The sequence below is a fragment of the Bufo gargarizans genome, chromosome 2 (assembly GCF_014858855.1).
Source record: "Bufo gargarizans isolate SCDJY-AF-19 chromosome 2, ASM1485885v1, whole genome shotgun sequence".
NCBI classification, from domain to species: Eukaryota; Metazoa; Chordata; class Amphibia; order Anura; family Bufonidae; genus Bufo; species Bufo gargarizans.
The window spans coordinates 102686639-102799650 of record NC_058081.1 but is presented as its reverse complement, the minus strand read 5'-3'; the positions used below and the strand labels follow the sequence as shown (position 1 = coordinate 102799650).

General features: G+C 43.4%; 1 protein-coding gene across 1 annotated transcript; it reads right to left on the bottom strand.

The window, feature by feature from the left end:
* Positions 1–18497: 18497 nt before the first annotated feature.
* RASGRF1 (Ras protein specific guanine nucleotide releasing factor 1) lies at positions 18498–107106 on the bottom strand. The gene is made up of 27 exons (XM_044283133.1): positions 106858–107106; positions 78874–78980; positions 74116–74263; positions 69241–69330; positions 68903–69156; positions 68089–68168; positions 67798–67991; positions 65839–65948; positions 65617–65735; positions 57846–58006; positions 53015–53072; positions 52687–52823; positions 51461–51543; positions 50729–50977; positions 44248–44624; positions 43206–43328; positions 41753–41923; positions 40304–40410; positions 39235–39347; positions 37685–37745; positions 32359–32462; positions 31364–31448; positions 30045–30242; positions 28908–28987; positions 23433–23550; positions 23068–23136; positions 18498–19437 (listed from the first exon to the last, which is right to left on the bottom strand). Exons 1-27 carry the CDS (start codon positions 107104–107106, stop codon positions 19345–19347), a joined length of 3738 nt encoding a protein of 1245 aa, XP_044139068.1. The 3' UTR covers positions 18498–19344.
* Positions 107107–113012: the final 5906 nt, after the last annotated feature.

Sequence of the window (113012 nt, the reverse complement as noted above, 5' to 3'; positions counted from 1 at the left end):
GCCCCGTATACGGAATGCAAAAAACTGTTTGTGTGAACGAGCCCTAATCCTGATGGTTAGCTGGTCCACAATTCATGTATATAATAGTGTCAATCAAAGTTCCTGATTAGGGTACATAATCTGTTATCGATTAAAGTTCATTAATTAAGTACATAATCAAAAAACGTAATAAAAAACTTTCATAAGAGACTTTTAGACGAAGTTTGCCCGATCCACAGACTTTTCTATGAGGGTTAGGCCTCTTTAACACAACCGTTTTTTTTTTTTTCATTTACGGGCCGTTTTTTGCGTTCCATATAATGTCCGTATACAGAACCATTCATTTCAATGGTTTCGCCCCAAAAAAATGGAATGTACTCCGTATGCATTCCGTTTCCGTTTTTTCCGTTCCGTTTTTAGATAGAACATGTCCTATTATTGCCCGCAAATCACGTTCCATGGCTCCATTCAAGTCAATGGGTCAGCAAAAAAAAAAACGTAACACATACGAAAATGCATCCGTATGTCTTCCGTATCCATTCTGTTTTTGCGGAACCATCTATTGAAAATGTTATACCCAGCCTAATTTTTCTATGTAATTACTGTATATGCCATACGGAAAAACGGAACGGAAAAAACAGAACAGAAGCGGAAACAAAAAACGGAACAACAGATCCCTGAAAATCAGACCGCAAAACACTGAAAAAGCCATATGGTTATGTGAAAGAGGCCTTTACTGCCCCAAAAAACGTTGTTGAGTCTTTTACAAGTGGCACTTGTGCGGGTGAATGTTTGCCAGTAGCAGTTTTACTGATACATTTTCGCGAGTGGCGCTTGTAACAATGAGTAACCAGTAGCATTTATACTGATAAATCTTCACACGTTGCGCTTGTAGCAATAACTGTTAAACATGTGGCACTGGTACTGGTGAGTAGTTACTTTATAGCCCTTGTCTGTGTGGCAAAGCGCTTACCTTTCTATTAGGCTGGGTTCAGACCCGAGCGTTTTACAGCGCGTTCCTACGCGCTGTAAAACGCTCAACAGGCAAGAACCAATGATTCCCTATGGGAATGGTTCTCACCTGAGCGTTTTACAGCGCGTACGATCGCGCTGTAAAACGCCCGACGCCCCAAGAAGTACATGAGCTTCTTTGGGCATCTTGTCGCGCGTTCCCGTACATAGACTTCAGTGGGAATGCGCGACAATGGGCGTTCGCTTGTCTCTGTATGCGCAATTGCAAACACCCGTACAATCGCGCATATAGAGCGCTCCATCGCGAACGCTCAGGTCTGAACCCAGCGTTAGTTGATATCCAGAGTGCTGGTGGTTATGTGGCTTGGAGGTGGAGCGCTTACCTTTGGGTAAGGTTGGAGCAGGAATAGGCTGTGGGGCTGTGCTCTCATCCCCGCCTTGTCAGCGCGTCGTGACCGCTCTTGCAACTCCTCGCTACCGCTGATAGTGATATTGAAACTTCCAGCATACCACCCTGCACACACGTGCCCGTTGATTCCACTGCTCACCACACGAATACTCTGTTAACTCATATGCATGTGCTTGCCTAGACGTTGTTAAGGATTTCACCAACTGTTACCTTGGTGTGGATGTCGACTTCAACCATATTGTGACATATGGGCCGCTAGACGCGTTTCGGAGTCTCTGCTCCTTCCTTAGTAGTTACGTTTTTTGGGGCAGTAACCCTCATAGAAAAGTCTGTGGATCGGACAAATTTTCAAAAATCTCTTATGAAAGTTTTTTATTAAGTTTTTTGATTACGTACTTAATTCATGAACTTTAAATCGATAACAAATTATGTACCCTAATCAGGAACTTTGATTGACACCATTATATGCATGAATTGTGGACCAGCTAACCATCAGGATTAGTGACAATGACAAGGTTTTATATTTATGTGTGAAGCTCTTTAGGAATGGTTTGCATTAGGCCTATTGCACACGACCGTATGGCTTTTTCAGTGTTTTGCGGTCCGTTTTTCATGGATCCGTTGTTCCGTTTTTTGTTTCCGTTGTGTTTCCGTTTCTGTTCCGTTTTTCCGTTCCGTTTTTCCGTATGGCATATACAGTATACAGTAATTACATAGATAAAATTGGGCTGGCCATAACATTTTCAATAGATGGTTCAGGAAAAAACGGAACGGAAACGGAAGACATACGGATGCATTTCCGTATGTGTTCCGTCTTTTTTGCAGATCCATTGACTTGAATGGAGCCACGGACCGTGAATTGCGGGCAATAATAGGACATGTTCTATGTTAAAACGGAACAGAAAAACGGAAATACGGAAACGGAATGCATACGGAGTACATTCCGTTTTTTTTGGGCGGAACCATTGAAATGAATGGTTCCGTATACGGACCGTATACGGAAGGCAAAAAACGGCCAGTAAACGGGAAAAAAAAACGGCCGTGTGCAATAGGCCTTAGGATGAATTTTCAATGTGTTATGTAAATCAATCATTGCTTATCTATTTAGCTACAGTGTATTTTATTTCTATTTTTATTTATACATATACAGTCAGGTCCATTAATATTGGGACATCGACACAATTCTGACATTTTTGGCTCTATACATCACCACAATGGATTTGAAATGAAACGAACAAGATGTGCTTTAAAGGGAAGCTGTCACCTGCTTTTACCATTTTAAGCTGGCACCACCACGCTGGAGGGGTTAAAAAAAATAAAAAATAATATAACTCACCTTAATCCACTTGATAGTGCAGACGGCATCTCCTTCTGTCTTTATCTTAGCTGTGTGGAGGTTCACTAAAGTACCTTATTTCCAGCAGTCTTCTTTTTACTTTATTTCGTTTTGTCCTTTTGATATAAAAGTGCTTTTTATGATATGCTAATGAGGCTCCAAGGTGCCCAGAGGGGTGTTTTTTTCCTTCTCCGGTGCCCAGTGACGCCCCCCTGCAGTGCCCAAGAACGCCTCCTGATCCTCAAATAACCTCCCACAGCCCGGCAAACGGTTCCGCCCCTCCCCACGTCATAGTACTGCCTGCGCGATCATCAACCTCCTCAGGGCAACAGCGCTCAGGTTACATCACTGGGCTCAGCGCATGCCCAGTGAGACTTTTGAGGCTGTTGCCCTCAGGACGTTGATGATCGCGCAGGTGGTACTGCACCTGCGTGAGTTTTCTGGCCGCCGACAGGAAAAAGGACGGGGCATTTCTAGAAGGTAGACTATGACTTGGGGAGGGGGCGGAACAGTTTGCCGGGCTGTGGGAGGTTATTTGAGGATCAGGAGGCGTTCTTGGGCACTGCAGGGGGGCGTCACTGGGCACCGGAGAAGGAAAAAAACACCCCTCTGGGCACCTTGGAGCCTCATTAGCATATCATAAAAAGCACTTTTATATCAAAAGGACAAAACGAAATAAAGTAAAAAGAAGACTGCTGGAAATAAGGTACTTTAGTCAACATAGCGATGGTGCCAGCTTAAAATGGTAAAAGCAGGTGACAGATTCCCTTTAAGGTGAACGGTGTAGGAATTACAACAGTTTGCATATGTGCCTCCCACTTGTTAAGGGACCGTTTCCGTATTTCCGTTCCGTTCAAAGATAGAACATGTCCTATTATTGCCCGCAAATCACGTTCTGTGGCTCCATTCAAGTCAATAGGTCCGCAAAAAAAAATGGAACACATACGGAAATGTATCCATATGTCTTCCGTATCCGTTCTGTTTTTGTGGAACCATCTATTGAAAATGTTATGCTCAGCCCAATTTGTTTCTATGTAATTACTGTATATGCCATACGGAAAAACGGAATGGAGAATCGGAAACACAACTAAAACAAAAAACGGAACCGTGAAAAATGGACCGCAAAACACTGAAAAAGCCATATGGTCGTGTGAAAGAGGCCTTATACCTGATCTCTGAGTAGGCTTCACTGCTGGTTTTCACTAACAATAACTGATGGAAATAACTGACCAAAAGAACTCAGCCTAAGGCCTCCTGCACACAACCGTTTTTTTCCCCCGTTTAAAGGCTGTTTTTTGCGTTCCGTATACGGAACCATTCATTTCAATGGTTCCGCAAAAAAAATGGGATGTACTCCATATGCATTCCGTTTCCGTATTTCTGTTCCGTTTAAAGATAGAACATGTCCTATTATTGCCCGCAAATCACGTTCCGTGGCTCCATTCAAGTCAATGGGTCCGCAAAAAAACAGAACACATACGGAATTGCATCCGTATGTCTTCCGTTTCCGTTCTGTTTTTTGCGGAACCATCTATTGAAAATGTTATGCCCAGCCCAATTTTATCTATGTAATTACTGTATACTGTATATGCCATACGAAAAAACGGAACAGAAACGGAAACACAACGGAAACAAAAAACGGAACAACGGATCAGTGAAAAACGGACCGCAAAACACTGAGGCCCCTTTCACACGGGCGAGTATTCCGCGCAGATGCGATGCGTGAGTTGAACGCATTGCACCCGCACTGAATCCTGACCCATTCATTTCTATGGGGCTGTTCACATGAGCGGTGATTTTCACGCATCACTTATGCGTTGCGTGAAAATTGCAGCATGCTCTATTTTGTGCATTTTTCATGTAACGCAGGCCCCATAGAAATGAATGGGGTTGCGTGAAAATCGCAAGCAAGTGCGGATGCGGTGCGATTTTTACGCACGGTTGCTAGGAGACGATCGGGATGGAGACCCGATATTATTATTTTCCCTTATAACATGGTTATAAGAGAAAATAATAGCATTCTGAATACAGAATGCATAGTAAAATAGCGCTGGAGGGGTTAAAAAAAATAAAAAATAATATAACTCACCTTAATCCACTTGATAGTGCAGACGGCATCTCCTTCTGTCTTTATCTTAGCTGTGTGGAGGAACAGGACCTGTGGTGACGTCACTCTGGTATCACATGATCTTTTACCATGGTGATAGATCATGTGATGACCGGAGTGACGTCACCACAGGTCCTGTTCCTCCACACAGCTAAGATAAAGACAGAAGGAGATGCCGGCTGCGCGATCAAGTGGATTAAGGGGAGTTAAATTTTTTATTTAATTTTTTTAACCCCTCCAGCGCTATTTTACTATGCATTCTGTATTCAGAATGCTATTATTTTCCCTTATAACCATGTTATAAGGGAAAATAATACAATCTACAGAACACCGGTCCCAAGCCCGAAATTCTGTGAAGAAGTTCGGGTTTGGGTACCAAACATGCGTGATTTTTCTCACACGAGTGCAAAACGCATTACAATATTTTGCACTCGCGCGGAAAAATTGCGCGTGTTCCCGCAACGCACCGCACATTTTCCAGCAACGCCCGTGTGAAAGAGGCCTGAAAAAGCCATACGGTCGTGTGCAGGAGGCCTAAGGCCTCTTTCACACGACTATTCCCCCCCCCCCCCCCCCCGTTTACCTTCCGTTTTTTACCATTAATTTTAATGGGTCCCGAGTCTGAGACAAAAGTCACAATTTACCAGAGGAAATGTTGCAAATATACTTAAAAAGTCGCCAAAGCTGTCTGGACAGGGTTGGCTGAAATGGCACATTTTGGTTTAAAAAAAGTAGTATTTTAGTGCTATTGGCGGTAAGATGTTGCAAATCAAGAGAAATAGGCGAATAATTAAGTTTATACTTAAAAAAGTCACATTTCAAAAGTGGCATGCGCCTTGTGATATGAGGTGAAACAAATCACCACTTTTGATTTGTAATGTTAGTATTTGTTTTGGCACAAATTACGTCATTATTGATAAATTTCCCCCAATGTTTTTTTATTTATTTCAATTGCAACTATCACACAAGAAAAAGTCGGTGTAGAGCTCCAAGGGTCACTGGGTGGAATCCAGACATTCCCATTGTAATTCAGTTGCCCTTTACATAGGACAGCAAACGTGTTACTTAGGCCTCGTTCACATTTCCGTGTCCATTTGACATCCGTGAAGAATCCATCCGTGTGTTATCTGTGAAGAATCCATGTTTGGTCCGTGTGTCTGTTTTTTCCCGCTGCTCAACTGAAGATGAATTTCCAGAGCATAACCTACCATGAAATAGTCTGTGAAATACTGACAGAACACGGATGTGTTATGTCAGTGCTTTTTTATGGTTCCATAGACAATGGGTTTGTTTGGACCGCATCCCGGACTAAAGTAGTGCATGTCTACGAGATTTTTCCATGTTTGAACAGACACATTAAAATCAATGGCTATGTGTGCTGGCTGTGGAGAATGTGGATAGCACACGTTTGTCAAAAACAGAAATCTTGAACGAGGCCTGTGCTGCAGGCCGCAATGCACGCATACCGAGCGTGGGCCAGCTGCAGCGGATCTGCCCGTTCTGCAAAAAGATAGGACTTGTTCTATCTTTTTGCGGAATGGAAGTACGGGACAAAACTTCATTCCTTGCTTCCGTTCTGCACAATTCCGCATCTCCGGACCCATTGAAGTGAATTGGTCTGCATCCGTGACGCGGAATGCCCACGGAACGGTGCCTGTGTATTGCGAATCCGCATATGCGGTCCGCAGCACAGGCACGGGACACCTACGGTTGTGTGCAATAGGCCTTAGGCTGGAGCTACCTGATAGCTGTGGCCATGACACACATCACAAGGTAAAAGACCGCGGCATCACAATGCTGCACTACTGTACGCTGGAACATAAGAAAAGTGATTTGTCACATTGCGAATCTCAAGAAATCAGACAGGTTTAGGCCTCTTTCACATGGGCGTCATGTTTTTTGCCCTGATAAGATGCGGGTGCGTCACAGGAAAATGCACGATTTCTCAGCACGAGTGCAAAACATTGTAATGCGTTTTACACGCTCGTGAGAAAAATCGGCATATTTGGTACCCAAACCGAAACTTCTTCACAGAAGTTCGGGTTTGGGTTAGGTGTTCTGTAGATTGTATTATTTTCCTTTATAACATGGGTAAAGGACCTGTGGTGACGTCACTGCGCTCATCAGATGGTCCTTCACATGATCTTTTTACCATGGTGATTGATCATGTGACGGGCCATGTGATGAGCGCAGTGACGTCATCACAGGTCCTTTACCCAGGTCCTGAAGAAAGAAGAGATGCCGGCTGCGCGAACAAGTGGATTAAGGTGAGTTACATTTTTTTAATTTTTTTTTAACCCCTCCAGCCCTATTGTACTATGCATTCAGGATGCTGTTATTTTCCCTTATAACCATGTGATAAGGGAAAATAATAAAGATCGGGTCCCCATCCCGATCGTCTCCTAGCCACCATGCGTGAAAATCGCACCGCATCTGCACTTGCTTGCGGATGCTTGCGATTTTCACGCAGTCCTATTCACTTCTATAGGGCCTGCGTTGCAGTGAAAAATGCACAAAATAGAGCATGCTGCGATTTTTACACAACGCACAATTGATGCGTGAAAATCACCGCTCATGTGCACAGCCCTATAGAAATGAATGGGTCCAGATTCAGTGCGGGTGCAATGCATTCTTTGCGGTGATTTTCACGCACGGTTGCTAGGAGACGATCGGGATGGGGACCCAATCTTTATTATTTTCCCTTATAACATGGTTATAAGGGAAAATAATAGCATTCTGAATACAGAATGCATAGTACAATAGCGCTGGAGGGGTTAAAAATAATAATTTAACTCACCTTAATCCACTTGCTCGCGCAGCCCGGCTTCTCTTCTGTCTTGTTCTGTGAGGAATAGGACCTTTGATGATGGCACTACGTTCATCACATGGTCCGTCACATGATCCATCACTATTGTGTCGGCTGCGCGAGCAAGTGGATTAAGGCGAGTTAAATAATTTTTTTTTTTTTTTTTTTTTTTAACCCCTCCAGCCCTATTGTACTATGCATTCTGTATTCAGAATGCTATTATTTTCCCTTATAACCATGTTATAAGGGAAAATAATACAATCTACACAACCTTGAACCCAAACCTGAACTTCTGTGAAGATCGGGTCTGGGTACCACAGTCAGTTTGTTATCACGGGCGTGCAAAACGCATTGCACCCGCGCAATAAAAAATGAACGGAACGCAATCGCAGTCAAAACTGACTGCAATTGGGTACCTACTCGCGTGGGTTTGCCGCAATGCATCCGGACCTTATCCGGACACGCTCGTGTGAAAGAGGCCTTAGAGTTCTTGCAACTGCTTGGTCGCAAAACAATCTGTCACTTTAATTTCAATGCTTCCACGATACACCGTGATCTTTGGTTGTGTAACGTACATTTGTGCAAAGTCGTCGTGTAAGCCCAGTCTTTAAGGCAGGGGTAGGGAACCTCTGGCCTGCGGGATCATTTAATTTCCCATGTAAAGGGACCTTTAAATAGTTGAAAAAAAAAAAAATATCCCAATCTCACCCCTGTACCGGGCTGGCATAGGAAAACTGGAGAAACACCTCTATAGAAAAGAAACCACAGATCTGCAAAACATGGATACTGGATGTGTGCACACCGCATCACGGTGCAGACCCTTTGACTTCAGTGGGTCCATGGTGTGCATGTTGCAAAACTGACTTCAAAGATTACCCTCATGATAAATTCACTCCATTGTAACATAGTTTGCAAGGCTTAAAAAAACATCTGTCCATCCAGCTCAGCCTGTTATCCTGCAAGGTAATCCAGAAAAAATGCGTGAGGTAGAAGCCAATTGTCCTCACTTTAGGGGAAAAAAATCCTTCCCGACTATAATCAGGCAATCCGAATAAGTCCTCTTTCACACTACCGTATGGCTATTTCAGTGTTTTGCGGTCTGTTTTTCACAAATCCGTTGTTCCGTTTCTTTGTTTCCGTTGTGTTTCAGTTTTTTCCGTATGGCATATACAGTATACAGTAATTACATAGAACAAATTGGGCTGGGCATAACATTTTCAATAGATGGTTCCGCAAAAAACGGAACAGATACGGAAGACATACGGATGCATTTCCGTATGCATTCCGTTTATTTTTGCGGACCCATTGACTTTAATTGAGCCACAGAACGTGATTTGCGGCCAAATATAGGGCATGTTCTATCTTTGCACGAAACGGAGATACGGAAACACAGAAACGGAATGCATACGGAGTACATTCCGTTCATTTTTTTTGCAGACCCATTGAAATGAATGGTTTCGTATACGGAACGCAAAAAACGGCCTGCAAAATGGAAAAAAAAAATTGGTAGTGTGAAAGAGGCCTAAGTCCCTGCATCAACGACCCCTCTCTAGTAGCTATAGCCTGTAATATTATTACACTCCAGAAATACATCATTTTATGACAGGTCCGGCAAAAAAAAACCTCTGCACCCATTGTATGGGCTCTTTTGGCATACATTCTTTCTAGGGATGAGCGAATCGACTTCGGATGAAACATCCTAAGTCGATTCGCGTAAAACTTTGTTTCAATACTGTACGGAGCGAGCGGTCCGTACAGTACTAGAATGTATTAGGTCCGATGAGCCGAAGTTATTACTTAGCGAAGTCTCGCGAGATATCGCATAATAACTTCATAAAATGATTTATACTGTAAAAAAACATTTCCCGAACTCGGGTTCGGTTCCAAGGTACCACTTTGAACCGAACTAGAGTTCGGGAAATGTTTTTTTACAGTAGAAATCAATTTATGAAGTTATTATGCGAGACTTCGCAAAGTAATAACTTTGGCTCATCGGAGCCAATACATTCTAGTACTGTACGGACCGCTCGCTCCGTACAGTATTGAAACAAAGTTTTATGCAAATTGACTTTGGATGTTTCATCCGAATTCGATTCGGTCATCCCTATTTCTTTCTACAGTAGCATGTGTCTCCACTAAAGGTATTTTTCTAAGGATTCTGCGTAAAAAGGATACATTTAAAGGGCATCTGTCAGCAGATCTGTCCCTATGACACTGGCTGACCTGTTACATGTGCACTTGGCAGCTGAAGGCATCTGTGTTGGTCCCATGTTGGTCTGCAACTGATGCAGCTTCTGCACTTTGACAGGGCCAGGCCTGATCACTTTTAGGGCTCAGATGGCCGTATGCTTTCCGCAAAAATGCGGATCCATTTTTTTGCAGATTAGATGCTGACCCATTCACTTCTATGGGGCCCTTTTCTATTCCAGGGTTCCGTAAAACAAATGAAACATGTCCTATACTTGTCCGTGAAAATCAGGACATGGCCCCATTGAAGTCTATGGGTCCGCAAAAATACTGAATGCTATCCGTTTTTTTGCGGAGCCGATAGCATAGCATTCAGTATTTTTGCGGACAGCATACGACTGTCTAAATGAGCCCTAATACTGCCTGGCCCTGTCAATCAAAGAGGATGCAGCAGCTGCGGAGCCTCTAGGTGTAATGGTAACGCCCCCGTTGCTCCTAGATAATTTGCATATATTAAAACAATTTTTCTCAGCAATGCGGACACATATGTACATGGGACCAACACAGATGTCTTCAGCTGCCAAGTGCACATGTAACAGGTCAGCTGGTGTCATAGGGACAGATCTGCTGACAGACATTAGTAACCGCTGGCCATAGATTCTAAGCCAATGCAATGATGTACCCTGCGGAATTACTAGGATTTCTGTATTGATAACTAAATGAAATGCAGTCTGATTGGAACATTTTCAGCTCTAATATATGCAATATGTTTGAAGAATAAAGAATACTGCACACCAACACTGAAGTCTCATTCCAACTGTGAAACATCACAGAGAGCATCGTGGTTTGGGACTGTGTCATGGCCTGGACGGCAACACATTCCAATACGTATCAAAGCCTTCTACAGGAGAATGTAAGGACAGCAGTGCCCGTACTGTGGACAGCAAATTGCGGGCACTGGCAACTTTGCCTGTCATCTGCAGATGCGTACCCATTCACTTGAATGGGGTCCGCACCTCAAAAAAGTAGTACATACACTACTTCATGGCGGTGCGAAGGCACGGACAGAAAACCCACTGAAGCACTCTGTATTGCTTTCGTGGGCTTCCCATCCGTGCCTCCGTTCCGCACCACAAGGTATCTTCTGTATTGCGGACCCATTCAAGTAAATGGGCCCCCCATATGTGATACGGCACACACACGGCCGATACCCGTATATTCCAGACACGCTGTTTGAAGGTCGCAATACAGGCTAAGGTCGTGTGCAAGAGGCCTAGCACACTCAAGTAAAGAATGGAAGAAAAAGAATTTCGGTTTTGGAATGGCCAAGCCAGAGTCCTGGCTGTAGAGATGCTGTGCACAGAGGCATTTCCAGAAATATTTATGAGCTGCAACACATTTCCTCAGCCTTGGGCTACATGCACACGACCTTATGTGTTTTGCGGTCCGCAAATTGCGGACCCGCAAAAAAAAAGTATGCCATCCATTTTATTTTTTTGCGGATCCATTGTAACAATGTAAAATGGACAAGAATAGGACATGTTCTTTTTTTTTTTGCAGGGCTACGGAACGGACATACGGATGCAGAGAGCACACGGTGTGCTGTCTGCATTTTTTGCAGACCCATTGAAAAGAATGGGTCCGTATCCTATCCGCAAAAAAAACAAAAACGGGACAGACACGGAAACAAACAACGTTCGTGTGCATGTAGCCTTGTACAAACGTTTGGTGGGGGTGAATGCGGCTGATAATTACTCAATCTTCTCCATAAAAGACTGACCAGTACAGCTGCTTGTGTCTTATTAGTTCAGTTACATTGTGTTTGTCTATAACTGTGAGTTAGATCTATTCTTTCTCTTGCTTATATAGACATATTCCACAGCGCTTTACAGACATCATCATCACACTGTCCCCAATGGGGCTCACAGTCTAGATTCCCTATCAGTAGGTCTTTGGAGTGTGGGAGGATACCGCGGTATGTAAAAATGGGGAGAACATACAAACTCCATCCCTGGCCTTAGTGGTCAGCCTGTTTTGGGCCTTACTGGCCAAGTCATTTTTTTTTTTCTTTTCATTTTTTTCAACGTTGCCTTACAAGAGCTATAACTTTTTTTATTTTTCCATAGCCGTATGGGGGCTTGTTTTTTTGCAGGACAATTTGAAGACTTTAATGGTGCCATTTTGGGGTGCACATCAGTTACTGATTAACTTTTATTAACTTTCTGGGAGGGGGATAGGAAAAAACAACAATACTGCCACTGAGTTTTTATGTTATAAAGTTTGCGGCGTTAATTTTTCTGCATAAATAACACAACATTATTCTCTGGGTCAGTACGATTACAGTGATACCAAATATAGTTATTTTTTACGTTTTACTACCTTTGCGCAATAAAAACCCTTTTTTAAAAAAAAAAGAAAATATTTTTGCATCACCGCATCCCAAAACCCATAGCTTTTAATTTTTCTGTCTACTGAGCTGTAAAAGGGCTTGCTTTTTGCAGTATCATTTTGGGGTACATAATGCTTTTTGATCGCTATTTATTCTGTTATTTTGGTGGTGATTAACCCATAGGATAGATCTTGAAACTGGGACAGAAATCCCAGCGCCGTACAGCTACGGCGCTCTGATCGGGTGGGCACAGATAGCTGGACCCCTGCTGTATGCGCCAGCATCAGTGAAAACACAGATGCTGGTGCATTAACCCTTGCACTGCCGTGGTCAGCTCTGAGCGCAGCACGTGCGGTATCCTGCTGGGTGCGGGATGTACTTCCTTAGCCATCGTGGCTGCCTTCCGTGTGACTGCGGATCCGCCAAAAAACGAAAGCATTCCGTGTGCCTTCCGCAATTTGCAGAACGGAAGTCCCATTGTAGAAATGCCTATTCTTGTCCGCAAAACGGACAAGAATAGGACATGCTATATTTTTTTTGCGGGGCCACGGAATGGAGCAAAGGATGCGGACAGCACACGGAGTGCTGTCCGCATCTTTTGCGGCCCTATTGAAGTGAATGGGTCGGCACCCGAGCTGCAAAAACTGTGGCCAGGATGCGGTCCCGAATACGGTCGTGTGCATGAGGCCTTAACAAAATTTGTAACATCAGTTTTGAATAATTTGAGGGGTGTAGTTTCTAAAATGGGGTCATTAATGGGTGGTTTCCATTACGTAAGCACCTCAAGATCACTTTATAACTGAATTGGTGGTTAACAAAATGGTTTTGGAAAGCTTGTTGAAAATTTGAAAAATAGCTTCTAAAGTCCTAAAAAAATAATGTAATTTACAAAGTTATGCCAACATAAAGCAGACATATGGGGAATGTTGATTGATAACCATTTTATGAGGTATTACTATCTGTCTTAAAAGTAAAGAAATTCAAATTTAGCAAATTTAGAATTTTTAAACATTTTGGGTAAATTTTTTATTATTTCATAAATAAAGGTAAAATATATTGACTCAAATTTAACACTGTCATGAAGTACAATGTGTCAAGAGAAAACAATCTCAGAATGGCTTGGATAAGTAAAAGCATTCCAAAGATTTTACAACATAAAGTGACACGTCAGATTTGCAAGAATCGGCCTGGGACATACCCTTATTTTCACCCAGGCAGCCCCCCTTAGGCTAGCATCAGAGCATCTCATGCTCCGATGCGCTCCCTTGCCCTGCGCTAAACCACGCAGGGCAAGGTCTCTTTTGTTTTCAATAACACACTGCCGGACGGAAACTTCCGCCCGGCAGTGTGTTCAGTGACGTCACCGACTCTGATGGGCGGGCTAAATCTGGCAGCCCCATGGAGAGCCCCGGTACCTCACCGGATTTCCAAAAAATGCCTTTGCCCTGGCAAAGGAGAGCCTCGGAACATGAACTGCTCCGATGCTCAAGTCAGGGGGGCTGCCGGGGTGAAAATGGAGGTATGTCCGGGTTCAGCTCTAAACCCGGACAACCCCTTTAAGGTGAAAGGGTACTGAGTACACACACATCGGCACCCGCAAATCAGACAGAAGGAGTAACCACCTACATGCTTCATGTGGCATTGCCCGTGACATGTAAGGGGTTAAACGGCCGTTAGAGCAAGAGTGTGGCTCTTTTGTGAGAGCCGAGACCCGTGCAGCATTTATGCTACTTTCACACTAGCGTTAATAATTTCCGGTATTGAGATCCGTCATAGGGTCTCAATACTGGAAAATTCATTGTTAATGGGGACAAAAAGGAACTGAACAGAACTGAATGCTCCAAAATACATGCTGCAGTTTGCTTTCTGTCCTGGGATGCGGAGCAAGAGCCACAATGCAAGTCAATGGGGACGGATCCATTTTCTCTGACACAATAGAAAACAGATCCGTCCTTCATTGACTTTGAATGGAGTTCATGATGGATCCGTCTTGGGTATGTTAAAGATAATACAACCGGATCCATTCATAACAGATACAGATGGATGTAATATCAGTAACGGAAGCATTTTTGCTGAACCCTGCTGGATCCATCACAAAACCGCAAAAAGGCGGCCCAGCCTAAGGCCCCTTAGTGACCGCTGTAAAGAGGCGTATTGGTGGTCACTAGGGTGATTAAACCCAAGATCACTGCATTGGAGCACACACACAGTGGACCACATTTTATTAGCAATGCAGAAATCCAAGTAATTCCAAAGGGTTCACTTACTTTTTCTTGGCACTGTAGTCATAGCTTACTGAAATGCCTAAAAGATGGATCTGATATAGTAGGATTAATTTAACATAATACCTAGGTTGCAATATTTGGTATAAAAGCTAGATGGCTACAGAGAGGATGTCATGTATCTAGTCAAAAATTCCTTTGCTTTGGTTTTCCCACACTAGAGTATCCTGTGTCCAGATGCATACTATGGGGATATATACACTCACCTAAAGAATTATTAGGAACACCATACTAATACGGTGTTGGACCCCCTTTTGCCTTCAGAACTGCCTTAATTCAACGTGGCATTGATTCAACAAGGTGCTGATAGCATTCTTTAGAAATGTTGGCCCATATTGATAGGATAGCATTTTGCAGTTGATGAAGATTTGAGGGCTGCACATCCAGGGCACGAAGCTCCTGTTCCACCACATCCCAAAGATGCTCTATTGGGTTGAGATCTCATTGTCATGTTCAAGAAACCAATTTGAAATGATTCGAGCTTTGTGACATGGTGCATTATCCTGCTGGAAGTAGCCATCAGAGGATGGGTACATGGTTGTCATGAAGGGATGGACATGGTCAGAAACAATGCTCAGGTAGCCAGTGGCATTTAAACGATGGCCAATCTGCACTAAGGGGCCTAATGTGTGCCCAGAAAACATCCCCCACACCATTACACCACCACCATCCTGCACAGTGGTAACAAGGCATGATGGATACATGTTCTCATTCTGTTTACGCCGAATTCGGACTCTACCATTTGAATGTCTCAACAGAAATTGAGACTCATCAGACCAGGCAACATTTTTCCAGTCTTCAACAGTCCAATTTTGGTGAGCTCGTGCAAATTGTAGCCTCTTTTTCCCATTTGTAGTGGAGATGAGTGGTACCCGGTGGGGTCTTCTGCTGTTGTAGCCCACCTTTCTTTCCCATTCTGACATTCAGTTTGGAGTTCAGGAGATTGTCTTGACCAGGACCACAACCCTACATGCATTGAAGCAACTGCCATGTGATTGGTTGACTAGATAATCGCATTAATGAGAAATAGAACAGGTGTTCCTAATAATTCTTTAGGTGAGTGTATATAATCGTTACTTTAGAAGACTTAAAGGTAGGCAGACAATGTCATAGAGCAGCAGCAAATGCTAGCAGAATGCTTGGGTGTATAGGGAGAGGCATTACCGGTAGAAAGAGGGAGGAGCTCATGCCGCTCTACAGAGCACTAGTGAGACCTCATTTGGAGTATTGTGCTCAGTACTGGAGACCATATCTCCAGAAGGATATTGATACTTTAGAGAGAGTTCAGAGAAGAGCTACTAAACTAGTACATTGATTGCAGGACAAACCTTACCAGGAAAGATTAAAGGACCTTAACATGTATAGCTTGGAAGAAAGACGAGACAAAGGAGATATGATAGAAACATTTAAATACATAAAGGGAATCAACAAGGTAAAAGAGGAGAGAATATTTAAAAGAAGAAAAACTGCTACAAGAGGACATAGATTTAAATTAGAGGGGCAAAGGTTTAAAAGTAATATCAGGAAGTATTACTTTACTGAGAGAGTAGTGGGTGCATGGAATAGCCTTCCTGCAGAAGTGGTAGCTGCAAATACAGTGAAGGAGTTTAAGCATGCATGGGATAGGCATAAGGCCATCCTTCATATAAAGACAGGGCCAGGGGCTATCCATAGTATTCAGTATATTGGGCAGACTAGATGGGCCAAATGGTTCTTATCTGCCGACACATTCTATGTTTCTACAACACGGCACAGTCCTATTGGCTCATTTGTATTTTTAGGTTGTGAGGGGAAGACTCGGGTCTTTGCTCAATAAAAGAAGTCTTCAGCTGTTTGAAGAGGAAGACTCAAATACCGCCATGAGTCGTGTCTTCTCATTCTTTTACCCCCTACTCTAAAATGTAAGATTTGGAGCATTGCAAACAATATGTTTAGATCCCTTGTTTAGGAATTATACAAAAATCCTACCATGACAGATCCAATTGCTTCACATTCTGCTGAGGTAGTTGGTAATTAATAGCATCACCGGCTCATTGGGAGGCAAGATTAGTTATTAGAAACCTGGTTGTTAGGCACATCAGTAGCATGCTCTCTCCTAAGGTGGTTTTTAATTAGTGCAGTATATAGCTGGATCCTACTCTCCTTGAAGTCATGTGAGGCCTAATGACACAAGGAGAGGAGTCATTATAGAGTAGGTTCCCATCTGAAAAGAGATCACCTGGCCATGGCACAGAGGATGTTGATCAAAACATATTTGCCAAGTACCTCTCTTCATTTATATAGTGAATATTGCATTAGTAGAATGTATAATCCATATGATCAGTGTTTGCAGAGTGCTGTTGCATTGTGTTTTTGCTTCTGTATATTCTTTCTATAACCACAGCAGACTCTTCACAAAGTAGTACTTCACCCTTCTACTGGTGTATTTCAAAAACAGACACAATGAATGAAAGCTGAATGGTATTTTTTAACAAGTTGACAGAAGAGACGGTGCTCTTTAACCAGCTTTATCTCAACATACTGTACATAATGGAGAAGCCTGGGGCAATACTGCATAGTCTTTACAGCATATACATTAATGGAGAAGCCTGGGGCAATACTGCATAGCGTTTACACCATATTATTATTTATACATCTTAAAGGGCATCGGTCAGCAGACATGTTACATGTGCACTTGGCAGCTGAAGGCCTCTGTGTTGGTCGCATGTTCATATGTGCCCCCATCGGTGAGAAAAATGATGTTTTGCTATATGCAAATGAGCCTCTAGGAGCAACGGGGGCGTTGCCATTACACCTAAAGACTCAGGTCTCTCTGCAATTGCTGCCCCCTCTCCACTTTGATTGACAGGACCTAGCAGGCATGATCACTTTTAGACTTCCTGCCCCTGTCAAAGTGCAGAAGGCGCAGCAGTTGCAGAGAGAGCAGAGCCCCTACGTGTAATGGTAACTCCCCCATTGCTCATAGAGGCTCATTTGCATATATTAAAACTTCATTTTTCTCAGGAAAGCAGGCACATATGAACATGGGACCAACACAGATGCCTTTAGCTGCCAAGCAGGTCAGCCAGTTTCATAGGTACAAGTCTGATGACAGATGCTCTTTAAAGTAACACAATGTCAGTTTTGGTGCATATAATATTTTCCTTACTCTTTCCTTACATGGCAAGGATATCCCTACATTGATACATTCTATTTAATTATTTAAAGGGGGTGTCCCATCAACAGAACTTAAAAGGAATGTCACCCTCCCTGGCTGCTTTGATTGACAGCACCAGGCGGTGGCAAAGCAACAAGGGAGGGGCTGGCCACAGAAAGTAGTGGAGCTTGGGTGAAACAAGAGAAATGGTGATGCCCTTGATGCACCAAATGCCTAATTTGTATATTTAGAAGTATCCTAACTTGGGAATGGAGCCACGGATCAACTAAAGAAAAACAGTGTTTTAATCAGGTGAACTCTAACTATTTGTCTTTACAAAAAGATGGATCGGGAGGTCATTGGTGACAGATCCCCTTTAAGTACAGCACATCTATAAAGTTGAATGAAGCGGCAGTGCACATGAATGACTGCTGCCCCAATCACTCCACCACCTTATTCTTTTCATCGATGGGGGTCCCGGTAGTCATACCCCCTCCCATATCCTGTAGAGGGGGGGAACAGTTCTTGTGTTGGGACAGCCCCTTTAAGCCTTGCATTTGCTCTGCCGCGGCCAGAGTATGTTTGAGCCGCTGCATAGCAGGACAGACCGTCCCGTAGGTCATGTGCAGGTTTTAGGTCATATTTTCTGACTATAGACTTGTAGTCTCAAATCTCAATAAACAAGCTTAATTGGTGGTAACCCTGAGATAAAAGATTTATTAGCGAGAGGTAATCAGGAAACACTTTATAGTACAAAAAATAAAGAAAACAAAATGTAGCTGCAATTATATTTTCTCAACGCTCATTGCTGGACCTCCCCGGCAGACTCATTCTGTTGAGGTTCTTCCTTCAGACCTTCTACACTGCTGAGCTAATGCCATAAGCCTTCTGCTGTAGCTCCCTACCTTCCTATGACGCTCTGATAGTAAAGCACTGGAATACTCAGCATTATAGCAGCCATAGGACCAGCCCACCACAGCAGCTATTAAGCTGCAGGCCGGGATACTTCTTATCTAGATAATTTGTGCAATTTTTGCTCTCTGTTGCAGCCATGGACACATACTACTGCTCAAAGTCAACAAGACAAAGCTGGAGTAGAGCCCAGAATTTGCAAAACCGTAGCAAACTGCTGGACGGGTGCCGTGCCATTCTGAGGCATAAGAGACTGGTCATTTCATTGAGCTGGTTCTGTACTGTAGAGCTGAGCTCACATTGCTATTATGAATGTGCCCTCTTCTCCTGCTGAAGGATAGTATCGCTTTTCCTTTCTTCGTGATGGAGTATTATACATGAACCTCTATAGTTCACTATTGTAAACTCCCTCTGAAAGACACACATAGCCATGAACCCCTTCATTCAAGCACGGTGGTGGAGGTGGTGACCGCTGGTTTGGTGGTGAGATGCTGCACATTGACGTGTTGCTTAATTTCTAAATTTACAGTCAACAGGAGGCAGCAGCAACTCTTCAGTCATTGCCAGCACAACACATGGGACACTGGGCCAGTGCTCCTAGTGAGAGGTATCTCAGACTCCACCCTGGTCACGCTTTCTACGGGTGTCTTTGGGGAACACTGGGAGTGAGGGCATTGTGGGGCCTCCATTAGGAGCAGCTGGGTGTTTGGGATGGATGGAGACACAGACATCTCTGCCCCTGCATGGTGACCCCTGCATAAAAGGATCTGGCGAGAGGCGTGGGGGGTCTGTACAATATGATACAGGCAGATAAAAAGCAGCAATATTTTCAAGTGGGGAGCTTGGGCTCCAGGCGGAGAGAAGCTTCATAAAGACCCTCTTCATCCAGCACTCCTGTGGTGTCCAAGAGGTACTGTGTGACCTGCAAAATACCATCACATCATTGAACAACACTTTATATCAACTGAATCCTATAAAATATTTATAAGGTTTAGAGACATACGGTATATGTTACAGCCATGAAACCTGCACTACGGGATTCACTATATTCTTTTCTTCTTGTCAGATATCTTTCTACTCTTTAGCACACGGCATTTAATCATTTCCTACTCTAAAACTCATTTTATCCATCATAACCTTTACTTCCATACCAATTCCAGGAATGTGGTCAAAGATCCTGGGTCACACAACCCCACCACCTATTTCTAACCCCACAATCCCTTTATATGAATTGTATGGTCAGGAGTTATTCCTACTAAACCTTGTTATTATGGCCACAGACATGAGATGTTTATCAGCAGGATGCATCGGTGTACTGCAGCATCCCAGGAATCTGTCACCACCGTACACCCTTTTTTACTGTTAGCATGGGCCTAAAGTTCTGCTACAAATATACCTTTATGTCAGATCCATGATCTCTAACCCCCAAAAATCATGTTTTAATCGATATGCTAATTAAGTTGAAAAGAGCACAAGGGGCTGTACTTATCCGTTATGGAGCCTAGCCTCGTCCATCACCAGTGAACCCGGCTTTTCCCCACTCTTCTTCTTTACTCCTCCTAGCTGCGGCAACAGGGGTGTAGCTATAGGGGGTGCAGAGGTAGCAGTTGCTACCGGGCCCAGGGGCCTGAGGGGGCCAAGAGACCATTGTGCTGCATAGGACGACACCGGTATTATAGAAAGGGCATATTGGGAGGGCTCTGTCATAGATTTTGCACTGGGGCCCAGAATCTTCAAGTTTCACCTCTGTGCGGCAAAGTCATCATGCTGCCAGATAAAATCTTGCGCAGGCTGCTGGTGCATGCGCAGTTCAGTTAATAAAGATGCTGCACGAGATTTTAGCTGGCAGCATGGTGACATCATCATTGCTGAGAGGAGGAAAGAAGAAGAGTGGGGAGAAGCCTGGCTCACTGGTGATGGACAAGGCTGGGCTCCATAATGGATAAGTACTGCCCCTTGGGCTCTTTTCAACTTAATTAGCATATTGATTATAACATGACATTTGGGGGGTAGAGAACATGGATTTTGACATAAAGGTATATTTACACATGGCTATAGCAGAGCTACAGGGCCATGCACACATAAAAAAAGGGTGTACAGCAGTGACAGATTCCCTTTTAGTGAATAATCCTAGTCAGTACAGTAATATCACAGCAGATATCAGTTGCTCAGCTAGCTTAAATGGGCGTTCAGCTTTTGACAATCCCTTTTTCTGTTATAGCAATTAATGAATGATAAGCAGATCACAAGCGTCCTGTAGCCGGGACCTCCAGTAATCTGTGGTAAGCATTAGGCTGGGTTCACATTGGTGTTACAAACTCTGGCACTCTGATGTGTGTAGTTTTACAGTGAATGGGGATCCGGCGGTGCACGGTGGTATCCCACTATGCTGAATACTGTGAACTTCGGCAGTCTGGTCCTCTGTCGGAATAGACCACTGGAGTTCACAGCGCAGATAAGAACGAGGCCTTACACAGTTTTCACTGGCTGTCCCTAATCCATGAATGTGCCAGGTCATCTAATGTGGTGTGCATTTGTATTCAGACCCCCTGAGTCAATACTTTGTAGGACCACCTTTTGCTGCAAATACAGCTGCAAGTCTTTTGGGGCATGCCTCAACCAGCTTTGCACATCTAAAGGCTTACATTATTGCCTATTTTTGCCGAATAGCTCAAGCTCAGTCATTTTGGATGGAGAGTTTCTGTGAACAGGAATTTTCAAGTCTTGCCACAGATTCTCAATGGGATTTAGGTCTGGACTTTGACTGGGCAATTCTAACACATGAATATGCTTTGATCTAAACTATTCCATTGTAGCTCTGGCTGTACGTTTAGGGTCGTTGTCCTGCTGGAAGGTGAACCTCCTCCCCAGTCTCAAGTCTTTTGCAGCCTCTACCAGATTTTCCTTCAAGATTGCCCTGTATTTAGCTCCATCCATCTTCCCATCAACACTGACCAGCTTCACTGTCCCTGCTGAAGAAAAGCATCCCCACAGCATGCTGCTGCCACCACCATGTTTCACGGTGGGGATGGTGTGTTCAGGTTCATGTGAAGTGTTAGTTTTCCAGCACACATAGCATTTTGCATTTAGGCCAAAAGGTTTAACTTTGGTCTCATCTGATTGAGCACCTTCTTCCACATTTGCTGTGTCAAACTGCAAACTGAACTTATTGCTTGTTTTCTTCTTGCCACTCTTCCATAAAGGCCAGATTAGTTGTCCTGTGGACAGATTCCCCCACCTGAGCTGTGGATCTCTGCAGCTTCTCCAGAGTGACCATGGGCCTCTTGGCTGCTTCTCCAACTAGTGCTCTCCTTGTCTAGGCTGTCAATTTAGGTGGATGGCTATGTCTTGGTAGAATTGAAGTTGTGCCATACCCCCTTCCATTTTCAGATAATGGATTGAACAGTGCTCCATTAGATGTTCAGAGCTTGGGATTTTTTTTTTGTAAGCCAGCTTTACTATTCTACACAACTTTATCCCTGACCTGTCTGGTGTGTTCCTTGGCTTTCATGATGTTGTTTGATCACTAATGTTCATTAACAAACCTCTGAGGCCTTCACAGAACAGCTGTCGTTAGGGCTCATTCAGACGGCCGTATGCTGTCCGCAAAAATGCAGATCATTTTTTTTGAAGATTAGATGCTGTCCCAATAATTTCTATGGGGCCCTTTTCTTCCATTGCACAGCTCAGCAAAAAAAGTCCTATACTTGTCAGTGAAAATCAGGACATGGCACTATTGAAGTCTATGGATCAGCAAAAAAACGGAATGCAATCAGTTTTTTTTGCGGCCATGCTGAACTGCCCCCTCTCCACCTTGATTGACAGGGCCTAGCAGGCATGATCACTTTTAGACTTCCTGCCCCTGTCAAAGTGCAGAAGGCGCAGCAGTTGCAGAGAGAGCAGAGCCCCTACATGTAATGGTATGGATCAGCAAAAAAAAAAAACGCATTTTTGCGGACAGCATAGGGCCATCTAAATGAGCCCTTATACTGAGAATAAATTACACACAGGTGGACTCTATTTACTAATTAGGTGACGTCTGAAGGCAATTGGTCACACTGGATTTTATTCATGGGTATAAGAGTACAGGGGGCTGAATACAAATGCACACCACGCTTTTCAGGTTTTCATTTATGAAAAAAAATTCAAACCATGTATCATTTTCTTTTCATTTCACACATACTTGCCACTTTGTGTTGGTCTATCACATCAAATCCAAATAATATAAATTTAAGTTTGTGGCTGTAACATGAAAAAAATATGGAAAAGTTCCAGGAGTATTAATACTTTTTTAAAGGCACTCTAAATCAATTATATCAAAGTGCTTCCAAGGCTATGAGTACACATTAAAAGCACAGCTTGAGGATAGTGGTTTTACCCCACAGAACAGGGAGTACATATAAAGAGGGTTGAGGCCCTGGAGTGAACTACTACTACTACCTACTATTGCTCTCTATTCATCACAGTCCAATAATGGGTCTAGGATACTGATATACAGAAGTGGATGGGATGAGTAAAGTGCACCTAAAATTGCTGTGGCGGGCTTACTTACCTTAGGCTGATGTTCTATCTTGTAGGACGTCTGCTGAAACTGCCTTATCTCCCGAATTATATGTGAAATCTAGAGTCAAATGAAAAAAAAATAAATAAATCAGATACGCAATAATAAAGCAAACTAATGAAAGGCCAACATGCCTATCAGTAGCCATATATATGAGTACCATGCACAATAGTAGAAATGCAGACAGAAAAAAAAATTCTGTGCATGTACTGTATAACCTCTTCTGGAATAAAATATTTTGTAGTGTTTCAAATAAGAACTTCCTGATTTAGTGAAATAAAGTGAAGAAACATTCCTCTTTCACGTATTGATTCATTCATAAAGCATTATATGTCCTGTCTCTGTATATTACTCACCATCCTCATCTTTGAGAAATTGACCAGGCCGTCCTCTGTGTAATTGGGTGTTCCTTCCTCTATAAACGCCAAATCAGTCAGGTACATCCCCAGGTATGGCACACATGGAGGGTCACAGCTGGTGACGGAAGAGAAAACCGGTGAAATGGTGACAAGACAGCAGGGTGGTGAATTAACAATTCTAGAAAGCTTAGGTAAAAGCTGGTACAGATGCTAATCTCCATTGGCAATTGGCTGCTCTTGCAGTTAGATATTCTGGAAGCAAGCAGGTAGCAGAGGTCTTGCCATGTGTAAACATCAGGATCTTGCCAAGTGGGATAAACAATAACAATTCCTGGGAGAGACACCTGTTAACACCTGAAAGGGAACCTGTCACCTCCAAAAAACATCCCAAGCTGTCAGCAGTACCTGAGAGTAGAGAGCAGCGTGTTTCCGACGATCGTTTTCTTCCTGAAGGCCGATGAAGCAAAAGCTCAGAAAATGTTGTTTTATCCCCTGCCGGCGTGCTTCTCTAGTCATGCTTGAAGTCAAGGGGGTAGCGGTCTCCTTGCTTCAAGTTACGGTAACCGCGCCCCCTTCCCTGCCCCTTCGCTGTGACTGACAGCACTTATGCACGAGAGTTCGGCTGCCTAATAGCCGGCTGTCAGTCACAGCCGCTGCCCCCTTGACTTCAAGCATGACTAGAAAATCATGTGGGCAGGGGATAAAAAAACGTTTTCTGAGCTTTTGCTTCATCGACCTTCAGGAAGAAAACTATCATTGGAAACACACTGTTGGCTACTCTCGGGTACTTCTGGTGGCTTGGGATGGTTTTTGGAGGTGACAGGTTCCCTTTAAGGGCCATTTTTCACCTTAAGGAACAGGCCGTTTTTTGGATACTTGACATGTGTCACTTTATGTGGTAATAACTTCAGAATGCTGTTACTTATCCAAACCATTCTGAGACTGTTTTCTCGCAACACATTGTAGTTCATGATAGTGAAACATTTTTGTCAATATAATTCACCTTTATTTATAAAAAAATCCCAAATTTACAGAAAATTTGGAAAAATTAGCAATTTTCTAAATTTTTATTTATCTGCTTTTAAGGCAGATAGTGATACATCATAAGAGTTATTGCTTTACATTTCCCATATGTCCACTTTCATGTTCGCATCATTTTGTAAATGTAATTTTATTTTTTAGGATTTTACAAGGCTTAGAATTTTTGAAAATTTCCTAAACCCACTTTTTTAAGGACCACTTCAATTCTAAAGTCACTTTGTGGGGCGTACATAGTGGAAACCACCCCCATAAATGACCCCATTGTAGAAACTACACCCCTCAAGTTATTCAAAACTGATTTTACTAACTTTGATAACCCTTTAGGTGTTCCACAAGAATTAGAGGAAAAAAAAGAGATTACATTTTAAAATTTCACTTTTTTGGCAGATTTTCCATTTCAATTCATTTTTTCCTGTAAGACATCAAGGGCTAACAGCCAAATAAAACTCAATATTTTTTACCCTGATTCTGCAGTTTACAGAAACACCCCACATGTGGTGGTAAACTGCTGTACGGGTACACGGCAGGGCGCAGAAGGAAAGGAGCGCCATATGGAATTTGGAGGGCAGATTTCACTGGGATAACTTTAAAGGGAGTATGTCACCACAGTATGCCATTATACACTGCTTACATGGTACTGTAGCATAATGATACCTGTCTCCTTTTGTTTTGATGTTCACCAAAGGAAAAAACGCAGTTTTATTCATATGTAAATGAGGGCCGCAAGTGCCCTAGGGGCGGCGTTCGGGCTCTAAGTACCCAGGCCGCTGATCCTTCTTTTCACATAACCCCTCCCCAGCCTGTTGTCTGAGAGTGATAGCTTTTTTTATTTTTGTCTGTCTTAGGTAGGGTTAAATTTTTTGCGAGATGAGGTGACTGTTTGATTGGTACTATTTTGGGGGGCATACGCCTTTTTGATTGCTTGCGGTTGCAATTTTTGTGATGTAGGGTGACAAAAATAGCAATTTTTTTTACACCGTTTTTTTTTTTTTTACGTGTTCATCTGAGGGGTTAGGTCATGTGATATTTTTATATACAGACGTGGCGATACCTAATATGTATATTATTTTTATGTATTTCACTTTAGTGTCTCCATGTTCTGAGAGCTATAGTTTTCTTATTTTTTTTTTTTTTGGGGGGGGGAAATGTCTTAGGTAGGGGCTCATTTTTTGCGGGATGAGGTGATGGTTTTATTCATACCATTTCTGGGACATACACCTTTTTGATCGCTTGGTGTTGCACTTTTTGTGATGTAAGGTGACAAAAATGGCTTTTTTTACACCGTTTTTAAAATTATTTTTTATGGTGTTTATCGAATCATGTGATATATTTATAGAGCCGGTTATTACAGACGAGGCGATACCAATTTTTAGTTATTTTTTCGTTTTTTTTAATAAAAAAATAAGGGGAAAGGGCTTTTTTTTTTTTTACTTTAGTAACTTTATTAATTTTATTAAAACCACATTTTTTTTAAACTTTTTTTTCTTTACTTTATTTCTGATGTTCACTTTTGTGGGTCTGATCCCCTCTGCAATGCATTACAAGACATCTGTATTGTAACGCATTGCCTGTTCGTGTATTACACTGAGTCATACACTAACAGGTTGCTTAGGAGACCCAGCCTGTGGCTGGATCTCCTCGTCACCCGTATAAGGCAGGTCCCGATGCCGTGCAAGGCATTGGGCAGACTCTGCACGGCATTGGGCTGCCTTCTGACACATCGAGTCCCCACCACAGCAGCGCGGGGACTCGATGCGCTCCCTCACCCGACACAAACCCCTTCTATGTCGCGGTCAGCGCGGACCGCGGCATAGAAGGGGTTAATCTGCCAGCATCGGCTTTTATAGCGATGCCGGCGGATACAGCAGGGGCTCGGCTACCAGGGACTGCTAGGCCACTGCAGTGATCGCGCGTGCTCCGGTTCCCGCCGGATCACCATGAAGTACTATTACGTCAAATTGCGGGAACGCAGTGGCTTCCATGACGTAATAGTACGTCATGTGTCTAAAAGGGGTTAAGGGGTTTAAAGGGATGTTCCAGTTTCAGCAAATAAATGTTGTTCTTTATGTAATGAAAAGTTTCTCATGGGTTTCAACACCTCTGCTTGCTGACATTCACTAGGAACCTTCTTTGTTTATGTCTGGAGGAAAAAAATTGGGGAAATTAATCATGAGGGTAATATTTGAAGTCAGTTTTCCTTGAGTCCACCTTGGCCTACTTAGCACTAAACTTATCAAACGGCAAATGCTGCCTAATTTGAAGAATCTTTAACCCTAACCCTAAGTTCACACTTGAGCGTTTTACAGCGCGTTCCTACGCGCTGTAAAACGCGCAACACATGAAAACCAATGCTTCCCTATGGGGCTGGTTCACATTTTCGCGTTTTACAGCGCGTTTGAACGCGCTGTAAAACGCCCGACGCTCAAACAAGTACAGGAGCTTTTTTTGGCACGTTTGGGCCATAGACTCTTTGGACAACACTGCTGTCAATCACCCAAACGCGCGTCAAACGCGCGTTCACTATTACAAAAAACACGCATAAAAACGCGCGACAAAAACGCGCATAGAAACGCGCGTTTGAGAAACGCTTACCCTAAGTTCACACCTGAGCGTTTTACAGCGCGTTCAAACGCGCTGTAAAACGCTCAACACGTGAAAACCAATGCTTCCCTATGGCCCTGGTTCACACTTGAGCGTTTTACAGCGCGTTTGAACGCGCTGTAAAACGCCCGACGCATAAACAAGTTCTTAAACTTTTTTTGGGGCGTTTGTCGCGCGTTTTGGCCATAGACTCATTGGACAACACTGCAGTCAATCACACAAACGCGCGTTTGACGCGCGTTTACTATTGCAAAAAACGCGCATAAAAACGCGCGACAAATACGCGCGTAAAACGCGCATCTCAGAAACGCTCAGGTGTGAACCCAGGGTTAGGTGTGAAACCAGGGTAACACTGGGTTCACACCTGAGCGTTCTGAAAGGAGCGCTCTGTATGCGCGATTGTACGGGCGTTTACAATCGCGCATACAGAGACAAGCGAACGCCCATTGTCGTGCGTTCCCGAAAGTCTATGTACGGGAACGCGCGACAAAACGCCCCAAAGAATCTCAAGAACTTTTTTGAGCGTAGGGCGTTTTTCAGCGCGTTCAAACGCGCTGTAAAACGCTCAAGTGTGAACCAGGGCCATAGGGAAGCATTGGTTTTCATGTGTTGAGCGTTTTACAGCGCGTTTGAACGCGCTGTAAAAACGCTCACACTGGGTTCACACCTGAGCGTTTTACAGCGCGTTCAAACGCGCTGTAAAACGCTCAACACATGAAAACCAATGCTTCCCTATGGCCCTGGTTCACACTTGAGCATTTTACAGCGCGTTTGAACACGCTGAAAAACGCCCTACACTCAAAAAAAGTTCTTGAGCTTCTTTGGGGCGTTTTGTCGCGCGTTACCGTACATAGACTTTCGGGAACGCGCGACAATGGGCGTTCGATTGTCTCTGTATGCGCGATTGTAAACGCCGGTACAATCCCGCATACAGAGCGCTCCTTTCAGAACGACTTGTTTTGTGACACTTTTAAAAAGTTCCAGTGATAAATCTGGACTGAAACCAATTAACATAGCTAACCACAACCACTTTCCTGTCTACTTTTTAAAACTGCAGTGAGTGGTGTAAAAAAAAAAAAAAAAAAAAAGTCAACATTTTTTATTTATCCCCCCCCCAATGCCCTATTGTGCAACTTTTTGAAGACTGCATTCTGGAGTGTAGTGCATAATAAATTCATGTGAGGAGCCTAGAGGTAGGTGAAGGAGTGAGTACAGTTACTCTACAGCTTGTCTTGTAAAAAATAAAGGTTTCTATTGAATGCCAGCAAGCAGGGATCTTAGAAACTGTGAGGAATTGACACCAAAATTATATTGGAAAATTGTATCACTAATCATTATACAAATAATAGTTGCTGAAACAATAATAACCCTTTAAATAGGAAATACTAGCTTTAAGCTGCATAATAAAAGTTACTCCATGAAGGGTCTCTTCTATTGCACATGTGCTCTATTTAGAAGCTATTACAAAAAATCTTGCTGTTTTTAACCCAGTTACCTTTCAGGTGAGCATCCAACTACCTAAGGCCGCATGCACACAACCGTAGTTTCATTCCGAATTTTTGCTGATCCATTCACTTCAATGGGGCCGCAAAAGATGCAGACAGTACACCGTGTGCCATCTGCATCCATATGTCCGTTCCGTGGCACCCGCAAAAAAATAGAACATGTCCTATTCTTGTCCATTTTGTGGACAAGAATAGGCAGTTTTACCAGGGTGCAGGACATACCGATCAGGAAAATGCACATGGCTGGTATCTGTGTTTTGCGGACTGCAAAAACAGCTATGGCCGTGTGCATGAGCCCTAAAAGAAAGAGAAAAAAAAATCTTACTTCTTCAAGGCCTCTCTCAGATTCTTAAATCGCCCTTCTGAAGAAACCAACTTCTGAAGCCGGTCAATTAAGGTCTTTGTCTATCAATAATAAATACTAAAGGTTAGAATAGATATAATTAGATTATTCATGATAAAATCGGCACAAATGCATCTTACAAGGTAAATATGTTACAGTACAATTTGCATATCTAATCTGGCATTGTGAAAAATAGCTTGCATGCTGATTGCCTGATGATAACGCCTTGGCTATAGGGAGGTTGGTAGGTCATCAGTGAGCAAAGCCAAGTGGAGCTCAAACTAGTTAGGCCTGTATTACACCAACAGATTATCTGACTACTATCTGTCCAATCAGACCAATAGTTGGTGTGCATAACAAAAGATCTGTGTGTGTAATTGGCCATCTGACCAATGATTGGTTAGAAAATCTGTCAGATAATCTGCTGGTGTAACACAGGCCTTAGGTTCTCTTTTTTTAAACCAGGTAATTCAGTCTACCACTATATCCCTGTAACTATAAATTTTGGTAAAAGTGGCTTAATGGCACACCCGCTGGCATCCACCAGCCCCCAGCTATGATTCTGTCCCTAGCGTGTCACCATGAGGTACTGTGCAGTGAAATTTAAAGGGGTTGTCTGGGAATTTGGTCTAATTAGGGCATGATGTTAAACTGTGGAGGGAAGCTCTTTTACATAGGACACCCTCCCTCGCTCGCTCCCCAGTATCGCCGTCTCCGCTGCTTCTTTTCCTGCTCTGCTGCACTGACTATATGCAACTGAACAGGGAAAGAAGCGGACCACAACTGGCCGGGAATCCGGGTGGAAAGGCCTGCAGCAGTGACAGCGGCATCGGGTGAACGAGGGTGAGTCCTATGAAAAAGAGCTTCCCTCCACAGGTTAGCCCCATGCCCTAATTAGACCAAATGCCCATAGAGAACCCATTTAAGCAGCTAGGAGTACTGGATCTGAAGAGAACAATGTGAAGACAAAGCAGAGAGGAGCTGGGGAGTAATTTTTGTATTTCAATACCCTGTCCATGCTGCATTGTCTTCCACTGAGGCTCAATGCTAAACATTTTTAAAATTCTGACACCTTGGTGGACCCAGTTTTGCCAGATGATAAGAATTTCACTGTATTACCTGTTTAGACACTTTGATCCAGGTCCTCTTGAGCCGGAATATAGCACTGCGATTCAGTGATGATGTAATCTCCAGAACAGCATTGTAATTGTGCAGACACCGACAAATATCAGCCACTGCCACCCACTTCTCAATGGTACATCCTCGCACGGCTGGCTCTTCACTCCGAAGGATCTCCGTGGCAATCAGATTACTCATCTAACACATCCCATAAACATGGTTACTGTAGTTTTAAGATCTGGTGTTTCTGATGCTTGATGTTATTAGGCACTTAATTACAGTTACGGTAATACTAATACAATTGAATAATATAGTAATCATTAAATTCTACAAGGCTAAGGGAATGTGTCATCTGAAAATGACCTATTGCTTAAATCACATTTTTATATTAATTTTTATATTTATTTTTGGTCTATATTTAAAAAAAATGTATACACCGTATTTTTCACTATATAAGATGCACCTGATGATAGGACACACCTAGGTTTTAGAGCAGTAAAAAAATATGAAAAATATCTTTCATCAGACCCCCAAACTAGACCCTCAATCTTCAACAGACTTCAAAACAGACCCTCATATCAGACTTCGGATCAGACCCCCACATCAATCCTCAGATCAGACCCCCACATCAAACCTCAGATCAGACCCCCACATCAAACCTCAGATCAGACCCCCACATCAAACCTCAGATCAGACCCCCACATCAAACCTCAGATCAGACCCCCACATCAAACCTCAGATCAGACCCCCACATCAAACCTCAGATCAGACCCCCACATCAAACCTCAGATCAGACCCCCACATCAAACCTCAGATCAGACTTCCACATCAAACCTCAGATCAGACTTCCACATCAAACCTCAGATCGGACCCCCACATCAAACCTCAGATCAGACTTCCACATCAAACCTCAGATCAGACTTCCACATCAAACCTCAGATCGGACCCCCACATCAAACCTCAGAGAGGAGAATGTGTCTTATAAAGTGAAAATACCATAATCCTGTAATTTTCCGATCGATGGGGGATTTCCCTATGGGGAAAAGCTTTTGCACAACAAAAAATTGCAATACAGGATTTTTCCACAACTTACCATAGAGCTCTAACCCTTATGACACTATTGGCAGTTGATAAGAGATCATAGAAGGTTACATTACTTGTTATATACTATATACTGACATTATAACAGATCCCCCAATTATCAGTACTGGGCAGACACTATAACTGGTATTTATCCATCTGACATCTATGGTATAAAACAGATGGGCAGCAATTCACCATTAAATCCACAGACACATTGTAGCTCACCACTGACTTACATGGTTGAAGTGTTTGCTTGTGCCCATGATATAGGGCGTCCTCTCATTCTTGTCGGCTTTCATCCAGCCCTGGCCAAAAAACTCTCTGTAGGAAACACAACAGCAACATGATTAAAGGGGTTCCCCGGGATTTTTATGTTGATAGCCTATATTTTATGTCACTGAGAGTTACATTACTTTATATATTAATATAATGTATATTGTTTTAGGACTTTCTATATAGAGATTTATATATCATAAGAATCAATAATTCATCCCCACATCATCTTTTATCCAGAATTACCGTACATGTTCCCATTGGTGCATACTAACACGCCATTTATTAGCACCTTCAATTAATCTATTTATATACCCATATATATTTATTAGGAATGATCATTACCAGCATTTGTGTATTTTAGCCAACATTAAGATAATTTTTTTGCCTTGCGCCTCCTTCCTTTAATTTTAGTACATCTTTGGTTACAGCGGTCCGTTCCCCGGCATATCGAGGAGGGTTCACTGCTCGCTATACCTCTATTCTTATTTTCCCTACTTGCCCCTATAATTCCGCATGGCGGGTTATCTGCCTATTGCTAAAACAGTCCCCTATCACAGCCAATCCCACTCCATACTTTCCAGATGACTTATTTGAAACACAAGAATACCCTGCCTGTTTATAATTATATAATTTATAATACTGTTTATTATTACTTAGTATCTTTGTTGCCATCCACTGCTACTAAGTTAAAACATTTATCACATGCACAATTAAAACCTCGGCACGTGAGGCATCTTCGTTGACCAGGCAATGTCCGCTCACAGGCCTTACATTCACAGTAAGGAATATTATCAAAGATTACATGGAAATTTTATAATACAGAAAAGCACCTGCCTCTCCACAGTAAGATACACAAATACAGGTTGATTGCTGCCATTACAATGACTGATGGTGGCTAGAGTATATGGAGTAAGCTATACTATGTAATGGTATTTTAGAAGTTGGGCTGACTTACTCATATGGAATCTTCTTGAAGATCAGATGATCTAGTAACGTTAGTTGTTCTGCAGTCTCCAGAGCAGAGAGGGACTCGAATGGCTCCACAGGAGTGCTCAACACCTACAAAGTATAAGCACCTAGAGACATCAACAGAACTTCATATCTGTAATCAATCTCATTAGAAGTTGTTTTCAATACACCGAGATTTACACAAGGATTACGCCATAACATATAGGCTCTTGTAGACTTATCCACTGGCTGACAAGTTTCAAAGTCACAATCAACAATAAACTATCAATCGTCTTCATAATACTGAAAATCTGTTTTGAGAGTATGAGGACCTGTGAACCTACTAGTTGTAGTCCTAAAGGAGTTTTCTGGGATTACTATGATTTTATAAGCTTACCTCATGTACATCTTCGGCTACGCTTCCGTTGCTGATAATACAAACATCTGCATCCGTTATGAACTGATCCGGTTGTATTATCTTTAACATTGCCAAGACGGATCCGTCATTAACTCCATTGAAGTCAATGGGGAACGGATCTGTTTTCTATTGTGTCGTGTCAGAGAAAACTGATCCGTCCCCATTGACTTGCATTGGGGGTCATCACGGATCCGTCTTGCTCCGCATACCAGGACGGAAAGCAAACTACAACATGTTGCGGTTTGCTCTCCGGTATGGGAATGCAACTAAACGGAACAGAATGCATTTTGGAGCAATGCATCATTGACAATGATGGATCTCAATACCGGAAAACTAAAATGCTAGTATGAAAGTAGCCTTCCAATGTTTGTTTTTTGTTTTTTTGGACTCTTGTTTCTTTCCATCCTGTGTGTAGCACTTCCTGTTGCTGTATCCAACCAAACCCATGATGCACTTGTCCTTTCTCTGCCACCCAGCTACAGAACCGCCCCTAACACCCAGCTAGTTAATAGCTCCTCCCACCAGCTAGTTACATAGCCCCTCCCCTATCACTGCACCTGTTGCTGCTTTGACACACCAATAGACATAATATCACAGGAAATAAAAAAAAGAGCTGCATGGACAAGGACCGATCCCTGCTGCTGTAGGCCGCTGCCCCGCTTCTCTGGCTGAGGCGGGTCACTGCTGCAGACTCGAGCAATCACTGGCTGAGGCGGGTCACTGCTGCAGACTCGAGCAATCACTGGCTGAGGCGGGTCACTGCTGCAGACTCGGGCAATCACTGGCTGAGGCGGGTCACTGCTGCAGACTCGGGCAATCACTGGCTGTGGCGGATCACTGCTGCAGACTCGAGCAATCACTGGCTGAGGCGGGTCACTGCTGCAGACTCGAGCAATCACTGGCTGAGGCGGGTCACTGCTGCAGACTCGGGGAATCACTGGCTGAGGCGGATCACTGCTGCAGACTCGAGCAATCAATGGCTGAGGCGGGTCACTGCTGCAGACTCGGGCAATCCCCGGCTGAGGCGGGTCACTGCTGCAGACTCGGGGAATCACTGGCTGAGGCGGATCACTGCTGCAGACTCGAGCAATCAATGGCTGAGGCGGGTCACTGCTGCAGACTCGGGCAATCACTGGCTGAGGCGGATCACTGCTGCAGACTCGAGCAATCAATGGCTGAGGGGGGTCACTGCTGCAGACTCGGGCAATCACTGGCTGAGGCGGGTCACTGCTGCAGACTCGGGCAATCACTAGCTGAGGCGGGTCACTGCTGCAGACTCGGGCAATCACTGGGTGAGGCGGATCACTGCTGCAGACTCGGGCAATCACTGGCTGAGGCGGGTCACTGCTGCAGACTCGGGCAATCACTAGCTGAGGCGGGTCACTGCTGCAGACTCGGGCAATCACTGGGTGAGGCGGGTCACTGCTGCAGACTCGGGCAATCACTGGGTGAGGCGGATCACTGCTGCAGACTCGAGCAATCAATGGCTGAGGCGGGTCACTGCTGCAGACTCGGGCAATCACTGGCTGAGGGGGGTCACTGCTGCAGACTCGGGCAATCACTGGCTGAGGGGGGGTCACTGCTGCAGACTCGGGCAATCACTGGCTGAGGCAGATCACTGCTGCAGACTCGAGCAATCACCGGCTGAGGAGGGTCACTGATGAAGACTCAGGCAATCACTTGCAGAGGTGGGTCACTGCTGCAGACTCAGGCAATCACTTGCAGAGGTGGGCCACTGCCAAGGAACAGGGAGTGGAGAGAAGGGAGGACCACAGCAGTGGCCTAGCAGTAGCGTGGGATTGGTAAGGTAAGTACTGGTTGTTAGCTATTAACCCCATTTTTAAATTGAAATTATGCTCTTCGAATACCCCTATAAGCTTAATTTCTTTAGCTTTATGTTTTATTCTTCTCTCTTTCTCCTACTCCATCATCGGGCTGTTCTCGGAACTGCCTGCTCCCGGTGATCGCATGTGTTTCAGAGCGTCTCCCGGGGCAGGCACAGGTACGGACTTACCTCTGCATCGCCGGACTTGGGAGTGAAGATGGCAGATCGCATGTGTTCGTCGGCGAACACTGCGAACTGGCCATCACTGGTTAAGGCCTCTGTCACACGACTGTATGGATTTTTCAGTGTTTTGCAGTCAGTTTTAAACGAATCCGTTGTTTCAGTTTTTTATTTCTGTTGTGTTTACGTTTCCCCGTTCCGTTTTTGCGTATGGCATATAAAATATACAGTAATTACATAGAAAAAATTGGGCTGGGCATAACATTTTCAATAGATGGTTCCGCAAAAACTGAATGGATACAGAAGACTTACGGATGCATTTCAGTATGTGTTCCATTTTTTTTGTGGACCCATTGACTTGAATGGAGCCACAGAACGTGATCTGCGGGCAATAATAGGACATGTTCTATCTTTCAATGGAACGGATATCCGGAAACAAAATACATATGGAGTACATTCCGTTTTTTTTGTGGAACCATTGAAATGAACGGTTCATATACGGAACCATATATGGAATGCAAAAAACGGCCCGTAAACGAAAAAAAAAATATATAAACGCTTGTGTGAAAGAGGCCTAAAAAGGTTGTTGAGGGTTAGAACTCTTGTCCATGGGTTATGTCTGGTATTGCAGCTTGGCCTCACTGGAGTTAGTGGGGCAGACGTGCAATACTGCACACAACCTCCGGACAGGGGTGGTTCTGCTTTTCTAATCCTGGACAACCCCTTTATAAGACCTAACTAAAATAAAGCAGAAAAAAATCAAGTGTTATATGTGGGTGACTGCTGGGTGGGGCTGAAGAAGACCCAGTGGTCATGGTCCACATTAGTACTAATGACAAAGTCAGTAGGAAGATCCTTAAAAATGATTTTAGAGAACTAGGGGAGAGGCTCAAGTCCAAGACCTCCAAGGTAGTGTTTTCAGAAATACTACCAGTGCCACAGGCATCACTAGAAAGACTGCGGGAGTTTAGGGGGTTAAATAACTGAATTAGAAACTGCAGGAAGGAAGGGTTTGGGTTCATAGAGAACTGGGCCGACGTCTCAGCTACAGGCTCTACACAGTATGGACAGGCGGCACCTTAATGGGGAGGGTGCTGCTCTGCTGGGGGAAGGAATGATTAGGTGGAGGAGCTTTTAAACTAGGATCTGTGAGGAGGGAGGTTAATAATACAAAAATGGGGGTAGATAGAGCAGAGAGTTGGATACAGGAGTGGGCTGAGGACAGTACTTAACTCAGAGGCATCCCCAGGATCATGGACAGAGAAGTAATGACCTGTATGTTTGTGAATGATTATAAGAGCCTCCCTAGCTGGCCTGCTATTGGCTGCTCTGCCCCGTCCCCAGATATTTTCATCCGCCCAACAGGGAGATGCAGCGCGGCCGTGCAGGTATCCGGAGCGATGCGGGTGCCAGGGAGCAGGTAAGTATAATTCAGAATTTGGGGGGGTAATTTTAGATATTGGATAACCCCTTTAATACAAGTATAAAATAATATGCTATGGCAAATTCTCATCATATATTCCATTTTGAAGGCAGAAATGATAGAGCATGGCATCTGTAAGGCTTTGCAAGTAACACCAGACACACACGAGTCAACTTGCAGCGTGTCTGTGCGAGGTCCGGTTCTGAACGCCACTCCTCTGACAGGATCATCAGCATTAGGCCTCATGCACACGACTGTTTTTTTTTTGCGGTCCGCAAAACGGATTTCCGTTGTTCCGTGATCTATGACCGTTTTTTCTTCCGTGGGTCTTCCTTGATTTTTGGAGGATCCACGGACATGAAAAGTAAAAAAAAAAACTAAGTCAAGTTTGCATTGAAAATGATAGGAAAAACGGACACGGATCACGGACACGGATCACGGACGCGGATGACTATCTTGTGTGCATCCGTGATTTTTCACGGACCCGTTGACTTGAATGGGTCCGTGAACCGTTGTCAGTGAAAAAAATAGGACAGGTCATATTTTTTTCACGGACTGGAAAAACGGATCACGGACACGGAAGCCAAACGGTGCATTTTCCGATTTTTCCACGGACCCATTGAAAGTCAATGGGTCCACAAAAAAAAACTGAAAACGGAACAACGGCCGCGGATGCACACAACGGTCGTGTGCATGAGACCTCATACTGATTTATAATGCTGTGTGACCCTTAGGCCCCTTGCAGATGAGCTTGAGCGGAATAGGTCCGGATGCGTTGCGGATGCGTACAGTGAAAAATGCGTGATTTCGCAAGCAAGTTCATTCAGTTTTGTCTGCAATCGTGTTCAATTGTTCAGTTTTTATCGTGCGGGTGCAATGCGATTTAATGCGTTTTACACATGCGAGATAAAAAACGTATAAGTGTTTACAATCAAAACATCTCTTAGCAGCCATCAGTGAAAAACGTATTGCATTTGCTTGTGGATGCGATTTTCACACAGCCCCATTTGCTTCTATGGGGCCAGTGTTGCGTGAAAATCGCAGGATATAGAAGACGCTGCGATTTTCACGCAAACGCACAAGTGATGCGTGAAAACCAACGCTCATGTACACAAACCCATTAAAATGAATAGGTCCGGATTCCGTGCGGGCGCAATGCGTTCGCATCACACATTGTACCCGAGCAGAATACTCGCTCGTGTGAAAGGGGCCTTCGAGTCCTGAAATCTAGTGCAATAGATTCCAGGACTCTTGGGGTCACACAGTACTGTAAATCAGTATAATGCAGTGTGATCCTGTCAGAACAGGACCTCACGCTGACACACGCAGCAAGTTCCTCGCATTTATCTCGTCTATGTCTGGTCTTATTGTTCGAGAAGCAGATCTGGCATCACTGTTAAAGAGCAGTTATTAAAGGAAGCAATGATGTTAAACTAGACACTATTCTCATCACCATACACAGATATACCGGGATTCGTAGCACTTACCATGTGTTCAATCTCTTCCAGTGTGACCTGACTATCTCCAGGATCCTCCTGTGTTAATGTGCTGACAACAGGACATATTGTTAGTACAGATATTCATATGTGTGAGTGATCAGTATACAGGTAAATGCTGCACTCTAGGATGGTTAGGCTCATTGAAAGGTAATTATTGGGTAAATACCTGTTACAAGAAACAATCACAATATAGTTCAGGTATTCCTAATGAGAATGACAATTTTACTTACATGCACTGGACTGGAGAACGTACAAAGATGTAGGATAGTTACTGAAATATCACATTTTTAGTGAGGCATACAGTCCTATCACCACTCTATACACAGTACATAGGACCCCTACTGCACCGCTGTATGCTTTTCATAGATTGTAAGCTCTTGTGAGCAGGGCTCTCATTCCCTATTGTTTGAATCGTTGATTAGTTTGTTGCTCTGTGATGTTTGATTTTGTCTCTACATGTAGCCTCTGATTGTAATGTGCTGAGGAATATGTTGGCACTATATAAAGATTATTATTCCAATTTCATTGGTGACATATAGAGTTTCCCCCCCTTACAAATCCAATAGAAAAAGAATTGCATCAGTATTAAGGAGTTGTGCAGTCTCCATGGACTAAAAAAATAGATACTGTAACTGTCATTAAAAATATTTAAGATGACTATACACATTAGACAGTGGCATAACTAGAAATAATTGGGCTCCACAGAAATTTTTTAATTGGCCCCCACCCCCCAAACAACTTCTTCGCAGCCCTCTCCTCCCGTGCCCCCTCCACTCCTGTGGCTAATTAAAATTGCTCTCTCAGACCAGGACCAGGCCCAATACTGTTGAGGGGGCCCTGATAATAAAGTATATTATTAGTCCTCCTTCAGGGTGGGCCCCCTCTGAGTTCGGGCGCCAAAGCAGCCGCTTCCCCGATAGCTGTGGCCCTGACATAAGAGAAAAAGGATGGGGCCTCCCAAAAAGAGATGTCTGGCAGCAACTTATGCCACGTCCCATTTTTTGCTGCAGAATACGAGCACTTCTGCAGCTTGACTGTGGTTGTCACAACCCACCAAATAAACCTATACGGGAATTAACTCTCTATATGCAAATACGGTTACTTCTAATACAGGTCTCCTGATGCGTCAGGATAGCTTTTCCCCAAGAAGGAAGGATGTCAGAAAGCTGCAAGTATGGCCTCCAACATCTCCTGAATAGGCAGTAATTGGGAGAGAAGTTTAATACTAGACACAGCCTTTGGACAAGAGTGCTGCTGTTTCCAGCAGAAATAAGCCATATTTTGTATCTCATTCAAGGAATATTTCCTATCTTGGATATTGGTGCATATCGCTAGGATTTGCCCCTAGTGTCTTATAAATGCAGTTCCCACCTCTGGGACCCACACCTATACTTAGAACGGAGCCTGCAAAGTGCCAGGGGGCACACCGCGTGTGCGGCCGCCCTGCATTCCAAGCATAAAGTTATCTGTGTGTGATACAAATATGAAAACTGTATATAAAGGATTTTGCGTGTGCATGATCCTGTGCAATGACTCACCGAATAATATTGGCCGCAGCCTTCCTCTCCTGAGCAAGCAGCTCTGGGTTATGGATCACCTCCTCCAGGAAGCTAATGACTTTGCTCTTTAGTTGCAGGTTTGTCTCAAAATCCTATCAAAGACAGAAATAACCCATCAAACATCCATTGTTTTCCATAGATACTAATACTATTGAACTTCTATGCAATATCTCAGTATATGAACTCAGTCATAATGTTACACAAATTTCCGAATTTGGTGCACAGACCTGTAAAATTTGGTGTATTGTAAATCTTGCCCCCAGACTTGTGCTAAAATTCTGTCTGTGCACAGAAAATTTGTCCAAGCTTCAGCATTTGGGCACTTTTATTCTGGCAGTACAGTATTTGGGGTCATTGAAGAGTACTCTTGGTACAGTAAAGTGGGCACATGGGCCAGCAGCAGGCACCCTACTGGTGATAGCAACAGATGGCAATGGAGGCATCTAGATAGGTGGTTTCTTTGCTATAGAGAGTGGTGATAGACTGCAGAAGCAAAGTCAGAGAGGTGTAACTTGAGTCTTCTGGTGGTCCCTAATGCAAAATGTGTAAAATGCATCATGTAACGTGTTATTTATTAATACTGGTACCTTCTTATATGACAGAGGGGGGCTGCACAGCCCTGGCCAAAGATGTCTGTACAGTAAACTCTGCAGTCTTCAGGAGAAATTATGATTGTGGTCTGGACCAAATGGAGATGAAAAGGAAAGTGAACAATTGAAATCAGTGATATCACTTGCGAGTGGGGGCAGCCCCACTGTCAGGCCATACCCTTAGACACCTTTTTCACATCCAACAAGGTGATGTGACTTGCAGAAAGAGCGTGTTGCTTCGTAAGTAAGGGGTAACGCTTAACATGCCTCACTGTGTCTTAAAATTGAACCAGAATTTTGTTGCAAAATTCTAGTGCAAAATCAGCCTACTAATAGGTGGCAAATGTGATGCATCTAGAGACTACCTAGTCTTAGACAGTAACAGTTAATATGCCCATTAGCTAGAGACTAATTGCTGCCAAGAAAAGGTGTGCAAAACAGAGGATCTTGGCATGTACCTGGGCATGTTTGGAAACCCAGTGTCTCAAGACATTGAGTACCCGGTTTGTTGCTGCCCTTCTGATTACAAATTCTTTGTCTCCGTTCCTCTGATCTGAAGGAAATCCTGCAACACACAACATACATATAAATGAATATAGGCTTTCTTGACATTTATTGTACTGTAATAGCAACTAAAATGTACCACAGTCATAAGGCACTATAGATCCCCAGGTAGGATGCCAGGAACGTGCACTGCGCAGAACCAGAGCTTGGGTGGCATAAACTAAGAGTGGCATCCAGTTGAAAAAGACATTTGGAAGGGGCAAAAGCTTGTCACTTGCCCTCAGCCAAACACTATTGCTCAGAACCCCTGTTGTTTTTTTTAAATCAGATCATTTTTATTGTTAATAATAAATCAGATCAACAATAATAAATCACAAGCGGTACAAGTAATACAGATATTATCATCAAAAGAGTACCACATATATATATATATATATTCGCAATTCCATTGCAAGGATCGTAAACCATTAAAAATGCTTTACATAATAATTCCACTACCCCGCCAACCCCAACCATAAGTATTACCTACCCTACCCCCCTTCGCCCCAGTAATTATCTAGTAAGAACTCATAACACCTTTGAATGGCTGAGAGCAGATGACGGACAGGACTTTCATCTTGTTTAGGTGTCAGGAACCGTTTTCAGCCCCCTAACTCTTGTTCTAGTAGCGGTTATGCACATTTTTATCTAAGGGTGCATTCACATGACGCTTACAAACGGCTGTGTGATGCTCATTTTTTAATGGCCATTTTCAGAACCATTCCAGTCTATGGGGCTAGCCACATGGCTCTATGGCCAGTGAATAGAGCCCCATCAAAAAATAGTACATGTCGGATTTTGCTTTATTTTGATTGCCAGATGGACTCCACTAAAATCAATGTGCCCATTTTTAATGGCCATTTAGATAGGAGTCGCTTTACTCTGGAGGCATCAGGAACTGACGCTCTCAGCGTTGTGATGTCATATGATCATGCTGGGATTGTGAGGGGCATTGTATATAGTGGGCACGATGGGTAGACATTAATATATTCTGAAGGCACTGCAGGGGTTGGGGTTTAGTGTTTAATGGTCGTTAATAAAAATGAAAGCAAAATGGCTGTAAAAAACACATGCAAGACAGCTGTTAAAAGTGGACAGACAGACAAGATGGATGCACACACGGATGCAAAATGGCCATAAAAAGCTGACAGTGTATCTTTTTAATGGATATTTTTTTCACTGTTGTGTGAATGTATCCTTAGATGGGCATGCATGATACATTGACTTACCTGCAGAGGTACGTCCTAGCATCCTAGTTTGTATTCTGCATGAATCCATCACTACTGATCACTACTGGCACTAGTCAAACTTTTATTCACCCCTCACTGCATCCACTCTGTTCAGCAAAATAACTCTGTACCTACCCGCTGTGGCTAAAGACATACGTCTGTATGTTTCCTTGGTTGGAGTACCCTCATTAGCCCCAGCCGTTGCTATGGCAAAAGCAGAGGCTGCTGATAGATTGCTGCGATTGCTGTCATGTTCTCGGCAAGAAGTCATCACCATGCCATTATTATATGAGAAGAGTGTAAAGTCTGTACAGGAAAGATGGCACAGTAGGTGTAAATGATGGCATCACGTCATGAAGATCCAAAATGACCATCTGCAAAATGCTACATAATGATGACGAGAACCAGGACTCGGCACAGTTGCGCACAGTAGGCAATGTACATAATGGCACCCCTGTCATACACTCATTGATAAAAAATAATGCACCCACATTTTGCCCAGTTTACAGACTTTGAGATAGGGCACATCGCTGGACTGAAGGAGGTTGCCCTCTGGACAAATTGCTCATCATCTAGGTCTATATGACCCAGCTGTCAGGAGGTGTTGGGAGCAGTGGTTACACAAGGGCATACATACACAGTAAACAGACCCTAGACAGCACATTTTTATTGTCCACCATCCAGACACAGGTGGCACCTTCATTACACACCCCTGTATCTGCCCAGACCATTTCCAGGCACTTAGTAGAAGGAAACTTGGTGTCAGGGCGCCTGTTACATGTCCTGTCATTGACACCCAGCCACAGTAGCCTTCATTTGCAATGGTTTTGTGAATGAAAAACCTGGACTGCTACGGACTGGAGCCATATCATCTTTAGTGACTAATACAAGCGACTGTTGGGTTACGGTATGGAGGCCTCATGGTTGATTCCATCAACTCCTTCTTGGTGCGTTATTGTTTTTTGTCAATGAGTGTATATACGGTGCTTGCACACAGGAAAGTAGAGAAGATTTCCAGTGTCCATAAAATAAAAAATTCCAGTCTTTATTTAACATCCATAAAATCATTAAACTTGATACAACAGGTGCCGCACTGCTAACACATTTTGGACCTACAATGGTCCTTACTGTACACAGCAAACAATGCAGATTTTACATGGAGGCATAGCTTGTCCTGGATCTTTACAAAAGTAAACTACTACATTGGATGGGTAAGCTGACTCTAAATTGACACTGCTTGATTGCCAACATCTGCAGTTGGGGGATCCCCAGGAGGCCTTCATACACATTATAAGGTACATGTGTGTATTCTAGTGATGGAAATAACACAGTGTGAGCATTTCTCCCCGGGTCTCCAGGCTTATTACTGACATTTCCTAATATAATAGTCATAGTGGCCCCAAACAAGAACTTCACTCTAAATCTGGACATGACAAAACCACCGAGGTATCTGCCAGTGTGAAAACCTGGAAATTCTGGTGCTTGGCCATCCATTGGGTTTTGAGTACTAAATCAATTATTAGGCAATGAAAGTTTATACATAAACTATGAGATTAATGACAGAAATATTGCAATCAGATTTATTCACCTGCAGAGTTCCGGCCACGTTGAGAAATTGGTGTGGTTGGTGAGCGGGTTGGAGACGTGTCAGTCTCTGCCTCATCACTCTGTGTCTGTTCAGTGTCTGATTCAGCTCGACAAGCCTCAGAGTCTGAATGAGAAGGTAACATAAATAATAATTTAATCTTACAGATAAAAGTCAATATTAAAAGGTTAAACATACATTGAAAACACATAAAAGATTAAGGTGCAAACAGTTAATAGGACAAGTGGCACGAAAAATATTGTATTGTTTTTCTAATAACCTTTTACATGGTGCACGTCAGTGCTTATGAGTGTGGTGTACCAACCAGACATCAGACATCAATGAAAAAACAGCACAAAAAAATTGGGCACCAGCAGAAAATGTGTAGGGTGCTTTATCTGTTTGTCTCTTGGAATTTATCCAACCCTGACTCCTCACAGTTACTGTACCAGCAGATATTGTGTAGATGTATAACTAGATGACAAAAGTTTGGCTACCTGCAGTCACCACTAGAGGAAGTTTAGCAGCCAACTGTATACATTTATGTATTAAACTCTGTAAAACAAAAAATGCTGTAAATTCCACATCTCCGTCTAGTGGTGGTTGAACGAAGCCAAAATATTAGTTAGAAGGAACCTGTCATCAAATATAAAGTCTCTAAACCACTGTCTTGGTCTTATATAGGAAGGTTAGCGCTTTCTAAAAAGGAGACTCTGAAATGATCCCTCAAGCATAACGGGAAAGATAAAGTTAGAAAGTAGAGAATGCTGCCTGTGAACAGTCGTGGGGGTGGATCTCCTCTGGAATCATGCAGTCCTGGCATTACAAGCAAGCTTCAGCGGCACGTGGCACATGTGTCAGATACCACTGGAGCTGGCTTGTAATGCCAGGACTGACTCTAAACAGCATTGGGACTGCTCCCATGACATCACAGCTCTTACCAAGCTTTAAGCTTTGGCATTTTTATCTAGAAAACCCTCCAATGTGTGGTTATTTATTTTTAGCAGAACAGATTTTCTTCCAAATATGCAATAAATTCAACAACCTTTATTTTGGCGTGGTGCAACTGGCTCTTCATCCCTCTCTGCGGGTGGCTCTTCTCCTTCTCCCACCTTGCTTGGGAAACTTCCAGATACATAGAGTTTGTTGATGTCCAGGCTCGTCTTGCTGTATGGAGGAGGAGCAGGACAGGCACTTGAATATCCATTGGAAGAGCAGCTCAAGGCGGCCAGGTCCAATGCTTTTCCACCAGTAATTATAGGAATATTAAGCGACAATTTGCGTCTACGACTTGGGGATGATGACTTGGTGATGGAGAGGGGTGGTGGGGATGAGAACTTGCGAGTAGCTCTAGGAGATTTTGGAGGCTCACCATACAGAAGTTTATTATTCTGATTACTTGCAAACAGTAGCTCTAACGATCTAAAAATGTGAAAATGCAAACAGAAGATGAAGAAATAAATAGTGATGGCCTAAACCCAATGGAACGTGCAAAAAAAGGAAGCAAATTTACAATGGTATATCTAGAAATAAAAAGAATATGGTTAAGTCAGATATTGATAAAAACAGTTAAAGGGGTTAGCCCAGGATTAATGTAAAAAATGAAAATTAGACATCATATAGAGCATGGCAATCTCTTTCTAACAAAGCCAGAACCAGCCCTGTACCTCACATGGGGCCAGAGATCTCCCAATTCATTGCTCTACTAGATTTATATCAAGCTGACAGCTCAGGGGGAGTGTCTTTTCTGCTGCAGCTAAGGGGGAGTGTCCGTGCTCTCCCTATCACAGCTCAGGGGGCGTGTCCATGCTCTTCCTATCACAGCTCAGGAGGCAGTTGAAGGATGAAGCTGAGCATGTGCGGCCATCTCAGTTAGCAGGTCAAAGAAATAGGAAAAACTAACAGCAAGTGGCGCTATACAGATACATTTTATTGAATAACTCAGTGGCTATGCTACATTTTTTATTACATGCAATTACAAAAGTATTCAGATCCAGGTACTGATTTGAAAAACTGTAGAATATTTTTCGGGGGACAACCCCTTTAAAAGGGTTTTTCAGGATTAAAAAAACATAGCTGCTTTCTTCCAAAAACAGCAGCACAACTGTCTTGTTATATGTGGTATTGGAGGTCCGTCACATTCACTTCACTGCAGCTGAACTGCTATACCAGACACAAACCAGGGACAAGTGTGCCAAGGTTATTTTTCAGGAAGACAGGAGTAATGCTTTTTCTAATCATGGACAACCCTTTTAACTCCCTTACAGTCTATTTTTGGTCTTTAGAACAAAGCAAATTTTTTTTTTTCATTTTTCCAGCGTCACATTCTACTGTATAATGTTTTTATTTTTCCATCGACGTGGCCAAAGTAGTTTTAGGTCCCTTTTACACGAGCGTTGCGTGAAAATCGCAGCATGTTATATATTCTGCGATTTTTACGCAATTCTGGCCCCATAGAAGTGAATGGAGCTGTGTGAAAATCGCATTGCATCCGCAAGGAAGTGCGGATGCGATGCGTTTTTCACGCATGGTTGCTAAGAGATGTTGTTTGTATACATTCAGTTTTTATCACGCATGTGCAAAACGCATTAAATCGAATAGCACCCGTGCGATAAAAACTGGACTACTGAATGCGATCGCAGGCAAAACGGAGTGACTTTGCCTGCGAACTCGTTCAGTTATCACTGAACGCATCCAGACCTAATCTGGACACGCTCGTATGCAAGGGGCCTTAGGAGTACTTGGGGGAACATTTATTAAGACCAACATTATAGGTGCAGGTCTTAATAAACCCTATACCTGGAGGTGGATCCTCCAGAGTTATGAAAAGGTGTCGGCCTCTACATAACTTTGGTGGATCCTCCACCAGTTCTAAATGTAAGACAGCTTCCTTGCTGTCTTACATTTAGATCATTTTCTACTCCTAAAACAGGCGTAGAAAATGGTAAATGATACGGGCCTGCCGGCTCGTCCCCTTCTCCGCCATTCCCTCATCTTTAGACCCAGCGTGAGCGGGAAGAAGTCGCAGATTGCGGTATAACTAACCATTGCCCCGCACTCTGTGCCTAAAATACACCTAATTTAGGAGTATTTCAGATTGATAAATGCCCCCCTTGGTTTTTGCGGGATGAGTTGCATTTTTCAATTAAACCATTTTGGGGTCCATACTGCATAAGGCCTCTTGCACACGGTCCGCAAAAAACGGATCCGCAAAAAATACGGCTGACGTCCGTGTGCATTCCGTATTTTGCGGAACGGAACAGCTGGCCCCTATTAGAACAGTCCTATCCTTGTCCATTATGCGGATAATAATAGGACATGTTCTATATTTTAGCGGAACGGATATACGGAAACGGAATGCACTCGGAGTACCTTAGTTTTTTTTGCGGAACCATTGAAATGAATGGTTCCGCATATGGACCGCTAATGGAAACCGCAAAAATGGAATAGAAACGGAAATAAAATATGTTCGTGTTCAAGAGGCCTAACTTATTGATTTACTTTTATTAACTCTGGGGAGGGAATGGAAAAAACAGCAAATGTGTCATTGTTTTTGGCATTATAAATTTTGGGGTAAATAACGTTAGCTTTAGAGTGCATTCACACAACCGTATTTTTGGGGTTCAAATACGTTCCGCAATTTAGCGGAATTGGTGAGGACCCATTCATTTCAACGGGGCTGCAAAAGAGGTGGACAGCACACTGTGTGCTGCCAGCATCCGTAGTTCTGATCCGTGGCCCCGCAAAATAGATAAACCATGTCCTATTCTTGTCCACAATCGCAGACGAAAATTGGGATTTCTGTCATAGGGCGGCTACATTCACACAGCCGGTATCTGTGTTTTCTGAAAAACATATACGGTCGTGTGAATGTAGCCTTATTCTGTGGGTCAATACATAAATTATATCTATTTTTTATGTTTTACTGCCGCACAATAAATAAATGAAGAAATAAAAATATTTTTCTTTTGTGTTGCCATAGTCCGAGAGCCATAGGTTATTTTTTCCAGGACAAGCTGTAATTTTTATTGGTACCATGTTGGGGTACATAATTTTTTTGAGCACGTTTTAATTTTACTTTAGCAGAATGAAAAAAAAATATATGAAATTTTGAAATTATTTCTTTTCCCCAGGGATTACCACGTGGTATAATTGACTTTATTCTGCTGGTATATACGATTACAATGATATCAAATTAGAAATTTATTTTACGTTTTGTTACCTTTGCACAAAAAATAAATTACTTAAAAATGACTTAATTTATTGTGTCACCTTATTCTAAAAGCCACAGTTTTTTAACCAATGGAGCTGTGTGTTTTTTATAGACAGCTTTCTGTATATCGTTTTATCTAGGGAGCACTGAATGGCCTACAAAGAAACCTCCCCTATGTTGTGGCGCTCTGCACAAGAAAGAGCAACCGCCAAGACCTACATAAATGTCCCCTATCCTAGCCAACCAAGCACCCAGCTCTGTACTGATGAGGAGCTAGAACCCCAAAAACTGTATGCAGATGGGTTTAGTTTCCCTTTTGGAGAAGGTTCTTGGTTTACTCAATATTCTTAGCCACACTGCAAGGCCTGTTAAAGGTTTGGAAATGGACTATAACTACCTCCAGTAGGTGGCAATACAGAGGCAGCTTTCTTTTTCTAATCTGACAACAAATTTTGTAAGTGCTGAACACCGAACAACCACTAGTTCAAACAATTGGGCACATGGCATAGCGACCATTATAGAGAACTAGAAGAACTCTCTTTATCTATCCAAATATTTCATGCAAGTATATGCAGAAAGTTGAGTAGAGAAGGGTCAGTGGCTGCACCAAACTGGTGCTCTACCCGGTGACTCACCCTAGTGTCGCAAGAGAAGATAGGTTATAGTGGATATTGGATCTGGGAGGCACTCAAAATATCTAGGATTTTATAGTAACCCCAATGTGAGTGATGCTGTAAGTAATTTATTATATTAACAATCCAGACTACTTTGTGAGAAAAGGATAATAAAAATTAGAAGAAAATTTTATGATTGATTATCGAAGATAGATAAAAAAAAATTAAGAAAATCAGGAAAAATAGAAAAATTAGAAAAATAAGAAAAAATTAAAACCGTTCATATAAAATTTATATGTATAAAAAAAAATTAATACATATAAAGAAAATTAAAAAATATATAATGTAAACTTATTCACAGTGAAACCCATAAATGTCCAGTAGGGGCAGTTACATCAAAGTTCTAAATAGTCCAAGTTCATACACCCCATTTCATGAATGGGTACCCCAGTGATGAGCAATCACAGCATCGCAAGAACCTGTATATGTCAGAGAGCTTCCCTTAAAGGGAACCTGTCACCCAAAAATCGCCTATTAAGCTGTTTACAGTACCTTATAGTGCTGTATAGTCGTTTCCTGATGCACTTTTTGTTAGTTTTGCAGCATGTATGCTCAGTCAGAAATCGATGTTATATTCAGCTGCTGCCCCGTGCTTCAAGTCAGGCTTGAAGTCACGGGGGCAGCGGCCTCGGCGTCTTACATGGCCCTCTCCCCGCCCCCTGCCTCTGTGACTGACAGCCGAAATCCGATTCCGGGACCGCGCTCAACGGCCGCATGCGCAGTAAAGGGCGGCAGGAGCGCGGTCCCGGCTGCCGCGCGTACTACGCGACGTCTTACTTTCGCCGCACTGCGCATGCGCCCGACATCCTGTATCAAACGCGCCCGCGCCCGGCATCTGCTTTGACGATCTTCCTTTTCATTTATCAGTGACAGTATGCGCCTCCATATAAACGAGAGAGAACGTCACAGTGCCTCTGATGTGTTCCGGTAAGTTATAGTGATGTTTATTACTCAGAAGAGCCTGCAGTATAATAATATTTAGAACTGCAGCGCTATTCTGTGTGCGGTACACGCGATTAAGGGTGTCTGCTATGTTAGCGATGACCCGCTCTAGAGATAATACGCTTGTTAGGTTGATTGGAGCATAGATAATTGTGAATAATAATGTTTTGGTTACATTACCAGTCCAGATGTTCGCAGCAAGAGATAGTGAACTGGTAATGTATAAGTGTATAACGTGATGGAAAAATTAATCCAGCCAGCAAAGGAGGCAATATGGATAATAATAATACATTAGTAAGTGGCTTGTATTAACTTCCTCTACATACGGCTACATTCACACGACCGTATGTGCTTTGCAGTCCGCAAATTGCGGACCCGCAAAACACGGATACCAGCCCGTGTGCGTTCGGCTATTTTAGGACCGCACATGGCTGTCACTCTCATAGAAAATGCCTATCCTTGTCCGCAATTGTGGACAAGAACAGGACATGCTCTATATTTTTCTGCGGGGCCACGGAACAACGGATGCGGACAACACACTGTGTGTTGTCTGCATCTTTTGAGGCCCCATTGAAATGAATGGGTCCGCACTCGTTCCGCAAAATTGCGAAACGGATGCAGACTCATTCATGCTGTCGGGTGAATGAGCCCTAATAAATGTTATTTGCTGAAGTGAGACAATCCCTTTAATATTAAAGGGGAATTCCACCTGAAATAAGACCCTTTTTTAAAGGAAGAAAAATCTTATTAAAGAAAAGTATTACTGTATTTTGGTGTCTGAAAAGTGAAGTTATGGAAACATGCAGTTATGGGATTTGGTAATGGATAAAAGAGTGAAAAGATTAAATGTAATGTACAACGTTGATCCAGTTGAAGTACAAACTCAGGAAGAATTATTTAAAGCATCATTAACCTTTCAACAAAATCTGCATTAATCAATGCAGTGTGTGTACATGAGCAATAACACTATTTCTGGCCACTATATGATTTGTATTTGCCATTTTAGCATTTTTCCGCTGTGCGTGGTGAATATCTAGTTTGCAGTTCTCACAGAGATGGTGGATGGCAGTTGGCTACTATCCACTACACAATGAAAGTAGAGGAGAATCTGCTTCTTAATATTCTATTACTCAGAAGCAGCCCCAAGCTCATGGAGGACATTAGAGAGGTACTGGCCTGTATAGTTGTGAATGTAGCACTTGTGATGAGAAATAAACCTCCTATGTAGTGGTGCAGTGTCTCTCCTTGAGTCCTGTCTCACTCATGCTGCTGCTCACAGCCTTCCTCCCCTTTCCATAAACTTGCATTGACATGTGTAATTATACTTCAGCAGAGCTAGTGCTCTCTCCAGACAGGTTCAAAGCATATTACAAACAAAAAAGCAATTAACAAGGGGAAGGGGCAGATGATAACATGAAAACTAGACACTTCTCTCTGATAAGATATATTACAAAGTTTACAGTGGTCGCTTGCACTATTTACTATTACTACGTATGGAAGCATTACTATTTATGATATGTAAAGAGATAATTATAGGTGGAATTCTTTAATAAAGGATTCCTTCTTCTCACCTCACGTCTACGCACACAGATATACAGAAACATAAGACACAATAGCTATAAATCATTTCCTGAGTGTCAGTGGACACTTTCTTTGAATATGTTGCATAGGTTTTGGTCTTAGTTTCAGGTACCCACCTGGCAGGAATGGCGCTGACCGGTTTCCTGTAGATAGCTATAAGCTTGTCCAGAACAATATCTGCAGTAGTGAAGACCCGGTAAGAGTGCAGGAAAGTGTTGAGGAAATCAATGCTTAAGAAGCGCAGGTCCGTGAGACGCTCCAGTAAGCGCTCAACACTGGCATAGCGTATCTGAAGAACCTTGCATGAGTTCATTGTTTTACTGAATCGAATGTCGATGTCATCACAGTACAGGCTGCTGTCTGACCTATGGGAACACATTTCCAGAAAGGTTCACTGTAAACTTATTGAAAACATGAAAAAAAAAAAAAGTCCTATGTCTCTGTGATAAAATATCCTAATCAATTGTACTTCTACCCTCTAGAGAAGTGACAACCCATTTCCATCTTCTCTATCTGGTCTTATGATTGTAATAGGACAGGAGTCTCATGCTCAGGATTTCAGTATAGAATAAGAGCAAAGAACCACTGCAAAGAGAGGCTCCCACTCTGGAGGACTCAGCCTAACCATGTATTACAAAGTCATCCATTTATTTTAATGGAATCTATGTAATACTACATTTCACCAGCAGTGGGAGCTGCAGAGGAATTGTGTGGCTGCTTGCCTCTTCCCCCAGCGATATCAGCTTCAGCACTCAGACCCACTGCAACCCCTTTAATACACCGCCATTTCTTTAACATAGGAGTAACAAATGATTAAAGGATTATAGCCTCCTTCTTTTTCCACTTACTTGATCATCTGGGGAACAGTGACCTTGGAATTCTCCTCAAAGGCATTCATCATCAGTCCATTACAGCGAATGTTATCCACACACTAAAGAGCAGACTCATGGTCAGCTTTAGGTAGAGAGTGACTGATACAGATGGAACAACATGGAAGGGAATAATGGAGAACAAAGAATGAGAGACTGGTGTAGTCACAAAGACAAATGCAGAAAACCCAAACCAGACGGTCGCTAACTGGTTTACAACGGTATGGCATATTTTATATCTGTACTACTAAACCTTCTGTTGTTTTGTCGCTTAGAAAACCCATTTTCAAGCACACTACTACCATAGTTGCCAACAGCACCAGGATAGGTGTGGACCGTCCACAAAAGGGGTAGGGTTTGTGCCTAGGTGGGCGGTGGTAGGAGTTTTGCAAACATTTTGGGAAGGGCATGGGGCGGAGCTCGGTGGTCCCATTGCCCTGTCAGCAACTATTTATGAGGGATGAGAATTGATAGGCGTATTGTCGGTTGAGGACCCTTCTTTATAAGCTACAAAAATAGTCTGTCCCTTTGAAGGACCCAACACATGTGCATTTGACAGACACCCCATTGGATTTCAATAAAAACTGTGTTGTAGTGTATATTAGATAGATGCATCTAGAAAGCACAGGAAACACTCAGCAAAATACCTGCTGAGTATATGGTTTAAAATCATGGAATATATAAGACTAATGCTGCATTTTCTTGGCCCAACGTAGCAAATAATTGTTGGAAAGGAAGCGTTCCTTCCCGACAATCATCTACTCGTCAGTACATGCAGCAATCTCCTCCACAGTATGGGAAGGAGCGATCGCTAATGCCATTGCTCGTTCCCCATACAGAATGATTGTTTGCTGGCAGCAGAGGCTGCTTAGACGGCAGGATCTGCTGGTGGTAAATGATCATTTTGGTGTAAAGGGCACATATGACTGGGAAGCTGTATGTGTATCATGTAATGTACAAAACTACAGATAAAAGATAAAATAAAGGAGCTACCAGAGGAGAATACCTCGTACTGAGCCATTCAGAGACTGCTTGGAAGGTGAAGAAACATGAACACAGAACCAGGGGTCACAAGACTGGATAAAATGATCAGTAGTAATGGGAAGAATATAAATATGGTAGTGGTGATGATACCATGAAGATGTTAAAGACATCATGTCAGTTATGGTGGCAAGGAGATGACACAGTGATGACACAGTGGTGACCTGGCTGATGTCACTGGTCCATGCTGCTTTCTCCTGCCTGGAAGATGCCAGCAGAATGACAACAAATGGTGCAGAATCTTTGGGTTCCACTGAGATCTTAAAGTCCAAGTGATCCCCATCTTGTGTGGGAGGTCTGTCTGCAACAGGAGACAGTGGACAACATGGTAAGTATGCATGGAGCCTTCATGCAATGCCATAGAGCACAGTAAAAAGATGATATAAAGGACGCCATCTTTTTGGTTTAATGCTAAATAAACTGGGTGTCATGGGGGTGAATCAGCAAATAAAATAAAAAATGTTATTTTGTGTTTGCATTTGATGTACTAACTGTCATCATCATCTTGATCTTCTAGTAATGTGCAATCCATCAATGAGATCACCCCGTTCTGCAAGAAAAGCAGAGAGGGACAGTTATCAGACACAGTTCTGGGATTAGGAAAGGTTCAGCAGATATGTTCAGTACTCGACAACCAGACATAACAGAGATATACTGTACTAGAGCTCCAGCACACCTCCTGGGAACCACGGACATTGTGCCACACAGTTTGGCCAGTTGGCTAGACGCTGAAATAACAACGTTAAATCTTTTAATCAATGTAAAACTATAGTAGTGATAGAATCTGTGAAGTGATTAAAGTGTGACTGTATATACTAGAGATGTGTCCCAGCACTGTCACTCCAGTGACATGTTTAACCCCTTCAGGACCCTGCCATTTTTCACCTGACGCTGGGTTCAGACCTGAGCGTTCGGAAACGAGCGCTCTGTATGCGCGATTGTACGGGCGTTTACAATCGCGCATACAGAGATTGCCGTTCACACATTGTCGCGCGTTCCCGAATTTCTATGTGCGGGAACGTGCGACAAACGCCCAAAAAAAAAGCTCAAGCACTTGTTTGAGTGTCGGGCGTTTTACAGCGCGATCGTACGAGCTGTAAAACGCCCAGGTGAGAACCATTCCCATAGGGAATCATTGGTTCTTGCCTGTTGTGCGTTTTACAGCGCGTAGGAACGCGCTGTAAAACGCTCAGGTGTGAACCCAGCCTTAAGGACCCGGCCATTTTTTGCAAATCTGACATGTGTCACTTTATGTGGTGATAATTTTAAAACGCTTTTACTTATCCAAGCCATTCTGAGATTGTTTTCTCGTCACATATTGTACTTCCTGACAGTGGTAAATTTGAGTCAAAATATTTTATTTTTATTTATATAACAAAAAACCAAATTTACCAAAAATGTGAAAAAATTAGCAATTTTCAAAGTTTCAATTTCTCTGCTTTTAAAACAGATAGTGATAACTCCTAAAATAATTATTACTTTACATTTCCCATAGGTCTACTTCATGTTTGGATCATTTTGTAAATTACATTTTCTTTTTTTTGGGACATTAGAAGGCTTAGAAGTTTAGTAGCAAATCTTGAAATTTTTCAGAAAATTTCCAAAACCCACTTTTTAAGGACCAGTTCAGGTCTGAAGTTACTTTGTGAAGCTTAGGCTACTTTCACACTAGTGTTTGGTGCGGATCCGTCATGGATCTGCACAGACGAATCCGTTCAAATAACACAACAGTCTGTATCCATTCAGAACGGATCAGTTTGTATTATCTTTAACATAGCCTAGACGGATCCGTCTTCAACACCATTGAAAGTCAATGGAGGACGGATCCATTTCAATTGTGCCAGATTGTGTCATAGAAAACGGATCAGAACGTGTCAGAATGGATCCGTTTGGCTCAGTTTCATCAGATGGATACCAAAATGCTGCAAGCAGCGTTTTGGTGTCCGCCTCCAAAGCGGAATGGAGACGGAACGGAGGCAAACTGATGCATTCTGAGCGGATCCTTTTCCATTCAGAATGCATTAGGGCAAAACTGATCCGTTTTGGACCGCTTGTAAGAGCCCTGAACGGGTCTCACAAACGGAAAGCCAAAACGACAGTGTGAAAGTAGCCTTACATATAATAGAAACCACCCATAAATGGCCCCATTTTAGAAACTACACCCCTCAAGGTATTCAAAACTGATTTTACAAACTTTATTAACCCTCTAGGTGTTCCACAAGAATTAAAGCAAAATGTAAATTAAATTTCAGAATTTCACTTTTTTGGCAGATTTTCCATTTGAATACATTTTTTCCAGTAACAAAGCAAGGGTAACAGCCAAACAAAACTCAATATTTATTGCCCTGATTCTGTAGTTTACAGAAACACCCCATTTGTTATTTTATAACGCTGTACGGGCACACGGCAGGGCGCAGAAGGAAAGGAACGCCATATGGTTTTTGGAAAGCAGATTTCACTAGGATAATTTTAAGCTACCATGTCACATTTGAAGACCCCCTGATGCACCTCTAGAGTAGAAACTCCAAAAAAAGACCCCATTTTGGAAACTACGGGATAAGGTGGCAGTTTTGTTAGTACTATTTTAGTGTACATATGATTTTTGGGTGCTCTATATTACACTTTTTCTGAGGCAAGGTAACAAAATATAGCTGCTTTTGTTATTACATTGTTAATCTGACAGGTTAGATCATGTGGTATTTTTATAGAGCAGGTTGTTACGGATGCCACAATACCAAATATGGCAACTTTTTTTATGTTTTACAGAATGAAGCATTTTTGAAAAAAAATATTTTTAGTATCTCTATTGTCTGAAAGCCATAGTTTTTTATTAATTTTTTGGCCGACTGTCTTATGTAGGGGTTAATTTTTTTGATTGGTACTATTTTAGGGTGCATATGACTTTTTGATCGCTTGCTATTACACTTTTTGTCATGTAAGGTGATAAAAAAATTGCTTTTTTTACCCACTTTTTTAATTTTATTTTTTAAGGTGTTCAACTGAGGGGTTAGGTCATGTGATATTTTCATACAGCAGGTTCTTATGGACGCGGCGATACCTAATATGTATACTTTTTATTTATTTAAGTTTTACACAATAACAGCATTTTTTAAACAAATAAATCATGTTATAGTGTCTCCATAGTCTGAGAGACATAGTTTTTTTTATTTTTTTGGGCAATTGTCTTATGTAGGGGCTCATTTTTTGCAGGATGAGGTGACAGTTAGATTGGTACTATTTTGGGGGGCATACGCTTTTTTGATCTCTTGGTGTTGCACTTTTAGTGATATAAGGTGACCAAAAATGTTGTTTTAGCAGAGTTTTTATTTTATTTTTTTGAAGGTGTTCACCTTAGGGGTTAGGTCATGTGATATTTTTATAGAGCCGGTCGATACGGAGGTGTTGATATCTAATATGTCTACTTTTCTTTTTTTCCCTATTTTTTTATAAAAAAATTTACTTTATGTTAGGAAAAGGTTGCTTTTTTATTTATTTTTACTTGAAACTTATTTTTTTTGATCAAACTATTTTTTTAACTTATTTTTTCACTTTCTTTTTTGTCCCACTCTGGGACTTAAACTTTTGGGGGTCTGCTCTCCTTTACAATGCAATACAATACTTCTGTATTGTGATGTATTGGCTGTAAGTGTATTACACACTGTAATACACCTACAGCTTCCTGCCTGTGAGATCCAGGGGGCTGGATCTTACATGCTGTCACGGAAGGCAGCCACGATGCCTAATGAAGGCATTGGGCTGCCTTCCCTGCTATCGGGTCCCCGTCACAGCAGCGCAGGGACCCGATGGCCACCCCGCACCCGGCAGGATCCCACACGTGCCGCGGTCATCGCTGACCGCGGCACTGCGAGGGTTAATCTGCCGTCATCTGTTTTTCACCGATGCCGGCGCATACAGCAGGGGTCCGGCTATCAGCGACTGCCAGAACCCGAACATGTACGGCGCTGGTCGTTTAGTCATGTCCAACAGCGCCGTACAACAGCGCTGGTTCTTAAGAGGTTAATATCTACACTGCTTCATGCAGCCAGAATATGTCCATCATCACCTCTGCTACTTCTGCTTGAACATATTAAATGCACTCTGTTCATGATTGTATGGGCACAACACAATATGAAGCATAGTGACCTGAGAGGCTGTCATCTATAAGAACAGTGTGGGTCATTTTTAGTTTATTTCAAAGACACCAGGACACCAAACAATCACTGGAGCACCATGCAATCAATGAGACACCCAGCAATCAGTGAGACACCATGCAATCAATGAGACACACAGCAATCAGTGAGACACCATGCAATCAATGAGACACACAGCAATCAGTGAGACACCATCCAATCAATGAGACACCCAGCAATCAGTGAGACACCATGCAATCAATGAGACACCCAGCAATCAAAGAGACACCATGCAATCAATGAGACATAATTTAGACACCATGCAATCAATGAGACACACAGCAATCACTGGGGCACCGAGCAATCAGTGAGACACCAAGCAGTCAATGAGACACCATGCAATCAATGGGACACCAAGCAGTCAATGAGACACAAAGCAGTCAATGAGACACAAAGCAGTCAATGAGACACCCAGCAATCACTGGGGCACCAAGCAATCAGTGAGACACCAAGCAGTCAAAGAGACACCCAGCAATCACTGGGGCACTGAGCAATCAGTGAGACACCAAGCAGTCAATGAGACACCATGCAATCAATGAGACACCAAGCAGTCAATGAGACACCATGCAATCAATGAGACACCAAGCAGTCAATGAGACACCAAGCAGTCAATGAGACACAAAGCAGTCAATGAGACAGCAAGCAATCAGTGAGACACAAAGCAGTCAATGAGACACCAAGCAGTCAATGAGACACCATGCAATCAATGAGACACCAAGCAGTCAATGAGACACCAAGCAGTCAATGAGACACCAAGCAATCAGTGGACACAAAGCAAATACTGGGACAATAAGAAATCACTGGTAAAATAAAGCATAGTTCCATCATCAAATACCAGTTTACATCCAAATAAAACCTGATTTATAACTTAGTAACACTGTCATTTGTTTATGCTACTTTATATACTTAACTTGCACCAATCTAAAGTTACACCGTGTCATATAACTATATTCAGATTACTAATGGCTGCTTTTGAAAAAAAAAAAAAGATTATTTCACAAAACCAGCAAAAGGTCACTAGAAGTGGTTAGCTTAAAAACAGGGCAGAATTGTGAATGCAGCTCTGGGAAGACTGTTGTCTCCATCATCAGAATAGCAGATCATTATAGGAATAGTTATGTTGTTGTGCTCACCTTTGTGAGGTGCAGCTTCCCTCCAGAGCTCCGTGTACAGATTAGAAGATGTTTGGAGAATAAGAAACACTGACGCTCTCCTTCCTTCTTCAGAGACAGGGACCCAAGCCGCCCACGTGTCATCCTACTTTTCTCTGACATCGGCACTTGAATCAGGCAACCTACAATTTTAAGAGGACCGATCATTTCCCAGTTCACAGCGTCACTTTATCACAATCTTTACTTGAAAAAATAATTATTTTATTTTATGCACAAAATGTATGAAATACAATATGCTTTAATTATAACTGGAAGGCAACTGACCAGAAATATATTTTTTTATGATTTGTTGTGCTTAGACCAGTGGTGTCCCACGGAAGTCCTCTTTGCATCTCTAGCTGCCCTGCACTATTCTGCCCATCTGTTTTAGAGAAGACATATTAAGTGCAACCAGCAGGTGGCACCATCAAACAAGGAAGCTGCTTCCTGGTATGCGGCGGCACCATTTCTAAAGGTATGGGGATGTGTCGTTTTTGAGGGGCATGGTGGCTGCACCATCATATACTGAGCTGCATACAAGCTTGACAAAGGGTATAACTTGTATTGTTCGAAAAGCACTTGCTTTTGTCCAATGTGAAAATCTGAATGTGGCGGTTCTTCAATAAAGTCAACTTTTAATTGCATCCTGAAATATGAGTGCTGTCCCCTTATTGTGAGAATTGCGACGATACTGATGCAGCTGCAGAACGGATAAATTCGGGATGTGGGCCAACCAAGAGGATAAGACAGTGTCGTCGCACTGGTGTATAAGCGAGTGAGAGACAGATAGGAAGCAGAATATGTGGTCCCTATGTGTATGCTAAGGGTAATGGAGATGAAACATGTTAATAAGAAAAGCTAAACACATGTCATATAATGGTCATATATAGTGCTATATCTCACGTATACATGTACGGCAGCTTATTCTGAAAATGTATCTGAAAGTTTAGGTATGCTTTATATCAATGGACACCCAATGAATCTATGGACTCTATCTGAACCTAAGGCTTGCTCTGGCTGGCCCTCAGCAATATCAGGTTTGCTCCAAGGGTCTACAAAATAAGGATCCATTCACACGTCCGCATAATGGGTCCGCATCCGTTCCACAATTTTGCGCAATGGGTGCGGACCCATTCATTGCAATGGGGCCACAAAAGATACGGACAGCACACCGTGTGCTGTCCGCATCCACACTTCCATTCCGTGGCCCCGCAAAAAAAATAAAGCATCTCCTATTCTTGTCCACAGCCACAGACAATAGGCATTTCTACTACATAGTGACGGCCATGTGCGGTCCGCAAAATACAAAACGCACATGGCCGGTGTCCGTGTTTTGCGGATCCGTAATTTGCAGACCGCAAAACAGTTGCGGACGTGTGAATGGACCCTAAGACTGGAGTTGTTTAAAGGTTTTTTTTATCATCTCAGACAATGGGGGCATATTGCTAAGATATGCAACCATTGTCTGATAGCGGTGGGACCCGCACCTATTTCTTAAACAGAGCCTCGAAAGGCACAGAAGGCGCATGCTCAGCCGCCCTCCATCCATTTCTATGGGGCCACCAATAATAGTCATGCGCTGGCTCGGCTATTTCCATCGGCCCCATAGAAATGAATGGGAGTGGTGGACGCGCAAGTGCAGTGCGCCCTCTGTGGCTTTCAAGGCTCCGTTTAAGAGATAGGTGTGGGTCCAAGAGGTGGGACCAGCACCTATAAGACAATGGGGGCATATCCTAGCAATATGCCCACATTGTCTGAGATGATACAATCCCTTTAAACTAGACAATGCCTTAAAAAACTTACAGTGTACCTAACTTTTTGAACAAGTTTATTAAAAACCATTCCAAAATGGCATACAATTAATTTTTGTAATACGCTTTATTTTTTTCCTGCTTTACTTACAATAGCACTTTGGAATTTTTACACTTGAACACTAGGTGTTCGGATTCCATTGTGGGGGTCACAAAAAGCGCTGTACAGACCGAAGCACACATCTCAGGGGCTCCTGTACCGATGTACTAAGCAGAGCTTTTAGAGGAGAGAGCGGGCATAGGCAGGAGATCTGCATAGCACAGTGCTGCTCCTGCCTGTGTCCACTATGCCGAAGCCATTGGATGTGCTATGCCAGGCTTTATCGGAGCGGAACAGGCACAGGAGCAGCAATGTGTGTTTGTCACGAGGGTGTCACGACCTATCGCTGACCCTGTTGTGCTTGGGGTCAGAAGGTCGCAGTGGGTGGCTACTCGCTCAGTTTCTCAAGAGACCGCTCCATGACCTAGTGGTGGGAATGGATTCCTGCAAAGGTTTGCAATCTTTTTTGTCCCAATTAGGAATCTGTAGCTTTTCCTTTCAGCTGTTCTCTGTCAGCCACTCCCAGCTACTATATACACTGAACAAAAATATAAACGCAACACTTTCGGTTTTGCTCCCATTTTGCATGAGCTGAACTAAAAGATCTGAAACATTTTCTACATACACAAAAGACTTATTACTCTCAAATATTGTTCACAAATCTGTGTTAGTGAGCACTTCTCCTTTGCCGAGATAATCCATCCCACCTCACAGGTGTGGCATATCAAGGTGCTGATTAGACAGCATGAATATTGCACAGGTGTGCCTTAGACTGCCCACAATAAAAGGCCACTCTGAAATGTGCACAGTTTTACCTTACTGGGGGGGGGGGGGGTCAGAAAACCAGTCAATATCTGGTGTGGCCACCATTTGCCTCACGCAGTGCAACACATCTCCGTCGCATAGCGTTGATCAGGTTGTTGATTGTGGCCTGTGGAATGTTGGTCTGTTCCTCTTCAATAGCTGTGCGAAGTTGCAGAATATTGGCAGGAACTGGAATGCGCTGTCGTATATGCCGATCCAAAGCATCCCAAACATGCTCAATGGGTGACATGTCCGGCGAGTATGCTGGCCATGCAAGAACTGGGATGTTTTCAGCTTCCAGGAATGGTGTACAGATCCTTGCAATATGGGGCCGTGCATTATCATGCTGCAACATGAGGTGATGGTCGTGGATGAATGGCACAACAATGGGCCTCAGGATCTCGTCACGGTATCTCTGTGCATTCAAAATGCCATCAGTAAAATGCACCCGTGTTCGTTGTCCATAACATACGTCTGCCCATACCATAACCCCACTGCCACCATGGGCCACTCGATCCACAACGTTGACGTCAGCAAACCGCTCACCCACACGACACCACACACGCTGTCGCTGTCTGTCATCTGCCTTGAACAGTTAAAACTGGGACTCATCCGTGAATAGAACGCCTCTCCAACGTGCCAGTCGCCATCGAATGTGAGCATTTGCCCACTCAAGTCGGTTATGACGACGAACTGCAGTAAGGTCCAGACCCCGATGAGGATGACGAGTATGCAGATGAGCTTCCCTGAGACGGTTTCTGCACAGTTTGTGCAGAAATTCTTTGGTTATACAAACCGACTGTTGCTGCAGCTGTCCGGGTGGCTCGTCTCAGACGATCATGGAGGTGAACATGCTGGATGTGGAGGTCCTGGGCTGGTGTGGTCTGCGGTTGTGAGGCCGGTTGGATGTACTGCCAAATTCTCTGAAACGCCTTTGGAGACGGCTTATGGTAGAGAAATAAACATTCATTGCACGGGCAACAGCTCTGGTAGACATTCCTGCAGTCAGCATGCCAATTGTGCGCTCCCTCAAATGTTGCGACATCTGTGGCATTGTGCTGTGTGATCAAACTGCACATTTCAGAGTGGCTTTTTATTGTGGGAAGTCTAAGACACACTTGTGCAATATTTATGCTGTTTTGCCTATTTACTTCCCTTGTTGCCAAATATAGACCTTCTTTCCAGATCTTCTATTCTGCCCTCTGGTGGAGTTGGAGTTGCTGTGGAGTTGTTGGAACTGGTGCTGTAGGATCTCTGGTTCTCTCCTGTTTGTTGTCTCCCTTCTGGGATTGTTTGTGGTGTTTGTCCCTTTCCTGTTGTTACCCTAGGTGTCAGTGGTGAGAACTAGTGCTCCCTAGGGTTGGGCGATATCAAAAATATTCAGATGATAACGATATTAAGAAATTTATTGCGATAACTATATATATCGCAATAAATACCCATTTAAAAGAAAAAAAAACACAAGGAGACATTATACTGTATGGGGGCCACAAGGAGACGTTATACTGTATGGGGTGTGACACAGTGAGGGGTTGTGTCTGGCAAGGCAGGTATTTTCCTCCCAGCATGTGCGGCTGGGCTGGTTTCCAGACAGGTGAGGTCAAATACCGGACCGGAGATTAAGTGCCGGTGCGGGTTTTGGTAGCACCTTGGTGTCCGTAAATAGGTCTCTGGAGGCAGAACTGCCAGCAAGGTGACTTGTGTTATATGAACTTTCCATTGTGTGTGAATTAACACCAAGACTGCAAAGTTACGTGCTGTTTTGTGCAATTGCTGTTATACTGTATGGGGGCCACAAGGAGACGTTATACTGTATGGGGCAGCCACAAGGAGACGTTATACTGTATGGGGGCCACAAGGAGACGTTATACTGTATGGGGGCCACAAGGAGACGTTATACTGTATAGGGCAGCCTCAAGGAGAAGTTATACTGTATGGGGGCAGCCACAAGGAGACGTTACATTGTATGGGGCAGCCACAACAAGACATTATACTGTATGGGGCAGCCACAAGGAGACGTTATACTGTATGGGGCAGCCACAGGGAGATGTTATACTGTATGGGGGCCAGCCACAAGGAGACGTTATACTGTATGGGGCAGCCACAAGGAGACGTTATACTGTATGGGGGCCAGCCACAAGGAGATGTTATACTGTATGGGGGCCAGCCACAAGGAGATGTTATACTGTATGGGGGCAGCCACAAGGTGAGGTTATACTGTGTGGGGGCCAGCCACAAGGAGATGTTATACTGTATGGGGGCAGCCATAAGGAGACGTTATACTGTATGGGGGCCAGCCACAAGGAGACGTTATACTGTATGGGGGCCAGCCACAAGGAGATGTTATACTGTATGGGGGCCAGCCACAAGGAGATGTTATACTGTATGGGGGGCCACAAAGTGACATTATAATGTATGGGGGCAGCGACAAGGTAACGTTATACTGTGTGGGGCAGCCACAAGGAGACGTTACACTGTATGGGGCAGCCACAACAATACATTATACTATAAGGGGCAGCCACAAGGGACATTATACTGTATGGGGGCAGCCATAAGGAGACGTTATACTGTATGGGGGCCAGCCACAAGGAGACGTTATACTGTATGGGGCAGCCACAAGGAGACGTTATACTGTATGGGGGCCAGCCACAAGGAGATGTTATACTGTATGGGGGCCAGCCACAAGGTGAGGTTATACTGTATGGGGGCAGCCACAAGGTGAGGTTATACTGTGTGGGGGCCAGCCACAAGGAGATGTTATACTGTATGGGGGCAGCCATAAGGAGACGTTATACTGTATGGGGGCCAGCCACAAGGAGACGTTATACTGTATGGGGCAGCCGCAAGGAGACGTTATACTGTATGGGGGCCAGCCACAAGGAGATGTTATACTGTATGGGGGCAGCCACAAGGTGAGGTTATACTGTATGGGGGCCAGCCACAAGGAGATGTTATACTGTATGGGGGCCAGCCACAAGGAGATGTTATACTGTATGGGGGCAGGCACAAGGAGATGTTATACTGTATGGGGGCCAGCCACAAGGAGATGTTATACTGTATGGGGGCCAGCCACAAGGAGATGTTATACTGTATGGGGGCCAGCCACAAGGAGATGTTATACTGTATGGGGGCCAGCCACAAGGAGATGTTATACTGTATGGGGGCCAGCCACAAGGAGATGTTATACTGTATGGGGGCCAGCCACAAGGAGATGTTATACTGTATGGGGGCCAGCCACAAGGAGATGTTATACTGTATGGGGGCCAGCCACAAGGAGATGTTATACTGTATGGGGGCTGCCACAAGGAGATGTTATACTGTATGGGGGCCAGCCACAAGGAGATGTTATACTGTATGGGGGCTGCCACAAGGAGATGTTATACTGTATGGGGGCCAGCCACAAGGAGATGTTATACTGTATGGGGGCTGCCACAAGGAGATGTTATACTGTATGGGGGCAGCCACAAGGTGACGTTATACTGTGTGGGGCGGCCACAAGGAGACATTATACTGTATGAACAAGTTTTGACCCCCCTTCCTTCCTCAGTATAATAATGTCATGTTGCTCATGTATGGAGGACTCATTATTCCCTAATGCCCGCTATTATAGATCAGTGTGCAGATTGCAGCTTGCAGGCAGGAAGGAAGGACCAGGCCACAGGGCCGCAGGAAACAGACATAACACCTTTATGTATTACACCCAGGCAGGTTCTGCCCTATGTTTAAGGTCTCGTCTCTCTCACTCCTCGCAGGCGAAACCCTGTGTGAGGGAGTTGGAGAGACTTTTCCCGCCTGGCTTTTGTGCTCGCCTCTGCTGTTATCCAATTCCGACGTTAACTGGCAGAGACATGAATATGGGAGCTAGGAGGAGCCGGGGGGGCCCCTGTGGGCAGTAATGTGGTCGTGAGTACTGTTATGCAGGATGCAGGGGCGGGCGGACACAGGTTTAGAAGCTGTCAGCGCACATGTGACTGCTTCTATGACGTCACAAAGTACAGCGGTTATTAGGAAACAGAGATATCGCCATATCACTGTTTCTTAATACTGCGGTATATCGCTGACACCAGTTTACCGCTCAACCCAAGTGCTCCCACCACCCTACTAGCTACCTAGGGCTTATTTCATGGTAAGCCAGGGACGAGGCACGTGATCGGCGTACGGGTTAGCAGCCCGTCTAGGGACGTCAGGGCAGCCAGGTGCCTATTTTGTACGTAAAAAGGGAAAAAAATAAGTAAAGTATATTGCAAAAAATAATTCTATGCCACTTAGAATAGTTTTTCATAAACGTGCTCAAAAGGTCAGGTACACTTAAATTAATATTTTGAATGTACCTGCAGCTCATAGCAGTTTTAAAGGGGTTGTCCGCCTTTTATTAAGTGATGGCGGGTCAGGATAAACCATCACTATCTGATGGGTAGACAACCCCTTCAAAGACTCCACAGTAATAACACAAGACCTCTATTTTGTTCAGCAGTACACAATACATCTATATTGAAGTTACCGCAGGGGATTTTATTTTTTTCTGGATTTAGCTTAATCCAACTTTGAGAAAATATTTTCTCACGTGGATGCATATTAGTGAAAGTTATTCATCCTTGACATAGTAATAAAACAAAACCCCAATATTCAGCATAGCAGTGACCCAAGGTTCATGGTCAGTTACTCAGAACCCCACAGGTGAATATAGAAAACATAACTTTTGATGGACAAAAAAGTTAAAACCAAGGGGTTATTTACTACGCTGAAATACAGCTAAATTAGGTGCTATCTGTGACTTCTCCCCGCTCACGCCAGGTTTAAAACTGTGGTCGTGGCGTGGGCGGGGAAGGCGTAGAAAAAGGTCTAAATATCTTACATTTAGAACTGGCACTGGATGAGCCGAAGTTAAGGAGAGGCCTGTCGGCGTATGCCAGTCTTAATAAATGTCCCCCATGTGTCTATTTCATGTTTTCAACTTTTTTGTCCACTAAAAGTTATGTTTTAGGTATATTGACATGAGGAGTTATTGCTATCGAGCCTCTTGGTGAACGTTCCACTGATTGCAATGTGAGGCAGGTGATACTTTTCCTTAGGTGATTCAGTAACCCACATATCGTACCTTGACGTACAAATGTCTGACTGGTATCCAGCAATATTTCACAGCCCTCAACAATCATCCTCTCAATGGCCAAATTCTTCCGGATATTTTCTGTTTCACTGACTTCGTCATGCATTATCCTGGGGGAAGAGAAGCATGCATATCTGTACTGTGCAGTTTATTTTACTCATCTACTTTATAATCTGATCTCCATCACACTATAGAATAAAGTGGCGCCCACACCTTGACAGCTCTTCCAGTTTGGATTTGGCGTACTCCAGACTGTTGCGCTCTACGTGCTCATGTGGTGTATGGGCCAGTAATTCATGTAATGTGAGGATGTAACGTGGGATCTGCAGTAAAGAAAATAAGCAGCCAATTAATATATTTTTTATATTATGTACTTATTCTTTGTTTTCTCAGATAAAAGGGGAACTCTAATGAAAAACAAAATTAGCCACTGAGTCTGATTGTTCAAGCAATCAGCAAAATATACTTGGTCTTATGCTCAGTGATGTTGGTGACACATTCATGTCCGTTTTTTTTAATATATCGATATGATAAAGATATACTGTTATTCCCTAATGTTTAAAAGGAATATAAGTAGGCAAAGGGACAGTATTACTTATCTAATCATGTAGAAAGCCAGAGGAAACAGCACTTTGAACACCTTTAGATGTAATTTTGTCATTTGGCCACTAGATGTCAGTTGTGCAACAGCCATCTATCATCTCTCAATTTACAACTAATAAATCATATACAAGCGGCATGAAGAAACATAAGCAGCAAATAAAATAGCTGCTATCAGAACATTAATCTTGGGGTCCCAAATTTGAAGGGCATCTGTCATCAGATTTGTACCTATTACACCGTCTGACCTGTTACATGTGCACCTGGCAGCTGAAGGCATCTGTGTTGGTCCCGTGTTCGTACGTGCCAGCATTGCTGAGAAAAATTATGTTTAATATATACAAATGAGTCTCTAGGAGCAATGGGGGCGTTGCTGTTACACCTAGAGGCACTTTGATTGACAAGACCAGGTGTGATGACGTTTTCATTGCCTGGCCCAGATAAAGCGCAGAGGGAGCAGCAGTTCCAGAGACAGCAGAGCCTCTAGGTGTAACGGCTACGCCCCTGTTGCTCCAAGAGGCTCATTTGCATATATCAGCGATGCCGTCACATATGAACATGGGACCAACACAGATGTCCTTCAGCTGCCAAGTGCACATGTAACAGGTCAGCCAGTGTCATAGGTACAAATCTGCTGAAATTAGTTAAATTCTGTCATCTGTAAAATCACTGTAAAGCTACTGCATAATATCAAGGTAGGAGACTAAGCTAATCGTGTGCAACATTGTAGTTCCCTTTCAAGCTAAAATACACAAAATTATCTTTTATAACTGTAATGTAAATGTTCACTATGGGGGGAGATTTATTAAAACTGGTATAAAGGAAAACTGGCTTAGTTGCCTCAGATTCCATCTTTTATTTTCCAAGGGTGCTCTGAAAAATGAAAGGTGGAATCTGATTGGTTGCTATGGCCAACTAAGCCTTTTTCCTTTATACCAGTTTTGATAAAGCTACCGCTTTGTGTGTCAGACAATGTAATGTTATTTGTGGTCAACATGCATCAGACTGCTACACAATCACATAACCTGACTGCTGCCCTCTGAATACAAACGGGGTCATTTATCACACTGGTGTAAAGTAGAACTGGCTGAGTTGCCCATAGCAACCAATCAGATTTCACCTTTCATTTTCCAAAGGAGCTGTCAAAAACGAAAGGTGGAATCTGATTGGTTGCTATGGACGACTAAGTCAGTTCTACTTTACACCAGTTTGATAAATGACCCCAAAAGTGCTTTGAAACAGTCTTCCACACGCCTCCATATTTAGTGGACTGTACCAGCATGTCACCAAGGCAGATCATCGCTCGTTGGAATGAGCCCCAAGATTCATTTTGTCACCCTCTGGCAATCAGTGACATTCAGACCAGACCTGGAGCAAAGTGACTGTGGAGTAGGTTTTAGTAGGAGCTTGTAGGAGACCAACGTACAGCTGCCTGTATGGATGGGTTGCTGTGCCCGTGTAAATGATGAAGGGCACCGAGCGTCTAGGCATCTTTGTTGCCAGGAAACCTGTTTAACATACCTAAATGAAAAGAAAATTGGATAGCAGTTCTTTTTTTTTACTGATAGAGACCTGAAACATTGGGTAGGTGAGAAAGGTTTCCAGAGTCCGCTCCTCACAGTCTGGCTTGGCCTCATATTGTTTCAGTAGTTTGTCAAAGTCTCGGTTCTGCTTGCAGTGAGCCAGGATCTGCAGACTGTACTGATGGTTCCGCACAAATTCTTGGTAAATGTTTAGCATTGGCAAAAGAATGTCAAAGAGATCCGCTGAAGAAAGAGACAAACAGAAGATGAGGAAAAACAGAAATTAATAAGACTGAATATTCACCGGATGATGGTACCAGAACCCAAAACCAAATCTCACCCAACACCAGTGTGGGCCAGCTGGAGATTCTTGCCTTCAGACCCTGATAAAAGATCTGGTGCAAAAACATGATGGTTTCACTGCAAAAGTAAAAAGAAAGAACTATCATTAGGGCATGTTCACATGTCAGATTCTGTGCCAAAATCTACAGGAAAACCGCATCTGTCTCCCTTTGTTCAAATGACCATGGAACTTTTCCATGTGGATCTCGAAACCCTGTTGAAGGGACTGTCTTATCTGAGACACTGGTGGCATAACGCTAGGATTTACCACCGTTGTCTGATAGGTGTGGGTCCCACCTGTGGTGCCTGCACCTATCTACAGAGCGGACCACCGAAAGTGAAGGAGAGCTCACTGCGCTTGCCCAGCGTGCTCACCATTCATTTCTATAAAAAAGAACTGAGTGAGCTGAGCCAGCACCCAGCTATTTTTGGCAGTCCCATAGAAATGAATGAAGGACTACCATACACGCGCAACTGCTCTTCGCTCACTTCGGTGGCCCCGTTCTGGAGAGAGTTATGGGTCCCAGAGGTGGGACCTGCACCTATCTGACATTGGTGGCATATCCTAGCGATATGCCACCAGTGTCCCATATGAGACAACTCCTTCTTTAAGAATGGGGCTACTACTCCACAGCTGAAATCCTAGAATTAGCTTCACATTTTTGCTGTGGAGAATACACGTCGGATTTTTCGGACGTGTGAACATACCCTTAATATAAAAGGCAGAAGTTACACGTTACAGATAAAACCAGTGCAAACATATCATGGTACAGGATACAATGCTGTACAGACTAGCAACAAGAGATGTCTACCTGTTGAGAAAAATGCTGCTGACATCATCATGGGTGATTGGAGGCTTCTTTGAACTGGCCGCCATCCGTAGAGGACGCAGGAAGTTGTTGACCAGGATATGCAGTTGCTGCACATACTCGGCCTCTGCCTCCAGCATGCTGAACACCACCTGGTTTCTCTTGCGCATGCTGTCTGCATGCGGAGATCTAGAGTAATCCTGGATAATGCTCTTCCACTTCCGCCGACACAGCCATCCGCGTAAGAAGCTCTGCACCTGCAGACCGCATATAATCAACAGTATAAAGTGCTCCACTACTGGAACAGTCCACGATCTGTACGGGAACGTGGCATTGTTTACCTTCTTTATTTTCTTGATATCAGTGTCCTCAGTTGATGCAGAGCTTGGGGTGGACTGAATCCGCTCATTGTCCTTCAGTAATGAAGCAATCTAGAAGAAATATTTGGATAGGAATACATAGTAAAAACCCTCAAATATTCCACAAAGAACTGTTACCGATCAACTGATAAGGGTACTTTCACACTTGTGTTGTTTGATTCCGGCAGGCAATTCTGTTGCCTGAACTGCCTGCCTGATCAGGCAAACTGTATGCAAACGCATGTCATTTTTTCTGACTGATCGGACTTTTTTTAGACTGATCAGGATCCTGATCAGTCAGAAAAATGCCTGATCGGTCAGAAAAATGCATTGCAATACCGGATCAGTTTTTCCGGTGTCATAAGGCAAAATGGACCCGGTATTTATTTTTTTCACATTTTTAAAGGTCTGCGCATGCGCAGACCGGAATACCGGATCCATCAATGCAGCAACTTGAATGCCGGATGCGGCACTAATACATTCCTATGGAAAAAAAATGGCATTCAGGCAAGTCTTCAGTTTTTTGGTCCGGAAATAAAAACCGCAGCATGCTGCGGTATTATCTCCGTCCTGAAAAGTCAAAAAGACTGAACTGAAGACATCCTGAGCGGATTTCTCTCCATTCAGAATGCATTAGGATAAAACTGGTCAGTTCTTCTCCGGTATAGAGCCCCTAGGACGGAACTCTATGCCGGAAAAGAAAAACGCTAGTGTGAAAGTACCCTAATTCATTATGGTCTTTCCACTAGTTACAAAGGTTAACAGGGTAACAAAATTACAAATATAATTTAAAGAGGACATGTCACCTCTCCTGACGGGTCTATTTTGTTAAATACTTGCATTTCCTATGAAATAATACTTTTAATACACAGTTTTTTTGGATGCTGCATTGCACAATTTCTCTGTTATTCCTCCTAGAAATACAATACTAAACTAAACCTCTTGTGAAAAGGGCATGTCCCTACCCAGTCTGACACACCTATAGCGGTGATGGGTCTTATTCTTTACAACAATGGTGATAAAAACAGTTTTTTAACTGGTAAATAATGTATTTGCATGAATTTCATTTTTTTTTTTAATAGACACAGCAGCATACACTAATCATTGGATTGAAGAAAATCACCCCCTGCATTAAAATTGGTCTTCATGCAAACTACAGTATCCGTTTGGCAGTCCGCAAATCGCGGATCCTCAAAATACGGTTGCGGTCCATGTGCCATCTGCAATTTTTTGCGGACCCATCGGCTTCAATGGCTCTGTGGTCTGCATTTTGCATAAATATCTTATTGCTTAACAGACATATGGATGCAGAAAGTACACAGATCATCCGTGTGCTTTCCGCATAAAGATAGAACACGTCTAATACTTGGCCGCAAACTGTGGCCCACAGACCCACTGGTGTCAATGGGTCCGGAGAAAAATGCAGACGCAACACGGACAGTATGCATCATGTGCATGAGGCCTTAGGAAGCTGAGATAGGTGGAGTTCCTGGAGTGCCCTCTCTGTAGAGCTGCTTTATGTGTCAGTGTTTATATGGAGAGGATATTCTGGTTATTGACTACTTTCATTTAATATAGAAGTGCTGGAGAGTTAGGATATAGTCCCATGTGACAGATTTCTTACAGAAATTTCCGAGACTGAAAATCTGTCCCACTCATCAGAATGGCTCTGTTTAGGTAGCAAGCACATGGTTTTCTGCAAGCCCCATTCACATGAATGGAACAGTTTTTGGATCTGATCCTAATTTTAGCGTACTGCTCGAGTCTCCAAGAGGTTAATCATCAGCAATTGGTTATGAAAGGCAAAAAAATTAACATTCATAAATAATTATCTTTTCGGCTTTTAATATCGAATAATTCTCATTAACACATCAAAGTGTCAGCAGCTGTGTCACAGGCATCACATCCCAATGACACCATGTCCTCCTCCTATTTATCTCCACACAAAAGGGAGCACTACATGAAAAGTGCGCCGCGCTCAACGCATTAACACTACACACAATAGAGTCTACGCTGCACATGGATCGTGCACGCAGCTACTGGCAAGCTGCATATGTCTGGGGTCTGTAAGGGTAGGATGCACGCACCCTTACCCTTGATGTCAGTACAGTTTGCAAACTGATTGTTATTAGCCATGCGTTTTTTTAGGGTAAGCCTACATTTACATGACAGTGATAAACTGCCGTTACATCGCAATTTTCTGAATCATGACAGTCTACGGTTCAATTCACACTGCGGTCCTTTTTAATGGCTCGTGAATATAGGCAAGAGCTTGGCTACCTCCCACAGAAATGAATGGAGCGGCTCCTCGCATCCCCGACCCGCCGCTCCATTCTTATGATCCATAGGGGTCCTACCGCTGGGACCCCTACCGATCTCATAGTTTACTCCTATCCTGTGGAAAGATAACTTCACATAGCTGGAATACCCCTTTACTATATAAAGATGGCACTGGGTTGGGGTTTTTAAAAAAGACAATGCAATTCACGGCTGTTAAAAACAGATGCAAAACGGATTAAGCCCGGAGGTTTGTCTGTTCACATGAGGGTTTGTTTTTTGCGGGACAAGTTGTACTTTTCAATGTCACCATTTAATATTGCATATCATGTAATGGGAAGCGGAAAAAAAAATCCAAATAGGGTGAAATTGCAAAAAAATAAAATAAAAGCTATTCCACCACAGTTGTGCAGATTTTTTTTATTTGCAACGTTTGATGTGCGATAAAATTGACCGGTTACTTTTATTCTACAGGTCAGTACGAATTCGGTGATACCTTATATGTATAGTTTTTCTTGCATTTTGATCGTTATAAAAAAAAAAAATGGGAACAAATCTGTTTTATTTTTTTTGTCGCCATAACTTTTTTGTAACTAGGTTTACAGAGCTGTATCGGGACTAATTTTTTGAGGGTCGATCTGAACTTTTCATTGATACCATTCTAGGGTGTGTATCCATTTTTGATCACTTTTTATTTAATTTTTTGTAGAAAATGAAGCGACCAAAAACGACAAATCAGCCATTTGGACGCTTTTTTTTTTCCCGTTTTGCTGTTTGCCGTATGGGGAATATAATTTTTATACTATGGGCATTTTTGCACATTGCGACGCTCATGATATGTATTTTTTTTACTTCTTTTATTTTTATTTTGGGGAAAGGGGGGTGATTTGAATTTTTTTATTTATTTTTATTTTTTATTTTTTTACACTTTTTTTATAGTTCCCATAGGGAACTATAACAATCAATCATCTGATTGTTATTATCATTGATTCCAATGCACTTGCATTGGAATCTATGATGATTTTACAACTTTCCTATGGAGCCCTATTACAGGCAAGGGCTCCATAGAAAATACTATACAGCAGCCTCCTGTCATTCATAAAGACAGAGGCTGCTGCATACACGCTCCAGCTTCTCCGATCGCCACACGGGGGAGCCGGAGCATAACCGAAAGTGCACACTTTTTGGTTTCAGCGCGCTCAGATGCAGTGGTCAGGATTGACCACGGCATCTGAGGGGTTAAATGTCTGTGATTGGCATTACTGCCGGTTGCAGACATTAGCCGCGGGTGTCTGCTAGGAGAAGCAGGCGCCATCTACACCCGCCCAGCGCCGTACATGCGTGAAAGGGTTAAAAACGGTCAGGATTTGGCAGCTAACTGTTACTGTGATTGTCTTGTGAGGGGTAGTTAGTTGTGGGCTTGCACTTGATTAAGGCCTCTTGCACACGACCATATGGCTTTTTCAGTATTTTGCGGTCCGCAAAAAACGGATCCACAAAAAATACGGATGACGTCCGTGTGCATTCAGTTTTTTGTGGAACCGAACAGCTGGCCCCTGATAGAACAGCACTATCCTTATCTGTTATGCGGACAATAATAGGACATGTTTTATCTTTGAACGGAACACGGAAAGCATACGGAGTACATTTCGTTTTTTTGCGGACCCATTGAAATGAATGGTTCCGTATATGGAACGCAAAAAATGGAAAGTAAACGGAAAAGAAAAACGTTTGTGTGCAAGAGGCCTAATACTTATGGGTCAATTATGATTGTCGTGTCAATACTATATCCTAATATGTCTGAACTGTTTTAGACACTGTAAACATGATGTGCATTTTGTTTGTTTTTGGATAAAACTCAACATCAAGATATCTGATTAAAAACGGCCGGGATATGGATGCACACAAGGATGCAAAATGGTCACCCCAAAAAGTTTTAGCTTTTTTTTTTTTACCCATGTCATGTGAATGAGCCCTTATAATATATACATACTTGCTTGCACCCTTTTACTCCTGTGCTTGCCCTTCAAAAATCAACGGCAGAATATATTCTGTTTTACAGCTATAACATGTGGACACCAGTCAGCAGCAAAAAGAATATCAGATTCTCAAGGTTGTCCTGTAAATCTTTCAGGCACTATGGGCAGTTTATGGTCCAGTTTCCACTTTGAGACGTATAAGGGCCTATGCATGTAGCCATAATATGAATTTTTGTTGCACGGATCCGCAATGCACCACCCAGAGACTGCTGCCAACCCATGCTCTACGTCCAATGTTATAATGAGGCTTGCAAATTCATGTGGAAAATCCTTGCATGGTCCAAAGCATGCTATACTAGAGTGCCAGGGGCTGGAATAAGCTCTCTTGGTGTCCAAGAATGGGGTCTAACAGGGTGCCCCCTACCACCCTCTGTCACTAAAGAATACCTGTTGGATGGACAATCACTCACATTCTGGTAGAACCCCTCTAAATACTAATCAATCTCGATTACCACTAGAAGAGGGAAGACAAAATAATTAAGTACTGGAACTTCTTTGTGGGAATTGCAAGAAGGAAAGCGGTGTAGAAGAACATCCCCACCTCGGATTTGAGGCGTTCGACCTCCACCTCTCCGTCTTCTATCTGTTGTCTCAATTGTTTCGCAACCTTCTTCTCAGTTTCCACAATCTGCAGTAAATGTAAGTACTTCTGCATCAAAGCTTCATGCTCAGTCACCAGAGTCTTGTAGCTGAAGGAGGTTCAGATAAGATAGACACAGTCAATGGATGAAATAATACTACAGCCCATATTTCAAATAAGGTGGTAACAAAGAACAGATGCAATCCATAGAGGGGGCACTGCTCGGAGCAGACTGGCACAATATACAGTATGATTGCCCTTTACATACGTCCATGTTTAAAATGCAAGTGCATAAATGGTGATTTCCTACTATTAATATTTCTGAATATTTTACAAGCGAGTGCAGTGAAGCCAAGGATTGGAATTCACCTTCCTTTCCACTACCCAATCACTTCAAAACCCATAAAATCAATTACTGACAACCCGTCACCACTTATTAGTATGCCTAAATTGTGATCCAATTTCAGTTTTCCTAGGGAATGAATCTCGCTTTTAACCTGCAGGAATGCAACATCATAAATAATAGCCTTGTGTGGGCAATGCTACCTGGGAAAGTAATGGCAATACGGGTGCAATTGCAAATTGATCTTTATGCTTGAGGCACCTGAAAACTCAAGCCAAATCAAATTACAATGGTACTATACATGAGCGATGTGGAGACAATTACGTATCACACTGAATACATATATCTCATTACTTTAAAATGGTTCTCCAGAACTTAAATGTCCTATATTTAGGGTATGGCCACACGGTCCGGTTTCTTGATGCAGTTTTCAAAGCCAAAACCAGGGGTAAATAAAATAAAATAAAAATAGGGTATCTGTCCTTTATATTTTCTCTCCTTCTGTGATCCACACCTGATTGTGGCTTCGAAAACTGCATGCAGAAACCTGACCGTGTGACCGTACCCTTAGTACCCATAAGTAGGACTGAGCTACAGTAGCAAACACAGTCACATCCAAAGGTATGGTGCTGCACTTGTGTAAGGCGCTATCCACATGGTGTCTGCAATGTTAGTGCTAGGAAAACTTCTGGTGCATGCCTTAAACAAACCCGTAGACTTCCCTAAGCACACAAGCTGTTCTACCAAAGAAAGGTAGAAGTTGTGTAGATTGGCCTCTCAAAAATCTCGCTTCTGCCAATGTCACGTCCTTTAACAGGTTTCCAGGCCGGGCTATAGACCTCTGCTGTGGATGGGGGCAGAACTATGTCTCTTCCTGGCGCATATGAGATGGATTCAGAAGTTTTTGAATGCAGGGAGAGGAATTGTTCTGGCCCTGTCCACAGCAGAAGTGCCGTCCAACCTTCCCGTATTTCAGCGGTTGTCATTGTGCCCGCTGAGCTCCGCAGGAGAGAGCATAAGCCAGAATATGATGTGCTTCATTCATCCAGGGAAGGGTGCTAGGTTACTATACATACTTGCTTGCACCCTTTTACTCCTGCGCTTGCCCTTTTTTATTTTATTAAAACTAAAATGGCTGCACTATTATAAGGGGGGCACTAAGTGAGAAAAACTATTGTAAGGGGGCATTATAGGGTCAGCACCATTGTAAGGGGGGCACTAAGGGGGCTGCAGTATTGTAAGGGGGGAACTAAGTGAGCAACACTATTGTACAGCAGACACTAAAGGGGCAGTCCATACTGTAGCTCAGGCGAAAACCTGGTAAGGGCCTGATGTCAGCAGAAGGAGTGTTTTCAGATGAGGAGCGTTGCATCCCCGAGAGGATATTCCACAAAACTTCAGAACGGGAAGTATATTACAAACATTCTTCTCCAGGGCTGTTTTGTGCAATTAAGGTGGGTTTGTGGGACTTGCTGAGTCCCAGAAAACCCCTTTAACTCATACATGCATCACAATATATCTGTATGTTGTTGGCGCGCAGTGAATGTATGGCGCGGGTTTGGGTGTGTAAAACAGCTGGCACCCCACCACAATGACAGATCAGAGATGACTCGGATCCTGGCCACTAAACCCCTTAGATTCCACGGTCAATAGTATTTGCAGCATTTGAGGGGTTGCTATGGTAGCCTGGGATCTTAAGGCTTCCAAGCCTGCTATAGCAGATGGCCTGTTAAGCTCTGTCTGCAGCAGGTCTTAATAGGATGACTTTCAAGATCCCATAGACTGCAATAGTATATATTGTGCAGTGAATGGGGTAAAAAAAATAAAAAGGAGGCTGATGTATCGTGTTTTGGTCACCTCATTACCTCCAAAATAAATAAGTAGTGATTAAAAAAAATAAAGTTGTGTGTACCCCAAAATGGTACTAATACAAACTGCTGGAAAAAAACAAACCCAAAAATTAAAATAGGTTGTGTTCTGAGAGGTTTATATATAAAACAGTGTTGTATGAAATCATTGGCAGTTATGTGGTCAACCCAAGAATATTTTATGAAATTTTTTTACACAATGGCTCAGAAGCTTAAGGCCGAGGTCACACATGGCGGAAAATCCAGCATAAAAATCTGCTGCGGTTTTTGCTGCGTTTCTACAGCAAAAAAAAACAAACAATAAAACCACATGTATTACATGTGGTTTTTGCTGTTGAAAAGCCAGCACATTTTACCCTCTCCACTGAGAAGGGCGAAATCCGCAAGGAAAATCTGTTGTATAAAACTGACATGCTGTTGATTTAAAATCCGCAGTATCACAGCTTTTCTGAGATCAGTTGAAAAAAATGGATGTGTAGATAGTCCCATTGACTTATATGGGTCAGTGTGCTCTTATGTTCGTTATTAAAGGGCTTCTGTCACCCCACTAAACTTTTTTTTTTGTTGTGTACTTATAATCCCTATACTGCGATTTATCCATACATAATGTGATTAATCATTTTGGTTCAGTAGATTTTGCTAAAAACTTACTTTTATAATATGTAAATTACCTGTCTACCAGCAAGTAGGGCGGCTACTTGCTGGTAGCAGCCGCATCCTCCTATCATGATGACGCCCCCTCCGCATGTTGATTGACAGGGCCAGCGAACGCGCTCGTTCTCTGCTGGCCCTGTTTGCATTCAAAATCTCGCGCCTGCGCCATACCTGGCTTCAATCGGCGCAGGCGCACTGAGAGGCGGACGCTCGCTCGGCCGCTCCATCCTCAATGCGCCTGCGCCGATGACGTCACATCTACACCCGGCGCAGGCGCATTGAGGATCGAGCGTCCGCGTCTCAGTGCGCCTGTGCCGCTGGAAGACAGGTACGGCGCAGGCGCGAGATTATGTATGGATAAATCGCAGTATAGGGATAATAAGTCCACACAAAAAAAAAAACTGTTTAGTGGGGTGACAGAAGCCCTTTAAAGCTGATAGCACACCAAAGTAACATATGGTTTGTGCATGACCACATAACAGTATTTTAGCAGTGGCATCGTTATACCACATTGTAGTGAATGGCGTTTTAGGACTTCAGTAAGAAAAAACTGTGGCAGTTGCAAAAACCGCAATCAATTCCTCGAAAATTAAAAGGGATGTCTAAGAATAACAAAAGTTGGAGCACAGACAGGTCATGGTATAAAATGACAAAATAAGTGTTAGGTACCCAGTGAAGTGCCCGCCGTTCCAGCGCTGCAGTTTCTGTCCACCCCGCCAGTTTTTTGTTTTTACTTCTTGTCATCTTGATTTCAATGCTGCAGTTTTGCAAACAAAGACCGATGGGGAGGACAGAGACAGCAGACCTGGCATGAGGAAGGGCATTCAACGGGTAAAATGGGTATGTATATACTGCATGTCTGCATATTTAGAGTACCAAGCTCCAAGATTTTTACGCATTTCATTCCCTTTTTTTGGGGTGAGGCCATGTTGTAGATAGGGCCTTAAATCCCATGTAAACTCTGCAGATGTTAAAGGGGTTATCCGACCCCTGAAATGCCCCTCCATATGCCCCGGACCCTCACACTGGGTATACTTACCTTATTGGGGGCATTTCAGGGGTTGGATAACACCTTTAAATGTGAATCTGTGGCAGTGTGGATTTGAACTGAAATTCTGCAACAAACCTGACATGAGTTCACATGGCCTTAGGCAATCCCGGGCAGGATAGGGGTAGGAACTGGCGGGGCATGTGTCCTCTCTGGTGGATACTGGGCGGTGCACCCATAAGCCACTGTGCCTTGTCAGGCGTATGTTAAAGGCTAGGGCTGAAAATGGACAGTTTTCCCATATAGACGCCTAGCTATGGTTCTGTATCCCCTTTTTAATCACTGTCTGAATGCGTTTGTCATGGTCTAAATGCATAGCTTAATGTATAATATGAATAGGTAGGGTATTTTTTACTTTTAACTGTGGAGTCATTGTTTTTTTAATTTAATATTATTATTATACTTTAATTAATATGCAGCACTCTATCATTACTCGCTGCCCCCAATGGGGCTCACAATCTAAGGTGTGGGAGGAAACCCACGCAAACATGGAGAGAACATGGAAACTTCATGCAAATGGTGACTTTGGTCGGATTCGAACCTAGGACCCCAGCGCTGCAAGGCACCAGTGCTAACCATACTGTCCATGTGTATGACAAAAGATCACAAAGGCCCGACATCCTAAATCAAGGAGATGCTACCCATGTACGAGACTGCTATGGTAACGCCATGTACTGTACCAAAGCACTTGCAATGGAGGCTTGCCAGTCGTCTATGCACTTACAATCTGGCAGTACAGGCCTGTACGCAGCGTGTACGCAGCGCATGTAGTACTGTGGTATGAGTAGTCTTGCTGGGCACTTTACCTTGCTCGAGTGATAGCACTGACCCATTCTTCACAGTCATTGGAATCCTCCGTGCGCAGCTCCAAGGGCTTCTGATTCTCGTGATTAAAGTTGATGATGAAACAATACTGTCAAAAAAGACACAGTCAGCAAAATACTCAAAGTACGCTGGAAACATCCAGAGGCCATGCACAGGGAATACCTATGTAATAGAGACGGATACAAAACAAACACATCGAATAATACTATACGATTAGGAGTGTAATAGGAAACAGCATCAACAGCAACTCCCTAATACAGTACAACTTAAGGCCTCTTTCACACGACCGTTTTTTTTTTCCGTTTTGCGGGCCGTTTTTTGCGGTCCGTATACGGTCCGTATACGGAACCATTCATTTCAATGGTTCCGCAAAAAAAACTGAATGTACTCCGTGTGCATTCCGTTTCCGTATTTCCGTTTTTCCGTTCCGTTTAAAGATAGAACATGTCCTATATTTGGCCGCAAATCACGTTCCGTGGCTCCATTAAAGTCTATGGGTCCGCAAAAAAACGGAATGCATACGGAAATGCATCCGTATGTCTTCCGTATCCGTTCCGTTTTTTGCGGAACCATCTATTGAAAATGTTATGCCCAGCCCAATTTTTAATATGAAATTACTGTATACTGTATTTGCCATACGGAAAAACGGAACGGAACGGAAACGGAACCACAACGGAAGCAAAAAACGGAACAACGGATCCGTGAAAAACGGACCGCAAAACACTGAAATGGACATACTGTCGTGTGAAAGAGGCCTAAGTCCTTAACTCTATGGCCCCGTTCACACGGGCGAGAATTCCGTGCAGGTGCAATGCATTAGGTGAACGCATTGCACCTGTACTGAATCCGATCCCATTCACTCCAATGGGGCTGTGCACATGAGCATTGATTTTCACACATCACTTGTGCGTTGCGTGAAAATCGCAGCATGCTCTATATTGTGCATTTTTCACGCAATGCAGGCCCCATAGAAGTGAATGGAGCTGCGTGAAAATCGCAAGCAAGTGCGGATGTGGTGTGATTTTCACGCATGGTTGCTAGGAGACGATCGGGATGGTTATAAGGGAAAATAATAGCATTCTTAATACAGAATGCTAAGTAAATTAGGGATGGAGGGGTTAAAATGTTTTAATTAAATTAAACTCACCTCATCCACTTGTTTGCGCAGCTCGGCTCGGCTTCTTTCTTCTTCTTTGAGGACCTGGGAGTAAAAGGACTTTTGGTGACGTCACTGTGCTCATCACATGGTCCATGTAATGAGTGCAGTGACGTCACCAAAGGTCCTTTTCCTCCCAGGTCCTCAAAGAAGAAGAAAGAAGACGAGCCGGGCTGCCCGAACAAGAACAAGTGGATGAGGTGAGTTTAATTATACATTTTTTTTATTTTTTAACCCCTCCATCCCTAATTTACTTAGCATTATGCATTAAGAATGCTATTATTTTCCCTTATAACCATTGTTTAAGGGAAAATAATAAAATCTACACAACACCGATCTCAAACCCGAACTTCTGTCTGACCCAGGAAGAAGTACATCAGCGACTTAAAAAGATTAAAATAGACAAATCGCCAGGACCGGATGGCATACACCCCCGTATCCTAAAGGAATTAAGTAATGTCATAGCCAGACCCTTATTTCTGATATTTGCAGACTCTATACTGACAGGGAATGTCCCACAGGATTGGCGCATGGCATATGTGGTGCCAATATTCAAAAAGGGGCCAAAAACAGAGCCCGGAAACTATAGGCCGGTAAGTTTAACATCTGTTGTGGGTAAACTGTTTGAAGGTTTTCTGAGAGATGCTATATTAGAGCATCTCAACAGAAATAAGCAAATAACGCCATATCAGCATGGCTTCGTGAGGGATCGATCATGCCAAACTAATTTTATCAGTTTCTATGAGGAGGTAAGTTCTAGACTTGACAGCGGCGAATCAATGGATGTCGTGTATCTGGACTTCTCCAAAGCATTTGACACTGTACCACATAAAAGGTTAGTATATAAAATGAGAATGCTCGGACTGGGAGAAAACGTCTGTATGTGGGTAAGTAACTGGCTCAGTGATAGAAAACAGAGGGTGGTTATTAACGGTACACACTCAGATTGGGTCACTGTCACTAGTGGAGTACCTCAGGGGTCAGTATTGGGCCCTATTCTCTTCAATATATTTATTAATGATCTTGTAGAAGGCTTGCATAGTAAAGTATCAATTTTCGCAGATGACACTAAACTGTGTAAAGTAATTTACACTGAAGAGGACAGTATACTACTACAGAAGGATCTGGACAGATTGGAGGCTTGGGCAGATAAGTGGCAGATGGGGTTTAACACTGATAAATGTAAAGTTATGCACATGGGAAGGAAAAATGCAAGTCAACCGTACATACTAAATGGTAAAACACTCGGTAACACTGACATGGAAAAGGATCTAGGAATTTTAATAAACAGCAAACTAAGCTGCAAAAACCAGTGTCAGGCAGCTGCTGCCAAGGCCAACAAGATAATGGGTTGCATCAGAAGGGGCATAGATTCCCGTGATAAGAACATAGTCCTACCACTTTACAAATCGCTAGTCAGACCACACGGAGTACTGTGTACAGTTCTGGGCTCCTGTAAACAAGGCAGACATAGCAGAGCTCGAGAAGGTCCAGAGGAGGGCATCTAAAGTAATAACTGGAATGGGGCAACTACAGTACCCTGAAAGATTATCAAAATTAGGGTTATTCACTTTAGAAAAAAGACGACTGAGGGGAGATCTAATTAATATGTATAAATATATCAGGGGTCAGTACAGAGATCTATCCCATCATCTATTTATCCCCAGGACTGTGACTGTGACGAGGGGACATCCTCTGCGTCTGGAGGAAAAAAGGTTTGTACACAAACATAGAAAAGGATTCTTTACGGTAAGAGCGGTGAGACTATGGAACTCTCTGCCTGAGGAGGGGGTGATGGTGAGTACAATAAAGGAATTCAAGAGGGCCCTGGACGTATTTCTGGAGCTTAATAATATTACAGGCTATAGCTACTAGAGAGGGGTCTTCCTCTGGATCAACTTGCGGGATAACAGGCCGAACTGGATGGACAAATGTCTTTTTTCGGCCTTATGTACTATGTTACTATGTTCTGTGAAGAAGTCCAGGTTCGGGTCTGGGTACCAAACATGCCGATTTTTCTCACGCGCGTGCAAAACGAATTAAAAAGAGGCCTATGGAAAACTAGTAATTGGTTCCAGGGTCCCAAAATGTTATCCCAAACTAAGACATAATGAAGATAAAAAAATAAATAAAATAGGCAGATAACTAAGATAGATAAAGCAATTCCTTACATATACCAGTCAGAAATAGCTGGGAGTTCCTTGAATCATGACTAAACAAGAGGTCATCTGTTTGGTAGCCCTCTATAGGTCTACAGGCAGTTATAAGCAGCAGCCTGCATTCAACTTAAAGGCGAGCAAGCAAGTTAGGGCCTCTTGCACACGAACGTGTGCGCCCCGTGGTCGTGCTGCGGCCCGCAAAATGCAGGCTGCAATGCACGAGCACAGTCCGTGGGGCAGCCGCAGCAGATCGCGGACCCATTTTACCTTAATGGGTCCGCGATCTGGCCGTTCCGCAAAAAGAAAGGACATGTTCTATCTTTTTGCGGAACGGAAGTCTGGGATTAAACCCCACGGAAGCACTCCGTAGTGCTTCCATTGGGTTCCGTTCTGCATCTCCGGATTTGCAGACCCATTGAAGTGAATGGGTCCGCATCCGTGATGCGGAATACCTACGGAACAGCACCCGTGTATTACGGCCTAAGGATGATACTCTCTACGTGGTATGTTATGAATATTCCTGATGCTAAAAGGGGCAAATCTGACACACATTCTAAAATTGTCTCAATATGTTCTTTAATGCGGAGTTAAGTGTAGAGCTATGCTATCTCCTTAGTTCAGCATAGTTGTTGTATGACGACAGATGGCTCTCGCTCAGCAACTTGGCACTTCTGCCCTGTCTCAGTTAGGATGCTATACAGAAGGAGGTTTGCTTTCACTGGACTGGTATTGCCGTGTTTGTCAGCACAGTTTTTAATTTTCAATATAAATCTTTGCATCACTGACAGCAATTGAGGTAATGGGTATTAAAGGTCATGGGCCCATTACCATTAAAGAGGTTTTCTGAGATTCTTATATTGATGACCACTCCTCAGGATAGATCATCAATATCAGTTCGGCAGAGGTCTGACACCCGGCACCCCCACGATCAGCTGTTTGAGGCCATGGCACTCCGGTGAGCGCTGCGGCCTCCTCGCAGCTAAGCACAGCGCCGTCCATTGAACAGTGGCAGTGCTTGGTATTGCAGCTCACTCCCATTTACTTGAATGATACTGCGCTGTGCCTAGGCCATGTGACCATGAACATGACATCACTAGCCTAGAAAAAGGTAGAGAATACTGTGGCCTCTTCAAACAGCTGATTGGCAGGGATGCCAGGAGTTGGACCCCTGTTAATCTGATATTGATGACCAATCCTGAGGATGTGTCATCATTATCAAAATCATGGACAACATATTTAACTACTATGGCCATTATACACTTGATGAGGAACAGCTATCAAATGCATTTTTGTCTTTTGCTGCTCTTTCACTACAAATGTTGTGTCTGACTAAAGCCCCTTTCACACCGGCGAGTTTTCAGCGCGGGTGCAGTGCGTGAAGTGAACACATTGCACCCGCACGGAATCCTGACCCATTCATTTGAATGGGGCTGTGTACATGAGCGATGTTTTTCACAAATCACTTGTGAGTTGCGTGAAAATCGCAGCATGTTCTAAAATATGCGTTTTTCACGCAACGCAGACCCCATAAAAGTGAATGGGGCTGCGTGATAATCGTAAGCATCCGCAAGCAACTGCGGATGCAATGCGATTTTCACGGATGGTTGCTAAGATGATGATGTTATTAAATAGGGATGAGGTCCATTCACTTTATTATTTTCCATTATAACATGGTCATAATGGAAAATTATAGCATTCTTTAATACAGAATGCTAAGTATAATGTCCCTTGAAGGTAAAAAATAATAAAAAAAATTACTCACCTTATCCACTTGATCGCGCAGCCGTTATCGTCTTCTATCTTCTTCTTGCAGGACATTTTACTTAGCATTCTGCATTCAGAATGCTATTATTTTCCCTTATAACCATGTTAAAATGGAAAATAATAAAATCTACAGAACACCTAACCCAAACCTGAACCTTAGTGAAGAAGTCTGGGTTCAGGTCTGGGTACCACATTCAGTTTTTTATCACACACATGCAAAACGCATTAAAACTATCTGCACATGCGCGAAACAACGCAATCGCAGACAAAACTGAATGAAATTGTGTGCGTTTCCCGCAACGCATCCGGACCAAATCCGTGACGCCCACGTGCAAGGGGCCTAAGGGGCTATGAGGCCCTCTTGCAAATAGGCCCATGTCTAATACCCTGGCATATACCCACCCCTGCTATCCATTTTTCTTCTTTTACTCCACATGTGACATCACCTTTCCCTACAATTTCCTGCCATCTGCATCTCAGTCCCCACTAAGTAAGGCCTCTTTCACTCAAGCGTGACGGATTAGGTCCAGATGCGTTCAGTGAAACACGCACCATTTTGCAAGCAAGTTCAGTCCGTTTGGTCTGCGATTGCGTTCAGTTTTTTCATGCGCGTGATAAAAAACTGAAGGTTTACAAACAACATCTCTTAGCAACCGTCAGTGAAAAAAAACCATTCACTTCTATGGGGCCAGGGCTGCGTGAAAAACGCAGAAGATAGAACATGCTGCGTTTTTCACGCAACGCAGAACTGATGTGTGAAAAAAAACCGCTCATGTACACAGACCCATTGAAATGAATGGGTCAGGATTCAGTGCGGGTGTTATGCGTTCACATCACGCATTGCACCCGCGCGGAAAACTCGCTCGTGTGAAAGGGGCCTGAACCACACATGGAAAGGTCACTGCCTCCAAAAACATCAGCTCACTCTTCTCCTGCTGCTGGGAACATTTTAATGCGGTTACTGGATACAAGTTGTATCAGGCAGCAATAGAAATTACAATGTGCCTCTCTCAACTTATCAGGGCCTGACCCATGTCCTGCAGATCTGGTCATAGATGTGGGTGCCAAATCTGAGTGGTTTTGATGTGTCTCCTTAAGAAAACAGGTGGCTGGAAAACACTCACCTTGCACATATTCTGCAGGAAACAACAACATTCATTTTAGGGCCTTAAAGTGTAACTGTCCTTTTTTTTAATTATTTTGTAATGCGTAGGGGTAGTGATACTAAACATTTTTGTAATATACTTTAATTACTGAAATCTTACATTTCTATTAGAAAAATAGCTGTAAAGTGGCCCATTTTGAGCCTTAGCAACCCTCCTCTGTCTTCTGTTTACATAACAGTCAGTGTTGAGCAAGTCTCCACAGTTATGTAAACAGAAGACAGAGGAGGGTTGCTAAGGCTCAAAATGGGCCACTTTACAGCTATTTTTCTAATAGAAATGTAAGATTTCAGTAATTAAAGTATATTACAAAAATGGTCTGTATCATTGCCCCCAGTGTCGGACTGGGGTACCTAGGGCCCACCGGTAAAATGTATTTTGGGGGCCCACCATACGGATACATTCAAATATAATAAACATGTTTTTTATATGAACATAGGCTGGTTGAGGGGCTGTACATTGAATATATGTCTGTAGTGCAGTAAATCTAATGTATTATGTGTCACTTGTGCGAGGGGGTGGGAGACTAGGGGCCCATCTTGCTCAGGGGCCCACCAGGAGATTCCCCTGTACCCCTGTGGGCCAGTCCGAGCCTGATTGACCCTGTACATAAAAAATAAATAAGAAAAAACAGTTACACTTTAAGGAAATAATGATTAAACCGATAAATGTTTGTTCTTTTCCTTCCTACCCAAATAATATCCGAGCAGATACAAATCTTGGATGTGAATCCTGGGCGAAGTCCATACACATTACCTTGATCTGAATAGCAGATGGCATGTAAGATTCATCTTCAAATTACTAAAATGTGTATATGCCGTTTTATGCTGACCCGTTTCAAACAAGGTCCACATGGACTAACAAAAGATGAAGAAAGATATTAATTAAGGGGTTAAGACATCAGACTAATGTGCCTTTAAAATGCGGTGAAATTTCCATCTGTCAATAATGAAAAAGTAGAGATCAGCAAAAATAAGACCTCTGCCTGACAAAGCTATCAAATCAATGATTTCCAAACACCGCATGCATATAAATCACTTCTACTTGTTGCTTGTTGTCTGGATGCTTGCAACACTCGGGCCACGCTCCCTGTGTTCTGCGACAATATAAGATCCAGTGGGCATCACCTTTGTAATCTATTTTATTAGAAAGAAAAGCTAACATCAAAATAACAGCCCTCCAAATATTAATCTGTCAGAATCTAATATGAATAGCCTCTCCCTTACATACTATTTTGCAGCTTACAGTATAAATAATAACTATTATATTAGGTAAATACTTTGATTCACTTATCTTTTGTACTGGTCCTAATTTACAGCCTGTATGTAAGTCACAACTCTTAGCCTTACAACAAATTACTGTGACTGTCTCATTCATATGAATGGACTTTGCAGAAATCCATGTATGTACATTCTCAGGATCGGTGGGGGTCCTAGTAGTCAGACCCCAGCGATCAGGAAGTTATGCTCTATCCTATGGATAGAGGATAAATTAAATTCTTGGCACACCCCTTCAAACGGGTTTTTGACTCTTCCAGATACTGTAGGTTATCATCCTGGAGAATGTTGATGCAAACCGGAAAACCCCTCCAAGGAGAAAGTTTATATAGCTCTTAATACTATTCACAGGGGCGTAGCTATAGGGGGTGTAGAGGTAGCAGTCGCCACCGGGCCCAGAAGCCTGAGGGGGCCCAAAGACCTTTTTGGTGCATAAGAAGACACATTATAGAAAGTGCATGCTGGTCAAGTTACACCTCTGGCTGGAGGGAAGGGGTTAGGTCAAGAATTTGGGGGGGGGGGGGGGGGCGTTTCAATTTTTGCCTCAGCCTTTAGCTATGCCCTACTATTCATATGTACAGTCGTGGCCAAAAGTTTTGAGAATGACACAAATATTAGTTTTCACAAAGTTTGCTGCTAAACTGCTTTTAGATCTTTGTTTCAGTTGTTTCTGTCATGTAGTGAAATATAATTACACGCGCTTCATACGTTTCAAAGGCTTTTATCGACAATTACATGGCATTTATGCAAAGAGTCAGTATTTGCAGTGTTGGCCCTTCTTTTTCAGGACCTCTGCAATTCGACTGGGCATGCTCTCAATCAACTTCTGGGCCAATTCCTGACTGATAGCAACCCATTCTTTCATAATCACTTCTTGGAGTTTGTCAGAATTAGTGGGTTTTTGTTTGTCCACCCGCCTCTTGAGGATTGACCACAAGTTCTCAATGGGATTAAGATCTGGGGAGTTTCCAGGCCATGGACCCAAAATGTCAACGTTTTGGTCCCCGAGCCACTTAGTTATAACTTTTGCCTTATGGCACGGTGCTCCATCGTGCTGGCAAATGCATAGTTCTTCACCAAACTGTTGTTGGATTGTTGGAAGAAGTTGCTGTTGGAGTGTGTTTTGGTACCATTCTTTATTCATGGCTGTGTTTTTGGGCAAAATTGTGAGTGAGCCCACTCCCTTGGATGAGAAGCAACCCCACACATGAATGGTCTCAGGATGCTTTACTGTTGGCATGTCACAGGACTGATGGTAGCGCTCACCTTTTCTTCTCCGGACAAGCCTTTTTCCTGATGCCCCAATCGGAAAGAGGCTTCATCAGAAAATATGACTTTGCCCCAGTCCTCAGCAGTCCATTCACCATATTTTCTGCAGAAGATCAATCTGTCCCTGATGTTTTTTTTGGAGAGAAGTGGCTTCTTTGCTGCCCTTCGTGACACCAGGCCATCTTCCAAAAGTCTTCGCCTCACTGTGCGTGCAGATGCGCTCACAGCTGCCTGCTGCCATTCCCGAGCAAGCTCTGCACTGGTCGCACTCCGATCCCGCAGCTAAATCCTCTTTAGGAGACGATCCTGGGGCTTGCTGGACTTTCTTGGACGCCCTGAAGCCTTCTTAACAAGAATTGAACCTCTTTCCTTGAAGTTCTTGATGATCCTATAAATTGTTGATTGAGGTGCAATCTTAGTAGCCACAATATCCTTGCCTGTGAAGCCATTTTTATGCAACGCAATGATGGCTGCATGCGTTTCTTTGCAGGTCACCATGGTTAACAATGGAAGAACAATGATTTCAAGCATCACCCTCCTTTTAAAGGGAACCTGTCACCGGGATTTTGGGAATAGAGCTGAGGACATGGGTTGCTAGATGGCCGCTAGCACATCCCCAATACCCAGTCCCCATAGCTCTGTGTGCTTTCATTGTGCAAAAAAAACCGATTTGATACATATGCAAATTAACATATAAGAGTCATATCTTACTTGTGTGACCAGAGAAGAGTCATATTTTCAAGCTCTGACTCCTCTCAGGTTAATTTGCATATGTATCAAATCGGTTTTTATACACAATGAAAGCACACAGAGCTATGGGGACTGGATATTGCGGATGTGCTACCAGCGATCTAGCAACCCATGTCCTCAGCTCTATACCCCAAATCCTGGTGACAGGTTCCCTTTAACAGGTCAAGTCTGCCATTTTAACCCAATCAGCCTGACATAATGATCTCCAGCCTTGTGCTCGTCAACATTCTCACCTGAGTTAACAAGACGATTGCTGAAATGATCTCAGCAGGTCCTTTAATGACAGCAATGAAATGCAGTGGAAAAGTTTTGGGGGGATTAAGTTCATTTTCATGGCAAAGAAGGACTATGCAATTCATCTGATCACTCTTCATAACATTCTGGAGTATATGCAAATTGCTATTATAAAAACTTAAGCAGCAACTTTTCCAATTTCCAATATTTATGTAATTCTCAAAACTTTTGGCCACGACTGTAGATTTAAAGATTCTGGAAGTTGTCAGAAGTATTAACCTCATCACGAATAGTGCCATACATTTACAGCGCAAGTTGGAACTTTAAAGATGGCACTCGCTGAGTGTGCGCTATAGAAGGGGATGACATTTTTTTTTTTTTAAACAAACAAAAGAAAACCCGCCATTAACCCCTTCAGGACCCTGCCATTTTTCACCTTAAGGACCAGGCCATTTTTCACCTTAAGGACCAGGCCATTTTTGCAAATCTGACATATGTCACTTTATGTGGTGATAACTTTAAAACGCTTTTTTTTAAATCCAGGCCATTCTGAGACTGTTTTCTCGTCACATATTGTACTTCACATTTGAGTCAAAATATTTCATTTTTATTTATAAAAAAATACAAAATTTACCCAATTTTTTTTTTAAAACCCCACAATTTTCTAAATTTCTATTTCTCTGCTTTTAAAACAGATAGTGATACCTCCTAAAATAGTTATTACTTTACATTTCCCATATGTCTACTTCATGTTTGGATCATTTTGTAAATGACATTTTCTTTTTTTGGGACCTTAGATGGCTTAAGCCCCTTTTACACAAGCGAGTATTCCGCGCCGGTGCAATGCGTGATGCGAACGCATTGCGCCCACACGGAATCCGGACCCATTCATTTTAATGGGGCTGTGTACATGAGATGTTTCTGAAAGCCATAGTTTTTTGGGCGACTGTCTTATGTAGGGGGTAATTTTTTTCGGTATGAGATGATGGTTTGATTGGTAGGATTTTGGGGTTCGTATGACTTTTTGATCGCTTGGTATTACACTTTTTGTGATGTAAGGTGACAAAAAATGGCTTTTTTGACACACTTTTTTTTTTACGGTGTTCACCTGAGGGTTTAGGTCATGTGATATTTTTATACAGCAGGTTCTTACAGACGTGGCAATACCTAATATACAGGTGAAACTCGAACAATTAGAATATCGTGAAACTCGAACATTTATTTCAGTAATGCAACTTAAAAGGTGAAACTAGTATATGAGAGACTCATTACATGCAAAGCGAGATATTTCAAGCCTTTATTTGTTATAATTTGGATGATTATGGCTTATAGCTTATTAAACCCCAAAGTCACAATTTTGAGGTACCCTTTGCTCAGGGGGTATGGATTAATTAGCTGACTAGAGTGTGACACTTTGAGCCTAGAATATTGAACCTTTTCACAAAATTCGAATTTTAAGCTGCATTAATGCAATTCCTTTTCATTTGCATTACTGAAATAAATGGACTTTTGCACGATATTAAAATTTTTCGAGTTTCGCCTGTATACTTTTTATTTATTTAAGTTTTACACAATAACAGCATTTTTGAAAAAAATATATATCATGTTTTAGTGTCTCCATAGTCTGAGAGCCATAGTTTTTTTATTTTTTAGGCGATTGTCTTAGGTAGGGTATCATTTTTGCGGGATGAGATGACTGTTTGATTGGTACTATTTTGGGGTGCATATGACTTCAGAATTGCTTGCTATTACACTTTTTGTGATATAAGGTGACAAAAAATGGCTTTTCTGACACAGTTTTTATTTTATCTTTTTTACGGTGTTTACCTGAGGGGTTAGGTCATGTGGTATTTTTATAGAGTAGGTTGTTACAGACACGGCAATACCTAATATGCCTACTTTTTAAATTTTTTATGTAAAACAATAAAAACACTTTTAAAACAAAACAAATCATGTTTAGTGTCCCCATAGTCTCCCATAGTGTCCCCATAGTCTAAGAGCCATATTTTTTTTATTTTCTGGGCAATTGTCTTAGGTAGGAGCTCATTTTTTACAGAATGAGTTGACTGTTAGATTGGTACTATTTTGGGAAGGGGGGGCATACGCCTTTTTGAGCGCTTGGTGTTGCACTTTTAGTGATGTAAGGTGACAAAAAATGTTTTTTTTAGCACAGTTTTTTTTTTTTTTGGACGGTGTTCACTTGAGGGGTTATTTCATGTGATATTGTTATAAAGCCGGTCGATACGGACGCGGTGATACCTAATATGTCTACTTTTGTTTTTTCCCTATTTTTTACAAAAAAAAACTTTATATTTTAACTTTATTTTTTGTCTCACTTCAACTTTTGGGGGTCTAATCCCCTTTACAATGCATCACAATACTTCTGTATTTTGATGCATTGGCTGTAAGTGTATTACACATTGTAATACACTTCAGCCAGCATGCCTGTGAGATCCAGGGGGCTGAATCTTACAGGCTGTCACAGAAGGCATCAGGCTGCCTTCCCTGCCATCGGGTCCCCGTTTTGCCAGTACAGACTTCAATGCAAGTCTTGTGTCACTTGTGATGTCGGAGTTTTTGTTTACTGTTAAATCCACTATACAATACTCAAAAAACAGAAAGTGAAAGTTAAAAGGGTGGGGGTGGGGGCACCCGCACCCTGGAAAAATATGGTGTAAAATATGCCTTAGACTTTTCCTTCCATTCATCAGCGCAGGGCGCACTATGACCGACACAGGCAGAGCATTGAATGTAGGCAGACTGTTATAGCTAAATGATAAAGTACAAGAAAGATATACTGTATCGATATTCAGGTTAAATTGTCATGTTGACACTTTGCGATAAATATGTGGGTTTTGGGTTTCAGTTTTGGCACTCGATCTGTAAAAGGTGATAGGATAACTGGCTTCATATGAAACTGGTCCCAGAGTACGTGTGTGACATAGGGAAATTATATTGTAAACTCCACTGAGGACAGGAACTGGGATTAATGACCGTTTTGTACGGCGCTGCAGAATATGTTGCCAATATATAAGCATGAAAGAAATAAGTACTACCATGGGCAGTTGTCAAAATTTATCATACTGCAGAAGATAAAAAATAGTCCTCAGGGAAACAGTGCGATCTGTCACAAAGACCGGGACCGTTGAATGGTGTGTTGTCTTCCTGGTGCTTAAGTTCGCAATATCGCGGATTGGGTTGATAGATTACTGGGAGGGGCTGCCCGTCATAGTACACATTGGAACCAATGACAAAGTTATAGGTAGGTGGAGGGTCCTGAATTTTTTCTTCGCAATCTCAGGGCAAGGACCTCTGCCACACCAGAAAGGCAGCAAGAGATTAACAAGTGGCTCAAGAACTGGGGTAGGAAGGAGGGGTTTGGGTTCCTGGAGAACTGGGCCGACTTCTCTATCGGCTACAGGCTCTATCGTAGGGATGGGCTGCACCTCAATGGGGAAGGGGCGGCTGTTTTGGGGGAGAAGATGGCTAGAAGGTTGGAAGAGTATTTAAACTAGGGACTGGGGGGAGGGTAAATACATTATAGAATGGGAAGATAGTGCAGATAGACACTGGGGGCAAGGTAATGGAACTGGGGGAGGAATGGGAAAAGGAGGGACTAAAACAGTTCAGAAGGAAAAGTGTAGGGTAAAAAATATCCAAAAACCTCTTCATCGTATGTTTACTAATGCTAGAAGTCTGACTAATAAAACTGGTGAACTGGAATTAATAACGTCTGAAGAGGACTCGGGCATAGTGAGAATAACTTAAAACATGGCTGGATGATAGTATTAGGCGCAGGAGCAGTGAGTAAAAGACGGCAGCAGGCGAGCGTCCTTCACTCACTGCGCCTAATACTAATATCAACGGCGCAGGTGAAGGATTCGTGGGGCACGGAGGAGACAGAGGATGTCAATCACCTTTACAAGGGCGTGTCAAACGGTGAGAGGGCGGAGCCTCTAGGTGCTGCAGCAAGGCCCCACTAGCACCTAGAGATTCATTTGCATATTATAAAAGTCATTATTTAGCGCGAACGGCGGCAGGCAGGGAGATATAAGTCATACAGTTATGTTCTGCTGACATTAGCACATCGCTAATGTCAGCCAGATACATAATGATTTTTCTGATCACAGAAACCCTCTAACCTGTTTAGGACATAGGGCGTACTACGCCCTAATGTCCCGATCCTTAAGGACACAGGACGTACCGGTACGTCCTATGTACTTCCGATCACCACAGGCGATGATCGGAACAAGGTGCCTGCTCAAATCACTGAGCAGGCACCTTGGCTAAATGCGCGGGGGGGTCCTGTGACCCCCCCAGTGTCGGCGATTGCCGCAAACCGCAGGTCATTTCCGACCTGCGGTTTGCGGCTTTTTATGGTGCGGCCGCGGTGATGCCATCGGGTCCCCGTGGGGCTGTAGGGGGGACCCGATGGCATGGAAGGCAGCGCGATGCCTTTCTGAGACATCGGCGCTGCCTTCCTGTGACAAGCCTGTGAGATCCAGCCCCTTGGATCTCACAGGCCGGAAGCTGTATGAGTAATACACACTGTATTACTCATACAGCCAATGCATTCCATTACAGAAGTATAGGAATGCATTGTAAAGGAGTAGACCCCCAAAAGTTGAAGTCCCAAAGTGGGACAAAAAATAAAGTGAAAAAACAGTTGAAAAAAAAAATCCCCCCCAAAAATGTAAAGTTTCAAGAAAAAATAAACAAAAACGTATATTAGATATCGCCGCGTCCGTATCGATCGGCTCTATAAACATATCACATGACCTAACCCCCTCAGATGAACACCGTAAAAAATAAAAACTGTGCTAAATAAACCATTTTTTTGTTACCTTACATCACAAAAAGTACAACAGCAAGCGATCAAAAAGGCGTATGCCAACCAAAATAATACCAATCTAACCGTCACCTCATCCCGCAAAAAATGAGCCTGAGACAATTTCCCAAACAATAAAAAAACTATGGCTCAGAATATGGAGACAATAAAACATAATTTTTTTTTTTAAGCTGTTATAACTGTTACATATTAGGTATCGCTGGGTCCGTATCGACAGGCTCTATAAAAATATCCCATGACCTAACCCCTCAGATGAACACCGTAAAAAATAAAAACTGTGCTAAATAAACCATTTTTTGTCACCTTACATCACAAAAAGTGTAATAGCAAGCGATCAAAAAGTCATATGCACCCCAAAATAGTGCCAATCAAACTGGCATCTCATCCTGCAAAAATTTAGACCCTACCTAAGATAACTGCCCAAAAACTGAAAAAACTATGGCTCTCAGAATATGGAAACACTAAAACAAAAATGAAATCATTGTGTAAAACTTACATTTAAAAAAAAGTGTACATATTACGTATCGCCACGTCTGTAATAACTTGCACTATAAAAATATCACATGACCTAACCCCTCAGGTGAATACCGTAAAAAAATATAAATAAAAACGGTGTAAAAAAAGCTATTTTTTGTCACCTTACATCACAAAAAGTGCAATAGCTAGCGTTCAAAAAGTCATACGCAACCCATGTAAAACTTACACAAATAAAAAAAGTATGCATATTAGGTATCGCCATGTCCGTGACAACCTGGCCTATAAAAATACCACATGATCTAACCAGTCAGATGAATGTTGCAAATAACAAAAAATAAAAACGGAGCCAAAACAGCTATTTCTTGTTATCTTGCCTCACAAAAAGTGTAATATAGAGCAACCAAAAATCATATGTACCCTAAAAAAGTACCAACAAAACTGCCACCCTATCCCGTAGTTTCTGAAATTGGGTAACTTTTTTGGAGTTTCTACTCTAGGGGTGCATCAGGGGGGCTTCAAATGGGACATGGTGTCAAAAAAACAGTCCAGCAAAATCTGCGTTCCAAAAACCGTATGGCATTCCTTTCCTTCTGCGCCCTGCCGTGTGCCTGTACAGCGGTTTACGACCACATATGGGGTGTTTCTGTAAACTACAGAATCAGAGCCATAAATATTGAGTTTCGTTTGGCTGTTAACCCTTGCTTTGTAACTGGAAAAAAATAATAAAAATTGAAAATCTGCCCAAAAAGTGACATTTTGAAATTGTATCTCTATTTTCCATTAATTCTTGTGGAACACCTAAAGGGTTAACAGAGTTTGTAAAATCAGTTTTGAATACCTTGAGGGGTGTAGTTTCTAGAATAGGGTTTCTAGAATGGGTGGTTTCTATTATGTAAGCCTCACAAAGTGACTTCAGACCTGAACTGGTCCTTAAAAAGTGGGTTTTGGAAAATGTCTGAAAAATTTCAAGATTTGCTTCTAAGCCTTGTAACATCCCCATAAAATAAAATGTAATTCCCAAAATGATACAAACATGAAGTAGACATATGGGGAATGTAAAGTAATAACTATTTTTGTAGGTATTACTATGTATTATAGAAGTAGAGAAATTGAAATTTGCTAATTTTTCTAAATTTTTTGCAAATTTGGTATGTTTTTATAAATAAAAATGTTTTTTTTTTTTTTACTCCATTTTACCAGTGTCATGAAGTACAATATGTGATGAAAAAGCCATCTCAGAACGGCCTGGGTAAGTAAAAGCATTTTAAAGTTATCGGGTAGGGGTGTACCGAAATGAAAATTCTGGTCCGAAACCGAAAATTCAGGATACCCCTTGACCGAAACCGAAACTGCCTTTTTGCCCAAATACTTTTAAAATACTATTTTTTTTATGATTTTATTAATAATTCTTTTTCATGAATTTTAATAAATCATATTACCCACCCACCCCATAACAGTGCCATCCACAGATCCCCACCCACCCCATAACAGTGCCATCCACAGACCCCCACCCACCCCATAACAGTGCCATCCACAGACCCCCACCCACCCCATAACAGTGCCATCCACAGACCCCCACCCACCCCATAACAGTGCCATCCACAGACCCCCCCCCCCATTGCCGCTCCAGTACAGACTACTTATAAAATGTGTACAATTAATAGAAAATAGCGGGGAGGGACTGGGAGGAGGAGCTGGGGGCCGGTGCGTTCACTGTGCTCCGGCCCCCAGCTCCAGTAGTTGTAAAATGTGTACAATTAATAAGGATTCTATTTATGAGGCCCCCTCTGCAGTAGAACATTCAATATAGCCACATCCTACTCACAGGGCTGTTATCTTAATGCTGGCCGGCCGGGCAGACGAGCGGCAGCGTCACGACTGACATCACATGCCTGCGCCGCCTCCTTCATTCAGAAAGTAGGCTGGGCACATGACGTCAGTTGTGACGCTGCCGCTCCTCTGCCTGGCCGGCCAGCATTAAGATAACAGCCCTGTGAGTAGGATGTGGCTATATTGAATGTTCTACTGCAGAGGGGGCCTCATGAATAGAATCCTTATTAATTGTACACATTTTATAACTACTGGAGCTGGGGGCCGGAGCACAGTGAACGCATCGGCCCCCAGCTCCTCCTCCCAGTCCCTCCCCGCTATTTTCTGCCGATATGTATCAATATCGGCCGAAATGGATTAGGTGCATTTTCGGCCGATATTTTCGGCCACCGGAATTTCGGTGCACCCCTAGTTATCAGCACATAAAGTGACACTGGTCATATGTCTGTGTCCTAAAGGGGTTAAGGAACAAGAAAAAAACAATGTGGATAAATAGAATTGTAAAGAAAGCAATAAATGAAAAAAACAAAAAAAAAGCTTTTAAATCACTAAAACAAGAGGGTAGCGAGGAAACATTGCAAAACTATGAGGAAAAATAGAACATGTAAAAGACAAATAAAAGCAGCCAAACTGGAGATAGAGAGATCCATTGCCAAAGAGAGTAAAACTAACCCTAAAATGTTCTTCAATTATATAAATGGTAAAAAGTTTTAGCCTAAAAAGCACTTTACTGAGTGATGCGGGGGGTGGGGGGGGGGGGGGGGGAGTTGTAGAGAGCGATGAGGAGAATGCTAATCTATTAAATATTATTTTTTCTCCACTGTATTCACTGAGGAAAATAAACTTTACTTATACTGACATACGCCTAAATTAGGCATATTTTAGATGCAGATGGCGGCACAATTGTTAGTTGTGCTGCCATCTGCGACTTCGCCCTGTTGACGCCTGGCCTAAAATTGTGGGTGTGGCGTGGGCGGGTACGGGCAGCCAGGCCCGTCTCATTCATCATGTTCTACGCCTGGTTTAGGCGTAGAAAATGGTCTAAATGTAAGACAGCTCGGAAGCTGTCTTACATTTAGAACTGGCGCTTTATAACTCAGGAGGGTCCACCGCCAGCACAGGGCCTTTATTAAGACTGAAACGCCAGACTTAATAAATGTGCCCCTATGTTACTATGCTAAATTCACAGAATACCAAGATACCCCAAGGAAAAATTGCTAATTTAGCATAGACATCACTGAGGGCAATTTCCTAAAACGTAACTTTTAATCTACATACAATAAAAAAATAAAAAATGAATCAAGCAGCCAAAAAGCTGAATATGATACCCATAGTACAAAAAGCTGTCAAGACAATAGACAATTAGCAAAAGTCAGGGGTACGATACGGGTGGGACAATTCATCCAGATATACTATAGCTGTCCCTAATTTTGCCCTTATCCACACTGCTCAGCCCAGAGATACACCTTGAAGGTAGATGTACTCTGTCCACGTACCTAGGCTAACCTGTCCTTATACAGCCCTATTACTAATCCTTATATAGCTCTATCACTTTCTGACACCATACCCTTTTTGTACTATAGGTATCATATTTAGCTTTTTGGCTGCTTGATTAATTTTAGACTTTTTATTGTATGTAGATTAAAAGTTACGTTTTAGGAAATTGCCCTCAGTGACGTCTATGCTACTATGTTACCATTAGTCTACGGGCTATTTTACAGTAATTGTCAGTCCATCCCACAAAATCCATGGCTGTTCTCTAAGCACATTAGTAGTATGTGGGATACTTATCTTCCTATCTAAGTACATTACCTGTATGCCGGTTACCTATCTTCCTAAGTACATTAACTGTATGCAGGATACATATCTTCCTTATCTAAGTACACTCACCTAAAGAATTATTAGGAACACCTGTTCTATTTCTCATTAATGCGATTATCTAGTCAACCAATCACATGGCAGTTGCTTTAATGCATGTAGGGTTGTGGTCCTGGTCAAGACAATCTCCTGAACTCCAAACTGAATGTCAGAATGGGAAAGAAAGATGGGCTACAACACCAGAAGACCCCACCGGGTACCACTCATCTCCACTACAAATAGGAAAAAGAGGCTACAATTTGCACGAGCTCACCAAAATTGGACTGTTGAAGACTGGAAAAATGTTGCCTGGTCTGATGAGTCTCGATTTCTGTTGAGACATTCAAATGGTAGAGTCCGAATTTGGTGTAAACAGAATAAGAACATGTATCCATCATGCCTTGTTACCACTGTGCAGGCTGGTGGTGGTGGTGTAATGGTGTGGGGGATGTTTTCTGGGCACACTTTAGGCCCCTTAGTGCCAATTTGCCATCGTTTAAGTGCCACGGGCTACCTGAGCATTGTTTCTGACCATGTCCATCCCTTCATGACCACCATGTACCCATCCTCTGATGGCTACTTCCAGCAGGATAATGCACCATGTCACAAAGCTCGAATCATTTCAAATTGGTTTCTTGAACATGACAATGAGTTCACTGTACTAAAATTGCCCCCACAGTCACCAGATCTCAACCTAATAGAGCATCTTTGGGATGTGGTGGAATGGGAGCTTCGTGCCCCGGATGTGCATCCCTCAAATCTCCAACAACTGCAAGATGCTATCCTATCAATATGGGCCAACATTTCTAAAGAATGCTATCAGCACTAAGTACATTACCTGTATGCGGGATACCTATCTTCCTATCTAAGTACATTACCTGTATGCGGGATACCTATCTTCCTATCTAAGTACATTACCTGTATGCGGGATACCTATCTTCCTATCTAAGTACATTACCTGTATGCGGGATACCTATCTTCCTATCTAAGTACATTACCTGTATGCGGGATACCCATCTTCCTATCTAAGTACATTACCTGTATGCCGGATACCCATCTTCCTATCTAAGTACATTACCTGTATGCCGGATACCCATCTCCCTATCTAAGTACATTACCTGTATGCAGGATACCCATCTTCCTATCTAAGTACATTACCTGTATGCCGGATACCTATCTTCCTATCTAAGTACATTATCTGTATGCCGGATACCTATCTTCCTTATCTAAGTACATTACCTGTATGCCGGATACCTATCTTCCTATCTAGGTACATTACCTGTATGCCGGATACCTATCTTCCTATCTAAGTACATTACCTGTATGCCGGATACCTATCTTCCTATCTAAGTACATTACCTATATGCCGGATACCTATCTTCCTATCTAAGTACATTACCTGTATGCCGGATACCTATCTTCCTATCTAGGTACATTACCTGTATGCCGGATACCTATCTTCCTATCTAAGTACATTATCTGTATGCCGGATACCTATCTTCCTATCTAAGTACATTACCTGTATGCGGGATACCTATCTTCCTTATCTAAGTACATTACCTGTATGCCGGATACCTATCTTCCTATCTAAGTACATTACCTGTATGCCGGATACCTATCTTCCTATCTAAGTACATTACCTATATGCCGGATACCTATCTTCCTATCTAGGTACATTACCTGTATGCTGGATACCCATCTTCCTATCTAGGTACATTACCTGTATGCGGGATACCTATCTTCCTATCTAGGTACATTACCTGTATGCGGGATACCTATCTTCCTATCTAAGTACATTACCTGTATGCCGGATACCTATCTTCCTATCTAGGTACATTACCTGTATGCGGGATACCTATCTTCCTATCTAAGTACATTACCTGTATGCCGGATACCTATCTTCCTATCTAAGTACATTACCTGTATGCGGGATACCTATCTTCCTATCTAAGTACATTACCTGTATGTCGGATACCCATCTTCCTATCTAAGTACATTACCTGTATGCCGGATACCTATCTTCCTATCTAAGTACATTACCTGTATGCCGGATACCTATCTTCCTAAGTACATTACCTGTATGCCGGAAACCTATCTTCCTAAGTACATTACCTGTATGCCGGATACCTATCTTCCTATCTAGGTACATTACCTGTATGCCGGATACCTATCTTCCTATCTAAGTACATTACCTGTATGCCGGATACCTATCTTCCTATCTAGGTACATTACCTGTATGCCGGATACCTATCTTCCTATCTAAGTACATTACCTGTATGCCGGATACCTATCTTCCTATCTAAGTACATTACCTGTATGCCGGATACCTATCTTCCTTATCTAAGTACATTACCTGTATGCGGGATACCTATCTTCCTATCTAAGTACATTACCTGTATGCGGGATACCTATCTTCCTATCTAAGTACATTACCTGTATGCCGGATACCTATCTTCCTATCTAAGTACATTACCTGTATGCCGGATACCCATCTTCCTATCTAAACACAAAGTTCAGAATATTTGCGTTGCTGCAGACTTGGCAGTTCGTCTAATAAGAAATGAGCCACTACGATATATGACCTATTTTCACACGCATACTTCCCATAACATACTGACTATATCAATATCCCGCAATCCCCTTCTACACTGTATTCATTTTCACATTTCAGTCACATCTGTTCACACTCAAAGATTAAGTAATGAGCTGCCCACGCGATTTTGCCTTCAGCAGAATGTTCCTACCATGTTTACCAGTACTTCATGTAGAACATACCTGGCTTGTCCACATGCCAGAAGAACATTTCTTACATCGGACATACTTCTACTTCTTAATAAAGGAGGGTAGCTCCCTCTATCTATCTATCTACCTACCTATCCATCCTGTATTTACAGGTCAGTTACTCCCCCATCAGATATATAACAATCTAAAGTGATGTGCTGTCACTCTCCAGGTAATGTCAGTAACGTGTGGCAAGCAAGGCCAGCTTCACCCTGCACTGGGCCCCCGGCTGATGCTGGTGACGCCCCTGCACAGGTAGGTGTCCGCCTGGACTGCTTCAGCTGGGGTCCACCTCTGGGTGCCATCATCTTTTGTGTTCACTCAGCTGCAAGATTTCATTGAATTCTTAGTCAACCACTTTGTACACTTGTTGAAATAAGAAGTATGGTCATACTAACCAAGGTACCAGGGTTGCAACTACAACTCATAGGGCCCCATGGCAAAATAAGATGGGGCCCTCATCATCTAGTGTAAAAAAAATTAAAACAGCAGCAGAAGTTGTACTAATTAGGGCTCCTTCACACTTGTGGCAGGACGGATCCGGCAGGCTGGTCTCCCTGTAGGATCCGTCCTTCCGCTGTTTCGCCGTATCGCCGAACCATCCCTATTGACTATAATGGGGACGGGGGCTGAGCTCCGGCGCAGCATGGCGGTGCACGGCAAAAGCCGCTGGACTAAAAAGTCGGACATGCAGGCGGCTTGGCGAAACAGCGGAAGGACGGATCCGACAGGGAGACCAGCCTGCCGGATCTGTCCTGACGCAAGTGTGAAGGAGCCCTTAGAGGTATGTATAATAGCACCATACTGTATAATAGAAAACCTACATAATAGCAAAAAACCGCCATAGGTATATTTCCCACAAAAAGATACACCTCATAGGGCCCCAACCCTAACCAGCAAAGTGTTATGGCTGCTATTCCTAGTTACGCCTCTGCAAGTTACGGTTTCTTAAAGGGATTCTGCAAGAAATTGAGGGTTTTTTTGCACTTGGCCAGACCGGTAAAGGGAAGCTTACTTACCCGATTCCTGGCGCTGACTCTTGGGCTCCCTCGCTGTAAACATCCGGTTTGACATCGCTGCAGCCAATCAATGGCCACGGTGATGACCGGATTCCCTTGCACCATGTGACATGAAGTCAGGGGAGCCGGTCACCATTGTGGTAATAGCAATATCAAGCTGGATGTTTTCAGCGAGGGAGCCCCGCAGAGCATCGCAGACCTGGAGGAGAAGGAGTGGGGAGCCAGTGCTGGGACGCAGGTAAGTAAGCTTCTTTTTATCGGTCCGCCCAAGTGGGGAGGTTTGCCAGAAATCCCCCATTCTTGCACAACCCCTTTAAGGGATAAAGGATCCTCCTATATGAACACATGGGAAATACTGGGCATGCATCTATGTACGTGACAAACAATGTATATATAATGGAAATATCCAAGCATCTGCAGTAAGTCCACTTCTCTCCGACGTATTGGGGTGGCATGGTCTCAGTGATCAGTTCATGTTATCTACAGCTGTCAGCAAAATTCTATGCACCAATCTCTGATGTTCTTCCTGGCATCCATCCTCCTCTCGTCTTCCACTACTTAATATGTATGTCCCCATCTCCTCTCCATATGTCAAACTATCGGCTGGGTAATACCGTCCAAGTGACCTTCCTACCTCCATATACATCCGCAACTGCATGCCACCACCTAAGAGTGTTCCTCCTGTCCCGCTCCCCCATTCCCATCTTCTGTGCCCATCCACAAACTCATTTAGCTGGCACCACTGATGGGTCTCCCTATCCTACACCACTAATTCTGTAATCCACCAAGAACCACCCGCTTCCCTCCAAGTGTAACGCTGGGACCATAGCACCCGTCTAACCATGTTGTCTATATGCAGGCCCAGGTCAGCAAAGCTTGATAATCACCTTGTGTCCAAACCCCCTGTATCTCCATATATTGTCTGCTCCCACACCCCAATGTAACTCACTACCACACCCCCATGGACCTAAAGGGGATGTTTCATTGTTTAAACCAGATAGCGGCACACATCCTTTTTTTCTAATAGTTTTTTATTTTCTGATTACAGGTGTATTTATTTTATTTCCTAAACATGATTATGGAGGCGGCCATCTTGTCTGAGCTGTTGTTACCAGCATTTAGAGATCTGCTTTACAGTAGCTACATGGACCGTGGGGGACATCATTGACTTATATGGGAGAGTTTTCTAGTCATGCTCTGTGACCTGTGCAGAGGTCAGGAGGGGGTAGATAAGCTGTGATATCACCTATTGTGAATGGTGATTCCAGTTTTATCTTTATATATAGGTGATGTCTGTCGTTCTAATCCTGCCTGTAATTATAAGCAGATAACTGCAGTAAAGTGATCTGTACAGACCAAGAAGTGGCGCCTATTATTAGGCTGCAGGATTTTATGGTTTTCGTTTAAAGGGAGTCTTTCAACTAATCTGAGCGTTTTAGACCGCTCTGATCAGGTTATAGACTCTTTGACCCTCATTACAATCGTACCTTTCTCTTCTGTGTCCCTCGTCCAGATAATGAAAATAACACTTTTTAAACTTATGCAAATGATCTTCTGAAGGTGCCCAGGGGCGGCGTTACTGGGCGATGTGCCCAGAAAAACACACCTCCAGCCGGCGGACGTCACGAGCGGCACCAGAGGACGGCGGGCTGGGAACTGGCCCGCACCTGCACACTGCTCTGCCCATTATGGGCAGAGGAAAATCCTTCCATATTGCGCATGCGCCGGCCGGCTGTCTTTAGTTGGCTGAGTCTATAACCTGATTTGAGATTAGGTGAAAGACTCCCTTTAAATACAGATATTGACATGGAAAATGTAAAATAAAAAAATTCTTAAAAGATATGTTAAACATAAAAACGTGATTTAAACAATAGGTCATTTCCTGATGACACATTCCCTTTAAGAGAGACTTATTTAGGCTAGGGCTACACGACAACATGTGTCACGCGACACATAGGGCACAACTACACTGCTACATGTGACGAGCGACGTTGATGTCGTGCGACGATTTTTATAATGATAGTCTGTGGTGTCGCACTGCGACATGCTGCACCTGCGGCGCGACATTCGCAAAAAAATCCATCTTGGGTGGATTATTTGATACTGTCGTGTCGGTCGCAGCATGTCGCAGTGCGACACCATAGACCAGGGCTGGCCAACCTGCGGCTCTCCAGCTGTTGCAAAACTACAACTCCCAGCATGCTATCAGCCTGCATCAGGGAATAGTGGGAGTTGCAGTTTTACAACAGCTGGAGAGCCACAGGTTGGCCAGCCCTGCCATAGACTATCATTATAAAAATGGTCGTGCGACATCAACGTCGCTCGTCACATGTCGTCGTGTAGCACTAGCCTTACACAACCTGCACCCCTCTGCCTACCTAGTCTTTTCACCCTGCACTAACCTGTGCAAAAGTCACTGTGGACCTGCCTGGCCTGATTAAAGTCATTTTAAGAACCCCTTGTACAACTTTAAATACCAACATAAACAGTTTTCCAAAACCTGCCTGTCCCCCTGCAATTCTGTACCCCTCACTCTACTGTCCCTTGTATGTACCCACCTGTACCTGCCATCAGTGACCCCTACATGGCTCTCAGGCTGCTTTCACACAGTCGTCAGTGTTTGATCAGTGATTTACATCAATGAATCTAAGGCTGGATTCAGACAGGCGTTTGCGGGAAAAGGTGCAGGTGCGTTGTGGGAACATGCGCGATTTTTCCCGCGCAAGTGCAAAACATTGTAATGCGTTTTGCACGCGCGTGAGAAAAATCACGCATGTTTGGTACCCAAACCCGAACTTCTTCACAGAAGTTCGGGCTTGGGATCGGTGTTCTGTAGATTGTATTATTTTCCCTTATAACATGGTTATAAGGGAAAATAATAGCATTCTGAATACAGAATGCATAGTACAATAGGGCTGGAGGGGTTAAAATAAATAAATATATAATTTAACTCACCTTAATCCACTTGCTCGCGTAGCCGGCATCTCTCCTGTCTCTTTCTTTGCTGAGTGCAGTCAAAGGACCTGTGGTGACGTCACTCCGGTCATCACATGGTCCATCACATGGTCTTTTACCATGGTGATGGATCATGTGATGACCAGAGTGACGTCACCACAGGTCCTTTGACTGCAATCAGCAAAGAAAGAGATAGGAGAGATGCTGGCTATGCGCGCAAGTGGATTAAGGTGAGTAAATTATTATTATTTTTAACCCCTTCAGCGCTATTGTACTATGCATTCTGTATTCAGAATGCTATTATTTTCCCTTATAACCATGTTAAAAGGAAAAATAATAAAATGATCGGGTCTCCATCCCGATCGTCTCCTAGCAACCGTGCGTGAAAATCGCACCGCAGCTGCACTTGCTTGCGGATGCTTGCGTTTTTTACGCAGCCCCATTCACTTCTATGGGGCCTGCGTTGCGTGGATTATCGCACCGCAACACACAATATAAAACATGCTGCAATTTTCACGCAACGCATAAGTGATGCGTGAAAATCACCGCTCATGTGCACAGCCCCATAGAAATGAATGGGTCCAGATTTAGTGCGTTCACATTACGCATTGCACCCGCGCAGAATACTCGCCCGTGTAAAAGGGACCTAAGTCAAAACCAGTAGAGGAGGCTACACAGAGATAAGGTATAATGGGAAGATCTGCACCTGTTCTGTGTATCTGACCCGCACCTTGTTTTGGCTCACAATCACTGACCAAACACTGACTGTGTGAATAAGGCCTTATTGGCACAATGCTCCCCCATATTCCCCCATGCACACCTGTATATAACCCCCATGCCCCCTGTAATAATCCCATACTGTGTGAATAAGGCCTTATTAGCACAGTGCTCCCCCATATCCCCCCCACGTACACCTGTACACAACCCCCTGCCCCCTGTAATAATCACTGACTGTGTAAATAAGGCCTTATTAGCACAGTGCTCCCACATACCCCCCATGCACACCTGTATATAACCCCCCGCCCCCCTGTAGTAATCACTGACTGTGTGAATAAGGCCTTATTAGCACAGTGCTCCCACATACCTCCCATGTACACATGTCTATAACCCCCTGTAATAATCACTGACTGTGTGAATAAGGCCTTATTAGCACAGTGCTCCCCCATGTACACATGTATATACCCCCCCCCCCCGCCCCTTGTAATAATCACTGACTGTGTAAATAAGGCCTTATTAGCACAGTGCTCCCACATACCCCCCATGTACACCTGTATATAACCCCCCTGCAATAATCCCATACTGTGTCAATAAGGCCTTATTAGCACAGTGCTCCCACATACCCCCCATACACACATGCATATAACCCCCTGCCCCCTGTAATAATCCCATACTGTGTGAATAAGGCCTTATTAGAACAGTGCTCCCCCATACCCCCCATGTACACATGTATATAACCCCCCGCCCCTTGTAATAATCACTGTCTGTTTGAATAAGGCCTTATTAGCACAGTGCTCCCACATACCCCCATGTACACCTGTATATAACCCCCCCTGCCCCCTGTAATAATCCCATACTGTGTGAATAAGGCCTTATTAGCACAGTGCTCCCACATACCTCCCATGTACACCTGTATATAACACCCCTGCCCCCTGTAATAATCCAATACTGTGTCTGTGTGAATAAGGCCTTATTAGCACAGTGCTCCCACCCCCCCAACCCATGTACACCTGTATATAACCCCCCCTGCAATAATCTCATACTGTGTGAATAAGGCCTCATTAGCACAGTGCTCCCACATACCCCCATGTACACCTGTATATAACCCCCTGTAATAATCCCATACTGTGTGAATAAGGCCTTATTAGCACAGTGCTCCCGCATACCCCCCATGTACACTTGTATATAACCCCCCTGTAATAACCCATACTGTGTGAATAAGGCCTTATTAGCACAGTGCTCCCGCATACCCCCCATGTACACTTGTATATAACCCCCCCTGTAATAACCCATACTGTGTGAATAAGGCCTTATTAGCACAGTGCTCCCGCATACCCCCCATGTACACTTGTATATAACCCCCCCCTGTAATAACCCATACTGTGTGAATAAGGCCTTATTAGCACAGTGCTCCCGCATACCCCCCATGTACACTTGTATATAACCCCCCCTGTAATAACCCATACTGTGTGAATAAGGCCTCATTAGCACAGTGCTCCCGCATACCCCCCATGTACACTTGTATATAACCCCCCTGTAATAACCCATACTGTGTCTATAAGGCCTTATTAGCACAGTGCTCCCGCATACCCCCCATGCACACCTGTACACAACCCCCCTGCTCTGCAGCCCAGCCTTCCCCACCTGCATGCACCTGTCCTCCTGGGCCAGCCCCTGCATGCAGACAGTGCAGCCCCTCCACAGGTACCTGTCGGTCCGGGCCCCCCTTGGCCCCCCGCTCGCAGCTGCAGCCCTCCAGCAGGTACAGGGCACACGGGCGGCCGCTGGATTCGCTCTCGAAGCAGAAGAGCAGGTTGTGCAGCAGCGAGAAGCTCCGGTTCTGCCAGCGGCTGTTATCCGAGCTGCGCTTGCTGAGGGTCCCCCTCCGCGTCCCGTCCTTCCTCGCTAGCTGCCCCAGGTACACGGCATGAGCCTCGTTCAACCGGAGCCGCTGCATCTTGTGGCCCCCGCCCACGTTACCCCCCCCGGGTGCCCCCCCTTCTCCTCACACGCGGCCCCTTCTCTCCGGTACTCCCCGTATAGCCCCCGTTGTACGATAGCCGCACTCCTCCTCCCGGTCCGTCCCCCCCCCACTGCCTGACAGTACACTGGCTCCTCCCCCCGCCCCTCACTGTCCCGGTGATCTCCAGCGGGTCCCGAGTCTCCGGAGTCACGTGATGCAGCCCGCTTCAGCACCGCGGACAGAGCCCAACCCGAGCCTCTGCAGGCGGGGGTATGCTGTGAATAGGAGACCCCCTCCAAAACACAGGGAGGAAGGGGGCGGGGGGACAGGTGACGAGAAGTAGGAGCTGTCAGCAGCAGAGCCCTCCAGGTACTAGGTCGCCATGGCTTGTGCTGGGGAGCGGGGTGACGACAGACGTGGAGGGGCACTAATCCCAGTGTCAGGGGGGCGACCACCTGGTGGGCTAAGACTGACCACCACTTCACATTTCTGGAGCCCCGAGAAAAGTTATGTCCGGGGGCCCCAATCAATGACTGCTGTTTCTGCATCCTGCTCCGCAGACAGTATCACATATAATGGGCTTAGATACAGCAGCTCAGCAGGCAGTATCACATATAATGGGCTTAGATACAGCAGCTTAGCAGGCAGTATCACATATAATGGGCTTAGATACAGCAGCTCAGCAGGCAGTATCACATATAATGGGCTTAGATACAGCAGCTCAGCAGGCGGTATTACATATAAAAGGCTTAGGTACAGCAGCTCAGCAGGCGGTACCATATAATAGGCTTAGATACAGCAGCTCAGCAGGCAGTATCACATATAAAAGGCTTAGGTACAGCAGCTCAGCAGGCAGTATCACATATAAAATGCTTAGGTACAGCAGCTCAGCAGGCGGTATCACATATAATGGGCTTAGGTACAGCAGCTCAGCAGGCAGTATCACATAAAAGGCTTAGATACAGCAGCTCAGCAAGCAGTATCACATATAAAAGGCTTAGGTACAGCAGCTTAGCAAGCAGTATCACATATAAAAGGCTTAGATACAGCAGCTCAGCAGGCAGTATCACATATAAAGGGCTTAGATACAGCAGATCAGCAGGCAGTATCACAGATAAAAGGCTTAGGTACAGCAGCTCAGCAGGCGGTATCACATATAAAAGGCTTAGGTACAGCAGCTCAGCAGGCGGTATCATATAATAGGCTAAGATACAGCAGCTCAGCAGGCAGTATCACATATAAAAGGCTTAGGTACAGCAGCTCGGCAGGCAGTATCACATATAAAATGCTTAGGTACAGCAGCTTAGCAGGCGGTATCACATATAAAAGGCTTAGATACAGCAGCTCAGCAGGCATTATCACTTATAAACGGCTTAGATACAGCAGCTCAGCAGGCAGTATCACATATAAAAGGCTTAGGTACAGCAGCTTAGCAAGCAGTATCACATATAAAAGGCTTAGATACAGCAGCTCAGCAGGCAGTATCACATATAAAGGGCTTAGATACAGCAGATCAGCAGGCAGTATCACAGATAAAAGGCTTAGGTACAGCAGCTCAGCAGGCGGTATCACATATAAAAGGCTTAGGTACAGCAGCTCAGCAGGCGGTATCATATAATAGGCTAAGATACAGCAGCTCAGCAGGCAGTATCACATATAAAAGGCTTAGGTACAGCAGCTCGGCAGGCAGTATCACATATAAAATGCTTAGGTACAGCAGCTTAGCAGGCGGTATCACATATAAAAGGCTTAGATACAGCAGCTCAGCAGGCATTATCACTTATAAAAGGCTTAGATACAGCAGCTCAGCAGGCAGTATCACATATAAAAGGCTTAGGTACAGCAGCTCAGCAGGCATTATCACTTATAAAAGGCTTAGATATAGCAGCTCAGCAGGAAGTATCTCATATAAAAGGCTTAGGTACAGCAGCTTAGCAGGCAGTATCACTTATAAAATGCTTAGGTACAGCAGCTCAGCAGGCAGTATCACATATAAAAGGCTTAGATACAGCAGCTCAGCAGGCATTATCACTTATAAAAGGCTTAGATACAGCAGCTCAGCAGGCACTATCACATATAAAAGGCTTAGGTACAGCAGCTCAGCAGGCAGTATCACATATAAAAAACTTAGGTACAGCAGCTCAGCAGGCAGTATTATATATAATAGGATTTGATACAGCAGCTCAGCAGGCAGTATCACATATAAAAGTCTTAGATACAGCAGCTCAGCAGGCAGTATCGCATATAAAAGGCTTAGGTACAGCAGCTCAGCAGGCAGTATCACTTATAATGGGCTTAGGTACAGCAGGCAGTATCACATATAATGGGCTTAGGTACAGCAGGCAGTATCGCATATAATGGGCTTAGATACAGCAGCTCAGCAGGCAGTATCACTTATATTGGGCTTAGGTTCAGCAGGAAGTATTGCATATAATGGGCTTAGATACAGCAGCTCAGCAGGCAGTATCACACAGGGTGCTCAGCAGGCAGTATCACATATAATGGGCTTAGATACAGTAGCTCAGCAGGCAGTATCACATATAATGGGCTTAGATACAGCAGCTCAGCAGGCAGTATCACATATAAAAGGCTTAGGTACAGCAGCTTAGCAGGCAGTATCACATATAAAAGGCTTAGATACAGCAGCTCAGCAGGCAATATCACTTATAAAAGGCTTATATACAGCAGCTCAGCAGGCAGTATCACATATAAAAGGCTTAGGTACAGCAGCTCAGCAAGCAGTATCACACGGAGCTCAGCAGGCAGTATCACATATAAAATGCTTAGATACAGCAGCTCAGCAGGCAGTATCAAATATAAAAGGCTTAGGTACAGCAGCTCAGCAGGCAGTATCACATATTAAAGGCTTAGATACAGCAGCTTAGCAGGCAGTATCACTTATAAAAGGCTTAGATACAGCAGCTCAGCAGGCAGTATCACATATAAAAGGCTTAGGTACAGCAGCTCAGCAAGCAGTATCACACGGAGCTCAGCAGGCAGTATCACATATAAAATGCTTAGATACAGCAGCTCAGCAGGCAGTATCAAATATAATGGGCTTAGGTACAGCAGCTCAGCAGGCAGTATCAAATATAAAAGGCTTAGGTACAGCAGCTCAGCAGGCAGTATCACATATAAAAGGCTTAGATACAGCAGCTTAGCAGGCAGTATCACGTATAAAAGGCTTAGATACAGCAGCTCAGCAGGCAGTATCACTTATAAAAGGCTTAGATACAGCAGCTCAGCAGGCAGTATCACATATAAAGGGCTTAGATACAGCAGCTGAGCAGGCAGTATCACTTATAATGGGCTTAGATACAGCAAGTAGTATCACATGATAGGTTTAGATATAGCAGCTCAGCAGGCAGTATTATATATAATCGGCTTAGGTACAGCAGACAGTATCACAAATGATTGGCTTAGGCTACTTTCACACTAGCGTTCGGCTGTCCGCTCGTGAGCTCCGTTTGAAGGGGCTCACGAGCGGACCCGAACGCTTCCGTCCGGCCCTGATGCAGTCTGAATGGATGCGGATCCGCTCAGACTGCATCAGTCTGGCGGCGTTCAGCCTCCGCTCCGCACAGCAGGCAGACACCTGAACGCTGCAAGCAGCGTTCGGGTGTCCGCCTGGCCGCGCGGGGGCGTGCGGATCCGTCCAGACTTACAATGTAAGTCAATGGGGACGGATCCGTTTGAAGATGCCACAATATGGCTCAATCTTCAAGCCGATCCGTCCCCCATTGACTTTCAATGTAAAAGTCTGGACGGATCTGCTCAGGCTATTTTCACACTTAGCTTTTTTTTGCTAATATAATGCAGACGGATCCGTTCTGAACGGAGCCTCCGTCTGCATTATTATGATCGGATCCGTTCAGAACGGATCCGATCGAACTCTAGTGTGAAAGTAGCCTTAGATACAGCGGCTCATCAGACAGTTTCACATATGATTTGTACAGCAGCTCAGCAGGCAGTATTGCATATGATAGGCTTCGATACAGCAGAGTGTCGCATGTGAAAGGCTTAGATGCAGTAGCTCAGCAGATAGTATCACATATGATAGGCATAGATACAGCAGCTCAGAAGAGTGTCACATATGATAGGCTTAGATACAGTAGCTCAGTAGATAGTGTCACATAGGATAGGCTTAGATACACTAGCTCAGCAGACAGTATCACATATGATATGCTTCGATACAGTAGCTCAGCAGACAGTATCACGTATGAAAAGCTTAGATACAGCAACTCAACAGACACTCGCATATGATATGCTTAGATACAGCAGCACAGCAGACAGTATCACATATGATAGGATTAGATACAGCAGCTCATCAGTTTCACATATGACAGACTTAGGTACAGCATCGGCAGATCCTGAGCTTCTAACAGCGCACACTAAAAGCCAATTATCGGCAGTTGTGGCCCTGTCTGATCCGCCTGGCGGGGCCCTCGCAATGGCGTGACTGCAACTGACTGTACACCAGACGTCCGGCTAGAGGTGACAGCCCCTCCTGCACTCTACCCACAAGTGTGCACTAGGTACAGGTGCCCGAAAACCAACCAAGATGGAAGGAGAAACCTGGGCTAGAAGACATCTGGTGACACCGGCGGTCACCTTATGGGGCATCACTGAGCAGCCAGTGGATGAAAGCTGGAAGGACAACATGTTGGGGAAAATTAGAACGTCACACAACGCAACTCACTAGAAAGTAACGCACTACGAGACTTTGGTGCTGTCCTGTGTGCCGTGTCCTTAGCCTAACAGATCTAGTATGGAAGCACAGGGGATTTAGGAGATCATAAGTCTCAAAATAGATGATGCTGAACTAGCGGGCACAAGTGCCTCCTCTACATCCTCCCAAAAATACCAGTGCAGATCTTACGTCTGAGACTCGCATCTATGATATCTTTTAACCGTTTAGTAAAGGAGATATTCTCCAAGCTCATACGTGACCCATGGAAAGCAGGAACCCCATGTAGCAAGGCTAGAGAGCCATTGAAGGGGAAAGAGCCAGAAGGTCACGCTGCTCCTCTAATATGCTTTTTCCTGGTTCTATGGACTTTGCAGGGTGGCGCTTATGGGCACATCAGAAGCCCATGAAGTGGGGTCAGATGTGTCCGCTGCTTCTCCTCCCTCCTGTGTAGGGACTACCATGCATGTCTAGCCAAGCCAAATGTGCATGTTCATGGGGAGAGCCGCCAGTCATTGTGTTCCTGCAGTTATCTAAGATGATCTCTGCCAAACTAAAGCACTTGTCTCAATAGTAGACCGGCTCTTGCTCTGGTGGACATAAACTGGATATCTGGTACATGGTCGACCCTGGGTGGCCAGCATCTAACATGGCATAGCCTACAACAACCACCCCAGGGGCATCAAACCCCAGGTGACTGCTGGGCCACCTTCTTTGAAAAAAATGGTTTGTCTAGATGAGTTAAACCCTTTAAGCCTGGAGGGTATTGAATACATCTTCATAAATCACTTGGACATCCTCATAGACTATATCTGGACAACCAGATGTCATAATGAAATGAGCTTGTAGAACATCTTTTTCTGAACTGTGGTTGTGGAGTTCTTGCCCTCTTTGCTGCTATAATTGCCCAGGATATTGCCACGTGGAAACCGAGAGATGCTTCCCCAAATTCCTTTATAATGACATATTGTATGATGTTGACTAAGGGGCCAGCCAAAAGCAAGCGCCCCAGACTTTCCTCCTCCATCACTCCTTACAGTTCCCTCCATATATTTGGGCTAGGACCATGGGATCACAGACACCACCCCAAGCCAGACAAGAAATAAAGACAAGTCTAGGGAACTAGAGAAAATAATTAATTATAAAATGAATAAATAAATGACTTCAACATTCAGTTACAGTAAGTAAGATGAAGTTCATGAATAAATGTACA

Bases quoted from the DNA above. Each gene is read 5' to 3' on its own strand.
- RASGRF1 (XM_044283133.1), bottom strand. From the start codon at position 107,106: ATGCAGCGGCTCCGGTTGAACGAGGCTCATGCCGTGTACCTGGGGCAG. The intron at 52,824-53,014 runs GTTAGTACATCA...CTCCTGTTGCAG, and splicing joins AGATCAAGATGATGATGACA to ACAGACCTCCCACACAAGAT. The intron at 32,463-37,684 runs GTAAGTGCTACG...TATACTTTGTAG, and splicing joins TGGAAGAGATTGAACACATG to GTGTTGAGCACTCCTGTGGA.